The sequence below is a fragment of the Aphis gossypii genome, chromosome 1 (genome assembly GCF_020184175.1).
Source record: "Aphis gossypii isolate Hap1 chromosome 1, ASM2018417v2, whole genome shotgun sequence".
NCBI classification, from domain to species: Eukaryota; Metazoa; Arthropoda; class Insecta; order Hemiptera; family Aphididae; genus Aphis; species Aphis gossypii.
Window position 1 is genome coordinate 88,539,502 of NC_065530.1, and position 138,229 is coordinate 88,677,730.

The 138,229-nt window shown below is 28.1% G+C and overlaps 3 long non-coding RNA genes across 8 annotated transcripts; 1 reads left to right on the forward strand and 2 right to left on the reverse strand.

Moving 5' to 3' along the window:
• Nucleotides 1-18,244: 18,244 nt before the first annotated feature.
• LOC126555840 (uncharacterized) lies at nt 18,245-20,044 on the reverse strand. Its single transcript, XR_007606966.1, has 2 exons — nt 18,707-20,044; nt 18,245-18,624 (listed from the first exon to the last, which is right to left on the reverse strand). It is a non-coding gene; the product is annotated as an uncharacterized LOC126555840 (long non-coding RNA).
• Nucleotides 20,045-32,638: 12,594 nt separating this feature from the next.
• On the forward strand, nt 32,639-86,387 carry LOC114128465 (uncharacterized). Its single transcript, XR_003592758.2, has 3 exons — nt 32,639-32,787; nt 84,817-84,935; nt 86,248-86,387. It is a non-coding gene; the product is annotated as an uncharacterized LOC114128465 (long non-coding RNA).
• On the reverse strand, nt 35,734-50,227 carry LOC114128464 (uncharacterized). Of its 6 annotated transcripts, XR_003592757.2 has the most exons (5): nt 48,153-49,063; nt 47,938-48,099; nt 47,708-47,864; nt 37,136-37,303; nt 35,734-37,061 (listed from the first exon to the last, which is right to left on the reverse strand). It is a non-coding gene; the product is annotated as an uncharacterized LOC114128464 (long non-coding RNA). The 6 variants fall into 6 exon arrangements; XR_007603247.1 differs by lacking the exon at nt 48,153-49,063 and adding an exon at nt 50,083-50,227 and having other exon boundaries at nt 35,734-37,303; XR_007603246.1 differs by lacking the exon at nt 48,153-49,063 and adding an exon at nt 49,860-50,227 and having other exon boundaries at nt 35,734-37,303.
• Nucleotides 86,388-138,229: the final 51,842 nt, after the last annotated feature.

Genomic DNA, 138,229 nt, shown 5'->3' on the forward strand with positions numbered 1-138,229 from the left:
ATTTTTTCGAATTCAAATTCTTATGTTTCAGACTTTTCGTATATTACGTAATAAATAAACTGTGATATTTTAACAATATTACAATTCTATCGTAGAATAACGTATATACATTATATAATACATATGTATAACAAAGTAATGGATAATAATATGAATATTAATAATAGTAGGTAACATTGAAATGTGAATAATAAGGTAACCAATAACTGTTCAATGTTTTCAAGTAACTCAGTCACATAATGCGTATTATATATATATAAACCTTAGAAAATGAAATTTATTTTTGCATTTTGTACGTTTAACGTAATTTTGACACTCTGATCTATGTATTATTCATAAGTCAATTTTATAACGTTTCGTTAAACAATATTAAAATCAATGTATAATGTAGGTACTTCGATAGTTATGTGAAATCAGGTAATCAATTTCATAATATTGTAACAACATATTTTAAGGTATTACTTTTACGTTCAGTTTATATAAATTGGTTATATTATAAAATTGAAAAATTTTTTTATGAAAGTTACAGTAATATCCAAGTTAACAATAATTTGCTTTGTGTACCATACCGCAAAGTGCAAAACTATTATGTGTATACTACTACTGTTTAATCTGCTAACAGCTTTAAAACTTTATTCGTTGCATTAATTTTTTCCGTCCAACAATTTACCGTGCTATATAACTAATAATAATATAGTTAAAATAGTATTTCAGTTTCGAATACCATAGGTAGGTACCTATAGTAAATATACAAGCTATATAGAAGTATGGCATCAAGCATTCAAGCATTCTATTGTTGAAAATTAAAAAGTAATAATGAAACTTGTGGTTTTAATTTTTTAAAAACATACATAGAAAACAAGGCGTTTGTGAAACATTAAAAAGTTTTGTATAGATTTAAAACCAGGGGCATGTATTTATAATTTTAATGTCGTAAACTTAATTAAATTGTTTTTTTTTACACTTTTTATAATAATAATGAAAACATTGAACTAGAGTACCTCTGCAGACTGCAAACCGTAGTACATAGTTCATACTCTATACACTTGCAATAAATATATCCGAGTAAAACAATAAAATAACTCTACCTTTGGTCAATACAATAATAAAAAAAAAATTTTAACTTTTAAATGATAAATAAATATATTTACAATACAATAGGTACCTAATTACAGAGGGAAGATATCTAAATATTACATATAGGTACTGGCTATACACAATTAAACAATTTATATAAATATTTTCGTTAAACCCTAACACTGTAATACCATTACCTATATTACCTATTTATTATATCATATAAATCTTAGGTCAACATACATCACTTAACTTATTAAATAAATGTTTCATAAATTGATGTGCGTTTATAAGGAAACATTGAAACAATGAATATGCCAGAGATGTATATAAACTATTTTCAAATATAATATATCATAAATACACGCTAGAAAAGTTATAAAAATAAATCCATACTTGTGAAGTTGTGAATAGCGGGTTGACCATCAAAAAAAATCTAGTTGCTATAATATATAAATTTAATAATAATAATCATATCTCTGTGGAGTGTAGTGATGTTTTAAATTGAGTGAGTGCTAAAATAAAGTTTTATTTAAAAAAAAAGACAACTAATATTAATATTGTACTTATATAATTATTTTGTAAATATATTGTAACTTTGTTAACTTGGATATTTTGATGTAAAAAGAGTAATACTCGTTTAAATACAAAAACAGAATTAGCTAATGTACTCATGTAACATAATTTTAGTGTATTAATAATAATAATAATTATCTGATATGCAACGAAAAATATTAGAATTTGTTTTTAAAAATGTCGATAAGCGCTCGGCACAGCGCTTTTAACCACGATATATAAAAGTGAATATCCCAGTCTATCACAATAACTAGTTATTCCTATAATAACCATAATATGAACCAAACAATTTAAAATACGACCGTTCTTTTAAAGAAATTACTTTTCAATTACTACTCGAACAGTCGAACAATATTAATAATTATCCTAATTCCTAATATATTATATATGTATTAGTAATGAATAATAACTAATAAAACTAATAATACTGTTAATAATACCAAGATATATATAAAATTATACACGCAGTTATAACATTTTGGTCGTAACAATACGTTATTATAATTCTAGTCAATTTAAAAAGACTTCTATATGTATACATTTTTTAAGTAGATAGGTTAGGTTAGATACCTATCTATACCTACCTATAATGGATATTGGTCTTGAAAATTTTAAAGTTTAAAACACGATCCGTCGATACCTATATATTATAATTGTAGGGGGTTTATAACGTATAGTACCTACAAAATAACAAAACGTTATAATAATGTTAAAATTACACTTTAATAAGTGCTCCTCCTATTTAAGGCATGTGATAACAATTATATGTGTCCTACGATAGCCCAGTTACAATTTCGGTGAAATTAAAACACACACGTGTATAATAATAATATACATATTAACAGTGTTTGAAAGCACAACGGCCGGCAAAATAATTATATTATTATAATACAAAATTCGTCCAAGTGCATAAAATTCGTTATTTATTTTACGTTTTACAATTCGTTTATAAATAATGTGTATAGAAGGGCCTTGTTTCCAAGTAAATAGGGTAGGTGTGCTTTACACTCATAAAACGCATACAACAAATTGGTTTTTGATTTTCACGCGATAATTATATCATTATTATTTTATCTACATAAATTAATAATTCCCATTTGATATTTTTATGTACATATATAATGAAAGACAAGACTACGGGAGAAGCATATCGTAAAAAAACAAGTATAATATTATGTATAGACATCGTGCCGGGTACGCAATAATAATGCTGCAGATAAATAAGTAGTACTGCTAGTAGGTATGTATATAAGCTGGTAGATTGGTAGGTAGTACTTGTATTCTGTATATTATACATATAGGTAGGCCTAATAATCGATTATATATTTTTTTCAATAATGCGTACATGACGTATACACACAAAATATATATTCCGATGACAACGACGTTTTTATAATCAACTAATAAACCGGACAAAAACCGGTTTACCGTTATTTAGTTTATCAACCTCGTTTTATAAAATTACTGCATGGAATTATTTTATTTTATTATATTTTATAGAAGTATATGAAGGTAAAATATATGTACAGTATAAAAATACATCATATTATAAGACATTGTAGATCCAAAAATCCTCCCCTAACAGTTGAAAATAAAACAACCAATCAAATCAAATTTCCTGTTATTCAGATTTTATATGTAATTTATTTATTTATAAGTAATTAAATATAAAATAAGTACCTATAGGTTAGATCATTTAATAACATGCAGGTCAATATTAGGCAAACTAACCAACTTTAATAATATAAGTTTATACGCAAATCTTTAAATTAAATGGTTTCTTTAGATATAAATGTATCAGGAAAATAATAATAAAAAATATAACTATATATTATCATATTATATTTGCTATTACTTCTAATTTCTAACAGAAACAAATAATAAAAACCTTTTACTCCCCTCACATAGTATTAATTTTCAATGTAATGATCTCTTATCGTTAATAATAACATCTAGTTACAAATCGCCATCAATATATTTTCATTCTTATAATACAGGTTACAAAATTTAGATCTATGAGCTTTAAATAATATTATTCTTCATTTTGTACCAATTAATTTCAAGTAAAACCTAATGGTTGAAATAACACAATAATTTATATTGAAATTTTAATAAAATAAAAATATAGTTGGTAGTTTAGTCGACCAACCAGTAAATATATTACAAATTAATTAAATTTATTCACTCGGTGTACCCATATGTAATAAACGTAAAATCTTAACTTCCTAAAGATTCATTATGTGGAATTTTCCTCTTTCGGCCACTAGGAAGGAAGACTGATAGTTTAGCAGCTGCAATAATCGTTATAAATTCATAATATATAATAAACGAACGTTAAAAAAATATATATATTTAATTCCACGTGCCACGTGCATAAAGTTTCAGATTCATATAATTGAATTCTTTCAGATCATGATATAACTGAAGCGATTAACATATTATTATACATACAACTAAACGAGAAATTAGTATACGCGTATAAGGATTATATACGCGCACGTCTGTGTTCATCTCATCGAGGATGCGATTTATCAGAAATACGTCGCTGACAACAATGCGACATACAACGCGTGTTGTTCACGCGTTCTAAAAACTAGACATCCTGTGTGATATACTGATATTGTGATGATTTTGCCGAAACAGATTAACCGCTGAATTGAGTGGCGGAACACAATAAACAAATCGTACACGAATTCGAACTCACAGACATTGTAGAAACACTGTTATTATTATTATTATTATTACAGTACTTTAGTTTGGACGAACATGTGTTTTGTCGACCTGATGATGTACAGAACGATCACGTTATTGTATATGTCTATACAAAAAGTACCATATGGATAGATACAAGGACAAGTTAAACACATTGAGAATATACCATTTAAATTCAGTGTGTTGTGGTGTGGTGTGCACTTTATAACTAATAAATGAATATTCTACAAAGTTATGAGTTTATGGTCAACACGTGCGTGTCTAATAAATATTTCCGAAACCGTTTCTACAATATTATGCCATACACGGCGTGCGCATCGTCGTTAATTTTGTGCGTACATAATGTCGTATTTATAATCCAGCTCCGGCGTCATCGTTTCGACAGCGACGTAGACGCGATTTTAAAAAGAAATAGTACCTAAATTTTTATCGGGGGTACGTGAATAGATCGTTATTTATTTTAAAATAGGATTTAAAACTTTTCGTTGACAATAGCGTCAGAGAATTATAAATATAAACTTAAGTGTTTAATCCGTAATAGTTACTTTTTTTTTTTTTTTAGTTAATTCTACAACACAACTGAATGACCATTAACAACAATAATTTTTATTGGCGAATATTACCTAGTATTAAATAATTATGTATTAATAAGAAAATAGTACCTAAGTACAATATTGTAACTTCAATGGTGTAATCGGTGTACTATCACGTAGTCATGATCATTGATCATACAATTATTCGTATACCTTAAGTTTTCACGTTATACAATTATAGCAAACCATTCGTTTAGTTTATTAACAATTATTAATTCGTTGAAATTCTTATCGCGTTGACCACATGTATGTTCAAACGCGTGTCATCGTGTGTCGTATATGTGTTCTATAAATCTCTGCATATTAGCATATGCATATTTAAAAATAAAATGCGGTCTCAATTTCTCTACAGTCAGTATTAGTGGAAATTATAATAAGACGAACTCCTTGAGGGACATTACCTACTGCTTAGTCTACTAATTCAAAAAATGTTCTTAAAGAATACGTAGTTTTTTTGCAGTGGCACTAGTTATAGTTATGTGACATAAATAGTATATTTACTAAATTTATTTTGAAAAATTTTACTAACAAACCTAACAAGGTTAGGTAAAAAAAAAAAACAAAATATTAAATACAATTTTGTAAAATAACGATTTGATAAAAATAACTAAATGTTGACTATAACGACAAAATAACGTGCGTGTATTATAAATGCCGTTACTTATGTATTGGAACGTGGAACTTATAATTTTTTAATTAATAATATTATAGTCTACCATTCTGCCGAATAAAGTCACACAAAAGGCGATCGTACGTAATAATAAGTATCTGGTGGTATGTAGGCATATAAAGCATTAAAGCCGCCACATCATTTGAAACATTCAAGTGTAATTTTTAGGTAAAAGTGTCGTATTACATCTTCATATAGTACACTATATTATAGTTTACAACGATATGATGTCAAAGGCGCAGACGCTGTAGTCGAAACAAAAGAGTTTTGACAGAAAAACGCACACGTACCGTGTATTATACATTATCATATACAATATATTATTATTATATAAAATAAACGCGTATTAGCTGACAAACGGTACCTTATAAGTATATCATATATAATACATATATTATTTATAATCGTAAGGCATGATACTCGATGAGGACGTGTATGTTATTAAATAGAACGACTAGGACGACGATGTGTTACTATATAAAGATATTTAATATTGTATATAATATAAATGCATGTTGTCGGACACGGTGTACGGCCGCATTGTGTTACAATGTGTCTGGGAATCCAAATAATAATAATAAACAGGAGGTAGACGCGAGCGCGCAGCGTGTATAATATGATAATAATATTATAATATCCAAAGTCCTACTGCAGCGGCGAGCGGGAATAAAAAATAAAATGTTCGTATGTAATTATTATTATAGGTATGCTATTCATTAACGGGCCCGGTACGAAGTCGACCGAGTTGATTTTAATTAAAAAATATATACAAGCGCATTGCATAAGTCGTATAGGTATATTGTATAAAACCGTTCAACACGTGTACACTTATTACATGTAGTACGTATACTAATAGACCATATACATACGTTGAACGACGACTCCCGCTAGCAACCATACACTATATATATTAATATTATATTATAATATTTTATATACATACATATAATGTACGTTCAATTACTCCTGCTGCTGTAATAACGGCAAGCGATGACTTCTAAACCAAGGTTTGCGCCTATACGACGCTCGTTTATAATACTGCAGTTTGCCCTCCATCACTCCCGCTAAATTGACGTAATTCCTTCAATTTTCTCTAATGTATATTATATTATTAATTATGTTATGTAATGACGTAGTATCCGTTTAACTCGAAAACCGTTGAAACCTTATGCACCGTTTTCACACCGACGATAATGATTGCGGGTACTTTTATATATAATATTTACTCTAAACGATAAGATACATATATATATACTTATAGAAGCCAAGGAGTACATATTATAATCTGTATACAATAGTTATACATTTATACGCGAGATAAAATTGTGTCGTACAACAGTCGATCATCCCTGAATTTAAAATTTAAAATTTGAAGAATAAATACTGATAATTTTTATTTATTTCTACCTATAAAACACTTATAATTATTGTAAAAATAATATACTAAATGTACAGATTGTATAATAAAACAAAAAAAAAAAACAAAATACTGATAAATAACAATAGTAGAAATATAGAAACATACGAAGTAATATACACTACGTGTACGTAACTAGTATATAAAATGTCAGTACTTCGTTAAAGAACTCCAGCCGATAATGTATATGCCATATGGTATAATTATTTTACAACACCCGTATTATGACTTATTATTACATGACCGAATCGATGGGTGTATCAACATGCCGAGAGAAGAAAATTATAAAAGATTGTCCTCGTATAGAATAGGAATATAATATAATATGTAACCATCGTGTTATCGTTATTACGAGAAACGATTTGTTTGTAAAACCTCATCCAGCATATAGGTAGTAATTGTAAAGATGAGAAGCGTATGGTGATTGCAATCATAGTGCAGTCCGCGTAAGAGAAAAAATTGTATCAATAGTATAGATATTATTTATATTAGGTATTTTGTTATGTTTCTTCGACTAAGACGACAATATAGCTTTACTGGAAACAGTGCATTATAACATTGTGTACAAAAAATATATAAGACGGCAGACGAAGACGCGAATGTTGTATCGGGCGTAAGCAAACAATAATGACTGTAACTTCGAAGATGGTATATAAATATAATATAAGGGTTGACGCACGAGGGGATGCGATACGCAGGTACAAAGAGACGGGCTTGGTGTTATAGTGTTTATTGTGCACAGTGCTAGATATATACAGTAAAAATACGTAATGGACAGAAAATCCTGCGAGGTATTAAAAAAATAAAAAGTAAAAAAAAATATAAAAAAAAATGTGTTGTCAGAATCAAAAACGTATACTATGAAGAATTATATACAAAAGTATAATAATTTAATATTCCGTACATATGTTAATTATAAAATTTTGTTTCATTTATTAAAACAATAAAAGTATAAAAATTAAATTATTAAATTTTATTACATTCCCCGTAAAGTCCACTTTCAAAATATGTCACATGACTTTATTTTTTTATTTTTCACTATAATCAAAAACATTACTTGAACTTATCATAATTTTTCATTTTATTTAAACAAAAAAAGACAAAAAGTGATGAAATATATTGCTATTTATCAACAAGTAAAAACTGTACCTCGAGAAAAGCCCCTATATGAGATTTCGAAAAATTAAAAAAATGTGGACAAGGTGGACAATGATTATTATTTAATTATTATGACGGTGTGTTATGTATATTTTTATGATTATTACCATTAAGTTTTGAGTTTGTATGTCATTGCATAATATGGTAATAGATTAATCGATTTTGCCATTTAGTTAGTTGAAGGAAATACTACACAACAAATTATTGTCGCCAAGACGATTAGGCTGCTAGTGCTGCTACTTACAACGAGTAAGCGGCAAAAATTCAATTATTATCTGTTGATTACCTTAATAAACTTTTGTTAATACTTAGTAATATTTTACGTGGTTAAATTCAAGCCAAGCCATCAATACCTCGTGCCAAACCTCGCGTGAACATTCTCCCAGTGTAAATAGACCCCGTCAAAACAACGTCTTTAATTTTAACCGTCTTAGTCGAATGTTCGCATAAAATTAAGCATGAATGATCAGTCTCTGACGATGGCGGATTTTATCCACTCGCTTTATTTAGTGTGAATAGTCTAATCTAATACAAACTGTTTAATTTTAAGCAAATTATAATCGCATAGCGCTAACTGTTCGCCTAGTATTTAAAAGGTGTACAAAAGAGTCTTTAACGCAAACGTTGCGTCAAGTTTAATTATACACGGGGGTAATGCTGCGCAGAAATGTTACTGTAGTTCTTTAATATGATGTGTATGATGCTCCATCGTCTTGTAAATGCACTGTGCAGGTGAAAACGGTAATTTATAATATTATTTATTAAAAAAAAATGATAGCCTGCTGGATAGGGTACGTCATGGATGAGAGATTAAAACTATTCAAACGCACGTGTATACATAATAGTGACATTAAAACGCTAACTCTAATTTTCAGTTTTTTTTCTCAGCTTCTCGTCGTCTAACTCGTGCTACCAGCCTTGCCACCATACAATCGTAGCATATTATCAATATTTTATTTTACTCTCATCAGTGGAGGACTGTGTGGCGAGTGGTGACGAACTAAACCGTGGGAATTCGTTTCAAATTACCCTAAGATAATATCACATATCCTAAATTCAATAATATCACACGTCATATATTATTATTAGCATATAATATATACATATATTATAGAGGCCTGCTTAGTTCGCGATACGTTATTGACAGTATTATTTCTTGTAAACTCTCGCACAAGCATATATTATGTTTTACATGTGTATATTGATAATAACATAATTGTACAGATCTGTAAAGTGATATTTGAAGATTACTTAATGTGAGTATAATACTATAATAATTATGATGTTCACACACACATAAGTACCTACTCACTGTTAGATCGTCTGCGAGAGACACGGCTGCGGCAATCACGTCTCGCAAGGAAAAAAAATATAGTAGTTATCAATACTATAGGTTACATATATTTCGTGTAAAGAAGTTATTATTTTTAATTATTGTTATCAATTAAAATACCTATAATGTTTTCTGATTATTATGTATATTATTAAATCTTAAACATAAATAAAAATAGAAAATTATATAATAATAAGATAAAAATATTTATTTTTCAAAAAAATTAATTTGCTTAAATGATCAGTTTTGACATCGATCGATAGAATATAGGTAGGTTGATAGGTTAGGGCGTTAGGACATTAGGCCATAGGGGGTTCCCGTCAAAGGTTGGATCCCTCGAGTTTTAGGAATCTTTTTTGCATTTTTTCCATACCTATTTGTTAACCACAAAAATTGTAATTTTAACTATAATAACTATAGTTAGTTCTACTATTCATTATAGTTAATATTTTAACTATAATTTTATAGATGCATTTTTAACTATTATTTTATAGTTATTCCAACTATATAAATTTAACTCATTCATTTTAGTACTCCCAACTATACAGTTATTGTATCACTATATTAACCTGATATTATGGTTGGGTTAATCATTTATGTGGCTGTAACAACTACTATTTTTTTTTCAATATATATATTGATCGGAAAATCTATCGATAAAAACAAATATAATGTGATATATTACAATTACATTCTTTTTTCATGATAAGTTATTATACAGAATATCATAATAATTAATAATATTTTATAATTTATAAGTAACATGTTCACTTTTCAAAATATCGAAACATCATCGATTTTTGTTTTGTAAAACTTTATCTTTTATAGAACCCTGCAGTTTTATTAAAATAGAAAATAATTAAAAATAATAATATTATATCTATACAAGTTTAAAAGTATTCGCCAGTTTCCAAGTACTTACATTTAAGTTTGACTCTGCAATAAATTAATTCTACCAGAATAATACGTTAATTTTATCTGGCTGTATGGTTTGTAATCGATTTAACGAAGAACGGAAAATTATATGAATTACGAGACCATTTTTCTTTTTGACTATAAATAAAATAAAATGATTATTAAATTATAAATATTATCATTGATATTAAGAGGTACTAAGTGATATTATTCAAAACGCAATTTATGAAATTTTTATTATAAAATTATACAGTAACTGAGATTTGAGACCCATTTATAAGTAACAAAAAATTTTCATAAGAATATTATAACAAACTATATATTTTTTTAAACATCAGTAATTAATGAAAATGAATTAAAACGTTGATTGAAAATAATTTAGTCGTCTATTACTTAATATTTTATTAATTTATTACAATAAAAACTAGTGGTAACTAGTAACTACAAATACATGATTTTGAGTAGATTGAATTGAAAATATATAGTAGTATTATCGGTTTATGCTAGACTGCCGCAGTCAGATTAGTGTGGAATCAATCGATTCTTTAGAGTACTTGAACATGAGTTATGTTTAAATTGTTTGAATAATTTGAAAATTTTTAACAAAAAACAAAAGTGTGCGGGTAAAATATACAAAACATGTTATTAAAAAAATTATATCTATGCAATATTGAAACCGATTAAAGCATAACATTTTATTACGATATAAAAATAAATATTAACATTGAATATTATTATTCCAAAAACATACTGATAAGTATATAAAGTGTATCAAACAATATTAAGTGTAACTATATATATCAAAATATCTAGTAGCCAGTAAGAACTTCACAATAAGTTGTCAATAAAATTAAAACTAAATATTTCGAAATAATCAAACGTTTACACAAATCGTAAATTTATAGTTGATACAATAATTACATAGTTTTTTGGTAGTTCTATATGAAAAATAGTAAACACGCATAAGGCAAATTCTCGTGGGTATATATAGCTATTATAGAGTATACATAGTTATGAGTTTATGACGTATTATTTCCAAAATTCTAGTGAATGAAAAAAAATTAGAAGAGTCACCAATGTTATACAAATTTTAAAAAGTTTTAATATTATTATAATTTTAATAGATTGAATACAGATATTTATCATTAGAATGATGTGTTTGAAAAATAGTTTTAAAACAATATAATTTTGATAAATCTTTCTGCCCCCTAATATGTAATAATATAATTAAAGTATAGCTCGATCATGTATGTAGCTACATAAAAAAACGTATGTGTAGGCTATAGCTATATGTGTTCAGGGGCAGAGAGAATTGTACGCCTAAAGAAAAGAAAATCTAAACACGATACAGGGTATATAGGTACCATACTTACCACGTCCTGTATATAATGTGTTTATACACTAAAATATATATGTAGGTATTATATAAGTTATAACCTATGCACGTATGACGCGTATATAATGCGACGTGTGTGCGTCCGTCTACCCGACTGCAGCACGCACGCGATCTAATCTATTGTTGTTTTCCTGTTTATGTTTTTTTTTTTCGTTTTTTTCATCATTTTTTTTTTTACTTCAGTCGACTTCTCGTATATATGCAAATCATGTGACCCATGCGCGCGTTAACCACATCTGCTCAAAGAATTTTTTTTAGGCCCGAAAATCGGTAACCCTTTTTTTCCTATTTTTTTCTGACGACGACGACGACAACGACTATATACGACGATACGCGACAAAGAGACGTTTAAAACGGGGGGGTCGTCATCGGGGTCGAGCATTATTATTTTCGGTATTATTAATTTTTTTCCATTGTTTCTCGAACTTTTTTTTTATTATAATTATTTTTTCAACCATTCTCAGTGGGAGACGCTTTTATGGTCCAACACCTCGTGAAGAAAAAAAATTGAAATCGAAATCGAAATAAAAAAAAAAAACCCGTTCACCCTCGTCAGTGTCAAAAGTCGTGATAGTTTTTATTTTATTATTCCTAGACATCGTGGCCGCTGCTAAATCCCAGCCGCCCTTCGAATGTGAATAAAACTTCGTTAAAATTCGGTTTTTTTATCCACCGTGGAAATGAATTAATTTCAGACGAATTTTTTTCCTCGTCACCTCCCTTCACTGCCATCGTCCTGGCAGTAAGTCCCATAGGTTTTTTTCAGTCCGTCGACGCTTAATTTACGGCTAAAAAAAATCGTATCGTAATAACCCGATCACCACCCAAATTGCGACTCTTTACCCAGCAGCAGCAGCTGTGCGACGCGCACACGAGGACTGTGATCAGATAATTATATGTGACACAATGGCAATGTACGCTTAGATCGTCGTACATAATATATCGGACACGTCGTCGGTAGGTACATTCGGCGGCGACAACAGCATTGTATTGTTTTTACGAACGCAAACCCCCTTCCCCACCGCCGGTTCAAGAGTTCTGCCACCGGCGGGTCTTTTTCTTTTGTACGCATTTTTTCTCTCCCGAATATATATTAAAACAAAAGGTTGAAAAGGCCTTTTGTGCACGCACTTCAAAATAAATAAAATAAAAAAAACGTAAAAACTCATAACGGTCACGACTATATGCGATCAATAACACGTTATATTATGTGATGTATATTGTAATATGTATACACGAAAGGATCGTACGCGACGCCGCTATGGTCGCGCTGCATAACATACGCGGCAGCTGTATGACGTGACGTAATTAATATACGAACGTAGAACATATTATAATATTATGCTATAGAACTGGAGCCCGCTTATAATATAATATTATACTCTTATTCAGTTATGATGCGTGGTATAATATATAAAATAGCACTAGAAAACTGATAGATAAAACAAAAACGTCCAAAAAATCTGAGAAGTGTGAGATTGAATATGAAACACATCAATTTATTAATTTTCTGCAGCCGAAACAATCAGATTAAAAATAAAAGCCAAATATTCGTTTAAGAACGTTGTATCTTATACATGTTAATTCAGTAGATGGATGGTCAAAATGACTATATAGGCACGCATTTAATAATTAATTCATATCTAATCGTGGTTTGTATATTTTTGGAGTCGTTTTGGTATTAATAATGTATGTTGAAGATTGTAAAATCTATAAAGAAAATACAAATAAAAAATGATAACATTTCAAAAAACATAAAAAAAAAGTCATATTATATTATATATCGACCATTGAGTATAATTCATAGTATATGTGATGTGTCCATATCAATATGTCATAGTGATCTTATATAAAACATATTTCGACAACTGAACTTAATTTCTTATTTATATGAAGTAATTAACTTAAAAAAAAAATACATCGTAATAACGCATTAAATTCACAAACCACGAATCTTGAACTTCTAATATATACTTTTTGACGGTAGAGAATTGATAGACTCGAGCCGGAAAGTGACCTCGTGTGTATAGGAAAAGGAATAAGAAAAAGACATATTTATCTATGTAGTAGGTATATGGACGGAGCAGGCTGTATTACACACGTGTATTATTATGAAAAGACGATACGATACGTAGAGACCCGTTCGTCGATAGATATAATATGCGCAAGTTTATATACATGTATACACATAAATGAATGTACGGGCTCCGATGAAGACGAAAGAAAAATATTAAACGAGTTGGCGACTGAAGCAGCAAAGATGTATAGAGGATAGGGCGACTACGACTATACGACGACGGTTCGTTAATGTTTATAAGGCGCACATAAATATCGTTCAGTTTCGGGGCCCCCAGAGGGTCAAAGCTGTCGAAATTCCAATGAACCGGTCCTAACAACACACGAGTCCAACCTAAACCCCCCTCCACCATCTCCACCTGCAGCATCCACACGCTTCACCATTACTACTACTCTGCCGTATCTTGTCTTCTTTCTCACTGTTATTTTCTTATAATATATAAACGCATATCGGGTAATATATACGCATCTCCATCGTCTTTTTCTACATAATATTACTACTACTACTTGACGTGTACGATATTATTATAGAGTCTCGTCTATCGTGTACATATTGCGCTGCACACTGTGCGGGTCTGAGACAGAGCGGTTCGATTAGAATTTCTTCGAGAAAACCGGTCGACCGACTTACATGCAACGTACACACACACACGTTATAACAGCTCGATACCGGTACAGAGTTTGTTGAACTTGGCCCAACCCGCATTTTTAATTCTACCGCCGCCGCCGCTACCACCGTCACCCTTTCTCTGCGCAGTCAGGTTTAACTAAATAACTAAACCAATGTATATACATATAATAAACGTTATACACTTAAGCATATTATATACAACTACGGCAAGTATAATACAGGTATGTATATTATATTTGTGGCGTGCGGCGTTTAATTATTTTCGATGCGCTCAGGAGGTCCACCGTCGATTTGCTGCACGCAGCATTAATCCCGAGACGACGATGGGTGAAATAAAATTCAAAGAAATGTTTTCGTTTGGGGATTCGCGTGTTAAGAGGGCACCACACTCACATGTGTTGTTAACGTCTTACAAGTGCGTAACATAGCGAATTTACGCTCAGAAGATTACGTTTAACTCCATTAGTTTAAATATTAGAGTGAATCGATCTAATATGAAACTTGATGGTAAAAACTTTATCTATGTTGGTATGTTGATTTTTCACGACATTTCAATTTTTTAAGCAAGTTATACGCATAAAATATAGCGAAATAAAAAATACTCATAACTCACTTAAAAACTGAATAATCGAAGTTAATCGCTTTTAATAATTGTTGTCAATTACTGTTCTGGTAGTTCAGTACCTAAGATAGACGCCGTGTATATAATATGCATGTAAATATGTAATATACAAATACGTTCTATATTTTATCTGACTTACATTATGCAGTATTGTATTGTAGATTTATTGTACTAATTAATGATGATCAACTTAGAATTAGGCGTAATGATGTCAACAAGATTGGAGGAACAACAGATTCTACTATTTTAATGTAGAGCCACTCGTCTAGTACTTGTATGCTACCAGTACCTATATGATATTTACCGAGCACATATTGTACACAGCATTGTAGTACATTGGTATGGTATGTATAGCTAAAGCCTTAAACCTAATCTATGAGTACCCTTTTTGAAACTTACCTATCAAACTTTCCGAGATGGCGAGGTCCAAACAAATATTTTTATTCATCATTGTGTTATAAAAATGTAAAATTTAATGTGAAAACTTTATTATATAGCTTAAATTTACGAAATCATCAGGATTTATAAAACTGTGTTCGTGATTCACCATTTAGTCACCCCAGTCATAAACAAAACAGACCAGAAAAGCTATCTCTCAAGAACTTTTTAAAAGGACTGAAACTGATCTAGACATTTAAAAAAATAAAATATAATAATCCGTGACAAAACTTGGATTTATAGTGATGTTGAAACTATGCGTCAATCATTATAGTAGAAATCAGCAAATTCTCCTAAATCAAAAAAAAGCAAGACATATAAGATCAAATATAAAAGTCATGTTAATCACATTTTTTGATATTCGTGAGATAGTTCATCGTGACCTAACTAACTGTCATAAAGGATAATAGTAAATCAGAAATTCTGTTTAGAATTTATGCAAAGATTAAGTGAAAATATTAGGGGAAAAAATCCAAAAAGTTTAAAAATAGGTAATAATAATAATAATAATAATGGTTCTTGGATGTTGCCTCATGATAACGCCTCGATCCACAGCTCATCTTTGTATGAATAATGAAATAATCTAACAAATATTTTTTTTTGTGTACCACCTGTCTACCTCATACCCTTATTCACTATACAAACACTTACGTAGTGTGCATATCTATGAAATATTGTAACTCGTTGTACTATAAATTCCTATCTATTTTCAATCACTTAAATACGGGTACATCAAGCTGCATAGATGGAAAAAATTCTACGATGAAGTTGAGACACACTCTCTTTCTCTGCTAAACCTACATCTTCTTGTGTTCACAATATAATACACCCATCACATACTAATGATAAGCGATCCATCCAATACATTAATTTTACGTTTTTTCTACGTAATTATTAAACCTAGTGTTCCAGTCCATTAATACGTAGGTACGTTATATTATTAATTATTATACATTATTTTATAGGTAAGCTTCAGAAAAAAGATGACACTATTATTATGTTTTTCTATTTTGTTTATTGTTTTTTTTTCGAGTATATAATATGTGTGTATCGTGTAATACCTATATTGTATTGACTCTATTGCAAACAATCGTACGAATATATGTTATACTGGATGCCAAAAAATGTAGCAGACTGTCACATTGTACTTTTTATCACCATTTTTTATTATACTATTACACCGTTAATTGCATGCCAAATGCGATTGCAGTAGTAAAATTATAATATGATATTATATGTGTATATTTATATTTGTATGTTATGTATATATATATACTTATAATATGTACGGACAGACAAGGTAATTATAATTACTATAATAATAATCGGTAATAATTTCCAGTGTTTTTTTAAAACGTGCATTACATACGGTATAATAAAATATATTATATAATATGTATTTTACTAAACCTCATTTTCTTGGTAACAAACTCAACCATATAGATATATAACTATAGGTACCTACGTCGTAAGGTTCATACTACACCGTTACTTAAGTAAAATGCCTATTTGTACGTTTTAATTGTGAAAAAAAGAGACGTATAAAATTGCGCTCATGCCGTTATTGCTATAACAGTCCGTGTGACTTGCATTTTAAACGTATATAATAATATATTATTTTAATGATAACCATGGTATATTATATACTGCCTACCTTCCTGTAATAGACGGATGGAATTGCGAAACGCTATACTCAAATGTTACTATCCGAAGACGAAAATCCAATTATAATATATGACAATAATGATGATAACTGTTCGAGATGTTTGTAAGATATCATCCCGTAATAGCTAATAATAATAATAATAAAAGTATAATAATACGATAAACGCAAATTATTTTTTGTCGACAACGTCAGTTTAAATCCGTAAAACGCCCTTTTTATATAATAATAATAACAACAATATAATATTGCAATATACAGGTAGAAATGATTATACCAATTATCAACCCTTAATAAACGCGTTGTACCTACCTGTAACTAATATAGGTACAATATTTTTTTCCCCGACCACAACGTTCGATCAGTGCACTACTACAGCAACACAACAATGATAATATTAACAATAGTAATATAATAGGAGTTATAATACTAATTTTTTCTGCGGATCGGGTGCTAAACGACGGGTCCTCGAAAAACGGGTTGGGAAGGGGGGGTGAACAAGTTTTTATGTCTTGGCAAATGTTTATTATTATTTCATACCTATTCGGACTACTCGTAGTACTTAACTGCTAATACCTATATTATAGACTATAGTATATTCCATTTTACGTTTTTGTTATTTTATACCAACTCAATAATGCTTTATCGATAGCGTCAATATCGTGTGATCAAACGTTTCACCGCTACAGTTTCCCGACTTTTAATTTAATATTAGAAAAAATATATTGACGATGAAGCAGAATAAATGATGACTTATACAATGTTATTATAAAAAAGTATTATACTATTATGACCGAGCAAGTTTTCTGTTTGATAGGATGATATTGCAATAGATTATTATATATAAGCCAACTGTAGATGTATTAAACAGTAAACGGTCTAAACGTTGCGTGATAATGAAAGACCAAAGTAATCCCATTTGAAATATAAATGATTAATAAGGTATTTCATAAATTATTAATGAATCTATCTACCAATCTCCATTAGGAGATTTTTATTTTTAATTAACAACAAACTATGACATAATAATATTTGAATAAATTTAAAATTTAAATATACACATTCAAACTTTAATGGTCAAATTATAATTTAAGCTTTAAAAAGCAAATTATACAGACATTATTGTGATAAGAAATAATTTCCATGATTTTTACTAAATTATAATATAAATGCTAAACTCTATAAATACCTACTACTTAAAAATTATTGTTTACATATAAAATGTGATTATAAAACTTATATATATATATGTATATATAAATTACAACTTAACTGATGAAACACATAATTGGACAACTTTACTGTCAGTCTGTTGGCCCACGTGAGTACCTGATTAACCAACATTCACTGGAAATCCCCAAGTTTTTTAAAAACAGTCTACTTTTCTGGTTTCATGCTTTAGTCTCAGGGTCAAAATATTCACGCTTACTTATTACACCTGCTGCATATGTATATAATATAGATGGACTGCAGAGTGATGCTTTTGCGGCTTGGGAGACATTTTGATAATTGATGCACACACCAGTATAATATACATAATTCGTGTATACGCTGGCACAAACAGTGTTTTAAAAGTGTCTATAATATACATAATTCCTAAGATGCGGTTGCACTCGTTGCAGTGTTTCATTCACGGTTGCATCAGTGTAAAACAGTAAATGCGTTCAAAAATATGTATGTACAACGACGCGCTTGCTGCAGACTCGTAACCGTCTCGATACTATACTGAGCCGAAGTGTCTGTGCAATATTGCACATACACTGTATGTCTGTATAATGTATAATATGGGTTAAGTATATGCACATGCGTGTATGCCTAACCCATATATAAATAATACGTGTCACATGTACAACATGCGCAAAAATGGCGGCTAATATTATATACATATATATCATGTGTGCGTGCGTTTATATACAGCGTGATCCACACGTCTATATTTTTTATTCTATAGCAATAAAACGGATGTACTCGAGCATAGTGTCCCACTTATTTATTAAGTATTGGTATCTTGGTATTTATTATACTACTTGAATGTGCATTATTACGACATATAACCATAGTAAACGCTCTGTATACATTCCATACACGCGTTTTGTTATGCAGCGGATATTATGCAATACAGTGCAACGAGTCCCGTTCGCATTGTATGCAAATCGCACGTGCTGTATATAACAAGTATATTATATATATACAGTATACCTATTATACATGCATAGTAAATACGCATTGGTCGTATGACGGACTTTACGCTGCGGCCGCATGTAGGGGTGCGCCGATGAGACGTTGGTCTATAACATCACATAACAATGAAAGTCTGAAACGCGGGGTAGAAATACAAATAATATAAACGTACTGCAAAAATGGATGGACGGGAGCCATCATTGTTGTCATCATAATATTATATACATATACGCGTGCATAAAAGATATGTCATGTGTGTGTGCATGTGCGTATATAATATAATTATAATAATACGATGTATAAAACCCTCGTTGAGTGAGTGCGCTCCTCCTCTATATAAATGTACGCGATTTGGAAATCGCAAATAAGTTTTATCGAGCATATTTATAGCTCGTTTCCAATTTATTTAATGAAACCCATGCGGTAATACTCACAAAAAATAGAATCTTCTATTAAAAGCTCTAGCACTTTGTTTTTAATTTTTAATCAATACTAATTAATATTGTAGTTGGTAAGTTACAGATAAATATATACATAATGTTTAATCCCAAAAACCATTTTTTTTAGTAAATTTCTCAAACTTACTTCGGTTTTTTAAAAATATTGATCTCTATCATGATCTTGTATTTATCCGGTATCCCTACTTCAGATAAATATACATATTTTAGTTAATGACAAAATTATAATTCATATCATTATAAATTTATAAATATATTAATTATTATATTTTACATTAATTTTAATATGAATTATTCCAATGATCTAAATTTATAGACCACTAAACTAACCTATAGTTAGTTAGTTAGTACCTAGAGCACTTGTAAATCTTAAACTTATCAATAGATTTATAAGCACTAAAAGTTATTTGAAAATGTAACAAACCAACAAATATTTTTGATTTACGATAAAAAAAAAACGACTAATGTATCTGTAAAAGTAGCTATAAACGTGTAACACAATGTATTAAAAACAATTCTATAGATACTTACTTAGAGTTACCTATATTTAATTGTAAATTTTCAAACTTGAATAACTTGAGTAGATTGTATAGCTATTACTACTGTTCAAGCAGTTTTGACCTATATAAAGAAATGAATATTGTATTAATTTATATGCGATTTATCGACAAATGTTCAAAATATTAAAAAAAAATAATAAAAACTATTTATAAACCCTTATAACAGAGGTTTTGTTGTAATTTAAAGTTTTCAAAATGCATTGATAACTGTTTCAGTATAATATATTTGTTTAATATGAATTAACAATCCCTATACAACGACTAGTGTGTTGATAGGTTCTTTTCAAATTTGGCGCCGGAGCGGCGTTCTTTTACAAATAACTATATGTCTAATAATATACCCATATATTATATAGTTTGACTAACGACGGGAAATTAAATAGTCATCAAACCGTAATATATAGTATGGTATAATGTATAGTAAATAGTAATTGAATTTTAATTCGTCGTTACTCGGCAGCACGACGACAATGTGACGTATGCGGTTGGTATACCCATGTAGCTAAAGTATAGGTACATGTTATTATAACATTAAATTCGTGTTCATTATACTTATAAATCTTGTGATCATAATAATTATTCGTTAAATTCAAGTGCATATTATGTCCGCCTATATTATATATAAATATAAAACTCTAAGTGATATTATACTACTCTAAACTCGTCTCCCTGTAAATACAAAAAACTATTTTGACGTATTTAGCGAAATAAATGTTTGTGTATTTTTTAAATATTTATTGAAATTGAATTTGAATTTGATGAAAATCAAATGTGATAAAGTGTTATATAATAAAATTATAAAAATATCGTATGGATTGCGATTACAGATTTTAATCTAGAATCCAACATAATAGATTTTTCTTTACTGAACTTTAAGTTTTTAGTATGTATATTCGTTACGATTATAAAACTATATGTATTTAGGTCGAAGTTATGCTGTAATATCAATAAAAATAGTTATAAATTATATATAGGTACTAGCAAAATAGGTATGTTGCGTATGATGATAAATTTGGCATTTACATCATACCATACTTTAGTACAAAAAATATTATCGTAAAGTGGATTGTGCGACCTAACCTTTGTAAGAATTCAGAGAGTCCAAAACTGCAGACCATAGTCTCTCCTCTACCACAAACCTCTACCTCTAACCTTCTTGAAGACAGTCAATATTTGTAAATTTTTAAATTTTGAGTTTTTCTCAGCGAAATACTTAATACCGTTTTTCAATTATTAGACACTACAAAATACGTATAACCACGCGTATTATAGGTATAACTATACATAAGCATAAACGGATGATATAATATAATATATTAATATTATAATTTATAATACATGCTTCCGGTTACCTATTAATTTCTGCACTGTATATTTAATAATATTAATAATACGCCTTTTCGCTACTATATGTAAAGGCTCCCCACAGAGCACTGTCGCATTATTTACACCCGTCCATACGTCAGAAACGATTATAATATATTACGATAATCGTGAAGATTCAAAACTATGTAGTGTATAGATATATACGTAACAATAATGTATAGGTACGCGTAACCATTGGCGCGGTTTTGTTTACAAAAGATATTACATAAATATATAATAGACGCCCTGGCGTAGCAGTGGAGTTGGGAGTTTTCAACCCTTTTAACCGCGGAGGATCGTTCGGGTCTGCATGCATGTACGTTCTCTGCTTTTATCACCGTACCAACGCCCGAGTGCCTTGAACGTTTTTTTACTATGTTGTTTTTTTTTTAAATAAAAAAGGTGTGAGTGCTGAGACCGATTTGCATATTTCACGACGACGACACAGCGACAAGTCACATACGTCACCCCTATAATACAAAACGACGACTAAACGAGATAAAACGCGTCCCAAAATTGGACACGCGGGTAAAAATATATTATATAAGTATACAGTATAATATGTATACTGTCAACGATTTCGTCTTCAAACCAGTTGCATTGTTCCCAAGGGTAGGTGCAAAGGTGTATAGTATATACCTATGTGCATTATTATGCATCCGAGTACCTCCTCTTCTGTAGTCTATACATACACACACACTAACATTGATCGTATATTATGTACGATGGTATTAGCATATATATAATAATATAATATACGCACACGCTGCAATAATAGCAACTGTACTATGATAATAGTAACTTGCGGATGAGTCGATAATAATATCATTGAAAAGGTGATTATTATTATATGTATGTGTGTGTGTGTGTGTGTTTTTATGTACGTATATCCGATATAATAAAATATTGTTATTGGCGGGTCCACAATTTATTGCCGTCTACATAATATTATATATTATTATAACCCACCAAGCCAGTAACGCCCTGTGGCAGGGTTTTATTATTAAGGATAGCTGGTACCTAATCGTATAATATATGTATAGGTCGACATAGGCGTTTTGCATTTGAAAAAAACGTTAATTCGCGCCTGCGGGGCTGATTGTGTAAAAACCGCCGACGTACACATAATAATATGAGAATTTCCCGATTAATTATAATATACCCATTATTATTATTGATGTGATAGTAAAAATAAGAGCCAAAAGGTGTATAAAGTAAAAAAAATGCACGCGTATACTTCTAATAATATATAGATATATACGTAAATTATATTATATACTCTATATCGCGCTGTATTCGATATATTATGTAGTCCGCCTCGCTTCAAGTTATAAGGATTCTTATAGACTTACAAACGTTATGTTTTTTTTAACTTAACAAATATTTTTTTATACTTGTTTAATTTCTAGCCAGATCTTAAACTAAAAATAAAAAGCTAGGTAAATATTAGTATATTACATATTATAAATATTGAAATATTCAGTAAACATAATACACAATATTAAAGTGTGTTAATTGCATAATTACTGCGATTCAAAAACAAAAACAAAAAAAAAAAAATGAAAACAGATTCCAGTTTTTATTTTTCGTACTAATCATACAATCATATAAACCAAAAAATTAAAAACCACGAATTTTGACTTTTTTATTATAATTCATCCGTTTATAAAAAAATCATCCATTAACATCACGCGAACGTTTAAAAATGTAAAATACATATTATATTAGGTACGTATAAATATTCAAAATTAGACTAGATCTGTGATTTGATTAGCAATTACCTATGTTGTTGCTCATATAGGTCCAGGAACAACGGTATGCCAAATAGTTTAAAGTTTGTCAGTTAAGCAAAGGTCTACGAGTACAATAATATAAAAAGATCTATTCTCAGACAGTGGGATTTGGATTATAGATTTTGAATATTGAATTTATTCTGGTTGGGTGTTTATTTCCAAAGTAATTGAAGTAAATAATTTTGGACTCAAAGCCGACAATCCTCACAGTCTACTCACAACCCGTCTATACACGACCAAAATATTGCTGGTATATAATTGAAACGCGTCCAATTAACGTGGTGCTGATTGCATACACAACTCCGGAAAACGTATGATTATATTATACAATTTATTTTGTTGTATTTTACTTACACCTGACTACGACTACGACAACAATAATAATAATAACAGCCATCACAGACGTATGTAATATAATGTGATACACTGATACAGATCTTCATCGTACCCTATAATTTGACGACTCTCCGTATTTATCGCCACCGGTGTTTCACCGTCCTCCACCAAAGGAAATCACATTTCTTCACCCTGAACCGACGACGTCGTTATTATTGTAAGGATATCCTTATTCTCCGTCATCGTTTCGCCATACCCACGTGTATATACGCAATACTAAACTACGAGTGTGTGCGTATAAAAACTCAATCTTTTTTTCTGGTTTACTATTTGACTAAACTCCTCTCCGAATTAACAATGTTTGTGTACTTACTACTTACCAGACTACTCATTGCGTATACGAGTATATTATGTTACAAACGGATTTATCGTGATAATATTGTGTATATTTAGCACGCTCTAATGCGCTACATATTATTTTAACTGAAATATATAAATATTTATGTATATTATTTATCATCAACGTCAACAATGAATTCTCGGACTGCAGCTATAATACATGCATAATACGCGAGGACTGCGTGCGCATTGCAAACCAACCAATGCGTGCCCAATGATGAGACACGCGGGCCTATAAGCTTATTACGAATTTCTTCTACTTGTTATTCATTACTTTTTTTTTCATTTACCACATAATTGTATATATGTGTTGCATTATATAATATATGTATATTGTGTGTCATTATCTACTAGCTTGTCACAGACACACGTTCTACATCTACATAACGTCTTACAGTATTTAGGTATATGTGTGTATTATGTTGTTATATTGTACATACATACAACACAACAGGGAGACTTTGACGTTATAACTGTTTTTCGAAACAACCTTGACCTCTACTTGCTAGCTCGTTCCGTCTCCGCTTCCTGCGTGAGTGTGCGTGCCATCGCGAGTTTTTTCATTATTAATATTATTATTATATTATGTGTACAAAACTAATATCTTTATAGCTGGATTATATTATACAGTGTTGTAGTGTTACTTTTTATTATTATTATTATTGTTATTATTACGCGCGTATTATACGTAGGTATAGTTGTATAAAAAGGTATTGAGTACAATATATTTTATACATATTATACAGCGGCGCGCGCCGTTTTAAAGTGTCTAGTCCTAAGTATAATATTTTATTATATTTATAATATATATTATGTGCACCGTGCGATGCAGGTGCCCAAACGCAATATTCAGCGTACCCGCGAGAGACCTATTGTTATATAGTGTCGGCTGTATTATGTTTTATATTATTGTTATTATTATTACTATTACATGCATCTCGAGTCTTTTTTTCTATCTGAGTTCGTGTACCTAATTATAATGTAATTTATATATTATTCGATATCGTATTGTGATGAAAATCGGGAAACAATATGCATTTGTGTACATGTATTATAAATTATAATATATACGATATACCTTTGATAAGTATAATAACATTGCAATAATAGGATTAATCGTACAATATAGTGTAAATCGTTGGTAAACGATTATCGCACGCTTTTTGTTTTCGATAAAATTAGTATATTAAACACATACACCACGATCAGGATTAATAAAGTAATATTAATATAATAATATATACCTACAATTTCACGATGCAAACACGCATTAGTGGTTCTGCAGAAACTGTAAAGCCCTGGTTTCCTACAATCACGCAGCGGTCGCTACTGTGGCAAAATTTGCGTGATCACGGATGCGTTGTTGTAGGAAACCAGGGCTTAATCGAATTGAAAAGGCCAAAAAGTATATAATTGAATATGAATTGATAAATTAAAGTCAGGCCTATTAGATTGCAATAAAAATTGTGCTTTGGTTGTCTGAAATAATTTCCTCATTACGAAATTGAAATTAAATTAATTTATTCTGCACGGTCTTTATTTTTTACTTAACTATCCAATAATTTTGTACATTTACTACCAAAATAAGTACGTGCACACATTTAACGATATTTTAAATTAGTCAAGTTAACCAGAAAGTGAAAACCATAATACATTTTTTTTCCAAAATCAATAGTATCACAAAAGGATAAAAAAATAAAGTAAAGTTTTGTGATATGAATCTAAAAACGCCGTAAGTAGACGACTTAGTAGATGTCATCACACAGTAGTCGTCACTCATCTTACGCATAATAATAATACTAATAATACAATAATAAAATCCATATCATCATGAATAATTTCGCAGTTGTAGTCGTCATCGTCTCACTGGCTAAATGCTTCATAGTTTTTGCAGTACGATATATTATAATTTATAATATTGTGAATTATAAAAGAAAGGTTATTCAATTTTCTGGTAGGGGTGAGGTCCCGACAGGGGATGTCGTACGCGGGCGCGGAGACCACCGTCGAAGAGAATATATATTATACACATAAACATTATACGTATGTGTGTTTGTGTGTGTGTGTGTGCGCGCGCGTGGTTACGTGCGCTAGCGCGTGAGTATAATAATATAATAAAGAGACTACAAATCTACATTATGGCCGTAATGTTTTGGATCGCATTGGGGTGCGAATGTGCAGAGATATAAATCGTCGGCTGCTGCAGGTTTCATAGCCGCCGCTGATAATATATATATTTTTATAGCTCATTTCATCGCCCAGAAACGAGTGCACGTTATGATATTTTTGTCGTCGTGAAAAAATCTTCGAGACGTCATTCCGGTGGATTAATAACGCTTAAGTCTGTTGCCGTCGACGCGATGAACAATAAACGGGCGAGGGATACCGATGGTGGAGTTCGTTTTTCTAGAACCCTTGTATATAATATATATACACGCATACATATTTTATTTCGAGGGTGGTTTTTTTTTATTCAAGTCCAGTAAATTGTCGTATAACGCACGATCCGTGTTTTAGATCATCTCTCTCACGCATTCCCACATCCTACACCGCCTGAAAATCTTCTTATATAGATCATCTCCGGCGGAGACGCGCATTGAGTGGTCTGTACTCTTATATATATATATATGCGTTTCGGGGGAGTTTTTCTAAATGGTATAGACGCTTTCCCGGAATTGTCGCACGTCTGAAATAACGACGATGGTGTTTATTATAAACGTCGTTGTCGTTATCGTCCGGAAGTCGTTAACACAAGGAAATGGAAAGAAAAAAATGATGGAAGTAAATCGAAACTCGCCGGAACGTTTGAAAAATTGACAGGATAAATATATAATACAACGTCCGCCGATGAATAAGTAAATTAGCATGTATTCACCGCTGCAGATAATAATCATCTCTAAGCTTCTGCGGAGTAAGGACATTGTATACATTTATACTACTTACAAAACATTTAGGTTTCTTGTAGAATGTCTACTAACTTTTTGAAAAAATCCCTATTATATAATATTCGTTCATACAATTACAATAACGATAATATCGTTGCGTACTATAAACAAAAAACATGATATTATTAATATAGTAATAATATGTGAGTCATGGTCATGCACAATGTCATATTATAATATTTTAAACTAAAATGGTTTATTATTCACATAAATATATATAATATATACTCCAAATGAATAATTTTAATAAAACGAATAATATTGAGATACAAATTACGCGTATACACTTATATATACATATTACATTATATACAGCCTGTATACTCTGTGTACCTATATAATGTATAAAACCCATCACCGAACGATCATAATATATAATATAATAGTTTGAAATATAAATAATACAATACATCGGTTACGTATATTATTGTGAGGAGATAGCGATAATGTTTAGCGGAGCTGTTTTAACTAAAAAATATTTCTTAGTATTAACAATGTAATTAATATGTCTATGTACCTATAAAGATGTATCACCTGTGATAGGAGTAAATAATTATATTCTAAATTCTAATACACACTAATGTACAATACATAAATATAGATGATGCGATAAATATAACGTAGACTTCCTAAAATAATTGAGAAACTATAGAAATCGCGTGATGAAAAAAGGAAACCGTTTTTTTTTTTATTCGACAGTCTACAATCTAATGTACATTATATATGATATGATATCATGTATAATACCTACACCTTTATGTGTGAGTATGTTATTAGACATAAAAAAAATACTTGAACGTTCGTTGTAGTATTTTATAGATTATAATTTATATAAACGAGTAAACGACGACGTGCGCTCATTTTACAAATGTCTAATATATAAGATAATAAAAATTAAAAAATATAAAATAAATGATTTCGTCGTTACAGAAGGCAGTGAACGGATTTTAAATTCGTTCAATAAGAATTGTATTCGACCAATGTATGTTTAAACTTTAAATACATACTTCGATACTCGTATATTCAGTTTACCTTTATAATCGGTCACCACATGTATAGTCCATGCCAATATTGTGATTTAATAATATTTTTTTTATAAATAAGCTGTTATATTTTAATATTTTTTTACAAGTCTTAAAATTAGTTATAACTAGTTAATACATATTAGATTAATATTAATTTTCATTTTATATTATAGGATTAGATTAGATTGTAAATATGATGTGTATAGTTGAAGAAGTCCAGTAGATTTTCGGTAGATACGAGAGGTCAATAAATTTATTCCGTGGGGGTAGATGCAATTTGAAGATAGTTCTGACTTATACATTCTGCTATCAATTATGATATGTTGAACAGCAATGAGGATCATACCAAGTAATAATAATTATCATTACTGAATGTATAAACTATATATTTTAGGATTTTTAATTACGCTATTCTCCTTATACTTTATACTTTATAGTATATGTTGGAATACACGATATTATTGTTAATTTTAATACACTTATATTAAATACGAATCCAAGTTTATAACATTTTTCATAGTTGTCCGTCATTTTAGCTCCTTCTTTGAATGTTTTAAGTATAGTGAAAGAAAAAATAAACACTCATAATAATATTAATATTTCTAGCTGATGCACCGCGTCCCGCAATAATATAATATTATAAATTATAATTATATACAAATATATCTATATACATCTATCGAGCCCGAGCGGCAGTATAAAAAAGAAAATTCTATTAAAAAGATGTCGTTTTCACATAATAATATACATTATGATATTATATTATGTATTTAGTATTATATGTATACACATTATAAAAGGTATACTATTTTACATATTATACGCGTGTGGCGTTGCCTTTGTGTTTCCGTGGTTGGCATGTATACGTGTGGGAACTGAGAACCTTCTTGCGTCGTCGTCACACACATTCGAGGTAGCATGCACATTTGCATATATTGCAAACACCACTCGCAGCATGATAAAGGTGAAAAAACAAGAAGGATTAGATGGAAAAAAGGTGTGGTACTTATATGATGGTGCCATTTAAGTTTTAACACCCATTCGACGGCTGATTTTTACTCACCGTTTCTAAATTTGAATAATATTTAAATATGTATAAGATTCCGCTCGGCCGCTGTGGACGTGCCGGTTTGATTGTGTTTATAGCGCTTTATATTATTCATGTTACATATACCGCGGAGCGATAGTGGCGGATCGTGAGAAAATAGATTTCGCCTGTCTTATTATTACACAAAAAAGGGTGAACCTTGATGACTACGATGACATATTATAATACGATTGTCGATTGCATATATACGTGATAAAGTATGAATTAAAATAATTATAACAATACAATTTATCATTGGCTACTCGGCTACAAACGAAAACCTCGTAAGTCGAAATTTTCATTTTTTTTTTTTTTTTATTGGATTGCATATATTTATGTGTGCCTATATTTATTTTATTGTATCTATATTATCAATATCAAAACGTAACAATTTTTTACTGTTCCTAAATAATTTGATAAAAGTGACTTACGAGGTTTTCGTCTATAGCCAACGTTATATAATATTAATAATATTATTGTATTATAAATAGTCATCGCGTGAGTACCATAATGCATACTTGAATTAATGAATGTGTTCTGAGTTCTATGAAAGACAAACGTATAATATGCTTATGATAAATATACCTATAATACATTAAATATAAACTTAATTATGGATATAAATTTATTTTCCTAATCTACGATTGCCATTGTCGATGCAAGAGCAATACAAAATTGAACCAAAATATTATCATTAAACTATTACAATATGTAACCAAAATTTGGATTTTAACGGCCCCAACTCTACAACTCATTTGTACATAATTTATGAAACATTAAATTTTTTTTTATGTTAAATTCTATTGATATAACATGATCTGAACATAAATCATAGTTCTCAGTCAAAATTATTGTAAGGTTTATCAATTATTAGCGAAAACTTTTACTAAAAATTATGTACCTAAGAGTTAAAACTATAAATATAGAAGAAATATAGTTATAAATATATATAAAAAAGTTAAAACTTGTTTACTCATGGTACTCATGGTACTCATGTACCTACCTTGAATAATCATGATATTAAATTAGGAATTGAGAGAAGACAGTCGATCAAAATGTACGAGAATATAAGTCCTATTATTTGTGTTATTAGCCTAAAATATTATTACACACAACAGTATATTATGTCATCTTAGTAATACACTCTAATACTCTATGCATCTAAAATTATAGTAATTATACACATAAATAGGTTTTCATTGATCACAATTTTGTGGGCGAATAAATTTTCGTACATTTTTGAAACATACTAATACGTGTGCAAACAAGTCTGCAACATTTTAACCGTATACCTTTTAAGTATCTACACGTCGGATTCGTCGGAGAAGTATGAAGATCTCGTTTCCGCGATTATCGTATACAGTCCACACGTGGCTGCGTTCTAAAAGGGGTGTTTTTTGGCAGGGTTAAAAGTTCAAATCCCTTATTCCTCCATGGAAATCAGTCTGAGTTTGTACAAGTTTATATCTATAAACGTATCTTTGTTTACTTTCGATCAGGAACCCTCTTCGCCACTACTAACCACAAGTGCAGAGTACAAAAATTAATTGGATACGTATCTACCTGTTGGGTAGTAACAAAATATAATATACAGCTATAGGTAGTATAATTTCGATTATCACTTCTATCAAGTATACTATTTATTTATTAATTTGTTTTTTTTGTTTATTTTTTGTCGAAAAATCAAACGTGGAATCACATTGAAAAATACTATTTTTATTATTAAGAAAGCACAAAACATAATGCTATGTATATAAAATATATACTATACGCGGAACGGTAAAATATAAATGCTTAACGTAATGAAAACATTTGTACACACGCAATATTTACTTATTTCTTGAAAGATGTCGTAATATATATTATTTTAATCGTTATCACTTCATGATCATACTGTGTATAATGTGTAATATGCGCGATACGAACGTAAGAATCGACGGATTATCGTTCAAGGACAAGTCCTAAAAAAACTTTACTACCTAAATCACCGTTATATAGTAATAATAATGATAATGGTACTTGTATAAATCACATAATATATATATACTATAATATATGCAACATGCATGTGCAACGTCTCTCGTCGGTTTTCGTTTTACTTTTCTCACTTTCAGACGATAATTAAACATAATACTACGCTACATACACAATATATAGATATATTATAAACTAAAATAATATAATGAGTCGTTATTAATGACGTCATGTTAACATATAATACCTACGAGTATACACGGGTTATGTATAATATTACGATAATAATTGCGTTCGGAAACCGTGAAATGATTTCGTTAAAAAATGTTTATTATATACATAAGACCGTAATTTTAATATATTTACACGATTTGTATGTAGTGTTAATATTCTAATTATTTATAAATTTACAGGTATATATAATTACTATTTATAAATCGCGGACATGCTTTAACCAATGCATTTACTTTATCAATCCAAATTTAACATTTAAAAGACGAATTTCAATAAAAAATGTTTAATCAACTGATCTATTGATAATGGATTCAAAAGCTATACAGGAATATAATAACACTAAGTAATAAAAAATGGTCATAAATCAATATGTACGAATACTTAGTATTATGTATTTATTTATTAAGGTATTATGAGCACGTGACTACTATATTGTGTATTTATGTATAATATATTTTACCGATGATTGTTACGAATCAAATATTTTATATAGACGAGCTTCTATAAATATTCAATTCCTAAAATTTTACAAGATATTGCCTGGTTCGTGAATAAGAAACTGAACATTCTGTATTCGTTATAATAATATAAAAGTACCTAATGCATAGCGCGACATAATATGTAGAAAAGGATTGACCGTGATATTTCCAGTGTTTGAGGTCACGGCAGTTTTAAATTAGCCTATATATTATACAATATACTTAAAATGCGACATTTCGTTAAGAGGAGCGGGCGCCCTCCAGTTAAAAAAGAACCGTTGCCAATTGAACTATAATTATTATTACAATTATTTCCAAGCCACATGCGCACAATATTGCAGTGTGGCTCGCGTTATTCCCTCGAGAGTTGAGACGACAACCGCAACCGTCGTGCGTTTATATAATAATATATTCCGACCTTATATTAATAATAATTTTATTCTCTTCGGTTGTATCTTCTCATTTTAAATGTTATAAATGCGTTCATGCGTGGTTGTGAGTATAATAATCATGATTCGATTTTATGGTAAGAAGGGGGACGTTTACAAGCCTAGGTTTTATGTCGACATACTCCGCTGATCATCTTCACCACACACGGGAACGTATACCTACCTATATTCGATATTATGCATATTTACTATAATTTATTAGCCGTTGTATCACCTTATATGCAGGTACATATTGTTTTATGTATAATTTATATCATATATATATATATAAACACTGTACAGGAAACACAATTTAGGTATATTAATATGATGTGATGTGATCATAGATATATGCGTTTTTATTAATGTCGTAAGACCGCTATGGCATGGCGCAAACGCGAGAAACACACGTGCTTATTAAAACTTTACAAGGCCGGCAGGCGGCAGGTATTATTTAAAATGTTGTATAAACAAAAATAGTGCCTTCATCATATTATATACATAATACTGCAGGGTCGGGATTTATTCATTGAAAAAAATATATTTTTTTATACGGTTAGAAGTATACTTAAACAATTATAAATATATTAGCAAATCACTACAATTTTACATAAAAATATAATTTCTTGGTAATTTTTTCGATAAGTATTTTTATATCGTTATCGAGAATAGAACACTGTTTAAAAAAAAATTATGTTTAAATATTGCACATAGATTTTTTTTTAATGATAAACGTTTTAAGTTATTAGTTATTAAGACTGTTACCTACTGGCTACTTAAGTGAAGTGCATCACAACTATAACAATAAGTATAATTAGTATTTAAATATAGCTGCTCTTTGCCATTTTATTTTGCTCGTAGAAACTTAAAATGCTTATTAATAAATATAACTATTTTTTTTTTAATTGTAGGTAAAACAAAAGCGTTTCTACTATTTAAATACGTACGAGTATTAATTTATTTTTAAAATCATGAAATAGATTTAAATGGCACATTTACCCGTATTACAAAAATATGCGCTTACTAATTACTAATACAATAACCATAAATTTAAAAAGGGTGTGCAAGTGGTACCGATCTGCTATGTGGTAGATATTAAATGAGTCGCTGTAATAGATATATTAAATTTAAATTCATTGATAAAATATCATTTGTATACAAAAAATGATTCTAAGCGGAAACAGTTTATCAACCTATATATCATCAAGTATATTTTATTTTATATTTTTAGATATTACTATTAGGAAAAGTAATTGATTTTACTATTAGTAATACTATAGTAAATTGAAAAAATGTTGTCGAAAACATTGCATTAAAATATATCATTGTACAGTATATAAAAATATTATAATACATACGTCAATACTAAATATTTTATGTACCCATGAACAATATTTTTGAACTAACAAAATAATGAATATTGCTATTCATAATTTAAATATATAATTTCGTCTAAATTTGAACTTAAAATGTCTAAAATGTATGCTTATTAATTTTTTTAGATTTTTTAATTTTAGTATAAAATACTTATAAAAAATTTCATTTTAAATTTTTTTTTAAAGACTATAAAAATTACACATTTTATAAATTTTAAAATACTAATGGATAAGCAAATTTTCATAATTTTGTCAACATTTGAACTATAAACGTTTATAAAAATAAATTGTAGGCACTTATGTATTTAAATATTTTTAGATATCTATAAGAAAAACTTATGTGGAATCTTGTATAAAGTTTTAATGTATTTTTAACCAGCGTATATTTTTTTATCAATATTTATAAATAAAAAATTTCAAATGTTTATAAATAATAAAACTCAGAGTCAAAATATTTTTAAAATTATACTATATATTTAGAAAATATATCCATTTAAACATTTGTTAAAAATTTCAAGATCTACGATTAATGACTTTCGAATTATATGAAAAAATCAAAATCAATTTGTCAAAAATTGGATTAACAAAATAATTCCCATTTTTCCTTAATTGTTTGTTTATTTTTCCTAATTATTTAGAAAAATACTGGAGTTTTTAAATTTGATCTTACTAAACTACAAAATAAATCCAATTTTCTTTTCTAAATAGCCCTAAAAATTAAAATTGAAGCAATTTTTCGATTACTTATTTTGAAATAGAAATAAAAAAACACATCATTGTAAAATAATCTCTTCAGAATCTAAGTTCTTTTATTAAGTTTAATAATGAGTGAATTTACTTTTAATTATATTACAGTTTGTAAAACGTAACTGAAATGTTAGACATTTATAACGTGAATTTGACATACACTTTCAACTTTTGAACTTCTTACCTTTTTTCTCTTCTTGAACCTAAATAGAAGATCTACAGCATGACTAATGCAGCTGTAAAGGAGGGAAAATATATATATGGTACATATATAGTCGCGACGTGATCTATTGATCGGATATTTTGTCGTTGTTAAAGATTACTGCACGAGCTCGTCGAGGTTGACCTAAAAAGCGTTTAATGTTGTTTGGTGTGTACAGACATTGATTCTCCTAAACACATAATATTATAGATATGAGAACGCACGACGTATACGTATTACGTGCACGTAGTCCAATTTTGGAACACGTCCGGTCTCCATTGCAGCGGTTTTCCGTGGAAGATGGCCAACAATATGGTATATAGGTAGAAACGGTGATGCACGCGTAAAGCTCGTGGTGAAAGTCACTCGGCTCGGTTTCGTTCTCGCGTGATCCCTCTAAAAATAGAGGTGTTCGAATCCACTTAGTGGACAATTGGAAACGCTGCTGTAATAATTCTACTGCTCGACAAACTATATTATACAGCGTGATGATTTTTTTTAGCTTACCCTATTTTTACAATTAAATTATAAACATTACTTGAGAAAATTATTTTTTAAACTTTTAAGTATGCGCTTCTCAAATACTCCTTTTTATGTTCTCTTAGATTATTCACAACCTTAAAGAATCCGTATTATTAAATGAAAAATTCCCGTTTTTGTGAGTTTTTAAGCAGATTTATTTATTATATCTATTTTAACAAAAAAAAAAAATTTAATTAATTAAAATTATAATTAAGAATATTATGTATTTAGAACCAATGATTAATGGTTACATATAAAACATAGGTATTTTTAAGAATTAATTTTACTAAATATGAATAATGATTAACATATATTTCTTAATTCATACTTTTTTATACTATTACACTTAAATATTAATTATTATCTGTTGTATCTATTTACATTTACACTAAAAAAATTTATTTAAATTCAATACATCGATATAAAAAAATGTTAACTCTAGTTTGACGATATGCAGAGTTTTATTACCATATGAGGACAAGTATTAAATAGTTTAATCAATAGTGTTGAAAATGCGATCTTTAGGTATCATGAAAAATTCAAAAAACCGAAATTCGGGGAATACATTATTAAAAAACTATGAAACAAGGATGCATAAAAAAATCATTATAAAAATACACATACAATATAACATTGTCTGAGAACATCACTAAATCTCGTGTTTTCTCTGCGTGCGTGTGAGTAATGACGATTAATCGTCTGAAAAAATGCCATCACAATAAAAGACAAGAGCGAAAAAAAACAGACCCGTATAGCCCTCCCGCTGACATTTGTGGTACACGTGTGCGGCAGTGGCGACGACGATCTCTCCGGTGGTCGCGCGAGCATTATTAAGGAAGGCAAAAAATTCGTCTCTTTCTTGCGTTCCAACCAAATATCTTTTCCTGGTGGATTGAAAGCGCTTGTTGCACAACAGTGTACACAGTATAATATGTGACTGCTCTGCGTGTGTCTCGAGAGTTATAATAATAATAATACATCATATCGTATTTTTTATTACGAACGGCTGTTGCAGCTGATGAACATTTGCAAGCGTGTGACTACAGTATACGTCCTATATTATTATCATATGAGCTATGATTTTTAGTAATTAAAATAATTAGTCAAACGAGTCAGAGATGGTATCGCATTGATGGGATGAGCTCTACAAAAACCACAACAAATAAAACCACCGTAATAATATTATAAATAATACAAAATACTACTTTTGAACTATAAGTACTACTATTAACACTACTTCTATAATAAATAATATACATTCAATAATAAATGTATAGTAACGTCATATTATTATCTTAAATCTTAATCGTTTAAGGAAACTCGAGTTCCAATTAATTATATCAAAAAAAGTTTATATTGAAGTTTTAGAGAGTTTTTGAGGGACTAGATTCCTCAATTAATACAAATGCGAATGTTGTATTTTTATTACATAGTTGTTTGATTAATAGTTTTGATACTAGATGATGTGCAAAAATTAATGTAAGGAAACTTTATAAAATTAGCTCTATAGAAACATATAGTACATATTATACCGATTTCGTTTTTGTTGCCACTGCAAATTTTACATTTTCATTAATTATTTTTTCCCGTCAATAATTTTTCTCCGCTGACTCCGACTGACATCAATCGTTTAAGGGAGAGGATATACATTTCGAATTACAGTTATTTCGATACTGAAAATAGTTGACAAACTTTTATTATTAAATTATAATTATTATCATTATCATCAGAATATTAAAATATGCACTTCGTATGTTACGTATTTATGTATTGGAGTGTATTACATGCAGTTTGGTTGTGCACATGTGCGTTATTCGATAACCGACGAACGTCCCTGCAAGGTGTTTCCGTGTATACGGCTTCTTCGAGACGCATTCAATGTAATAACTGAAATTCGATCGCGATTGTCCGACTACTTAACATAAAAATAATATTATTTTAATTTTTTATTCATTATTCCAAATAACCACTTTAGCTTTATTTTTATACGATTGTTTCTTTAGTTTTCAAGAAATTTTTTGAACACCAGAGTTTATTATATTAATGTACTTAATAATATAATACCTATAGTTTTGGAGATGCATGTGACACGTATAAAAATATAATTAAACAAGTATATTTTATGTTGAAAAATATAAAAAATAATGTTCGAAAAACTTCACGAAGGAATTTATATATAAATTAAATATTATAATATTTGTTCGTGTTTTTTATTTACAAGTAATAATTATACAATCAGATATAACTCATTCTCACATAAAAAAAAACCATAATAATTGTCTCACGTTAGTAAAAATACAATATAGGTACATTATAATATATAACATTGTATATTGTATAAATAATTACATTTTTATGCATGTGAAAATAAAATATACCTATTATAATAAACACGAGCGGTCACATAATGCTTGTGCCAGTCGATTATTTTTATGTTTAATATTGATTTTTGTTATTGTATAGACCGTGTAGACATTTAGACCATTTAGTACTTAAATAATATTATAATCAAGTTTAACAGTTTTTAGTATTTTTAACTCACCTGAACTTAAAATGAAAAAATGAACGTTTTATAAACAAAGTAACTATCCAATTTTCATCCATGTAATTAATATATTTCAAAACGAAATGACCTTTAAATTAATTTCTATTTAAATTTAAATATACATTTTAACTTAATAAGCAGATGATGGCTATAAACTATGTATGACTACATATGATATGGCTATATATTATTATACAACGTACATAGTTATAGGTTAAGGTTAATATGCAAATGTATAGGTATATGTTATTCTATCATAATCATAGAATGAAATCTGAATGTTTTTATAGAAATAATAATAATAAAGTATGTATAACTTGATGTAAACATTATATTATTAATATATAAAATAATTTAATAAAATGTACGCATTTATCACTAATAATTATCAATGACTATATTTCAACAACCTAACTTATACAATTCCTAAAAACTACAATCTATAATGGTATTATAAACATTTACAAAATCCTATAGATTTTACTTATGTTTTGTTTCGTAGTTTTAAATGAATTGTCTTATCACTTCCTAAACTATAACGCGTTAAACGTAAAAACACTTAAAACAAAATTGAGATCTGTTTTGGATTTATTTTTCTTGTCCATCCTTGAAACCCTATTGATAATATTAGAAAATCGTAATCTTGATATTTAGACGATCTAATTTAACTGCAATCGAGTATTATAGTTTACAATAATTTGTGACACAATGAGATATTCAACGGACTGTAACTCATAAGTTTATTAATTAAAATATTACGAGTATATCATAATAACGAATAAAACTATTTTGATGCTTGTTTTTTATTATGTTTTATTTGTTTATTTCTGAGAGTTAACATAACTCATGTTAACCTAATTCTCGAAGAAACATTTTTTTTATATAATATAATATAAATTTCCACAGCAATATTGTTGCATACCATCGAAAAATATTAAATGTTTTTTTTCAAGTACCACTAAAATAGAAAATTATGCATAGCAATATACACTCGGCGTACGATGAAGGCGTTTTCCTTTTAATCCCAAGTCACTACAAATACGCATTTATATAGTATGTAGTTTAAACATAAAATAAAAATCAAATATACTTCTATATAATAAGAATGAGGTAGTTAAGGGGGTATACAATGTAGGAATATATATTTATTGTTAATATATAAACCGTATTCCTCGAAAACTCCATCAAAGGCTTACGTGTATATACATACAATGTGTATATACCTCATAGTAATTCGGCTTTCAGAACGTCACGACGTCGCTTCATCGTCGAAAAATCCATTAAAAATGTGAACTGCGCCTATACCTACTCAAAACGCCATTTTTTCCGCCTCTCTCGTATCCTTTATTACGTAGCTCATAGGTACTTATTTCTTACGATAATGTCGAATTCATGGAGTTTTTTTTTACGTGGTTAATATACATATACAGTATACACTATACACCATACACGTTTAGTCTGCAATACCGTTATATATACATTTTACGTATACGTCGTTTGACGTATACACATTATATATGCGAGTATGCGACTCGAAGACGGATGAAGTGGCTTTTTGTATTTTACGTGCATTTAGATAATAATATCATAGGTGAAATACGACCGCACCGACGAGACGTCATATTTTTATCATAATATTAGAACATTATCGACGACGTTAGCCAACGCGATTCGATTGAGAAGTGTCATGTGGCTCGACCTTATTGGCCGCGAGACTATACTGCATACCTAATCGAAAAACAAAAAAAGAACGTTACGCCCATGGTGATATACTGATATTATTATTTGATAAAAAAAAATGATTTATCTATGTTATGACGATGATATAATGCAAATAGTTTAGTACCTAAAGTAACGACTGCAATATAATAAATGTATCAAATAGACTTTATTATGAAAATTTTAAATGATATGAAATTAATATACGAACACGTACGCTTGTCTTCAAATGGGTTAAAACGAAATCGGTTACTGATAAACAATTCGTATAGACTACAAATAAATAACGTCATCAAATAAATTAATTTCATTCACCGAGAATACATTTGGAACTTATTTTTACACCATATAATATTATAAATGAGACTATATATGTATAATGTATATTGTACAAAATTTTAGATGAAATAGATACTTGACTATTATAAATAGCAAATAATAAGTAGATACTAAACAAGTACCAATAATATATAAATCTTACATAAATATTGTATAGTATATATACCTGCTATAGCTATACATATTACTTAATAAAATTAGTTTATAAATTGTATTAAATCAAATTAAATTATACTATGCACAATACACTTTAATTTAACATTAAGAAATTCAAACACACTAAACAAATTTATACCTATCGAATCAAATTTTTTTCTATATGAGTTTTAATTTTCAAAACAATTATGCATATTATGCGCAAAAAGTCCCGAGCTCTAATATAATATATACACACTTCTTAGAGTTTTCTTTTTTTTATTAAATGTCTGCATATGTGTATTTCTGGATAACTTACATTTCTTGGTAGTAAGAAAATATTAAAAATCACGTTTAAATATAATATACATAAACAATATTTACACGTATATACTTATATAATATATCATATAATTATAATATTATAATATCACCAAGCATGTGTATAATAGATATAATATATATAACTGTTATCGCTATATTCAAGTCGATTGTACTTATATACCTATTATTTAAAAATAAAACAATATAATAAAATAATGTAATTATATTATTACCATGTATAAGAAACGTCAAGTGTATGCCTTTAGACAAAATTCTATACCCGCCGAAGGTGCAATTAAATATAGTTAGGATAGTTAAGCATGCAAGTATACAATAGACGATAAAAGTATAATAATAATGTAATATATTTACATAATACAGTAGGTAAACGCTATGTAGTTCTATATTATATATATATATATAAGGGCTTCATATAATATCACGTCAATATTCAATGGTTCGAAAGCTTATATAAGGTAACTATACTTATCAAACATGTGTATTATAAATAATGTAATTTGTCTTTTTAAATATATAAGTCATATAAATATAATAAATATATATAATCCTTTCGTCGATTTTTTAAGCAAAACCAATCGTACAGTAACACGAATCTTATAGGATATAATGTATTATTCAAATTTTTGAATCGAACTACAGTATACATAATTATCGTGATGTGAAATTATTAAAATATAAGGTACTAGGCAAATAAACTATGTATAAATATATAATATATTATAGTAAGATGCATAAAAAGTAGAAAGTACGCAACAATTCGTACTACTTATTATTGACATAATAGATTCTGCGAGAATATTAAAAAACCGTATAACAAATTTATTGTAAATTAGTATAGATAAATACAAATTGAATTTCAATTTTACTATAATAGCATTATATCATATATTATAATATACCTAGTACTATATGTATCTATGTAATACATAATAATATACTGTTTATCTATTTATTATCCTAACTTTTTAATCAGCCCTCGTATACAAACTTATATGGCTATAATATATACAAGTGAAATCTAACGATTAAACATTTATTATTTTTGACTAATAACATAATTCCCTACGAATTTTCTAAAAAAAAATTCTAAGAACTAAAGAACTATGACTTGGTAAATTATGGTATCATTATATTGTTTAAAATATGGTTTATAATTTACTCATTTATTGTAAGTCCACTTTATTCCAAATATCTTTACCCGAGTCTATAAAATAAAGTGTTAAATTATCTTTATTAATAAATTTATAGTAATACAGCTAGGTCGATCTATTATTTTCTATGCACTCTTTGAAATTCCAGTTCTCAAAGTAAAAAAATACAATTTATCTTCTAAAAACAATGCAACTTTATGTTTCTGAATCTAATATCATGTTTGTGACATCGATAGTTAACGTATGAATGTATATTATATTTCATTGTATTATACATTAGTGTGGTCCTTAAATGGTTGATTTGAAGAAAAATGTAAATTTCTCACGTTAACCCCCCTAGATTGGTTCAGTAACACATAAAAATGAAATATTAAAGATAAAATATTTATAGAAGTTTCAAGACAATCGGAAAAATTAAGCCATGCCACAAAAGCTCTAAAATTATTTATTTTTAAATTTCACAAATTATTTTATATTTTTAAACCTGACGAATAAAATATTAATTTTATCCAAAGTTATGACAATATTTATATAAAAAACAATTTTCTAAATTTTATGTTCTTTATGAAATATAAGGATTAAACTATTATACATGATACGAGTATAAACGGTGTTTGTATATAAATTAAAAACTGACAATAAGTATAGTATGTGATGTCGATCATGTTATGCTTAGGTACATCGTATATACCTAATATGTAAGTTAGACTACACGAACAATAGTGTGTACTGCAGCGAGTGAGCAGTTTCATTACAGTGACGGAAGTGATTGTTGCGTTGGTCAATATAAGTGACGCGCACGATGTAATAATAATAATAATCGCGGGGCGGTAGTCGCGGAATGTGATTGTGGCAGTGGGGTAAAAACAAGGACCAAGGTCAGCAGACGGTCCTGAGGGTTTAATGAACTTGAGTCTAACGAGAGCGGGTGCAACGGTGCATATTATATACATATATATTAATAGGATGACGGCGGCGCTGATGATGAGGATATGAGCGGCGGGGCGCCGAAAATTATGTCAAGGGTGCGGTTTAATTTCCATGCAACGGCGGTGAGTGGTTTCTTTTGCTCTCTCACTCTCTCTCTCTTTATTTTCTCTCTCTCTCTCTATTTTTCATTATAATTTCCCATCAAAGTTATTTATAGCAATAGCATGCAGATATATCTATATACTTATCCAACAAACTACTGGTGGTTTTATACATATATTATATTATTATAATATGATATTGTTGTTACAGTTTTTCTTTTTGCACGGCCAAAAGAAAAAATCCATAAAAATGTATAATCGTCTCCGGCTCCAGTGACGTCAGTTTAATTTCGCTACCACGTATTGTATATATATATATTATAAAATATTATGATTTCGGGGTTGCGGCGGCCATCTTGTGTGACGTCGGCGGGACGCTTTCGTGGGCGGGACACGCCGGCCGCCCGGCCATCATGTGGTGGCGGTGAGTATAATATTATCATATACATATATATTATAGTCCCTAGGGACTTTTACAAACCCTCCGCCACCGTGTGCATGTGACGACCGCCGTTGTCGCAGCGATATGTGTATAGTCTATGCGCGCGCATGTGTTTGCGTGTGCATTTTCACCCTCACCGTATATCGTAGCACGGCACACCGCAAAAGTCATTCCCCGAAAATCGAATTTCTCATATATATATGATATGAGGACATTTGCTAACCCTGCAATCAACTCAAACTTACATAATATATAATATGTACATAATACATATAAATATATATATTTGTTATATGTTAATAAGTAAACTAGCGATGCCGACGCCATGACTCCACTCTTGTATATATAGATTATAGAATAAATACAACGCCCGTGTACAATAATTTAACTTATGTCTACAAATAATATACGAGTATTATATAAATATCATATGTTGTGAAATTATACTACAGATTATTTTTATGAAAAAATAGATTATGGTTTAATTACAATGATTCAACAAATGATGTGCCTTTAATATTTATAGGAAATAATCTTCTTCTTCTATAGTTTTAAACTTTTAAATGTTTAAGGATTGGTTTGCAGCAATTTACATATCTCTCTGTCGCTTGCTATTTTTGGTGAGAGTTACAATAGTTACATACGTAAGAATGTACCAAGAGGTCTTCTATATAATCTAGTTCATATATTATAATCTGGTCTTCTTCTATAGTTTACCCACAAACATTCCTACCAAAATTAGTTTAGGCCTCAGCAATTATCTGAGAGTATGGTCCTATCCACTTATTCCTCCTTTTTTTTTTATACTTTTCCACAATTGATCTTCTCTCCAAAATCTTATTTAAAACTTCTTTATTACTGTAGTAATCCTATTAGTTCAGAAAATCGTATGCATCTTTTTGTAGCAACATTTCAAATGCCACATTTTTTTTCTTTTCTTCTTTTGCAATTCTCCATGGTTCACATGTACTAGTAACATAATACTTCAGATGTGCATTTCTTCTGGTCTTAAGATTATAATATTTTTCAAAGTAAAAAATAATAATGTTACTACCTATCTAAATATTTACTAACTATTACTAACAGTAATAGCTATTAATTTATTATAATTATGGATTTTGAATTAAGATCTATAATAAATCCAATTTCTTTGCATAATTAATAAACTTGCTATCATAGTATCATTGTACCTACTACCTATTGCCTTCAATAATTCACTTTATATATTTTTAATTAAATATTAGTCGATTGAAATAATATGTTATTTTAAATTATTGTGTTAATCTTTCAAATGTCATTTGCTTCGAGCAAAAAAAGTGGTTCTGCTGTCATTTATTATGTATATTATAATATTATTAAATAATTAATTTACTAAAATCGACCCATTAAAATAATAGTACCAAGATTTTATGTAAGTTATTTAATCAATTCATCAAAAAGCTATTATTTAGATTTTCTTTAAAAATCTAAGTAACTTAACAGATTGTAATATAATATTAACGTTAACATCATACACTCGAACCACACAAGTGCATTTGATATAATATGATATTTAAAGTAGCTTAATATGGTCTCATAAACGATATAAGCGGTTATAAACATAAATACGTAATTTACATTTTTAACTATAATAATCCTCGGGAATTTATATCGTTTATTCTTGAAATTATGCTACAAGAAATACTGACTTTTTAATTAGCTTCTTTTTGCAGTTTAAACTCTTTTGGAGGTTATTATAAACATGTCTGCAGGTATTCAACTAAAAATCAATTGCTCGACTTAAACCCAATCGATATTTATCCTTGCCCCCCCCCCCGTCAATCTTATGTCAAACCCTATTCCCTAAGCACAACACACGATATTATATAAAGAAATAATATGTACAATAAATCTTATAATATTATATTACCTACATTATATTCGACTGAAACAATATTACAAGATTTACAGTTTTTACAATGATATTTATAATTTAAATCTGCGTTCCTGTACATATAATAATAAAATATGCGTTATTAGTTCACACGCAGTAATAATAACAATGTACACATAATATCTCCTGACCAGCTGATTGCACCGCGCCAACCACCCGTCGTCGACAGCCACTATAGCATCATTGTATTTCATTTTCGTATACAACAATATTATAATATAAACACCGCTCATTAACTACAAGCAAACGTCCGCATCGTATAATACGTGCAGAGGGCATACGCGCATAATATATACATTAACATAGGGGCACTGTTTTTTTAAAAAAAATTAATGATTCATTAACGTACCCGTTTCAAGGGTCCCACTATACCGTTGCCGTCTTCCGTTATTGATGTACATAACATAATAAATTGTACTCGCGTATTCTATCCGTTGTTTTCTAATTTCTTATACACGTGCCAAATTGTATTTAATAAAATCTATATCATTATTATATAATTTATAGATAATAGATTCTAAGAGTTAGCAATGATTATAGTATGGTGTATAGGTGTAAGGTGTATAAACCTACAGTATTATTATTACTTTTGTATAACATACCGAAACTCGAAATTGAATTTATAACATTAAAATAATAACGCTCAGATATTCACAAGTGAACATTTTATTTTTCGTTACATTATATTTAAGTGTTTTGAAACAAAAACTTGGTATGTATTCATATATAAAGCCTCAACTAAAAATCGTGTATTATCCATAAGATAATTCTAAACATCGCGTTCTAGAATATATAAATTATAATATCACATTTATAAAACAAATTATATTATCTTCACTTGTGAACCATTTTAGAACGGGTTTTCAACCAATTCTATTGTTCTGAAACTCTATACATCAACACTATAATGTAATTATAGATACAATTTATTCATTTATTTATTAGTTTATCTATTATTTGTTTTGAAAAAAAAAATAATAATTATGTTTAATTGTTGTTATTTAATTTTTGGATAAACTAAAAAGCTACATTTTAAGAATATTTTTCAACCATTTGAAGATTTTAAAAACTAAATAAATCTCATTCCTATGAAACTAAACCTAAACTAGTGGTGTTTCAATCGACTTCTCGATAATTTAAAAACGAATAAGCATCTCCACCTCCGGTATATTTCTGTATCGTACTTGTATACATTTTATAAATTATTATTGAAATGTTTAAATAAATGCTCTTTTTTATTGTAGAAATACGTTGTACGTCAACCTATTTTATTAATATTCTGTTCGTGTATACACACATTATTAGGTAAGTCAAGAGTTAAAAACAAAAACGAAATTCCAATCTATATCAAGTTAAATAAATTAAAAACGGAAAGACTTGTTGCGATATGAATAAATTAAAAATAATTAGGCACCTATTCCTAAATTAATGTGGTATAGTTTTATTCATTATTTTAATATTGTAATCTACACTGTATAAACAATTAAATTAGTTAATTTCATTCCGACACGCAAGGTACCTCGTGCGTAAGTAACGACAATGAAATGGACATACTTCTAATCCACCGAAATATTCTTGTATAAGGTGTATTATAATATAACATAATAATAAGTAAATATTTAAACAGATTATTAAAAACAATTGATAATTAAATGCAAGAAACAATTTTTTCACCAATAATTTTTATTATTTAAAAAGTATTTACATTTTTAAATGTTTGAAGTCATCTGCTAGATTTCAATATACCATGGATATAGACTAAATTATGAGAGGGCATGTGAGGGTCATTATTTCTTCCCCCAACATGTAAATTATCCCTTCCGATTGGCTTTCAGTTAAACAGTTAAATTCTAGTTCAGAGCCAGTACAAACTTTTCACATTGTTTGTAGTAGGTAGAATTTCCATTTCTGTTGCCAACAAAATGATTTAACCTACAAAAGCTAATAATATTGTAGTAGATTAAGTATACACAATTATTACAGTAATTGTGTATGAGATAAAAACTCTTCTAAAAATTAAATTTAAAGTCAATTTATGTATTTTTTTGTTTAGTAAAGCGAAATAGTTAAACTTTTAAACATAAGTATAAATAAATGTACTAAAATATAAAATGAAGTATTCGTTTCCAATGTATGTAAAAATGTAAAATATAGTTTCTCAGGATGAAATAAAATATTTATAATAATATAATATAATACAAAATTAATAATTTTCCCAACATATTACCATTATGTTTCTTCTTTCTAACAATAAACAAAGATTAAATGAGTTAAGAGTTTGTCAATTCATATAAAATTTGGTGAGGCTAAAAAAAAAATGTTTTCTTTCAATTGATAGCCACCCAGTATGTCCAATAAACCACCAACAGTTAATCATATGGAAAACGTCTTTGCAGGCGATAATAATAACTAATGATGTTTCAGATTGTTGGCTCAGATTTAGTGAATATTATTTTAATAAAAAAAACCATAATTGAATAATATGGCGTACGCATTTCAAATTTGTGATAACGATCACACTTATGTATACAAATCTATAAATACTTATTTTTAATAATAAAATACACACAAACTTCGACCAGCTCTTTCATTAAAAACAAACCATTTAAACATATACATTATACATAGTACATACACACGCACACACATATATACAATATAAACAAATTCTTAGCATACCTGCAATATATTTTGAAATGCACGGCGTGTAGGCGTCAGATACAATCCCGTACAACACACGCTTCACGTAATATCGTATATAGGTGAATGCGCTTTTATATACAGAGTGATACAAACTATGTTACTCACATTGTCATGATTATTATAAATAGATACCCTGTATAAATTTACACCATAATATATAAATATATATATATTATATATGATAGTTATAAACTCAAAATACTTACTTATATTTAACATGAATTAGCGAATATATAGCAATCAATATAAGATATTTTTACTTTAATTTACAATATTATGATCGTTATAGAATATTATAATATTATTATCCGAGACGCGAATTGAAACTGAATCTCGCAGTGCTCCGTGTAGACGACTGTAGCCTGTAACTACCTTAATAATATAGACATTGTATAAAAATATATTATAATTTATAATATACCTATACATACGAAATGACGACGACGCCGCGGTCTTTTGACCCTTCGACATGCAAATATATGCACGTCCCTGCAGCCGGCGGCAATAATAATAATAATAATAATGAACGCTTGTTTCTCACGTACGTCGTAGATATATTTATATCATATAGGTACCTATGCAGTCTACCGATATTATTGTAATGCACGTGAGTAACGCGTATCCCCCGCGACGATTATACGACGACCGACAACGAGTAATATTTCTCAGTCGCAGCGCGCACTAATACAGCATTGTGTTTATGCATGCACATAAAGAGAGTGGCATAATAAGAATACATAATATTATTAGGACGAAAGGTGTATATGTTAGCCCAAAGCCTTTCTATTCCGACTCTCGCTATACCCGTAGTTAAAAAATGCACAATGTGCCGTGAAAAAAAAAATAATAATATAAAGGTCGACGTGACGGCGCATCCCGATTTCAGAAAAAATTAAACATAATGATATAAAATAATATACGCACATACTTAATATATAATTTATAACTTAGAAGTAAGTATTTTATACATTTCATGAAAAAGACTTTTGCAGCATTTTTGTTATCGTCATAACTCATGAGCGTTATTTTTTATGACAATACCGATGATAGCGTATATATATTTATAGCAATATGATAATATAAGGACAGTCCGCGTACGAGGAGACGAGAACGCGTGACCCTTTTTGTATTCATATATTATAATATATATGTATATGAACGAGCGTGCGGAGTAGCTGCTGCGTGGTGCCGGCTCTCGCCCCCCGTCGAAAGGGGATGAAAAGTTGTGCACTATATGGAAGTTATGGAGGTGGGAAGGGGTGACGTATAGTGAGTGAGTTTAAGAGAGAGAGAGAGCGAGAGACCTCAGATAACCTTAGATGCACAATGACTCGCAAAAAACGCGTGCTCCTTAAAGAACCCTTACTTATTTTTATTTATACACATATTTGTATATATATTTATACTCACAGAAGGCAGAACACCCCACACGGTTACGAACGAAATCAATGAAAAACTTAGTGCATATATGTATAATGTATATTATACCTACCTACTATATAGTGTTATGTATAGTCACATAAGTATTTACAAAACGTTTCAAAATCTTGAACGACACAAAATGGTGCAGAGAAATTATAAAAAATTGTGTACGTCATTAATTCTCAGTTTTCACAAAATACATTTTAAAAACTAATCTCAAATTCGATATTTAAAAAATACTGTATAATGTACGAATTTAAAAAGAATAAATATTTATGGGCATCTAAATTCACAACGCGGTGTTATTAGTTGATAAACGCGAACGTAAAGCAATGAATAGAATGTATAAGTCAAAATCGTCATCTTCAATAGGAAATCGTTTTATGTACAAAGAGATCAAGATTCTATATTACGATCGTATACGATGTAGAATACACTGAGGGGATTGCATATTATTGGATTTTATATTTAACACAATTCCTGCCATTTTCGTAACACAAATTTCCGATCGTATCCCGGTGCTTACCATGATGTTTTATGACATTTTATAATAATTAAATTAACTATTATATATAAACATATTAAACGCGTTTAATTTTTACTTTTTACATCGCACATTAAATAAATCAAATTTGAAATTACATTAATTCGTTCAGAGAAATATCGACACTGTTAGCACGCAAAAGATATTAATATAATATATTACCTATAACTAATCGTTGGCATATCAAATCGAATATTACATCATGATGATGACACACTAAAGTCTCATGCAGCTGCTATTCGAAAATATATCTGATAGGTATTATTGCTTATGTATGGATACAAACAACGACGGCCGTTATTCCGGATTTTACAAATTACATTTTAAAACATAATGCATCATTAATACTCAAATATTTACAAACACGCTCGAACTTGATACTTACCTACTTACCTAGGTGTATTGTATAAATTATTATAATATAGTAGTTTTTTATTCAAGTGAAAATGTGCGTAGACATTTAAATACTATGATTATTTTTATAATTTTTTTCATACTATGAATTAAAATATCACTGGTCGTGTTATGAAAATGCATTAAACAGTAAAATATTAAATATTAAACAGCGTAAAACATTCTCCGTAACGAATTTTCATATTATTATCAGCCATGTAAATATTTAATGTATGCTGTTTAAAATGTTTAAATAGAATTAATACAACATTATAATATACAGGCGTAGTTTGATATTGATTTAAATGACAAGTAATTTTTAGTAACTACAAGAGTAGAAGTCTGACTATGATATTTAAAACGTTTTGTAATTTATACAAATAATGAATAACGCACAAATCGGCAATCGCCGCAATAATTTCAAACCAACGAATATATTATATATATTTATCACTAATACAACTACGCAAAACTATGTGTGTACATGGTGGGATTAATGTGCATTTATTTCTATATGTATTACACGTATATAATATAGTCGGTTAAATTCGAAAATCGACCACAGCAGTTGCACACTTTTCTTATCAGAATAATAAAAGAGGAAATCCTATTTTTCTGGACGAATGGGTATTCATCGAATAATTGTAGGCATACCCACAGGTAAGAACATAATGCAAATCTCGGCACTCACCGCAACCGTGAGAAGGTATAGTATTTCGTCAAACCTTTTACGAAAAATCCAATTACATATTCAAAACGTAATTATATTCTTGTTGAACTGTTGTGAACTAGCAGTAGGTACCTACCTAAAATCTATAATATGCACACATGAACACACTCGCATGCGCTCGTTACGACAAAATAATTGCGAATAACAACGTCCTACAGAGTATAGTAAATAGTTACCCTATATTATTTTAATATATTGGATACGTATATTTACGTATATTTTAGAATGATCAATAATCATAAAAACATTTAGCGAAAATTTCAAGTATTTATGATTATTTTTTAATTAAGTTACAACAAAATATCAATAATCATTGAGAAATAGTTATTTTAAGGGTAAATAAATCAAATGGTGTAAAGATTTTAACTCTCATAAAAGATTAATGTGACTTTCCGGTAATTTTGTTTTTAATAAATGTAAAAAAATTCTAGAGGAACTTTATAATAACATTTTAACAAAACCAATTTTAAATTATTAGAAAAATGTATTTTAAAAAATGGATATTTTGAAAATGTCAATAGTTGAATTTATATAAAAAAAAAATGTGTGAATCCTTAATTCTGTATAGACCTACTATATAGGTACTATTGATGACCTCTTATCCTGGTTTCGGTGTATAATATATCGTCGAACCTATTATATTGTAATATGACAAGAGCAATTGTGTAATATAAAGGTAATTCTTAATTATCTACGAAATTAGGTTGTGCGGCAACCGCGGATAATACAAAATAAAACGAAATAAACCAAAAAATAACACAAAAATGATTTTAACATTAAATTATTATATTATTCTTCTTCTTAGTTCTTATTGTTATTACATTACAATTATTTAAATATATCTAATTTACTTCCAAAAACCACCTCCAAAGTTGAAAATTGAAGCATTTTTTCTAACCTATAACGTATAGTGACGACAGACAAAAAAACACCCGAAACATCATTGTTAAAGCAATGATTCTGAGTGAAGCAATAAATCTAAAATAACATGAATTCTATTAATAATATGGAAAAAATTCATTTTCAATATTATGTTATTCCATTGATTTTATAATACAGAGTCTATATTATAAAACCAATGGTTATTCTCATTTAGACTTTATATTTTACAGTCCGATACCTCAAACTCACAAATACCTCATTACTCATCACAAAATGTTGATTTTTTTTAAATTTAATTTATTAGACATTTTATACTACTGTTACTACTATTATATAGATTTAAACTTCGTGTACTCACACTCGTATATTATATTATATTATACTATCGATAAAATATATTTCCGGGACTTGTACAGTACCCTTTATACACAACCGTTTACGTTTTGTCAGAGATCAATAACCTTATATTATATTATATATTTGAAGAAGAAAATGTTTAATTTCATTCTTCATAGTTCGTGCATAAAATAATTATATTACTCAAAATTCATACAATATCGTCTACGTGTCTACCATAATATTATATAGTTATATAAATATAATATTATATACGCGTATAATATGTATCATTTTCATACACGTGTAACGTATTTCGATTTAATTTCAAGATAAATAGTATATTATGTATGAACTACAGATTGTTACTATATGGTGAATGCCATTGTAACATTATACAGGTTAATCAATTTGATTTCAACGATTTAAATTAATTAATAATAATAGTTAGCGTAAAATATATTATATTGTAATCAAAAACAAATACACATCATATAACAAGCAGTAAGCCATATTTATTGTCGGACAATACTCACTTTGACAGTACTTTAACAACCAATAGCAAAATAACATTTTGAACAATTTAAGAACATTAAATAATATCATCAAGATTTGGTTTTTGGCAGATATATCAAGTATACCTACTTATTATAGGTTTTGGGCGGAACAAATAGTGAATGTGTAAAAAAAACGATCAACACCCTTAACTAAAATATTTTTAAAATATTATATACATTATATTGATAATTGACGGCAAACACGACCAATTGGCACTCGAGATGAATTCGAAAATCAAAATTATTTTGTATGTGGTCTTCCACACACTTATACTATTTTTAAAGTAGTTATGATTATTATTATTAAATGTGTCGAGTAAAACAAAAAACATGTACCTATGTAAGCCGTACACATGATATACAATATCCCGCCCAGTTGTTCACTTAATAACTATCATAAAATGATAAAAATTTTATATTATTATATTAAATTTTAATCCGCTATTAATTTTTTGTAGGACTACATGTTCGATTTTTTAAAAATTTTTGCCACGTACGTTATTAAAAAAAATATGATCTCGCGCAATATTTATAAAATATACAGCAAAACAAAATCACGTGACGTATGATGTATCTATAATATTATATATTATGTATATTAGATGGATGTGAGGAAGCACACCACACCGGTTGAAACCAGTTTACGACTCGAAGTACGTAATTCTCTCTCGTCTTTGGGCGACCTGAGGAGGGATAACATAAACGCGATAAAATATAATATTACCTATAAATATACATGTATATATATATATATTTTAAACATCTGAATTTATTAAGAAGATTTATTTTTTAATACGTACACGTGTATAGTATGTGAATACACCAGACATCCATATAATTTGATGTTTAAAAAACCAATGCTGTCGTGCTCGTAGACTTATCGTGTACATTTATATTACTATATTATTCATAATATATTTAGGTATGTATGATAATATTATTAGTGAAGTATTCGGTACAAAAAAAATGCCAAACATCGAGAAAAAAGACGTACAAAGAGGTTGATACCGAGTTATAACTTACAGTTAGAGAAAGACAGAGAGGAGCAGAGATAAATAATCTTAAAAGCGCGTTTATTTGTATTTATGTTCGTGTGTACCCTGTACATAGCAGCAGCAGCCACTTGGTCCAAGATCAACGACCCGCACCCGACACGCCCTATACGATTTCCCTCGGCCGCGGCAACCACTCTCGCTCTCGCGCATGTGTGTGAGTGTGTGTGAAAGCGCGGGGACAATAATCCACTTAGCTAAAACAGTAGTATGTGCTTGTGTGCATACGTCTGTGTGTTACGATGCGTGCCTTGTACGAGGAAAAAAGAAATTATATTTATAAGATGTGTATGTAATACTCGTTTTCTCGCACTATGTGTATGTTAAATTCTAGAAAAACTAACGATAGGTACCTCTACATTTATAGTCACCGAATATTGTAAGAGATTAATAAAAAATATCGACTAGTCCCAATGCTGAGTATGATACAAATGAAAGATTGACTGACCGATTTCCTATCGATTTTCTGCCGGTTTTTTTTTTTTTTTACAATAACGCGATTATTATATACCTACTACAATTATAGTACAATATGACATATTATATATTTATTTATATGGGATTTGTACGCAAACAAAAGTATGTTAAACACGTAGCCCGCGACTTATTTTTATGCGGCTCTAGTCACATTAAAAAATAAAATCAAATCAAAAAATAATAAAAACAAAAAATATACATTGAATTTGTATTTTAAATACGTTTCGAATATCGTTAATTTTTATCTCAAAATTAAAAGAATCCAGTGTGTTAATATTACCAACTTATGTTATGTGTATCTTTATATACAATATACATAATAAAATTATAATAATATCGATAAAAACCAATAATATTGGTAGTTATCGTAAATATCGTAAAAATCGTATAATCGCTCTGCATACTTTTTTCAATATTAATTTAGAATTCTAGATTTTTATCGTCAAACCCCTGTGCGTTTGAACGTATATTTTATTTTATGTTAATTGTTAGTTACGAACATAAAATCATAAATTTATAGTTAAATAATTATGTATAATATTTGAACTATGAAAAAGTATATTAGTATGATAATAAAATATAAAAATATTTAATCATTCATAATAATTAATAATATTTTTTTTTCCGATATTTTGGCTCAAGTAATATTTTAAATTTGACATGTCTGTACTCACATATTATACTAGACTAATAAAGTTTAATAGTGATTTTTCAAAAAATAAGGACTCCATAAAAATCAAAATTCAAAGCTGTGTAATATGTTATATTATGTATAATGTATTAGCGTATACAGTGGAAAACGACTGCTCTACAATCATTAATAAGTAATATTAATTTTTAAATGTGTATAAGCTATGAAGTATAATAATGTAATGACAGTTAAAGTCCCACCGCAAAATGGTTATTATTTATTAGTTATTAGTTTGTTGTAATTTACATCTGTAAACGTATTATTATATAATATTATACATCCAATTGAGATAAATGATGAATATGATACTATATAACAGAAATACGTACAGTAATTGAATAGTACCTAAGCATGGCATGATTCGATTTCAAGACTACAGAATGGATAAAATACTAAATAGTTTATAAAGAAAATTGTGGATAAGAATATTGTATGTATGAAAAGTAAAATACTATTAATATATCATAAAAAACCAAATCAATTTCGTCGGGTCTGAATGCCCGATTAACAATAAACGATGTGCGAAACCCATATTATTATAAACTATATAATATTAGTATTACTATTACTTATGTATCCATAATATACATATATAGTGTATTGTATATTTATATATATTCTACAAACTACAGCTGATGAGCTGCTACCGTTGTCGGCATCGTCTACGTCAAGATTTAATGAGAGCACGGTGGCGGGCAATTTGCCACACGCGAATAACTTATTCGTTTAAGTTTGCCACTCTGATGTCACACGCTCAATGTGCCCACACGCATGTTATTGCACGTTATATTGTACGGTGCTCGCATTTTCTGTTGTTGTAAATTATGATCAGTGTGTATATATATATATTATATATGTGTAAGTGTAATTCGCACGATAGATAACATAATTTTTTGTTTTCTTATTTCGTAAGAAAATGTTATACATCATAATATGAATTAGGGATACTTTTGTTTTCACTAAAATGTAATATTTCCTCTACATCACTTGATCTAACTTAACATCAGCACTAATTTATTCAACGTATACCTACATAAAAAATTATAAGTAAAAACAATATTACCCAATAAACTATCTAAATATTATGAAACAATTGATACGATACTATAATCTATCATGATTTACAATGTTTGGGTACATTACCGAAGATGCTCTATCGCTCTAACTCTACGTATTTCATGACTTTTTCCCTCCAATCAAGAATTGTTAAAACTTATAATGTTTTCAATAAGTAACCGTGTTATAGTACATTCAGTAAAACTTTTATTTAACGAAGTCTTACGGGGGAAAAAATCGTATTATAGTAGACTTCGTTGAATAGAATTAACGTGTAATTAACAATGAAGATCATGGTTCTTAAAAATAATTCGTTAAATAGAAAATTTCGTGAAATAGAAGTTTCACCGTATTTCTAAAAATATATGTTCTTTAGTAAATCAAACGGTGATAATCATAGATAAATTTTTTTTCTTAATAGGGAAACATACATTATATTATGCAGCTTATTGTAATTTTTGAGTATACAATTATACTAGCTATACTGACTATATAATATGCATTTAGATGATTTCACAAATATTACAAAGTTATAGGTACATAATATGTAGGCCCAATAAAGAGTCAGTGATGAATTCCGATTTAGAAGGAATTTTAATTGATATTTATGCCAGGACGTTCGACTATTTTCGGTTGTAGTGCAATAGTTAGGTACATTACATTATTATGCGAGTACACTCACACATAATAATAGACTCGTATTTATGTATCATGTATATGATATGACGTATGTCACGAGTGACCGAGTCATGTGTATTCAAATTTTAAATGCGGCAGCGGCGTGACGAAAAAGGAAGTGGCTCAAGAATTTGCATAGGGTTCGCGACCTGCATGCGAACACCCGATTGGACGAATCTATCCTACACTGCACGTCTGCACCGCGGTGTCCAGTACATTATTATAATATGTACGACACGATTAAATCAAACCGATAATTTCGACGACCTCCGTTCTCGACACACGTGACACACCGTTCTCGCGCTTCCATATAAATACCTATCATAATATGTATAATGTATATAATACAATGTGAGCCACCGAGTTTTTCCGTATTCCCGTGTGTCAACTATACAAAACAAAGAAAATATGTTGGCTCATACTGTATAGTATTTATAATATGCTACCTCGTATATAGTATAGGTACATCGTTTATCCAGGTGGATATGTCTATATAATTACAAATATTATAATATATATGCTCGGCCGCGCGGCAATGCGCGAGTACGCGTATTTTTTTAATTTGAATTTTAAAACGTGTGTGCTAGTACCTACCTTCTTACACATACACTACTTTTGTAGGCTCACGAGTTTTATATACAGATCTTTTGAAATGCAAATTCGAATAAAATTATGCCCATGTTGTATCATCGGCCCAGCCACTGCAGTACCAGTACCCCATTATATACGCCGCGATTGATGAGCGCGACTATAACCTATAAACATACTTATACGAATGCATATATTATTATATTAGCGCACACACAGGTTGTAATGGTTGTATCAGCATTTTATCACACGGTTCAGGCCACAGTACCTATGTATGCAAATACGCGAAAACCCGTGTGAAAATGCCAAATACGTTCTCGCGTAATAATACATAATAAGTATTAAAGTATGCACCGATTATTATCGATAACAATATATTATTATTACAATAATAAATTATAATATATACTAACGTCTACTCACAGACCAGTAAACTTATATCTTAATCTAAGAGAAATTTCCCACCGCTTTTTTAAGACATAAAGATCATCACTGAGCGTGTATATTCAAAAAGCAATATATTATAGTGGGATCTATAAATAGGTAGCTGTTACAGAAGGTCAACAAATCAAAAAGGTCAGTTGTATTGAGTGACATAGGCTAAAACCTATAACGCCATACTCTCCTACACTTTATTAAACAGTCTATAAGCCAAATGCCTATACATATTATATAATTCAATACAATCGGTACAATGTTAACTTTAGATGATGTACGATAGTTGGCATTACTTTTTTCACCCATGTGCTCTTTTCAGTTAATTACGATAAAGAAGTTTCCTCTTTTCACCTAATCATAATAACATCTTTTTTTCTCTAAACATCATATATTCAACATTTTGGAAAGTGCTATTTTAAAATTAGTTCATTAAAGCCGTTAGCCATTTAACACGCCCAGAGAACACCACGAAAAGATGGCTTCTATTACTAGCCAAAAATGCATTGTGTTTGTATAGACACATTAAAATAATTATTAGATACCTACATAATAAAAAAATCAAACTGATGTATATATCAAATTAAAAAGTATTCATAACCTCACTCTTTTCTAAAGATAAAAAGTAAAACAACGTCAATTAAAAACGAATATAAAAACTGTGAATACAATAAAGAAGATGAGATAAGTCAATATGAGTTTAGTAAATATTGGCATTCAACTATGCATTATTTATAATTAATATTTAAATAAAATACTTGCATAACATACATATTTTTAAAAAAAATTATTATAACGACTAATTAGTAGTAATAAATAATAACCTATTTTATATATTATTATAATTATTAAATTATACACAAACATGATACATTTTTAGAGATTAATAGAAGCCATTTCCTCAAAGTACTCTCTGGATTATTCTAAATAGCTTTATTAAATTATTTTTTAAACAGTATTCCTAAAAATATTGAACGTAAAAGTGAGGGTGAAAAAATGTTATTATAGGTATATTTAGGCGAAAAGAATTGTGACTAATACTGATAACATTTGGCTTTTAATCCGCCCCTTTTAGGTCTTAAAACCATAAGACATTATTACCCGGCGTTGAGAATTCGTAAAGGACGAACGTCAAACGATTGTAAAAGAAAGTTTAACACAGTTAATGGTTCATAGAAGTTTCATTTTTCTCTGTATCAATAATTGAACTTATATTGTCGATTGGTACATTTATTTATATTAATTAATAACTATTAAACCTATATAATTTAGTCTACAGTATATACATAATTAGTTCCATAACGTTTATTCGTACCGCAAAAAATAAAGCATATTAATAAAAAATATATTATATACCTTTATACATAGGTACTCAGTTAATTATATTCGTACGTGTACGCAAATATAACGATCGGTTCGCGACGGTCGTGACCTACGATTACGTATTGTTGAAACGAATCATTTAAAATATATTCAACTATCAAAATATTCTACGTCTACAATGAATGAAATGAATCCTAAACGAAAATACAATATAGTATAATCAGTTTGTATACCTGTATTGCCTACACTCTGATACAACATTAATAAAATAGCGTGTTTTTAAATTATTGAATGTACCTATCTTGTATCTGTATACAATTGTTGAAAAATTGCTGTCGACTTCGATTACTAAACGTTAATAAATTATAATATAATAAATTAGGTGCGTAACCTAGGGGTAAGTATATATTATATAGTATATAGTACATAATGTAGGGATATTATATTTATATATGTATTTTACTTTATTTATAAAATAAACAATTTGTAATGAAATATTACAATAATGTGTGTATACTTGAATGACTTTACGTGCATGAAAAAACAGCTATCCAATGGCGATGATACTTATGTCTTATACATATTTTATATTTTAAGAATTTGATTAGGATGGATTATAATTTAGGATAATTGTAAATTACGTAAGGTATGTATAAATCTCTACATAATTTTATCTTCATTGTGCGAAGAAAAATTACCAGAAATAATACCTGAACCAGAAAAGGATGTTTGTGGATTTAAGTGATTAATAAATCAAAATTATGATAATATTAACTATTTAGTTATTTTATGTATATATAAACAAATTATTAACCCCCAATTTTCAATCTAAACCATGTTAGCACTTTAACAGTATTGATTTTGCATGTATCATACATAAACATAATGAGTATTAAATAGCGTAAATAATATTATACATTCCAATACATGGTTAACTATTATAAAATCAATTCTATTTATTCGTATCATACTGATTATGTATATAAATATAAATAAAGGATTATGCAAGTGAAGAAAGACTTAACTAACTGCAGACAATAAAGAAAATAAATTAATTCAACATTTTATCATAGAATATAAAAGTAAAAAACTATTTGTAAAACTACATTATAGGTCTGTCTTTATGTATATATATTATAATTTATATAATAACTATTTTGTTATAATACTTTTATAGTGTTAAAAAAATGATTTATTTAATAACGTGTTCGCATATATATACTTTCAAGAATACATATTTTGTACATGAATAATAATATATAAAATACATTATATACAATACTAACTATACATAAATTACTTCGAATATGACGTGTACTAATGTAATGCATATTTTTTTAAACATAACAAATTCTATACAGGTATGCATAAACGATTGCAAAAACTGCAGCGCTATAATATATTTTACTTCCCGTGCTGCTGCTTTAGTCATGATTTATTTTGACGTGTATTAATATTGTTGATTAAAAACGTTTACCAGGTAAATAAAGAGAAAATAATTGCATAAAACTATTTCCAGGTAAATAGAGTATAATAAAAAAATTGCAACACTGCATAAAATAAATTCACCTAGTCTTTATTGCATTACTCAAATAATTATGTTTTGCACGTTAATGGTGAAATGCTTTAAATTTTAAAATGCATTCCTACGTCGAAGTTGAAAATACAAAAAGTTATCTAATATTTTCATTACACCAACACTGCTTGAGTCTAGTTTTGGATACCAATAGGACAAAGAAACGTACGTTTGCTCAATGCTCTTTGTAAGTATTGCTTCTAACGTTTTGTTTATTATAGGTATTGATTCGGTAATTATGAAGTAAAATTTAAAGCTCTTAAGACTGGCATACTGCAATCGATAAAAATTACAAAACGATTAAAATTAAATTTATATTTTAAATTAATTATACACACCACACACACACACACCTAAGTAATTACGGATTATACTATGTATAACATAATATATTATAAAATTATATGATATACGCTTTACGTCAAAATGAAGGAGGAAAACTGCTTCTTAGTACAATTTTGAAACAGTGTATTACGTGTAAAAAAATGTGTAAACAATTAACACTATAATATCTAATATTTTTATATATATATTATATTAAAATTAAAAACAATAAACACATTCTTCGTGTGCATTGTGCATAGACAGTATTTCATAACATTCGTGGATTTTACGATACATTTGAATATTTGATCATTCTGAAAAGCGCAAGAAAAAAATAATAAATAGATTTATGTATACTGCTTGTAAAACCGGATCACATAATATTATATAAGAATAATATTCATATAATATCGTAAAATAATCATTATATACAAATTCCATATGTATACACATATATATAATATGTGCATTCTGCATTGTGCGTATATCAATATATAATATATATACATAACACTAAAAGGACACTGCAGTCTGCGATTTTATATAAATAATGCTTAAAATTCCTAAATAATTCAATGTTAATTCGTAAAGATTAAATAAAAACGATTTGTAAATCTAAGTAAGTAATTGCTGCTTCCCGAATATTATTTTTTCACCCCACTGAATTGTGGTCTATACTCGATTACACCGTTGTTTGCTACAATATAATACCACTATAATCTTAGCCGTAAGCAAATTCAGGGGGAAGGGAAGGTGTGTAATACTTATCGACCACGTAATATCACATTTTAGTGCACATTATTATATTGTCTTGACTTTTAATCCTAAAGTAAATACCTTTTTTAATGGTTATATTACATAATATGCATTTACATTGTATATACATATACCTATATATCAAATATGGCCAACAAGGAGAGACTATCGTGAGCTATACGGCTATACATCAATGAAAAATATGTAAGCACTAACAAAAAAGTTTAACACAAAAAATACATTTACATTTTTAAAAAAATATGTAAATACATATAATTTAATTTTAAAAATACTTTTTTTTTATAAATTGTAAATAAAATAATATTCTCGTTTTTTTTTTTACTATCATAATTATTATTACAGTTTTAAATACATATCTTTATACTATAGATACAATATTTTTGCTCCTTAATACAAGAATCCGGAAATTCGTTAGATTTGATCGGTGACAAATTTATAGTGATCGGTTACAACCAAAAAATAACAGTGTTATTATGGTTGATATACGTTTGATATTAATAGCCAACCCCCTCTTATAACAAAATAATAATATTGATAACATATGCCATTAATTAGGAGAATTAATAGTTATGGAAGGGATTATAAAATGTAACCGTCTATTTGAAGATGGTCACAAAAAAGTGTGACCGGTAAGTAACCAAAATGATCGATTTAATATAACGAATTTATTTTTTTATCGCCGATTCCAATTTTAAGGAGAAATAGTCACCGATTACAAGTAACGAATTTCTGGAATAATATGTACCTAAGCGGTGAGTTGTAAATGGGCCACCACTGATATGTTTAATTAGTTTAAATATATCCAAAAACTAGAACCTATAAATTCTTAATCCTAATAACACTAACGATGAATTGCAAAATTAAAGAGTAAAATAAAACTTCTAGACACGCTATTAGGTCGTTTGCCTAACTATATGTAAATAGCTAAAATAAAATGCATAATGCAGATACACGTCTCCGACACGACCTAAATACAATACACATAGATATATGCAAATATACGCGGATACGTTTTCAATAGTGAAAACAATCCCTAATTTGAGCGAAAATGCGCTTTCGATAACTAAAAAATAAAATTTAAATATGTAATCTATTTACAAAACGTTTAAATTTGTCTAGATTTAGTAAATATTTTACTTGTTGACGACTGCTGCAGTACCTATATATGTATAAAGGAGAAGAATTACACCAATTATTATGCAATGTGTGTATTGGTACCTAATGTGTATGACATATTATATACAGACTGTACCAAGATTCAAAATGACTTGACAGTTTGTCGATTTAACGCACAAATCCCAATAGAAAATGTCAAATCTTCACGATGTACACATTGTATATATTTAAAGTATATATAATATATTATGTAGGAGCTATTACTATAACAATAAAAAGCTTCTCGAGAATGACGAAGCGCGTTCGGTTAATTGGCAATTTAATTACTATTGTTTATTATGTTTTGTTAATTTGCAATATACGCGTATACGTTCTGTGGCTCCCTTCTCTGCACACTTAACTTGATCAGCAATTAAAATAGGTATATATTCTGAAGCGTCGTATTTCCCACACGCTTACGGCTTACTCCACCATACGAATTTCCGTTTTCCTTGGGAAAAATATAGTGTGCATAATATAGGCGGTACTTCGTTTTGTATACAAAATATATGTACCTACACAAAAACAACCGTAATAAGTTTAATAATGTTTCTAAACCCGACAATAGCGTATATGTATAAACCGAAAAACCGTTAATAACACAATATTATACGTAATAAGCATTTATAAAAGTATAAATAAGTTGGACAATGTTACAATATATTATAATATGCATATGAGAAATATTATTAAGAATTTCCACAATGATAATCCTATATCTATCTATTAAATGCTATTATGTCATATCGTACATGTTTTTATTAGTATAGTATATTAAACATTATATAAATATATTATTTATTACATGTATCAATGATGTATGTAGATACCGACCGCTTTAAAAATTAGAATACATCACATTCGAACCTTATCAAAGAACAAGCATATATATAAAAAAGATAATTCTTTAATCATAAACATTCATTATTTCAAAAACTTTAGTAGTTTTTGAAAATATTTATTTTACATGATTTACAGTCAAAATAAAACAATATTTATTTAAAAATATATTATACAATATACATTAATATTAAATTTAATTAAATATATAAATAGGTACTACATTTTTTACTTTTTACTTTTTTAAATGACAGAGTACTTTTTAAAGTTCTAACCTAACCTCAGGGTAACCTACCTAACAAGTATTTAAAATGTAGATGAACGGAATAGTAGAACAACAATTTGTGAATGAATACATAGACCAGCGTTTCTCAAAGTATGGATCGTGACTTGGGGATTAGGTTAGGTTACCCCTACTTTGGGGGTCATCAGTCAATTTTTAGTGGGTCAGGAAAATTTTTTTGAATAATATAGATTCCAAGAAATTTATGTTAAATTAATATTTAATATATTATTATATTATTAAATATACTTATATTATTATAGCAATAAAGTACCGAAAATTACGTAGGTAACAAATAATATTTCATACTAAATAGGTACCTAATAAAAATGTACACATATTTATATAATAAAATTTTTTTTTTTTTACTACTTTTTAAAAAGTGAAACAATGTGGGTCGTAAAAGATTTTTCGGGGGAAATTTGGGTCGCGGTACTAAAAAGATTGAGAACCACTGACATAGACACTGTTATATTTTACCGTATACGTAGTGGACATGTTTTGTATACATAAAAACCATTCATAATACAATATCGTTGTCCAAGTCCAAACTTCACAAAGTCCTCCGCTCGACCTTTGCGGAGCGATATAAGTTTAAAACAGGCGCCTTTGCCTAAACACGTTCTCCTAAATCATATTACAATATTACATGTGATTATTTATGTATACGATAATAATCAGGGTTCAGGATTTCAGCATACTAAGACGTAAAGAAAATTTAAAAATGTTTTAAATACTTTGAGATATTTGATATTACATAATAATGATAAAGAAAAAAATGTAGGCTTGTGAATACTGCTCTAGTGAAAAATAGGTGTTGAATGTTGAGTAAGTTACTATGATAGATATGTTAAATTTTAATTCAATGATAAATATTTTATAAGGAAAAACAATTCTGAGAAGAAAAGTTTTGACAGTCTATATATTACTAAGTAATAAGTATATTTCATATACCTATTCTATTATTAATATTTTTATTTAAGTAATTAATAATGCTAAAAGTATTACCGTAGATTAATTTAATTTAGACATTAATATGCCTGATGCCTGAAGTTAAAAAAATGTGTAATGAAAAAAGTGTAACGTTATAGCAACGTATTATTTTAAGAGGTGAAAACTAACGGAATGACATGTTACCAAATACACATTTGAATTTTTCCCTGGGTAACTATAATATTTGAAATTTAAATTAATAATTTATTAAATTATAATCTGTTAATAATGCAATACAATTATTATTATTATAATTGATTTTTAATAACAACAAAACATCAAAATTTGTTTTGTTAAAATCTGTATTTTTTCGTAATATTATTTGTTTTTTATTAAACTAGATTACATTTAAAATTACTAGATTATCTAAACAACAATAAATCCAATTTTCTACCAGAAATCTCCCGTTAACCTATTAATATTGTAAAACCGAGATATATACCACCATTTATTTAAATACTGTTACCCGAAGAAGTAGCAGAATGCAATTAAATTTAAAAAAAATAACTAAAGTAGGATAAAAAGGCACTGAAATATACAAAAAACAATATGTAGAAAACGGATTTTGTGTACAAAATCTCGTGTTTCTTTTTTTCTTATTTCTTTCTCTGATTATTTTAAAAAGTACTATGTATTTTTTACTCCCCCAATGTACTAACTAAATTTAATTTGCAACTAAAAGTTAAAGCATTTAAAATCTTTGTTTACTGTTAAAATATCTTTATACAAAAAATAAAAATAAATAAGGAGAGCAAGTGTAGGTATCGCTCTGTTGTTCAGTAAGTGTCGAATAGGTCACTGTAGTGGGTGTATTAAATCTAAATTCAATGAGAATATTGATAATATAATATCATTGTACACAAAAAAAAATTCGAATGAAAAAGGTCTTTCTAACCTTATAATGTATATTCTATATCAGTAAATATATTTTACGATGTGTTTTAAATTATGAACGAAGTGATGAATGTATTGATTTTACAATAATTTTTTTTTTCTATGTACAGCATAACTTGTTTAAATAATGCTTTAATATCAAACTTCAGGGGTGGTTTTCTTGATGCATTATAGAGGTCAAAAGTAAGAATTTTCTAACAGTTTTCAAAAAAATCGGTTTTTTTTATAGTAGTTAGATACTCAAAAATTAATAACTGGAAATCCTTGAAATTTTTACCAAATGTCTATAATAGCATTTAATTATCTACATTATACGGTTCGATTTTCAAAATATTTTTAAGCTATTTATAAACAACTGAAACATTCGATTTTTCTAAGTATTTTTATTTTTTGTTTGAGTGTCGATAAAAATATTTTGGGTACAAGGTTTCTTATAAGTTGTTCTTATTGTAATTAAAAAAAAAATCACTAGTCTCAATTTCTTTTTATAAGCGTTAAAAGTTCAAATTTTTACGAAATGTGTCAAAATTGAGAAAAATTACAAGTAATTTTTTAATTAAAAATTCATTACATTTTAGATTCTGAACGAAGTGATGAATGTATTGATTTTTTTTTTGTCTGTGTACAACATAACTTGTCGAAATAATGCTTCAATTTCAAACTTCGGAGGTGGTTTCCGATAGCAAAGCGAATATCCTTGGTGCATTATAAAGGTCAAAAGTAAACATTATCCGACGGTTTTTTTAAAAAATCGAGACGAACAAAAAAAAAAAAAATAACGGAAAACAAGAATTTTTACGCAAAATCAGTTTTCGACCAAATCAATTTTTTTACATGGTTGTAATTCAAAAACTAATCACTTTAAGTATTTTCAACAAATGTTTACATTAGCGTTATCTATACACGGTTATTTTTTTAAAAAGTCGGCAAGTGGGTACCGTAGGTTAAATTTAAATGCAATGATGGGTATCATTGTATACGAATAACGATTCTGAACGGAGATGATTTGTCAGTCTAGAATATATTATATTTAAATATTGTCTATATTCTAATAAATAATTTGCAAATATTCATGATTTTGACGAATTTTTGTCAAAATTTGAACTTCAAATGCTAATAAAAAAAAATTGTGCCTATGTATTCTTATATTTTTTTAATCACTATAAGAATAACATATGAGGAACTTTGCATAAAATTTTCAAGTATTTTGTTAGGGCCAAAAAAATTTTATCGATACTTCAAAAAAATTGAAAATTTCAGTTGTCTATAAATAGCTTAAAAAAACTCAAAATATTTTTAAAATTAAATCATGTAAGGAAAATGCCAATCTAAATAACTGGTAAAATTTTCAAGTATCTACGACTTATACTTTTTGAATAATAACAAATATTTAAAATCGTTTGAGGATAAATCGTTATCGTTACGCGATTTCGTAAAAATTTAAAATTCAAACGCACTTAAAATTTTTCCCTATAATGATGCTTCGTGTTTTCTCTATGGCTACTTGAAGAAAAACCTATGGAAAAGTTAGTGTTGTATTTTTAAACCTTAGTTATAAACACAAAACATTTTATTACTTTTCAACTCCAAAATTACTCGCAAATTTTCGCGTTTTTGACAAATTTCGTAAAAATTTAAACTATAAACGCTTATAAAAAAAAATTGTGACTAACGATTTTTAATTTTTTTTAGTTACAATAAGAACAACTCATAAGGAACCTTGTATTAAATTTTCAAGTTTTTTTGGTCATCCAACATTTTTTTACCGACACTTCAAAAAAAAATTCGCATAAAAACCGAAAATTTCAGTGATCTATAAATAACTCAAAAAAAGTCAAACATTTTTGAAAATTTAACTGTATACATATAGATAACACTAACATAAACATTTGGTGAAAAATGCAAGTATTTACAGTGATTAGTTTTTGAATTACAACCATATAAAAAAATCGATACGGTCGAAAACTAGTTTTGCGTAAAAATTCCAGTTTTTCCGTCATTTTTTTTTTTTGTTTTTCTCGATGTTTTTGAAAACTGTTGGAAAATGTTTACTTTTTACCTCTATAATGCACCAAGGATATTCACTTTTCCATCGGAAACCACCACCGAAGTTTGAAATTGAAGCATTATTTCGACTAGTTATGCTGTACACAGACACAAAAAAAAAAAAAAACATACATCATTGTAAAATCAATATATTCATCACTCCGTACAGAATCTAAAAAATAAGAAAATTATTTGAGGAAAAATAATTATTGTTATTGGTACGAATAAATATTTAATGTCATAAGAAATTTAACTTCAAACGGTTATAAAAATTGAATATGACTAATTGTTAAACTTTTATTTTTATTATAGGTAGAAAAACGTGTGAGGAACCTCAAATTAATTTTTTAAGCAAACGTATGTATATATATTATATATATATTGTGTATTATAAAGTAATAATTTTTATATTGGCAATTATAGAAAAAATAAAAATAAATTAAAATGGAAAATGTCTATAAATAACTCAAAAAGAGTAAAAATATATTTTAAAATCTATGCCAAGTGTAGAAAACGCTAACATTATGAACTAATTTATAAATATTAAAAAATAATAAATTCTTTACACCTAAGCTTAGATAATGTTGACTGTCAGGAAAACTTTATATTAATAAAAAAAAAAAAAAAAACGCTAACATAAACATTTGGTAAATTATTAAAGTACCTAAAGACTACGGTAGTTATTTGTAATTAAATTATAACAAAATGATGAGATCAATTCGATCAAAAACTGCTTAAGTGTAAAAAAATTTACTCATTCATTTTCTTTTTTTACAGATTATTACATTTCTTTAATTTTTATCTAATGCAAATTCCGTACAATTTGTGTCAAAAGTTGAAATTGCATTAGACTTTTTTTAATATTAAAATATATTCTAGACTGTGAAACAGTAAATTATTTTATTAAAAATTGAAATAACTGATAAACTATTAATTTCATTTTAAATGGAACGATAAACAGCAGAAGAAGTTCATTTCTTGATGTCGAATAAAAAATTACGTCTAATTCAAAGAAATCCTATACGATTGGTCACTCGTCTGTATAATCTATAGATTTCATTGTACTCGCTATATCTTACTTTTCTTAGATAATAATAGATATATTATGTATGTATTTGTTATATTAATTAATCATAAGACAAAAAGCTACGAATGCCGAGATAATAGATGTTATTGTGTCTGAGTAAACATACAAATTAATTTCCATAAACCCAATCGGCTTAGAACGATTAGTATTATATTCAGAGATTGTAACTATTAGAATGGTCAATTATAGTTAAAATTGATAACGTTAAAATAATTTTCATAATTACCAGTATTTATTGTATATAATATAATGCATACAATAGATTTAAGTCTACATAAAGTAAATATAATAAATCTAACAGACATTTAAGAACCTGTATAAATGTATACAGAGAAGATCAATACTGACAACACTTTTTAGTTTTTACTAATATATATCATCAATATAAAATATAAATAGTGATCCACATAGCAGCTATAATGTACAGCAAAAAGTTATCTACTTGACCTCGTTTTTTTATGATTTTGGCTGACCATAGTATTATACTTATTATACTTACTATAATTATGGGGTTAAGTAATGTAGGTAAAAACAAGTTTTTTTTTTTTTGCTACGATTTAATTAAAATTTTTAGTCAATGATGTCTGCGATTAAGTATTGTATAATTCTTATAACTAAAAAAAAAAAATCTTTGTAACGTATTTTTACATATTATACCTTTTGAGTTTGAAGTGTATTTTTATACGTATTCTTATATGAACGTATTTAATGATTTTAAACTCGTAGTAGCGAAACTAATCAATTTACAAAAATTGGTTTTTCGAAGATGCTTAACTTTATTTTTAAACTATATATTATATGCAATCTGTTCCTTTAGATAGAATAAGAGTAAGTGATAAAATAGAAAATAATAACATGATGAAAAAAAAACATAATAAATAATAATATACAATATAAGTATCTGTGTATGTACCTACTCATATCAAATCTAATATCCTAATATCCTATCCATATACATATTATTTATGATTCTACCACCTCATCGTATAATTGAGAAAGAGGGGGGAGAGGCATAAATACTATAGAATATTAATTCATGGAATAAGATATAATTTACGTTAATTCAACCAAGATTTTAATCAATAAATATTATAATAATGTAATTATGTAGTTATATTTTATTTTAATTTTCACCTGTAAAAATAAAAATAAATAGTTTATTTTTCCGCGATATCCTCTTCTGTAAATAATATTCTCTTTCTCTCCATTACTTATTTTTATTTCTCTTTTTAAACGCAACCCATATCTGTATACGTATTTAATAATTATAAACAAAATTACCTAATACTTACCTTTCAGTCTTAAATTAAATAATATCCCTTTAAGTAAAACCGATTTTTTTCACACCAATCTTCCTTGTACTTGTTTCACTTCTAAGGATTCTCGGGATTGTACAATACTTCGATAGTATAGAATACAGATTTATTATATTATATTAATTCTCACTAACGCAATTTAGATAAATGAAGCTGTTTTTTCTTAATTAAAACATATAGATGCTAACCAATAACCATACATGTTATATTATCTTTAAAATATCTTTATAACTGATCCAACTATTATAATTAGTTATTTAAGTTGACTTATAAGTCATAATAATACTACGCAATAATAAAAATATTCGTCAACGCTAATTCAATAATATTTTAATCAAATGTGTAATTATAATTTAAATTAAATTAAATCCAGTTTGTTCTATAATTGTTGAGATATAATGTCAAATAAAACATATCACATAACATAATATATTATATAAATCGTTCTTACTTCTTTTCAAAGTAGAAACGTTTGCGATCCTTATAAATGATTTCATTATTTTTTATTAGGCAATAGGAAACCATATGAGTGCTAACTGATAAGCAATTTTATTCATAATATTCTTAACCAAATGTATACTGTATAAATACAAGCGCAACTTATATAAAAGTATAAAACTTATATCGCCTATCCTCTGCAGTCCACTGACAACAAATTGTGGCAGAATAGGTACCTTTTAAATTAACATATTATACAAGTGATGTATAATGTATTACAATTATACCTATTTATTTGAAGTTGTAGAACGAATGATTAAAAAAATTATAGTTCATACTTCATAATTCTCACTGCAGATATAATCATGTCATAAACGAAAAGAAAAAACGTCTTTGATACGTCGACGAATAGTTATTTTTATTGAATTTATATTAGCATAAAATCTTTTCACAATTTTCTGACGATGTTTTAAACAGAAATAATTAAGATGTGCCTGGTGCACTTGGACGGTCCTATTCTGTATAGTGTATAGCCGTATAGGTTAAGTAGACATTTAATATGAGAATACAATTGGTGCATTCTTGTGTTAAGTACGAGTGTACGACTACATATACATTATACTAATAATAATATATTTTTTACTTCCGTTTTCAGTACTTTGAACAAGTAAAAATTAAAAATAATAATATACATACATATATGCGTATCCCATACACAGAATATTTTGTGACGACCCCAGAGAATATTGTCTACATATCTTAAATACATAAACCTAATAATATATACCTACTAGAAATTTTTATCGAAGCACGTGATGATTTTACCAATGTTAATTGCTTAGGTCTTTACAATATTACAGTCTCTAAATCACGACAACTCTTATGGTATAAATAAGCATTATACAATATGCGCTATAACGCTGGCTTGTTCTAAAGAAAATTCTCCGACGTACCGTTTTATCGGATATAAAAAAAATTATACCACATAAGTGGTATTGTGTATTGTGTATTTAAATACAAAGTGCTTGGGGCGTTTCATAAGACGGCAACAGTTACTACCATTGTACGATATTATGCCATATCATAATGAAAAATTCAAACAGCTAACATTAATAATATTCGTGTAAGTATTTCGAGGTAGGTATGATAATAGATACAGCTGCAATAGGTAGATATATTATAAATATGCAAGTACCAACGAACGATACGAACTTATTCGCAAAGGTGTTTGGATATTATAATTGTATTCCATGCATGGTCGAATGATCGAGACGTGCATATAAATTGAGTTTTATTAATTCTGGGTCTTATTCAAAGCAAGTATGAAATATTATATACAAATCTTTTCGTCGAGAGCCATATCTGCTTTTATAACACCTACATACTTTTTAGGAGAATCAAGAATAATTGAAATAATACATACTAAACAAGGTAATTCGCCAATCGTGCTCACCCCCAACCAAATAGCAAAATAAAATATGACTGGTTTTTGACATTTAAACATTTTCTATCCAGTTGCAACTTATCTATTGAAAAAATATTGTTACGCAAGTGATATGCATTAAATTTTGTGTACTATAGTAGGTACTATAACAAATCCCATTCATGTATAGACAAACGACGAAATTCGTGGACCTAACACGGGAAAATCCTAAAATGACAGTTGAAATAATATTATCAACGATCAAATTAACGTTAATATTATGAGCAACCAGGGGCACACATCTAAAAAAATATATTATATTCATCGCAAAGCCAAGTATTTTTCTTTTTCTTTTTTTGTGATCATACGACGTATATATCTTATTAGCCGTATTGCCTATATTTTTAATATACTAAATAACTCCTTGATACAAATGGTCTCAAAAATCATAAGGTGATGTAGATATACCTAATGCCTTAATTGTTACAAGTCCTGATATAGTTATATAGTTCTGAATTCTGTATCTTATAATACATTAGTTATGTACCCTTATACTCTCCCTATAATATTATATGTGCATATTGTCATATTTTTATGGCTAAATTGCTAATTTGATCAACTATAATCTACTTGAGCTGAGCGTAAACATACTACAGGTATTAGATTCCTTGACATTTACTAGGATATTGAATTGTAAAATACCTAGTTTCACTGCTGTATTTTAAATTGTAACTATGTTCTTTTTGATCTTCGAATAATTTCAATGTTTCGCGTGAGTGCGTGACGCCACCAATTATTAGGTAGACCGAAATGAATCTTCGAAGAGTGTAAATGCCAAGCTACTACTGCTGACCAAGCTTTACACTTTTAGATTTATATTACATTAATCAAGTGTATGTACCGATATCTATATTTAGACATTAATTGTATCAAAATATCTAGTATTTTAAATATTAAAAATGCTTTTTTTGAAATTAAACCGTGTAAAAAACAAATTTTAATATAAAACATTAAACCGTGCATGTAGTGTAGAAGTAATATCAACTTGATTTCATAATAGGTATCTATGTAAAAATTACGAATGTATATTCAACGTGAAAAATATTCAACTTTTTATCCACTTCAAAAACAAATTTTTAAGTCTCTCTTTTGGTACAGCTTTCACAAAGCTGTTCAAATATTTTATATACTACACAAATTCAATGAGTCGTTAACCCTCGTGAATCTTTCATCTGGACCACAAATAAAATGATTTATTTTTAGAGTTAAAGAATCGACCAGATGAAATCGTAAAAAATATCTTAAGTGTAGTTTTGTTGTAGTTTTTTCGAGATTTTTACTTTAAGAAGCAAAAAGATTGGCCGACCTCTTGTGCAAGATTCGAAAAAAAAGTCATTTGTCACGATTTTTTGCTGGTTTTGTCGCTAACTTGACCACAGATGCTATACAAATCAGGTAAATAATTTTTGCATGGATACTTTTGATATAATATCCACCGATCATTACCCAGTTTATTAAATAGAGATCGAAGGTATAGAAATATGTTTTAATGAGTGCAGTATGTATAGGTAGTATACTATATATTAGCTGGTATACCGCGCTTGATGCTTGTTTGGAAATAATAATAATAAATCAACAATTAACAAATATGATTTAAGGTCAGCTAGACGCAATTGAATACTTAATAATAATATTAAGAACTAAGATGACAACAATAATAATAATATTATCGATGGCTAATTTAATAATAATAATAACGCCGTTGCGTGTGTGACAACATTCCCTTCAACTACAGTCGTACCTATAATATACCCTGAAAATTGGAAACAGAAACTTTTATGATTAATTTATATTATATTATATATTTCCATTGGGGTTTTTTTTTAAATATATTTAATATGAATAGATTCAAATCAGTCATAGTTTCAAACAACTCTTGTATTTTTAGCTCAACCCTATTCTTAATTTATTTACAACTAACCTAACAAAAATGAGTTGTAAATTACAAATGTCTAAAAATGTTTCTACACTTCACATTTTCAAATCATAGTATAGATTCATAGCTCACCAATTTTTGTACTATTACCGTAAGTTCCCAATGTACAAATTCATTGGTAAATTAGATAAAATAAATTGGTAAAAAATTTCAAAAAAAATTCATTAATGTTATGTAGGTACAAGTACCTAAGTGATTTCTTTCTGATCATGAATCAAGTAATAATCAGAAAATTAAAGGAATTTTTAAATATTTTTTTTAATTTTAAGACATTTTAAGAAACTAACAACCATAGAAATGTATTAAATATTAACTATTTGAATCGCTTAGAACAAAATCAATTTTTAATAACTATTATATTTCTTAAAGTTTTGCCAGATTCACTATACAGTCACTAGGCAAAATAATTACTGTACAATAATGTACGATGTCAATGTTTATAATTTTGGGAATAATCATCTGAAACGTTATCTGAGATTAAAAAAAAAACTGGAGGTACCTATTCATTAAAACATAATATAAAAACTTCCTTTTTATATTTTTGAGTTAAGGTAAAACTCTTACAATATTATCTACATAATATATATTATTATATTAAATGTATATGATGTGTATATGCATTCAACACCGCGTTTCCTTACTTCTGTATGCATAAAAATTGTTTCGGATGATAAGTTTCACATCATATATAACATAATGTGTTATATAATGACGTTATACATAGATGTATAAATACATATAACAATTTAAAATATAGAAACATGGCAATTAATTAGAAAACTCAGAATAATCAACACACGTGGCTTTAATCCGTAAACATTTGAATTTTATCTTCGCTCTCTCTCTCTCTCTCACACACACACACACACACACACACACACACACCACACACACACACACACACACACACACAATAATTATGGTTCAACGAGCTCCACGCCTTAACCACTTATCTCTGCCGTCAGAACAGGGCCGCGGTTCCCGGGCTTCGGATCTATTATGAAACCAATGTAATATTTTAACCACGCGTCGTCGATAGCTTTTTGGTACATCATCACAAGACAAAACAGAAAAAACACAAAATCTTCAGTTATCATATTATTTTAATTATTCAACACTAATAATATTATTGTCATGTAAAAAGCTGTCTTATCACATTTCCGTGCACCCGCGGTGGTCATACAAGTGTTCAAACTCTATTGATTCTTATTCAATATATTATATCACATCATATAATGCCTACATTTTTGCACTATATTTATATACATTATATATACTTATTTGACTACGTATAATACAAAATGTAATATGAATATACACAACCATAACGACATACTCAATTAAAAAAAGGGTTGTAAAGTGGGTAACGCTCAGCTGTACAGTAGGGATCGAGTATGTCGAGTAGATCTCAGACATAGAGTAGATCACTATAACAAATGTGTTAAATTTAAACGCAATGGTAATATTGATAGGTATCATTGTATACGGAAAACGATTCTTAACGGAGATGATTTGTCAACCTAGGATATATTTTTCACTAGGTATGGTGAAAAATGTAATTTTAATGACCTGAATACACCAATATTAAATCACATGTAGGTACAAAAAATGCCAATCTAAAACATAAACAAATGTAAACCATTTGGCTGAACATTAGGTGTCGAGTAGGTTACTATTTGGCCATTTTGGTGTGTTAAATTTGAATTCAATGATATTACGTATCATTATAAACGAAAAGCAATCTTTTTGTAAATACAGTAAAAAAATAGATTCGTTGTATAAATAAATAACAATATCTTTAAACAAATCCTACAAATAATGTTTTAAATTAGGACAGTTAAATACAACAAAATAATTAAAATCATTATTTATCGTTTAAAAAAGTAATTTCATCAACAGTTTAACTTAAAATTTTCCAACCTAAAATAATTGACTATATATTTTTTATATTTTAGAAATTAAAAGAAAAGTTTTTATGGATTTCTAACTACAAAATAATTTATAAATTTTTTAAGATTTTACTGAATTTCAAAAAAAATCTAACTTAATATGCATAAAAAAAATTGTGCTTATGTATTTTTAATATTTTTAAAATAGATATAGATAGAATATAAGAACAACTCATGTGAGATCTTGTATTAATTTTTCAAATATTTTAACCTAACAAATAATTTTTAATCAACATTTATAGAAAAAATTGAACATTTAATATAAATAGCTCAAAAATAATCGTAATATTTTGAAAATTTTATCCTAAATAGAAAATGATTATGTAAAAATTTCAACTGTCAACATTAATTCATTTTCGATTAACACTAAAAAAACAAAATTATTTAGAAAATAAATTTGTTTAAAAATGCCCTTTGTCTTATTGGGAAAAACAAAAAAAATATACTGGACATTTTTTATTTATGACCCCTCGGCCCTCAGCCCTCAAAGTACCTACTACCTAAATTCAATTTGAAACGATACTCAAAGTTGAAAATCAAACAATTTTCGACTACTTATTAGTTATTGTGCATACAAATTACAAACACGAAAATAAAACACACATAATTTAAATTCAAGAAACATTCATCACTCCGTACAAAATTCAAAATAACTCATATTAACCATCAGCAACGAAACAATAATATTTATAGAAAGAACTATATTGTAATATCATATAAATATAATGTATTCGAATTTCAAACTATTTAAATTTTTATAAGTACCTGCAGTAACTTATGATTTTTACATGTCTGTAAATTAGTAATCTTGTATTTAAAATTTACATAATCTTATCTGTTGAAATAAATAAAACTGTACACGAATTTTATCAAAAGAAATCATATAATATAATAATCATAATATATTAACCTAATCTACGATTATAGGTAAAAATAGCATTCAATATTAGCGCTTTTGTATAAAATTGCAGTCAAATCCTAGAATATTGAATATTTGGTCTGCACAAGAAAACAATTTTGTCGTGAATACATAGACACACTTTTTATATTAATATAATATGTATACACTGTGTGAATTTCATAAATTTAGTTCAGTAACAACAACACATTTTCGGCTTCTTTTGATATCCCCCTCCTATATTTTTGCTATGAATCGATATATCCGAGACTTGGTTATAATTCATATGTATATTCAGGTTCATGCTATAGGAGGTATCAGAACTCCCAGCTTGCTTGATTCAGTCGAGTCGTTGGATCTAACATCATCGCTCTATCTCAAGTCCAGGTTCCAATTTAACAAATAATAATTAACTTAAATTCTGATATAAAGCTATTTTTCTCTGTATACAAATTGTTTAAGCGTAATTAAAATTTTATATATAATGAAAATTACAATAAACTGTTTACTCCTTTACCTATACCAAATCCTCAAATTCAAAAGTGAGACCGACCAGCGTTCTCAGAAATTGATAAATATAGCCAGAATTGCCGCACTTGACATATTATATCACATACTGTACAGCAGAATAGTACTGCCCGCACCTACTTACCCACTTTTTTAACATTGATTATTAAAATATTATTATTGTTATTGACGATGTGTGATTTTTAAAAACAATTATTTACATGTATAACTTACATTTTTATGAAATTCTTTAAATACATAATATATAACATGTACTTTAACAATTAATGTTCGCACTGTTAACTAATACTTTAAACTAACTTTAATATGATAAAATGTATTTTTTTTAATTCAATTAATATTTAATATCAAAATTAATGTCTGTTAATTGGGATAAACAATTATAATATAATGATTAGAACATTTTTTATTTTTGTGTAATTACTACACGCATTTTGTTATATTTTTGCAATATTACTCGTTTAGACTACTTGTACTAGAGACTATTTAGAAGAAACTTTTTAATAAAAAAAATATCACATTTTGACGAAAACGGGCTAAGCCATGTATAAATATTATAACCGGTTATTTGGCGGGAAATAGCAATATACCCATTAAATCGATTCAAATCAAAAAGAAAAAAACACATACAGAAATTAAATAATACTATTAAAATTTGCTTCTCTAAACATCTCAGACTTAAATATTTATATCAAAAGCATAACAAAAAACTTGGAAAATGATGTAGCGTTTACTGCATGATTCCATTAGAAACATATGTATCTTTAAAAACCAAAAAATTGATAGTTTTTAACATTCATTGTATACCTATTAAACATAAAACATTCTATTATGCTATGTAGTAATTAATAATTATATAAATTATAACTTAACTTACAATGCGAACTGTATAATATATTTAAAATATGATATAAAATAACGTTTTATTTAATGTACTAGTATAAGCAGCAAAATCCTATATCCTATGTCTTCTGTAGTATATAAAATTATAAAATATAATATTATTCTACACTTATACAATATAATATATTAAATCCCGTTGAACAAATATTATTTCTATTGACCTTGTACGTAAAACCGCCTTGAGCGTATCAATATAAAATATTAATATAATAAAAGATAACCTGTTTTGATCGAAGACAATCTACAATGAAGTCCTTTACTTTTTGTCATAACCAACTCAATAGTCAATACGAGTGACTCTATACAGCTATATAAAAACTCTATACATACGAAATCCATACACAAAAATGACCTCATGGTCCTCAATATTACCCTATTATAGTATTATGTGTACCCGATTATTATAAATTTTTTAGACGCAACGTAGGTATACATTGTCACTCGTCAGCATGCATATAATATAATTCTATACTATATAATGTGAACTAAAACACACGTAAACGGAAATTTCAAATTACTACTTTAATATGCATAATAGTACCTATCAGAAATGGTACTTATGACTTTCGAACAACGTTTTTTTTCTTGTTCACAATATTAATATCTTTGCAATGATGCGTTAAAATAAGTTACTGGTATAATATTATCGGATAAAATATAATAAAATAAAAATTATATAAAACTTTTTTTAGCTATTTTCTAGCTGAAAATCTACGTTTAAATTTATTTTTGATAATCGTTCGTTATAATAATATAAATATGAATTCCCTGTATTAAAGATACTCGATGACATATTATGACATGTTTAACGCTGATCAACGATACAATAAATTGTATTATTTTTTTCAAAGATAAAACCACATAGCCAATATAATTGTATTTTAATATATCATACAAATGTAACGCTGGTCGTGAATACGTTTCGAGTATTAAATACTAAACAGCTAATAATACAGCTATAAATACAGCTGAGTTATTTACTAAGACAATATAGTATCAATATTATTATACAATGAATAACGAACTCAAAAGTCGTTGAAATTTGGCTAAAAAAAAGGCAAGATGAAATGGGACTATCACTAAAAAAAAATCAAACTGCTTGTTCAAAGACACGTGGACTGCTTTATACTCGCACTCGAGACGAAACAATATATCGTAATCATACTATTATAATATACACTCCGTCATCAAACGAGTCTGAGAATAAAGTGTAGAGAGAAAAAATTGTAACTAAAATATTATAATAAAAGATGAGACGACACGAATAATACGATCGTCACAAATATATATAGTTAAGCTCATACACCTGCGGTTTTACTCGTCTAGTTTTAGTTTCATCGATATGGGTTTCTTTGACGGTGGTTGGAAACCACTGGATACCGCAGCGGAGTGCGGCGGCCAAACATGCAAAACGACGTCTTGCGACCACGCAGCGATCCGACACGAATCGTTGTCGACTCTTAGAGAATTTTTTAGCTTCTCTTTTTCCCCACCACCACCTTACCAGTTTTGTGCGCGTACAATCGACGACGGTGATTCCTGTAGGTATATTATATTATACCCATTATTGTACAGGAGGAACTGGCATGGGGTTTACGATTCTCGTCATCGTTATTATTATTATTATTATTACACGTACCTACACCACGATGCGGCTAAACGGTGACGATGATGGATACCAGCCCAACGGGTTTTGACCATGAATGTTTATTATTGGCCTTGGCCACAGGTTTATTACATGCATAACAAACGAGCCCGGCCCTAACGTCCTCCATAAACGTACACAACTACAATACTTACACGGTGTATGTGTTGGTGTGCACCGCTTGCCCGCAAACCCGTCAGCTAGAAAAACCACCTCGGAGAAATGCAAATGCAACTGGTATAGTGGTATGCGTGTATAATATTATTATGACATGTTTCTTTCATTCGACTACAACTGCTGGTCGCCACACAAAACTATATTTTATTTTTACCCGGGTTTGTATATTATATAGGTAAATTTAATATTGGATTTCATTGAAAATAATTATCGTTTAAATTGTATAATAGAATACGACAATAATATCGTAAGGTTATTATTATTATTATCTTTATCAACAAACAAGTGAAATTATGATATTAGTTTATTACTAACCTAACCTACATTAAGAGTATGCTTCCTATTAAGTTTTCTTCTGTTATCTTACGCTATCTAATTTATATTATAATATGTATGTTGTTCGCTTAAGAGGATGTCAGCGCACCATTTGTTTTCTCTCTCTGGCCCACACGCAACATAGACAAAACGCATTTACGCAAAATCATTTTTCCTATGATTTCAAGTTATCTTAGAGTAAAAACACCCATTACAAAAAAGATAGAGAATAATATTTTTGAGAGAATGACATATCGATTTGCCAAAATGTGGTCTCAAAACAATTTAAACATCGTTTAAATTTACAACATTATTTTGTTTATTTTGAAAATCAAATAACAATAAAATATAAAATCGATATGACATTCCCTCAAAAACATTATTCTCTATCTTTTTTGTATTGGGTGATTTTACTCTAAGATTACTTAAAAACATAGAAAAGATGATTCTACGTAAATGCGTTTTGTCTATGTTGCGTGTGGGCCAGAGAGAGAAAACAAATAATGCTCTGACATCGTCTTAATAAAACAATAGATATATAACAACTAACAATATTGTACAGTGTACACACACACTCGAAATTATCATCAATTATAACATTTTATTACCTTAAAAGTCTGTATCGCGCGATCCACTCACTAAGCGAAATAACCATTACACAAAATAATATTGCATAACTTGGTGACAGATTTCTAAATTGGATTTGGAAACCGAAATTTTTTTCTAAAGATCAGGTTAGGTTACGACTATATATTAAAATATATACATCGTGTAGGTCTAACGATAAATGTATCCATTATGGATTTCTGCTTGTATTCAAATTATGAATATTTTTAATTCAAATTGAAAACTAGTCATCATTCCTATTATAATAGTAATAATATTAATAAAAATTAGAACACTAACCGCTCTGTAAATTTTTTTTTTACGTAGTATTATTTCCCCGTACGTGACAGAACGTAAAATATAAAAAAACATATAATACGACACAACCTTCGACATCAAAGATAAGTACACTTATCGTCAGTTTGCTGACCTTATGCGAACGAAAAAACCTATTCCAACTGTGTGCAGTCACAGTGCGTGCCAAAACGACCTTTTCATAGACCGTTTAGTTTTTTTCTATCGGCACAACGTGGCCTGTGCGTTTTTGTCAAATAATTTTACGCCGACATTAATATAACGTTTACTTACATGAAATAATGAGGAAGAAAATATATTTTCGAAATATTTTTATAACATCCATGTGACCAATTTTAAATACGGAATACTGCCGCTCTCACATTTTTTTTAGGAAATTTCACACTACACTCCTTTCAATAATCATTTATTTTTACTAATAAATATTAAATATATATACTTACTGTATAATAACTTCAAATCTCTTAATAAAATAATCAGAAAAATTTGTCGTAGTATAAAAATTAAACATTTAAACGTATACCTCTATATACGATTATGCCTACATTTTTCCCCATTTGTTAAATCTATTACCTATTATAGAGAATAATTAAAATTAAATTAAGTTATAAATAAAATCTAACTAGTTTTAAAATCCCCATTTTTAAACGTCTATAAAAATTGTCGATTTGAAATACTGTTATACAGGGAATAGATATTCTTAATGAGTAACAATAACTTTGCTTGTAATTATAATTGTATTATAATTTAATTGTACCTGTTCCTATAAAAACTCAATAAAACGTTCAATTTTCCACTATTTATAATTCTTATTCAAAAAATTCCATGGAGTATAATAAATACTAGAGAAAATATTAATAAATCGCAGTGGTGTACATAAAGTATAGTTCGTACATCATATAAGTAATTCATTAAATATTTGTGAACAAATTTTAGTCGTAATGTTATTATATTTCACATATTATTTGTTATTTTACAGTGAACTTCAACCACGTTTTATAATTGTTTGCGGAGTAAACAAATATATACCTTTGTCCTTTATTAATAAATATTATACCTATAATACTCCGAGTACTCGGACTGTGCGAGTTCGGTAAGATAATAATGTAATATGTGCAGCACTATAGACTTTACAGCGCGGCATTTTCCTTTTCCTATATTATGTGCACGCATATTATATACACAGGAATTCTAACCTATAATTAATAAATAAGTCGTTATATAGTTGTATTGACAACCGGGAATATTAAATACCGTTTTAGTAAAACTGAGTTCATATATAACGTTGTTAAAAACTACTGAAAAAATAATATGAACCAAATCAGGTGGTGAACTTTTTATATTATGTATCGGATCCACAATGAAAATCATTTCAATCATTCGTCGCTGATAACATGAGTAAATAATAGACAATTGGTCCCCGTGAAATGTAAGTACATGGATGCTGCAATTGACCCACGTCATAATTTTATACACGAAATTAGCTTCGTCAAAGCTATTTTTTTTTCAAAAATATACTAAGAATTTGATCTTTGAACTTGATCTACCCCCCTCAAAGTAGCAAATTGATTCAATTTCATTTTTCTTACCAGAAAAGATAGGTAGTAAAATTGATTATCAATTATCAAATCATTTTTCTAGTGTAAAAGGTTACGTTAAATACAAGAAAAAAACACACATCATTGTAAAATCAATACTAATTATTTTTATTAGTAAATACTAGGACATTTATACATAAACATAGAACATTATTAATATAAAAATACAATTTTACAAAACTATTATTATGGTTCGCCTGAGACATAGCTAGCTTTCCTTAGAGCAGTGTTTTTTAAACTTTTTTATTCATGGAACCTTTTTTGTGTCCACTTTTATCAGTGAACCCCTACGATTTTTTTAATTTTAACTATTTTTTTTAGCTTTCACTATTAAAGTATTACGGTTTGATAATTAGAACCCCTACTCAGCTGTTTAAAAAGTTTTTTTGCGTTAAACATTATTTGCCCGCTAGCCGCTTCTGATTTTTAGTTATATTTTAAAAAGTAATTTTCTTGAAATTTTTAAAAAAAGCGCTCAAGTTTCTTGGAACTCAGAAGTGATATTCTCGGAATCCCAGGGTTCCGCGGAACACAGTTTAGAAACGCTATCTAGAGAATCAGCCTTTAGGTAATTTATTCTATTACCATGGTAGTTATGTAATATCTCTCCCAGTTCATGTGCCTACTACCGATATTCGAAATCCAACTTTAGAAAGTAGCATTAGTGCATAAATGGATCCAAAAACTATATTATTTGAAAACTTAACATCAGCATCATACCTACGATTCTTTATTATGTTAATATTCTAGGAGCGGGTTAGTATATTGTATAGATATAATTATTATATTATATATTATGTATTTATTGAGCAATCATTTCAATAAAATTATACTGTACACATTTCAATCGTAATTTATCCTGAGCTGTTTCTGGGAACTACACTATATCAATCCATATTTCGTTACAGATCGAAGTAACAAGAAAAAAAGACTATAAGACATTTACCAGTCAACCGACCCTGCATGCCGTTTCACAAAAGTACAAAACCAACTATTCGTATAGGGCTGACCTGATATAAAATCAATGAGATTTCCCAAAGAATAGTGTAGGAATATACATAAATTCTAAGTCCATAACTTGATCAGGGCGTTCTAAAATATCAATTACAATGATATGCATATTTTATTATTACTTTTACATTAAATTATTACTTGTACATCGTTCTGCTCAGAATTTAAAACGTACCTATATTCAGAAACACACTTTTCTAATTTATATTGTATATAATATTCATAATATACCGTTAATACAAATTAATAAGACAATGCATATTTAATCGTCAAAGTGTCAAACGAGAAAAATATCTTATTTCCAAAAATGAGTGTAAATTTGAAGGTGGACCACCATATGCAAATTTCGATTTTCCGGTAGGCTTATCAGTTATATCCCCCCATAATTACACATCTAAAATCAAAAACCATCATCGTCGTCATTGTTATGCCCAGTTTTTTGTACATTGTTATTTAAAAAACGCGCCTTGAATTATTTACCTCTATAGTCAACGCCAACGGTCGTTCTAAAACAATTTTGGATCGACTCGAAAACAAAAACCGTATTTAAAAATTTACAATTAATGTCAGCCAAACACTTTTCCGCTGTCGTACGCATTCATTTGCCAACATACATGTTAAAATAACTTTATTTCAAGGTCATAATATAGAAATTATTCTTCTTAACCTAACCACGAAATTAAATTCTTACACTAACTAGCCACCCAAAAACCGGAATCGAGTTTTATATTATGTTTACGTTTATAAATCGTTTTTCATTCATATATAATATATTGTATAATATACACCTTGTATAACCTTCTATATATATGTACACATTCTTTATAGGTACACGGCCATTATATCTCTGGGACAAAAAAAAAATTAACTGTAGTCCAACAAACAGAAATGCCGTGAGTCCGCGCGTCGTGACTTATTTTATTTCAAGTCGAGAACAAGGTAGCTAAGTAAGTTAAATGATATATCATTGTATACAAAAAATTATTCTGATCGAAAACTGTCTATATCAGCCTATATCACCAAGCGATAATGTTTTTTTAGTATAACTATTAACTATTAAAGTAAATAAATTTTACTTCAAGTATTACAGACACAGTACTATAGTAGTAGATAGGTAGATACATTTTTTTCTGAAAATATTACATTTATTGTATTATTAGTACTAAATTATTATAATAATTAATAAATAAATATAATTTTATACCATATTATATTAATTTATATAACTCAAAATATTTTATTTTTACTCAATTTATTTTTCTATAAATGCCGAAAAAAATAAAAATTGATTCATAGTACACACAGAATATAGATAGATAATATTTTAAAATAAATCAAAAATGTTATTGCGTATAGTAAAATTCATAAAGGTAATAATAAAATAAAATCAATAAAAGTTTAAGTTCCCACGAATGATCTTTTTAAATTATAACACTATAATTAACACATCGTTATTTATCGTTTAAATAAGTAATTTGATCCAAATTGGAAATGAAAATGTTTATAAAAAATAATTTTCTCTGTACATCTTTTTAGATTTAATGGTTTCAATATGAAATATACTTATGAATAATCTTGTATTACATTTTCAAAACTTAGATACAAATAGAAAAGTTTTTATGAATTTTTAACTAGAAAATAATTAATAATTTTTTGCCATTTTTAATAATTTTCATTAATTTCGTTAAAATTCTTACTTTAAATGCATATAAAACAAATTATGACAATAAATGTTTAATATTTTTTTACAACTATAAGAATAACTTTTGTGGGATCTTGTATTAAATTTTCAAGAATTATTTTTTTATCAACATTTATAGAAAAAAAACTAAAAAAATCAAAATATGTCATGCCTGATTCCTATAAATAATTCAAAAAAACTCGAAATGTCTAGATGATATGTCTGAAAATACTATCGTAAATAGAAAAAGGTTAATAAAAACCCTTATTGAAAATTTCAAGTATTTACGATTATTGATTTTCAAGTTTCATAAAAAACCAAAATAATAAAAATTTGTTGTTAAAAATTGGATTTGCATAAAAATTCCATTTTTTTCTTCAATTTTTTCGTTTATTAATTACGATTATAAAAATAAGCACTTATAATTTTTAAATTTTACCTATCTAAAGTAAAAACTAGATCCAATTTGTTATACAATACCACCCCCCATTGTTTAAAATCTAACCATTTTTATTAACAATTTACGGTGTATATTTATATCTATACGATAAAATCAATATAATATTCTTACTTTGCAGGTTCCATGCTTATTGTAGTCAGTATACTATAAACAAATTGAAGCATATTTTTTCATTGTAATTTTTAAGGATTAACCGAATTTTCTCTATAATAATAATTTTTAATAACTACTGATGAAAAAAAAGAAGTCATAAGTGTTATTACTTATTTTATATACATAATATTTATTATATGTATGTAATAATTTAATAAAGTCGATTAAATTAATTGTAATTTAAAAAATGCTTTTGTTCTTATCAAATCAAAAGTTCAAAATTGTATTTTCTCTACTCATATTATAACAAAATATAACCGGTGGAGCTCGTTATTAAATAAAAAATATGTATAATCATAAAGTACATTATACTTAAAAACATGCATTCAATAGTCTAATACGCTTTACAACTGAGATATTTGAAGGTAAATAAATTCTCCTAATTAAAATCTCACACAATGGAGAATTTGTCACATGTTGGTTCTTATAGTATATGAAATGTTGTGCTAAAAAGCGGTTGAACGATATATACCTATATATTATGTTAGTAGTAATGTATGTGATACGTTAATTTATTATATAACTAATTATTCTATACAATTCCTAAATATTATGTTCGTTAGTGTTATATATATAAATAACACGGTTTTACTAGTTAACACATAGAATACTAGTTGGTAGTTGGGTTTTCGATGATGTATGAAATTTAGTCCTAAATCCCAATCACTAGGTAATGGTCAAGGGTTTTTTAAATGCATATGTCGACAAAAATGTATCACAAACCGGTGCATATTATTTTCAAACAAAAGGTGGGCACTTTTTTATAATTCTAAATTACATTCAAAAAGTTCGTATGCTAATATTTATTAGTAATAACTAATAAGTAATAAATAAATTGTAATCTGTGAAAATAATAATAATTAAATAATTGTAATAAATTGACATTGTACAAATCAGAATCGACTTTTTCAAAATGAATTTTCATATTTCATATGTAAATATTCAGTAAAAGTTTTAAATACATTAAATAAACCTTTTGTTATATTATAAAATATTAAGTTAGTATGTAGAATAACAAGTTGAATTATGTATTTATGGATTTATTCAACACATAAACTGAAACTTTAAAATACCTGTAATTTTATATTTCTATAATTATCTATAATTTTAAAGAATTCTAGAATTGCATACATTAACGCAGTATATAATATATTTAATATATATATTAGGACATTAGGTATAACAATAATAATATTATGAAGACTAAATCATTTGATGATTTATGTAAATTGAATTACATCCAAATGGTTATTATTTTACATTTGTAAACTTATTAAACTTTTTTTCGCCAATTAATAATAATACAATTAAAATACGTATAATATATAACATTAAAACGTGTGGATTTCTTTACATTTTCTTCACATAGGTAGTATAGTAAGAAGTGGGCGTTTTAAAATCGTTTTACCATGCCTTAATATGTATAGTTTAAAATCAAAATAATGTTTATACCTGCACATATCTTGTATATCTTTACGTCGTGATGTCGGGAAAAAACTTAATAGCCTAACCTAATATATGCCCAAAAAAAAAAAAAAAATTTTAAAATACCAATCCGACGACGACAACCGGTTTGTAAGAAAATTACAAATGTGACACGACGGCGTCTTATCCGGAATATATGGAATATTTATGTAGTGGATTCCATTTAAGCGGATTTCCATCACTTCTTTCAACCGGTCACCGTGGCATGCACTTACCTATATAAGACGTATATATGCAGCATATTATTATATTATTTGACACGTGGCGGCGGCGGTGTATCATTTGACCACGTGTGTATACCTATTACCTATACTGTATTACAGTGTACTTATACAGTGTACCTATTTATATAGTACAATGATGATGCGATGAAGTAGAACAAATTTTCTCGTATACGTCGCCCGTTAACATTCCCGAAAAATAGGTTTTAACTTTTAAGGTGGGGTTGGGATTAGGAAGTACCCAACAGTGAACAGATGTGGAAATATACAACTGAAACCTGCAGTAAACATATATTATATCGACATAACTATAAAGGTGCAGGCTAGAACCCAGCTAGAAATCTTGCAGGCCTCTCTTAAATTATGTTTTAATTAATAATTAAAATGTACTGTTTTTAGATAGTGTATTATTAATTAATCATACTGTACAGTGTACATTTCTTTATTTTTTTTTTATCAATTTTAAAAGGCGAGGATATAGCCCCAATGACTTTTAAATCGTAAATACACTCATGATATGGATACAAATGCAGCAAAAGAAATAACATTGTAAAATAATAAATTTCACCGTGCGTAATAGGTACAACACTGTTTATACATTACACTTATTCAATATTTTAACTTATTATATAAATCGTATACAATAACTTATTGGAGATGTTCGGTTAATAATTTGGTAACATTCATTATATAAAAATATTATCTTATCGGTAATGGCATCCGCAACGACCTTTGTCGATAAACAAATTAGATGCCCCTAATATATTATTATGTATAAATAATAAAAGTAAATACCCGGAGGTCAGCAAAATTCGATGATAACTTACGTCTATTCTATAACGTATAGAATAGTTGTACAGACTATACAGAATGCACAATAATTGTAACTCGTGATTTGGTTATCTACCAAATGATTAAATGACCAATTATTCTTTGTAGCATTCGTCACATATTATGTTTTTCTCCGTCGCATCTTTAGGATACGGATACCCTTTTATACATATACAAAATATCGTAGAACACTGATCGGTCTGATCGACAATAGGATTATTTGATACTGATAATATATGATGTTAAAAACTTAGAACCTAGACAGGTAGGTATGTATAACAATTTTAATTAGGTACTTTAATTTATCGGGAGTATGGTGTAACCACATGTGTTATCTTATTAACATCTAATAACATAGTGAAACAAATTGTATATTTAGAATGGACTATTTTATTCTGTGATTTAGAATATTAGCATTGAATTAAATTATTATACTTAATTTAAAAAAATATATCTATAAAATAATAATAAAATAATATCTACAGCCCCACATGTTTTATTATTTTGATAATATATTTTTAAAAACCCTAAGCATTTAAAAATTGAAAATTTCTTTTATGTACTAGTATTTAATATAATTTGTCTATAATTTTTTAATTAGATTAAATTTTAATAATTTAAAACATTTTTTATGTTTGAATTTTAAATATAGAGGCTATTATAAATTATATTTTATGGACAAAAAACATACAAAAGCTTTATCTTTGTTAGTGGATTGCAGTCCTCAATATTATGTTTGTGAATCATTTGATTCAAATTCAAATATAGCTAATATACCTTCTTCGAGGAGCCGCCACTATTTTAATAGACATAATATATAATTAAACATTAAACCACGCATACGCATTAGACCCAAACCTGCCGAACTGACCGAACCGAAAAATATTTTCGGCCAATAAATTCAAAACATGTTTAAACGGTTGAAACCGAATTTCGGATCAAGCGATCTGTTGGATACAACTGTATTCCATAATATTCCACTAACTATTATTTTCCCTAAACTTATTTAAGTATGTATATGTAACTAAGTTTATAATTTATTATTAATAGTAAAAGTAATGTAGTATAATATGTTATTATACAGTTATAATAGTTATATAAAATATTGGACTTGCATCCATTAATAAATAAATAATATTTTTCGCTTGCCGCTTGGTAAGACAATTAAACATGGCTAATTTGTAAAATTAAATAGGTATGCTCATAAAAAAAACCATTAATTCACCACCCATTAAATAAATAATTATATGCCCGTTTATGAACAATATTATTATATTTCTTTGACGACTTTCAAGTTATACTATTTTACTATTAAACGTAAACCCAAGCGTCCCAAGCTGTTAAAATCGTATATTAATTTATTACTATATAATTACAATCTTTTATTACACCTATATGACTATGAATAAGTCGCCTGTACCTATTTATTAATAATTCGTGTAGTGATGCTCTACTATGTTATATCATCGTCAACATCAGAAAGCATTTTTTTTTGTCAGTGCCTCTCGGGAGCTGCAAGGACGAATTTCTCTGATTAAATTTTCTTGAAGCGATCGTGTCACAGGTTATTTCCATCGATACAACCGTAAACCGGGCTATTTCGTGTATAGCGATGATCTACTATGCGAGCGAGAAGTGAAACGCAAAAATCGTTTTAGAAACATATTATAGGCGACCGCGTGTTAGTGTGTATGATATATTATGAGGTATGGCATAATATTATGAATACTATTGCCCGTTATCATTTGCGTTTGTTCATAATGTATTAATGTTTATTATACTTATGCGCGTATAAGAACAATGTTATATAAATTATTATTGTGATGTGCGTGTGCAGCTGTATAAGGTTAGGTTAAGCCAACACTGGTGCGCAAAACCAGCTAGTTTTGTGATTACACTATAATAAATACAGTTTATCGCTCAAGGTTCAAGCCTACGGTTGTGGTGGACCAGTATCATATGTATTATACATATCCGGCGCGGGGCGGTGGACGCATAAAAAATTAGTAGTTTGATAACGGAAAAAAATCAATCTACTATAAAATATAAATGTCTATATAATATTAAACACATACTGACTTACTACATAGTGCACATACAATATAATATATATTTACACGTGTATGTTAGAGTTATATTATAATAATATCAGCGTTTTTCACACGATTAAAAATAATATTATAATATTAATAAATCAGTAAAATCACAAAAACCTATAATTGATGTTATAATATAATATACTATACAGTATACACTATATACTATATCAACCATCGTTTGGTAGGGGGAGACGAATTTCTCGTGTGAAAATCTTTAAAATATGTTCGTATGGATTATTTTCACATGTTCAAATTTATGTGTGTGTATTATGTATGTATTATTGTCTGTTATGATATACCTACAACATATTTATATTATATTATTATACATTTATATAAGTATACTATCATACTGTTTTGCTGCGGCGGTTTGTTTTTGAAATAATAATTCCTATTTACATCGTCACTTAAAAAACGAAAACACTAAATTTAAATCGCATAGTTAATAATTGATAAATGTTACGTTAATATTTCGCAAGACCTTCGTTGCGGAATTTGATTTATTGGCTTAAACTTTTTTTCCATTTCAAACACATTAAATATTGGAATGCCTACTTGTTGCTATTGAATACGTGTGCATTTAAATATATATTTATTATGTTTATTATTTTATGTGTAATGTGTATACGATAATTATTAATTATACTAATCCGAACGATGTGTACTTAATAATTACCGTCGCCGCCTTGTTATCGACAGGCCAACGTTGTCGTTATATATACTTAAACACAATCCGGCAACGTTGCATAATTATTGTGAGTGTGTGCGTGTGTAAATGTGTCGGACAAACATACACTTACGTACGGTTAATATGTTCAATGTTGTTAAAAAAAAAAAATACAAAAGACTATTTCGATAACCCTGTTATAACTGATCACGCAGAGGACTTTACCGTATGGTATTATATAACATATAAATAATTTGCACCGCATTTTGTATATTAGTCTATCAATCCTGTTCGGTAAATTTTTCATTAATTTAAAATTTTTCATATTTTATTGCTAGAAATAATTTTCATATTAATTATAGTATACTTACGTAGTTTGCGTATGTTATATTATATTCGTTATAGCGAAAATCATAAATATAGGTACGCACTTTGTTTTAAATAGGTAATTTAGTAATTAGATGTATTTAGATGATTGTATTTTTTTTATCAATTTTTACAAGACAAAATTGTTGTATAAATATATAAAAATACAATTTTCTACCGTTAAAAATAATACGATCGTGCAACAATATTGTAGAATTTATTCTTCGTATTATATAATAGCTGGTTCCCCGCGTATTTTGTGTCTAAATCTATTTATTTTTTTTTTTTTTTGTTAGTTTACAGCGATAGACATTATCATTGTACAAATAATAGTTTAATCCTCTTAGTTGGTACACTTGGTGAAAATCTACAGTATTTTGACGATGAATAATAATTGTATTTCTCGTGTATTGATGAGTTCGGAGAAAATGTGCGACTAAAAATCAAAATGTTTTAATGACCGGAAATTGTGAGCATTATTATATCTTATATCCTTTCGTGGTTATAATCAATTATTTAATAATTAAACAATGTATAAAATAAATAACCAATATAAGAGCACATCGGTATTAAAAATCAGCTGTCATACCGATATGAATGTAACCATTTAGTTAGCTGCGTGAATTCTGGAGATCCTCAAAAACATATTTTGTTACATTAATCGATTATAAAAAATTATTATTATGCTCTTCTTTCATTTGTACATTATGCGATTGGCGTTATACATTTATAATAATAACAATAAGTGTACTAAATGTTATATTAAAGCGATTAATAATATTATTGATTTTTTTTGCTATGGATGATCTCAACAAGCACTATTTCGGTCACATACCATTATGATTATAACAATTTGTACAATAAAAATTAAAATAATGTGTAATGTATAAATTATTATTGTGATATTTATAATATTAGTAATATTAGAGTTATTAGACACCCATAAACAATAATAGCGAGTAAATCGTCAAAAAAAAAAAAAAATAACGTTTTTTTTTTACCAATATTTTTTTTTTATTCTTACGCAATATAAATAAACATATTATAAAGTATTACGTACATATATATTTTATAATACACAGTTTTTGCCTGTTGGTATATGTACCAACACAATATTAAATAAATATCCCCTGTCAAATAAAACGAGTTTCTGAATGAGGGAAAATTCATTTAGTACTTCATATAAAATCCAAGAAGAATACTCCAAAATTGTAGCGTAAAATTAATTATAAATTTATTATAACTTACATTTAAAAATTTGACCAAGTATTATCATTTCAATTAAAACAATAAAACATAATTTAATATGACTTGTCTAGAAACAATCGTTATAACCAAATTATTTCAGATAATTTTATGAAAGTTCATAATATACTTATGTTGTTGGACATTTAAATAATTTTAAAATAATTAGATAAAAATTATGTGAGGTATGTGTTTGATTTCGTCGAAGTGTGAGTTTTGAAATGCATCAATTAACCTTTTCATTCATTTATTAACTATTGTGGGGTACTTTTATAATAGATAATGCCTGGAATTTTTAAAGTAATTTCTATAAGTCACTTTTATTCTATATATTTGTTTTTAAAAGTTTTAATTGAACAAATACAATCCGATATAAGTATAATCATAATACATACAAATAAATTACAGTAAATAAAAAACCTAAAAATCATAACAAGAGCACAAAGAACAAAAATAATTCTTAATTATGGTCTATGATAATATTGTAAGAGAAAAATAAATTGTTCTCAACAGGTTAAGCTAGGTTACCACTGCGAAGATTATTATGATACCTACCTACAAATTTTCAGTCAGGACCGTATTAGTGCATAGACACTGTGCCTAGGGCTTAGGAAAAATTGTGACTATGATTTTATGAAAAAGCAAAATGGTATAATAGAGGGTGGTTTTGTTTAATAGTTTTCGGCAATTTAATTATATATATTTTGGATTAAAATGAATTGTTTTTAGGATTTGATAAAACTGATATCATATAAAAAGTTATAAACGTTTAGATATGATTTTTATGCTGTAAATGCCAATTTTTCTTTTTGAAAGCTTAATACAGAGATTCCACACTTTTTCTCGCAATGAGAAGGTTTCTTAATAATTTAAATATTTAACAATGACCCAGAGCCTACGATAATTTTAATCCGGGCCTATGTACAATATATATATATATATTTTATTTACTATAATAATTTTTATAATATTTTAATTGGTAATTATATTATACCAATATTCCATATTGTTATCAATAGCGATAATATTATACAAATTAAATTTATTAAAAATTTTAAAACATTTTATTGTTTTCATATTGTTCGTAAAATGTTTACCTTGTGAACAGTTTTTTCACAATAATTTACAATAATAGTTGTAAAATTATTATTTGTTAAAATTTAAATAATATAATATAATGTTCTGTGTAAAACTGTGAACGGCTATCGGTTCGATAACGTGCGTTTATATTGTACGGTCTTATCGCTGCAACCGTTTTCCCGTTGGTTCGTTATCAGTTGTGTGTGTTGTACTCATACCCGCGACCTTTGATATGCGGACTGACCCGGTCTCATTATAATAGGCGTTCCAGACCGTAAGCACGATGTGAATAACACGGCCGAATATCATAAACGCAGTCGAGTGTAATCAGAGAAATAATAATAATTAACTAATCGAATACTCGAAAATATATAATGATACTAGTAACATATAACGACTAACCGATGAGTATTTTTTTTATAACTAACGCGAATCTATAACGTGTTATAAGTCTACCGTATAAGTACACAGTGATATTAATAGTTCAATTAATATATATATGTATAATAAATAGGCGTTTATGTAAAAATATCTTAACAATGACTTGGTAGGTATATCGCAGGCAATTATTGCCCGCGATCGGAGTTGAAGACATTACGGCCGCGGAATTTCGAAATTAACTTGAGATTTAATTTTTTTTAAATTCGAAATTCATCATTTGGAATCTAAGAAAAAGCTAATAAAAAAAAAAAAAAAAAATGCCCTAAGTGGTATATGCCATATGGCATTACATTATACTCTATAGGTTTTATTATTAACTAATAACTATATATACTACATAGGATAAAAACTATATGTAACGATTATAGACTTATGGTTTTAAATAAAACCTAACCCATAGTTTTAATAATCCCTTTGATCAAATAGTTAGAGTATACAATGCCATAATAAACTTTGAATTGTTTAACATTAAAGATTTACATACTTCAAACCTTTGTTTTTTTTTCAACAAATGTGAAATCATATTTTTATTGTGCAGTAGATTATTAAGTATCTAAGTTCTTCATTATACCTATTACGTTTAATTTATCAAACTTTTTATTTAGCCTTTAATTGTATTATTTTAATAATATCTACTGTATTGTATAAATGTTAAGCAGTGACGTCGAATTCAGTTGAAAAAAGTGGTTCAATTCTCACAAAATCCCACTCATCTACATTCTTACTCATCTATCCTATATTATTCAAAAACTTAAGAAAAATGTAAAACACCAAACCATACAAAGCCACTTATTTTGTTCATGAACTAGTTAATTAGGTACTTATTAACCTTTCCATAACGAATTTTTTAAACAATTGTATTTTTAATTTAATTATGTGTATTTATTTCAATGAAAGTCACACTGTTTAATGTTCACAAACATTTTGATATACAGTTTGCATATACATTTATAGAATATGAAAAATTATTTTAATTCTTACTAATTTACTATTTATAATAATATAATAATTATTCGTAAAACTAATTGACTGAAAACAATTTCTAAGTATTCTAAGCATTATGAATTTCGTGTACAAATACCTATGTTATAATATATATCATATATTATTATTATTATTATTACATAAAAATATATATTATTAACACTATTATAGTACTTAAATAACACCACCGTAAGCACACACGCACGATCAGACATTCACACGTATATGTAATAACTATATTAGAATACAAATATATTGTACACATAATTACTATTATGAATACTTGAATACTTAAGCAATATGAGATATGTATGTATAATATGAAGCAACTGTATTTAAAACGTCATCATAATTGTGTAGAGACACTAATCGAGTGGAAATAATCTTTTAAATATAATTATAATTCAACTGATAAAAATTGAATTTAAATGTTTTATTTTTAAACTAAATTGTCGACACTTGCTTTTACAACAATCCATTAATTTCACACCACTTTTTATATACCTAGTTTAAATTCTTCAAATAAAAATAAATAAATTCTTTAATTAATGAAACGTTTAAAATATGCGAGTAATTTTTATATATTTATTATTATTACTACTAATGACAAGATGAATTGCTCCATTAATAAATGTTGAGACTATACAAAAACTTTCTAAAGTATAAAAAGTTTGATTTTTGATTTTTGACTCTATAGATAATCATATTTTATTTCAGTTCGTTGCGAAGGACGAGTTCAAAAATAGAGTATTTTACATTTTATATAATCAACAGAATATTCAATGAAATCTACTCGCAAACGTTTTATAAACTTTAAAAAATATGAACTTTTCAGCATTCAAATAAAAAATACATTCATCGTTCCGCTTAAATTCTAAAACACCATACTTTAATGAAATAATTTAAATATTGAATTGTAATATATTACAATATATTATTATAAATTGTATTATTATTTTTTTTTATATAATATTAATTTATCCTATAATCGATGTTAAATGAACACATTTTAGTTTAATATTAATTTATAGATAATTAATTAAAATAAGTTAATAGATAATTTCAAATGAAGTTTTATTTATTAATAATTACGCTTGTATTGATGTACACGTTTAATTTCTATATATTATATTGTTATTTTAAAATAATTCAGTAACAAATCACATTTAAAGTGATTATAGGAAGAAATGTATAGGCATATTATATTATATAAATAAGTGTATGAGTGTTTATGTACACTACACCATAAAAGTATAGTTAAATCTTCCACAAATTACAATCAATTATTACAATTTTTATATTTAATTATTTTATAATTTTATCGGTTTCAAAAGTAATTAACTATAATATTTCTTTAAATACGTAACTTACTAACTATAGAATAATAAAAATAATAAATAAAAATGTGTTATTTTATAATAGTACCTACTGCAACAGTGTAGAAGATTAATAGCTTTATGTTATACATTTTAATAAGTTAGAAAGTCAATGTTATGATCATGATTCATGACAAAACAATATTATATACTCAAGGTGTCCTTTACATCATAATTGTATTTTAATCGAATTTAAAAGCATTTGTAGAACACATTGTTCAGCGAATAGTGATTTAGATATACGAAATGCATTATTCACTATTTAATATTCACTGTAATATTATGTACATCGAATTTATATATTGGAAAACAACATGAATATTTCGTATAGAAACTAAATGGTATAACGTTAACTATATAAATAGTTAACATTATAAATTCATTCACTATACTTGGTAATAAGTATACAAGAAGATCTAGTAGAGCCCATTATTTTTGAAAGGAGTAGTAGAGTGTATATACTGTACCTATACCTACACTGAACGCGAAAAAGTAATCATAGAATATTCATAGCTCTACATAAAACACTAAATATTATTATAATAATACAGTTGTTTATAATCAGCGTTGAAATATTATATAGCTTTTAAAAAATCTATTAAAAACAATTATTTTCAGACTAATTATTAAATAATTGCCACAGACTACAGAAGACAAATATTTTAATCGTCTTTACGAAACTCAAGGAATAACATGTATACCTATGCAATATGTTACATATAAAACAATGGACAGAGTAATTTTATAAAAAGCCCAAGCTTTCATACACACAAGTGTCTATAGTATTATATTATATTATACTATTTATATCTTCAGTACGCGGATTTCTTTATAATAACAGAGTAAAAATCTACGAAGAGTACATATTATAAGAGTATATTCTATAATGTCAACAAAGCAGTGACTAATTATACACAACTAACAATTGTACTTGCTTGGTATATTATAAACATTATACAATTTTTATTGTGTTATATATATTTTGTTTTTTTGATAAAGATCTTGTTTAATAATATCTTTAAAAAAATGTATACTACCTATAAAGTTATAAAATTAAATTGTATTATTACAAAATAGATTAATTTGTACATAATTATCATACAATAATACATAAGCGGTATTTATAATAATAATATTGAACACAAAAAAACTGAACCTACTCGTTGATACTACAACACTATTATACTTTATAGCCATCGTAATTGTACACTTTTCGGAATTCATCAATAGTACATAGAAATATAGAATGCATCACATTGCATTGAAATAATATCTTTATTCAAAAAAATAAAAATAAAACTTAAATATCACTACTTTAACATTACAGCAACTATTACCGATACATACACTCATCACTGATCAAACAATACGGTGCACAAAAATAATGCGTTGATAAACAATTAAATATTAAATGTTCGGTATAATGTAAAAATATTTTGTCGTCACGCACAACTGCGTAGGTACTAGTTACCTATATATGTGTGTGTAGATTAGATAATAATATAAGTACTTCTATTATAATATTTTATATTATATACCTTAAGCAATAACTAATAATATTAATATTTTAAGAAACAACGTGGCTTATAACAGAAAGATCAACATACGTTTTCCCCGACAATTATAACATAATATGCACACAACACGTATGCTTCATTTAGGTCGGTAGGTACGTCTAAAAATCGTCCGAATTTATATTTTGTTACAGCACCTCGCATTACCGACAATGAGCTTCCTCACTCACTCACCCAATCTATCTCTCTAGTCTCTTCTCCCAGCGATTTTCGCGGGCTTAGAGTTAGAGTTATCCCGAGAGTCGAATGAAATATAAATAATATTTGCTTACCACCTGCTGAATACATAACAGGTGTCATGTGTATTATATAATGCACTAAATTTACAGTGTGAAATTATGGGTGATAATCGTATATAGGTATTTTCATTGCAGTATTACACAGCGACATTGGGCCAATCCTTTTTACAACATACGTTGGAATATTAATCTTATTATTAATTATACTATTTAATATACTATTCCGGGACAAAAAATATATATTATAATCCTCATGTATTGTCATGATTTAATTTTGTAAACGTAGCGTAGGGATACATCACTTGTATAGTATTTCTAGAGCAGTCAATAGTACAGGCCTGCACGATGCCGGATACTAATGCTACTGCAACGGCGCACGACTGTTTTCCGAAATCATATTATAATTTATGTTTAAGTAATAATATCCGCATACTGCATGGCGCGTATTGTGTCGCGTGATCGGAAGTTGGTAAAATGACCACTATATTATTTGAAATTTTTGTTCGGGTTCGAAGACTTGCAAATAAATCTATATGGTTGGTAAACAAATTGTTTTATATATTATATATAACAGAATCTTAAGCATGTTTTTGTTCACAATTTAAAGTAACCTAATCGAAATAAATAAAACAACGATAACATAACATTTTAATATTATTAATATCGACTAGATTCAAACAGATTTTTAAATTAATTATAAAACACATATTAGTATATAAGATACTAGTATGCTAGTATGCATTAATTTAGAAGATGATTATAAAAATTATAATTAATGTGTAAAAACTTGAGTGTAATGTGTATGTGTCTGAGTGCACTTTTGGCATTAGAACTTGTCTTGTAGATCTTTAATGGCCACAACACCAATTTTGTATTTTTTAACATTTTCTACGATGTCTAATTTTATCCCAGTTAATAATGCAGGTATGTGTGAATACACGAAATTTGTGTTTATAGTTTGTATACCTATATATTTTAATATATACTAACCCGTTTCTCATAACGCATTAGACAACACTACAGCAGCGTTCACAAAAACAGGTTTTATAATTAAAAAATTGGTTTGATTTAACATATAAGAAAAAAAGAATGAGTTAAAACGCATTATAACATAAATTAAACGCATTTTTTTTAACATATATTCTTAAACACAGTGTATATTAATATATTATACTATACCTATTGCCTACAAAAAATATCACAATCCTCTATACAGTACGGGTCGCTTATAATATCATAATAAAGGTGTAGTACTTATGATGACCATCAAAAGAATGGGGCTGGTCCATTATTTTTCAATAAAATTATCGACATCGTATACTATAGTAAAATATATTTCTGTACATATTTAAAACACGGACAGGTTAAGACAGGTGCGTCCAGCTATTCCGTCGTAATAAATAAAAAAAAATTTTAAACCAAATAATAAACAGTAAACCTATATTTGTCGATTTTCCTACGAAACCTTTGCAAAAGGCACCTCACTCCATGCAGCTGATCCGAAGAGATTCACATATCACGATCGTGTATACTGTAGATAAGATTTTCAGAAAATAACTACTTTACTATCTAATTTCGAAGTCGATTTTTGCACTGTGTTTATAATTTATATTTTATACCATGCACCTAAAATTTATCAATATTAAATTATTAAGTATACACTGAGATCGCATTTTTGGAGCCAGCGTGGCAGCGTCCGTTCTTCATTTTTTTTCTTACAAATAAATATTCATTTACAATTTTTTTCTGTTTTTAATCATCTTACAATTAATATATCAGTTATTTATTTTATCGCAAGCTTTGTAATCTTTTAAATAGTGCCTTTACCTCTGCATTTAATATTTATAAACATTGCTTCCCTCGTAGTAAATTTATGAAAAGATTTTTCAAAAACTATTAAACGTTTCTTCTATTCCTATAGGTCACATAATATTATCTCCTTCCAACTATGTTATATTTAAAATCGTTTATAACAACAGTCAACAAGAACACTTACTTGTCGGTAGTATTTTAAGAAATTTTCTCTCTCGGCCAAACATATTATTAAGTACTAGTATGTTGTACGTAATATTCGATATTATAATATAGCCCATGCCATGATAAAATCACGATAATCAGTCGATTGAGTTAATACACGTGTTAAATTTTATTTAAATTTGAATTAGTTCATAAATATAATTACTAAAACTATCATACTTAGGTACATACAAACCAACATATTTTGTCACTTTCCTTCCCCCGTGATGTTCACTCTTGCTTCCTACCCCACCCCTAAAGACATAGTGAAGTGGTATCCCATCGGATGCTATACTATACTGCCTATACTGTAATGCGACAACAGCAACGCGGCGGCACGCGCGAGTTGTGCGTCTGTGCCGGTGCTAACGCCGCCTGAACTGCGGGTATACGCCAAACATGGCCGTCAGCCCGTAACGTGCATGTAGCACACACACACATAAAGCGGCGCGCACGCACACGATCGCTCCATACTCGCACTCGAATAATGCGGCTGCGAACAATTCGTGCGGGTGCGTGCGTGTCCGCCGGTGATGACCGGTTACCGCACTGCTACGGCAACGGCGACGTTGGGCCATTCGTTGGTATGTTTGTACGAGTCTTTTCATCGCTCTCTCACCTCTCACTCACTCACTCATATTCTGTCTCTCTTGTTTCGTTCTTTCCACACACGTTGCCGGCGCGCTGCCGAGTAGAATATAATACTATAATATAACTATATTATATGCTTACGGGTACTAGTGTCGTGGAAAAAATTCTATACGTTTGGACGAAGTACACAAAAAAAAAAAAAAATCATATTTATATAAAATACGTAATCAAATGACATTTTTTTTTCGCCAGAAACGTCGTGCTGTATGGCCTGTATACAACACAAGCCGAATTAGATAAGAAATTAAGAACCTATACGCTCGTGTATACACTATACACACATATTAAGTAAATAATAAATAAGTACCTTCGTGACTTTACACTTTGGCTTATTTTTTACACACTGCACCCAATATAACACTATATCGTCTCAAACATAATATAATATTACTATTTGCAAACCGCAACTATAGGTACACACACACGCACGAACGAGTACACAAAACTCATAGCGAGGAATCTACTATAATACATTTATACATATACATATATGTTTATTTATAATACACTAAGACACTATATATATATTGACTATACAATAGTATAATATCGACCGTAGATTAAAATAAATCGATGGTACCTTCTATTTCACTAAAATAATTATTATAATATCACTTTATCGTCATAGAAACTCTAAAGTATGGACATCCTGCAATTGTAAAGTTGTCTATACTACATTTTTTTATTCATATCAGCTATATTGTAAGTACTTGGTACGCTACGAGTATATAACATAATATGTACGTAATAAATCGACTTTATCGATCTTATTTCATTGAAATTTCCCTATTATATCCAATGATTTCTGTCAGAAACTTTAGTTTTAAATTTATCTTTTAACTATCTTTATGAGTTAACGAGAAAATTATAATTTTTAAGATCGTTTTAAAAAGCATAACTTTACACAATTTATTATAATTAATAAAGAGCACTACGAAAGATTATATTAACGGGAAGGGTGAATTAAAAAAAATATTGAATACCTACAGAATATTTCACTAATTGCTACTCTTTTATACTAATGAAATTAATAATTTAATATTACATTTTTTTAAACCCCAAGTTTTGCAATTTATATATACCTAATATTTATATTGTTAAATATTCTATTATTTTTGCTTAAAGTGATAATAATAACGTCAAGATAATTTAAGCTTTAATAATACTATAAATAATATTTTTGAATGTCCGAAATACTAATTTCATAAGTTCATCATAACACAACAGGTGTTTTTGAATCACTTGTTGAAAAAAACGCCGGGTCATCGACATTAGACCGGATTGGTATAAAACGTGTACTCATATTTATTTGGCTATATAGGAAAAACGTTATTTAAGTGTGAAAGTTTACGACCATCGTTAAAGAGGAACAAGATATTTTGGGCTTGAACTGTTTTTAAGATCAAAAACTTAATTTTGTTTCCCATTAATTTTTTTAGAATAGGTATTGATTAGGTACTCATCAGGAAACGTCCATAATAATATGGGTTTGACAAATATGGAACCATGAAGGTTATGGTGATTTATATTTTAATTTATAAATATAAAATATATATTACTTAGAAAAATGGTACAAGTATAATAAATATCAGTATTACATTTATAAATAATTGTAGTCTTGTAAAATCATTTTTAGAATTATTATTCTAAGAACAAATATTTTAATCACTGAGAAACTACTCGTTCGAATTTTGAATAAGTTTAAGGTAGGTACACAGAGCTATGTTTACGTACGGACAAAATAGACATTTGTCCTGGACCCATCGGTGACTATCATTAATTATGTATTTAATGTAATGTAATACATCATTTTGTTGAAATAAAAATTGACTTTTATTTTGTCCTGGGCCATATATTTCGTAAATCAGGCTTTGTAGGTACATTAATTTTTTTTTTTAAATATCCACTAAATATTTTACAGTAAAAAGGGTTTTTTTTATTATAGATACTAGGATTTATATTTAATTCATGTAAATATTAGTTTTATAACTCGGTTTACGTTAATTTTACATTGTTTGTGCATTAGGTATATGTATTATTAATCATACAGAACAATAAAGATATTTGCGTAGGACGATCAAGGATTGTATATTATACTTACAGTTATATCTATACGAATTCGAACAATATTTTAATATACTAACATATTATAATAGTCTCTGTTGTTTACATTATTATTGTATTATTATATTGGGTAAACTATTCATTTATTGAAACACCATTAGACCATTATCATTTTATACTAATATCATGATTTTTTTTATAAAAATAAATAATATAAAATGTGAATTCATTTTTTATTTTAATTACGATTAATAATAGGTATTAAAATATTAAATATATATTATAAACACGTACTTGTTAAATTGTTTAAACTTTTAAAGGGAAATTAATTGTAGACACCTAATAATATATACTTATATTATTATAATTATAGGTTTTAGCGGATACAACGCATTCAATTCTTCAATCATAAAAAATATTACAATGAAAAAGATTACGATGTAATAGTTTATATTATACTTAAAAAAAAATTGTTTTCAAATTAACTGTCAAATCGTAATATGCAATACTGAAGATTTTATAAGACGTAAATCGTAAATCTATTTTGATAGTTTCATTTAAAAGATATACGTGGAAAAATAATTGATAGTTTTTGTCTATAAAGTCGGATAGTTTTGACTCAAGTTTTAGAGAAAGCAAGAAATTTGGTGAGAGTAACGTGACTTTGAGAATCCAACGCAATCAACATCTGGGATACTCTATCTTCTGCAGCAGCGTGCGACTGCGTGAGTATAATATGGTGCACAAACCAGTTAAACCCAACCGAAAATGTAAAGCAATAAAGAGTAAAGACAGACAACGCACGAAAAAATATAAACATTTTATTTTATAAAAAGTCACAATCGGTTCAGTTCTCCACAAATACCAGTCATTCACGTTAGCAAGGTATTTAGATATCCAAAACTCTAGCACGTAAGAAACCAAAAAATAAAGGTGGAGTTCGTCTGTACATTGTATATAATATGATACACACACGATACGTATCGATATCAACAACTTGTCCCCCTCTCCCTATATAATTTAATGTTTTTTATACGGGGCGACATCGCTGAGTTACAATACAAATCCACCTTGACATTCTCACATTTCAAACGCGTTGAACACTCGCTTTTACCTCTCAACATTCCAACGCACATTAAGTACTGTTTCTCAAAAGAGATATAAAGAAAGAAGAGAATAAACTACTAAACACACGTATAGGAATTTGACTTTAAGGGATTTGAAGCGTATAATATTATATGTTTCTTAGGTGTGTATAATATTGTGTAATGTGTATATAAATGAATAATAAATATGAAGTTCGCAAATGGTGGAAAAATGGAGTAAAATTTATACCAGTAGGTAATAACGGACTATATCGGAAATATAATTCACGTACATGTGCTATCGGTAAATTAAAAAAAAAAATATTGTCTCGTAATAATTTTCCTTGTTATTGGAAAACAGGATAATATTGTCATTTAAAAAGTTTATAGCAGTATGCCAATATATGCAAAAATACCGACAAGATACGACTGCAGAAACCGGATATTGAACATTCGTTTCGCTTTTCTCATATCTACAGTGCAAGTAAGAAAGTAGTGCATAATAATTATAAATTTGAATACAGCAATAAAAATAATTGCCTTCTAAAATTGTTGTGAGCGGAGCTCAAATAGTATAGTGTTTCGATTACGTTAATTAAAAACTTGTGTAGTATATTTAACTATAAAATTAGTAAAATGAAATTATGTCTAAAATTATTTTATTTTCATTTTTTTAGAAAGAAAATAATTAAAATCAATTGCCATAATTTTGAGGTAGTTCATCTGAGGCGTGATGGAATTTAATAGAAAATAAAAAAATTACCTATCGGTTTCGAGTTAACACCTAACACGAAAAATATGATAACAGACTGTAAAATGAAATTAGCTAAAGAGTTACTTAAACGATTAAAAATATTATAATTATATTATGTGTTATGATGATAAAATACATAATATTATTATATTAATAATTATTTTGAAAAAAGTTTCCTTCTATGTCATTAACTTCGACACTTCGTAGTAGGTGTATATACTATATAGTACACGTGCTCGATGGATATTAGACAATATTTTTAAACACCTAATATAACTCAGTGGTTATACTTCAGAATAATATTTTATTTTAGAATATATGAATTTCTATCCTATTAGTTCCAGATGTAAATGAGCATACGGCAATAGGATTGCATTCCTTGAAGGATTATCAAATTTATCATTTCATATATGATTGTCAACATTCTATTTTTCTTAAATACTAGGTATATGGGCTATTAAGTGTCAAATAATACCAAAATTAACCAGATAGCGAAAAAAAAAAATTTAATAGCAATAGTCATAAGTTCATTGACGTATAATTAATATACTTAGTAATATATAGGTAGACCTTCGTACAGAATCGTTTTCGTATGATTTAGTATTGAATTTAAATAACTCGTACATTACAATAACCACAGTGGTGACTTATTCCTCAACGATTACATTCACACGACAAATAATTACTGTACAGCAGAGCGGTTACCAGCTAGTTTCTCTCTTTTTTATAATTAATATTTTGATATTAATTATTATTTTCATAAAACTTACGTATTGTCAAACCATAATCATAGTAGGTACACTAGTAATTGTTTAAATTATAAATTGCATTCTTAAGATTTAATATATTATATAAATATATTAGCGACCCCTCTATAATCATTTAAAAATCAATTAATACAAATTGTGTACTTCACTTCCAATAGGGGGTAGTTTGTTTGTGTAAAGGGAATAAAATACAAACCGTCCGATTTAAAACTGTAATAAATTAGTGTGATTCTGTCTTCTCCAATCCTCCCTTATTTCCATTCGACAACAATACACTAATTAAATTTTAGCCATTGAAATGCGTATTATTTGGTTTTTAATCGAAAAATAAATTCGCGTCTATAGTCTATAAGTGTGCATAGAACAACGTCGACGAGTTTTTTATTGATATGATTTAAATGTTGTACGGTGATTAAAAATAAGCTTGTTCAATGATATAATTTGAAAAATATTCAAAACCAATATTATTTAGGTAGACGAAGTTGTATTATTATTATTTGTGGTGACTTTTTACAAACGGAAGTACTAACATAGAATTACCTACGTGGAAGTTGGGGATGTTAATTTTTTTTTATCCTGTACCTATTAAGATATTTTTATGTAAACATGTGTAAATTAATTGAAACAAAAATCAAGATGCGATTACTGGTTATATGATCGCATATTATGTATTTCTCCGTGCGATAGATGCATGTAGCATGTACTATCATGAACTGTTTTAAAAATGGCAAAATTGAAAACATTAACTCCGATATCTTCTACCTAGACTTCGGAGGGCCAAATGTGTTGTCCTTAAATTTTGTTTCTCGTGAGCGCAAAGACAACATAAACTCATGCACACACTGTTTCCTATTTTTCCGCGGACACGTGGAGCCGTGGCCTTGTCTACGTCGACACACAGACACTAGCCACAAAATATACATACAACGTTCTTAACCCTTTTCTCTCTCATTCCCACACGAAATAGGCCGACAGAAGAGGAACGCATGCACACGGAGAGGAGGTGTTCGGCGGTGGCGGCGTTGGGACGCTGACAAAATACTTGTGTACTCTCATACACACACATGTACACACGCACGCTCATATTATACATAAAAAAACGCACACATACAAACTCACAATGGCGTGGTTTGGACGCCACTGGCACTGGCGGCGACGGGACCCGCATGCCTACGATGGAACCGGCTATATGCGTGCCGCGTACGACGACTACCTACTATAATAAAATAATAATATACAAACGGCATTATAACGACGACAAACGCGGCAACGGTGGGCCGATGTCGGCGGCACAAGAGAAAAAAGCGCGGGACGCAGTCGTGGCAACGTTCACACAAACGATGCGGCTGCTACGGTGAAAACCGAGGATTCTTTTACACAAATAATATTATTTTCCAAATTAAAACGAAGCGTTTTCATAAATTAATTTATTTTAGTCCGGAGGGAATGTCTAATTTTTACCTGACGAAAGGTTTGTTTGTTTGTTTTTTTTTTATCGTACTTGTACACGAAGCGTATTTTTTAAGTCTCGGACACGATAGTCATTATCATTATTAGTATTATTACTATTGTGAGCAATACTAGTGTAGTAGGCATTGTAGGAATATATTATAAACTCTTACGAAAAACAAACATTTGTTCCTTTTTATAATGTACTGCACTGCGGCAATCGTGTACCGAGAAAAAAACACACTATAGCCATGACGATTGACGACACGTAGAGCGGTATGTGTACACCTGCTGCTGCCACTGTCCTCCTGGTTTTAAAACGGAATTTTTATAGCCATTCAAAAATAGGACATATCCTGGCTTTTTTCGGTCATGACAATAATTGTTTTCTTGTTTTTTAAAACTCTTATGAAATGAAAACCCAGCCAGAAAATGTATTTACGACGTATTTTTAACGGCATGACCGTGTTCACGTAACGAACTTGTGTGCCGTGCAACATAAATTCTCATTTAAAAGTCATCAAAAGGTTTCTCTCGTCGGTTACACGAGTAGTTTTTTATGATTTTTTAATCACATCCAACAACTATTGCGGTTAAGTAGTACGAGCTCATGTTCAATTTTCAGTTAATTTACGCAAGATAGATATCTTCGATTTTTTCACAAAAATTTATACACTTATTGATGTGGATTGTTGACTATCTCATCGTAGTCATGAATACTTAGAAAAAGAATGATTTATCAGTTATCAACATACGCACTCGTATAGTTTAAAGACCATACAATACACCATCTCTAATTCAATAAATACAACTTCTTACAAAAGGTATTTCTCTCCGAGTTAATAAAAATCGTATATACAGCAGCCGGGCCGGTTTGATTCTCGTTAGCTGTTTACTACAATATAAACTAGCTCCTTTAAACGGAAAATTTTCTCAGTCATTATATATACTTTCATGACATAAATCTAAACTGGTTTTTATCTACTATACTCATAAAAATTCTAGTTCAATTCCTTGTGAGACTTTTAATTAATAACATATTTATGTACGAGACATATCATTGTCTAAACCTTTGTAACAATTATCATTTTGATTCCGATTATTTCAATTTACTTTTACAATTATTGTAGAGATAATAATCATTTAATGAAATCGACATTCCGCAGGCGTTAAATTATGAAAAAACTAAAAAAGTTAGAATATTTTAATATAGAAATAACTAGTTTGGTTTTCTTAAATCTACATACTTATTACCTATCCATACATGTATATTAAGTATAATAAAACACAGAAATTTGAATACGGATAGCAATGTGTTTATTTTACTCTTAATTGTTTTAAGGCGAGGTCAAATAGTATTATCTACTAAGTATAATATTCATGTGCTAAAATAAATAGAAAAATGTATTTTATTTAACTTATGGCACTTAGTATAAAGGCGGGTTTCCATTAAACGCATCATCGAGACGTGCATACCTACGTGTAACATAACCTAACCTTCACTTTGAATGGTCAGTATCCATGGAAAGCTTTTAGTAAGGAATGCTTATACATTATTATTTCCAACCATACGATTAACCACGTTATATCATGTTATCAGATCTAGCATTTTAGCTTAAAATTTTCGAGTACTCGTTACCATTGTATTATAATAATGATTAGAAGATGATAAAATATGTATCAAAATGATTAACAAAAACCAAGAATAATATAACCATAGTTGCCTACCTATAAACACCAATATGAAACTTGTGGGACCAAATATAAAGAACAATCTCTGTCAATAAGCACACGTAAACGCAAACGTGCGCTGTAAGTGTACGTTAATGGTAAGAGTTAATCCATCTTGTATTTAAAATTGTTATAAACGTAATATTTTGTTTATATCAATAGAAAAAATGTTGTCACTTCGATAATTAAATATTAATCCAACGCCTCAATTTTTTAACCCCAATCTACAACGTAATATTTAAATGTATACAGATCAATAACCCAAAACATATACGTACATTAACGAGCGATTTACTAATTATTTATAACGTATCACGCATATCTGTTGCATATTTATGATGGCATTGACTATTTACTATTTAGACATTACGGTTATATTATGCGGTGGGGGAAAAGGTGGTTCTTTTGAAATAAAATGAATAACTTACAGTCAGATTCGAATTGTCCATTAACATTCTCTCTATACAGTTATATTAATACAGATACTTTCGACGGGGTTTGAAATGTACGTATTATAATAAAAGTGAGGATATTGAACCAATAAGCATTTTTTTCTAATAATTTTAATACCAAGTAAAAAAAAAAACTAATTGAAGTTTTTAATACTCGACAAATTAAACAGTGAATTGAAATAAAATTGACCATATCAAATCATATTTGAGTTAAATAATAATAAAAAATTATATCCGGAAATGTTTACTCGAATAAATGATAGTATTTTTAAATGACATTATGTTTTATTATATAAATAAGAATTTGATAATAAAATCAAATACCTACTTAGGATGTTGATATTTATCTAAGAACATATATTCTCGCACAATAATTTAAATATTATAACGATTATCATATAAAGTGTAAAATAGAAACGTGTTTTCATTAAGCATTAAATTTAAAAAAAAATCCACGTAATATTCATAATAATAATGTTTTATAGATTATTAAAACTTATGATCCGTTGTGTTCGTGATTCATCTATTTATGGGTACACAAGTGAAACACGAAACAGTTTTACCGAGAATTTAACAAGTGTCACTTTTACTAGTACTCTACAACATTATTGAAAATCTTATGTAAAATATATTTCATAAATATATGGGTGCATGTGCATACGTTGTACTAGTAAGTATTGAGTATTAATTAACAACCCGGGCGTACGAAAGTAAAAAAAAAAAAAAAACGATAACTGATCGCATTGATTTTTTTTTATTAAAATTTCCTTGGCGTTATTATTTTTAATGAAACAATCCTATGATACACCATGCCGTAACAGCATAAAAATTAAACACTATCATAAATAGGGTGGTGTAAGGCCGACTGAGAGGACACGTCGTCGTCGGCCTCGATTCAGCTGCCTGCGACGATGACGGCAATAATAATAATATGACTATTATAATTTATAACTACAACAAATCCACTCATTGCAAGTTTCCCAATCAGAACCGGCGTATTATTACCTGCACGCGAGTGGCACTTATAAACACACACACCGTCAACAGAAGAATTATTTAATTGATACACAAGGGAAAAAGGACAAAAATTCGAGTGTCGGAGAGATAATTAGGAGAAACCTTTAGAGGGCTACGGGGTTAACTCAGACGCATACGTGTCCGGCGAAACCGGTTTCTTCCCTAAAGACAATGGATGGAGGAAAAAAACGAAAATTAAGAACGAGGGTTCTTGTTCAAGGTCAGAGTAGGACAAAAAGCGGACAACTGATTGTGATTTTAACCTATAGGAAAACAAGTGTGGATTAATACGGTAATATATGTAATCATAATAATGACAAGGAAGGCAGTTCAATCATATTATAGTAGTAATTATTAGTAATAACCATAAGATTATTGAACGTACATAGGTCGCCCAGGGTATTAATTTATATAAAGAAAAAAAAAAAAATAAAAAATTACAAAACAATAATATGCAAGTATACGATACAATAAAATAACTCCGTCATGAGAAGGGAGACGAAAATATCCACCGTAGATTGTCGCAAGTCCAAGAGCACGGTATGAAGTTCCTACGAGTAACATTCAAAATTTGAACGTAGGAACTCTATACCTCGCTAGTGGTCATTGCTGTTAGGTATCCGTGAACGTCGATTGATGATGATGTGGTTGTCGATGCCGTTGTGGTTGGAGTACTATAGTAGCAGGTAGTTGTCAGTGCACTGAAGACTAAACCGGTGGCGTGGAAGTATCAAGAACACGGAGCGAGCGCCGAGCAGCAGGCGGGCCTGTCGACCACCATCTGGGGGGGGGGTTTATATCTTTTTTTTAATTCGATTACGTATTAGAAAAAACACATGATGCGATTGCTCAGAGTGAGGATTTATATTACAATTAATTTCGAAATCAAAACTATTCTTTTGAAAACGTTGGTATTAAATTGTCACGCTGTTCCTTTTATGTTGCGTCTGCAGAGTGGATGAACGACGATCCGCTATACAGTAATACACACCACGTGTACACGGCAAACAACTAATAAAGTTAATCGGAAACAAAATAGAAATACCAAGTATTTTAAGCGAGGTGAATTTATAGCGAAAAAACTGTTAATTGATGGACCGGATACACGTTTGCGATTAAACCTACGCCCTTTTTTTTATAGTTTTAAAATTATACGTAGACGATCAGACCACGCGGTATTTTGTTCAAATTTAGCGGAAAAGTTGGAAAAAAATATTACGCTAGTGGTTTTCGAAAAAATAATTATTATATTATAATTAAAGTGAGTTGAAAAATTTTTGAAACGTAAAAAAAAATTGAATGAAAACCATGTGATGGTGATGACGCGACACACGCCCTACAGTGAACGATGACAACGCGCGCGCGAGTTAAGCACAAAAATTGACATTTTTTTATTTTATTAATTTGTAATCGACAAGAAATTTAAAATTTAAATACACGCGAAAAATGAATGAAAAGAAAAAAAGAAAGTCGACTCACCTGCAATGGTCTGTAGCGGTGCCGTCAATCTGATGTTGAGTAACAGTATAAGCATAATGTGTTAGCGTGCCGGTGCGGCGCAAGAAGTAGTCGACGGGCACGACCGATCGTCAAGGCGGTGGCGGAGAAAAGGACGGTAAGACCACCAGTGGTCGGCCGCGCCGCGTTCGCTCGGCCCGAATCGGCGACCGTCGGGCCGCGCCACTTGTCCGCTGCACATCACCATCGGAGTTATAGACGATGAGGTTGTTAGTGGGAGAGAAACGCATGCGCACAGAGTACCGCCGCGACCCGCTTTCCACTTTATCATCATTACCGACAGCGCCACGTCAAATACTCAAATGCTACCACCACTCCGCCAATACGATCGTATGTCCAAGCTACAGCGACCGATGCCATCGGACACGCGCAACCTTCGCGATAACTGTACAATAAATGTACTGCTGGCGCGCCACGTTTACCGCCAAAACCTAACGAAATGCACTGGCGCAGCGTGGGCACTTTCGAAAACGATTTTATATAATTTTCACGGCCCCACCCTGCTCCTCGCCTGACAAAACTCCCACCAAATTGAAAGCGATTTAAACTGCCATGAGCATAGGTAGATTGGTAGGTCGGTTAAGTATAACCACTACATAAAATTCTTTAACATTATGATTTATGGTCTTATAGAAAGTAATTATTACTTATATTGTTATCTCGACAAATTCATGAAAACGATTTCGGTAGTTATCGGAAACTTACTTATAACTGTGATTTTTTGGTTTTGAGAAAAAAAATCTAAATCGTACCTACAAATATAAATACCGTACGTATGATAATATACGACACGCATCACCTAACGTCCTCACCTGCGATCATTAAACAGTATAATATTATTATTATATTAAATCGTACCTATATTATGTTACTGCCACCTAGTGGATTTCACGAGAAATAATTTTAATAATCGAGTCACGACTATACTATATCCAACTATCCAAGTATACTACATAATACGCACTATGCTGTATGCCTGTATACGTCGTTTGTGTTTTTGTTAAATTTCCGGGATAATTAATAATAAACCTATTTAAAATAATGTACAACTAGATTTTTTATATTATGATATTACATTATGTAAAATCTTAATAAAATTTCGCTGTTAATGGTGGTTATCTACTATACACTATGACTAATACAAGCTATACAGAAAATAATTTTGTTTATACTACTAATTACAAGTTATCTTGTGGCGTTTTTAAAATTAAGTTAAACGCTTCATGATTGACATACTTAAATTCAATTTAATTATTCGCTATTTTTTGATTATATGTTATTCTTTATAACTTACGAGAAAAAACGACAAAATTGATTTAAAACCCCCGACTTATAATCATATGACAAAAATATTATGGATTAACATAAAAAAACTAATCTAAGTTTTGTGACAGAATGCACACAAAAATAATTTGATAAATATTATATATATATAATTTTTTCGTAATACTCGGCGGTCATTACTCGTTATTGTAGTCCATGGTAGAAAAAAAAAATAAGACACAATTCCGAATATTACAGTTATCGAAGAAATATAATAAACTATAATGTATTATTTACTGTAATATATTATATTCGTATATGAATCTGCAGTGCGTGTATAGTGTATGCAGGGAACAATTGTACACTTCGCACCCCATTTTTAAAAGTTTTTTATACATATTATTTTTTATGGTTGGGGTATCGTCCTGAACGACCTAACACACAACACATCGATCCGTTGCCGGATTTGTCAACAACAACGCATCGACCCTGTAAGAGTAATCCAATAAAAACGTACTCTGGGATCGGGGTATACAAAAAATAAAGCCAAAAACACTTATTTCCACCCCTTTTGCAAACGTTGTCGATAGACGGTAGTCATCGCCATTGATAATCGTATAATATGTATGTAATATAAATACACACCACGGCGTTACGTATCTTAAATCCATAGACTTATTACTAATTTAAATTATACCGGTCTTATAACTATTACGGTTTATACTTAGGCCGGGAAGAATAAATTGTTAAAAGATAAAAGAACTAAGAAGAAATATAATATTACAACGATAAAAGCCATGTTGAAATTTACCTACGCCCAAAGATTCAAATCACACGTATTCGAGGAGTGCCATTCTTCGACCAGTCATACGATCGTGTATATTTGGTTGTCTGTCGAAGACGCCTATAATATAGAATCACGTCCAGCATAAAAAGTTTATGACAGGAAAATGGAAATCTTAAAAAGACCACTGTTATATCACAATATATGAAATGCGTCGGAAATTATAAACAAGCTAGTATACTATAGATACCTATAATTTTAATAAATACAAGTAGGATATTATTATTATAATAGTAAAAACGTTTATTTTTAAACATGGATTGAATTTTTTCTCTTATGTGAATATGTTTAGATTTACATTTTTTAAAAATAATTACGTTACAGAAAACATGGAATGGTTTAAACATGATCATACAAAATTTTAATATATTACCTACGACAACTAGTACATATAATATTATGAATATTCAGAGCTTACAAAAAAATAAAATAATAATAATAATAAATAAAGAAAATTTTTGTTTAACCTCTTATAGATTTTGAGACTAAAAATTTAAACGTTTGTATCCTACCTACTCTAACATATATGAATATATTATCTCAAATTAAAGTCACAAACTCTTATTTTTTTTTTAAAAAAAAAACTTTAATAATAAAGTATAATTTTATTTTTGAATTATTCAGTGGTCAGTTAAGTTGAACATATCATCTAGCCACTTAGGTATAATATTATAATATGTAATATAATATGCGACAATAAAATATGTTTTATACAGTTACGTGTTAAGTATATTATGTTAATTTTTTTTAAAAATTAAAAAAAAAAATAAATAATAGATATAATATTGTTAGAAATGTGATATAACCATTAAATAATAATCATTAGTTACCTATTTCAAAAACTATATAATATATTTATAGGTATATTATTATTTTTTTATTATGAAATTATTGCCTGACAAAATATCTAGGTATAATTACAGATATAAATGTAAAACTTATTTAGCTTATATACTTATAACAATTTTATATTTTAACCAGAAATTATTAAAAATTTAAAAAACGATATTTCATATAAGTACTAGAATAGATGAAGCATAATTTTATTATTTTTAAATAAGTGTACCTACTTAAAAATAGGTTTATTAAAAATAATCACATACAAAATAAATAGTATACATAAAATTGAAAATAAATACTATTAATAAAGGTACAAATATTTAATTTTTAGTCAAAACATTTAAACTTTTTTTTACATTTTTTATGTTCTATAAACGATATTATAAAATCTGTTGTTAATTTATATTAGTTATAAAAATTGATATTGAATATATTTAAATATAAGTACGTGTTTATCAATATTATATTATTAAATTATCGTTAATTTTAAATTAACTTATAGATAGAAAATGAACGATTTAATAGGTAGTTCTAAAAATTTACGAGTTAAAAGTAAGTTAAGCTATAAAACCGTAATATTATACATAACATTATTATTATCATAATATAATGTTCGATATGTAGAAAAACACCTGCTAGGCATAATTATGATTTACTAAACACAATAAAGGTAGGTACCTATATAATATTCAACGATTTCATATATATATATATATATATATATATACTATATATATACTATATTATTATTATTCATGGGTATATCGATCATTGCAGTGAGCGTAAGCATTGTATACCTATAACCGATTGATTAGAGAAAAAAATCTACAACATTAATAACACAATTAAAAACGTTATGGTATAATATATATTATCTTTTGAAACCGATATTTGGAAACTATAACGATAAATCTAACTATAGTAAATTATTGAACTTAATGAAATAAAATACTTGGACTACATTCTGATAATAAATAAACATTATTAGGCAATAATATTGAGTATTATATTATTTAGACCTATAGTAAAAATATATAATAATATGTATAATTTAGTAATGACATACTGACCTTTGTGTACGGCAGCGGCGGCATTGGCGATGAAATAAATATAAAAAAAATCGGTTATATATTATAGGAACGCGTGAAGTCACGTCGAAGAAACAAAATAAACATTTTTAGTTGGAGAAAATAAAAAAATGAACGAATTGATCCGAAACATAATATTAGGTGTGTTGCGGGAAAGGCGGCGCGTAAGCGAATGATGAGAATGTTTCGGGCGGAACGGGGAGCGAGAGAGATGGATGAATGAGTGAGCGGTGAAAGAACGGGACATAAAAAAAAATTGGAATAATTCTCAGAGTTGGCGGCAGAATCGGCTGCGGGTGTGAACGGGACTCGTGTGCGTGCGCGCGCGTATAGGGAGGGCGCCGACGAGTGACCGTGGCCGATGGCCGGCAGTGTGTCGATGCGCGTGCGCGGCCCGTCGAGCGTGTTGTCGGCCGAAAGCGCGAGAAGAGAATGTCGACAGAGTGTCCACGGTCATCTAGACGTCGGGCACGCAGCACCACCGTCGGCGGCAGTACGCTCGTTTGCACACTTCCCATTGGCTTACCGACGTCCTGTCGACACGCCTACTGTCACCTCGCGCGTCCGTTGCACGCGGTTGTGGCTAAAGCTGAGGCTGGTGTCACCAGTGCCGCTATCTGTGGTTGAAGTTGCCATGGTAGTCGTTAAAGTCGATCGACGTAAAGATCGCGTTGCTATCGGTATTGTTACTACGAGCTTAGATGACGTTCTTTTAAGAACATTTGCATCGAGACATTTCTTAACCCCTAGATGGCACGTCGTATACGTCCCACCACATTATTTGTCATTATTATCCACCGCTCAAGTGTGTCGTCGCTGGATGGTCCCTTCCATCATTGTACAAACACGTAATAAAATATTATTTTATATTTTTTCGGTATATCGCACTAACTATGTACAGATTGTTGAACATTCTAATAAAAAATTTTTAAAAAGAACTATATTATGAATGATATGAGTTGTGCGTCTGTGCACGTAGCTATGATGAAGCTCTTAGGCTAGTGCTATATTTTTGGAGCAAAGCAAATAGCAATCCTAGTAACACAATATTTAACGAGGAAAAAGCTTAAAACATTAAACAAATACTGAAATACAGTATACATTCTCCGATACTCGTTATCTAAATTCTATCTATACAGACTACCAAAAAGCATCAGATAAGGTCAATCATAGTTAATTTATCATAAAACTTACTAATTTTGATATTGATAATTGATGGGCAATTCTTAAATTGAATGATTGGTTAAAAATCATCAAGGGTACTCTACTATTGTTATCAATAGTCAATTCTATTAGAAATCTAGGGATTTTATTTGAAAGAAAACAATATGTCTTAATAATATGTAACCTAACTTGTTTTGCGTTCTATTTTATTATAATGAGTAATGACTATAGCTTTGCTACATTTTTTCTTAGAGCTCTAGGTTTAACAAACAAAATTATTAATAGATAACGTTGATTTATTTTTTTATGTGGAAGCAAATTTATAAACACAGTAAGTACCTATATATTTTTAAGTCTAGATGTTAATAGTTAAATATTAATGATTACCTATTCTTATTGTTATGAATTCACGTTTTAATTTTATACATCATGTAAATTTATATGTATATATATTATTTTATAATGTATGTTAGTTTTTTATTATGTAGTTGTGAAATATTTTGTCATGTATTAATATTATTACTTCTCTTTCTATGTTATATAGGATATTTATCTGTTTATAAATAAATGAATGATTACCAAGGCAATAATACTACTTATACAATATTTTAATATATTATAATAGTATAATACTATACATATTATTTATTTAGGTATTACCTATAGTAAAATAATAGTTATACCAAGTCGTTGCCCCCTAAAAATATTAAAAATAATAGAAAGACATTGTTTTTATATATAATGCCCCCCAAAAAGTTTGCTTTGCCCCACCTAAAAATTTGGTCTGGCTACGGGCCTGATATAAATATATTACTACTTAACTAGATAGGTTATCACTTATCTGTCTTAATTTTCGTGGTATAATTCATGGATTTACAATAAATATAAGATACTTGTTCTGCACTTTGCACAGTGCAAACCTATAATATGTTCCTAAACTTATTCAATAACGGTTATAGTTTAAAAAAAGAACATTATAATAATTATGTAACACAAACTACATATTGATGCATGCATTATATTGTGTGGAAATTTTGGTGACCCACATTTAAGTTATTAGTGTACAAAAATACCTATAGGTACATATTATTTTACTAATACTAAACTTAGGTACCTTGGGCATAAATACAGCCGAGATGTATCCATTTGGAATACTTATGTAATATCTCCAAGTGAATTGAAACAAAAAACTTTCTACTTGATTTTCTAAAATAAAAAAAAAATAGCATATGCCTTGAAAATACATATCTTGTCGAATAAATCGTAACGTTCTCTTAAATATAGAAACAAATAGGTAAATATTATAGTGATTAGGTACTAGAATTCCATAAGTGATAGTTGTATTGTTTTTTTGTACTACGAGGGTGCATAAATTGAAAGTAAAAATATAATAATAATCTTGAAATATCATGTAATGTTGTATACATAAATATCACGTTCATATTCATATAGTATTTTAGTATTTGTGACAAATCTATACCTATGTCCTATATAGTATATACCTATATGTACATGAATCGGGATAATATTCGTATATAATATTGGTATTTAATTTAAACAAATAACTTATCACTAATTATTAATTAGTAATTAGAAATCAATATATTATCATCCTAAAAACATAAACATAAATACATAATAATTAGTAAGTGTACCGTTTCACCACCCGAATCCGGTCAGAAGTCGTCTTGTCATTTTGATTGATCATCGATGACAATTTGGTTTTAAAAAATTAGTCAATGTACTATATTAACGTCTTAAGTGAAATTACAGATTCAATAGATTAGTATTTAATATAATTCACTGTTATGACCTTAAGTATAATAATTTAAAAATAAGAAAAAGTACTTACACGTTTAGTTATCTAAACCGACCGATAGATGTCGTTGTGTATTGGTCTGGTAACAGCATAGATATAATAATTTATCATTTAAAATGTAATTGTCCATAGGAATGGAGTAATTAATAATACTTAATAATATATATTATATAGGTGAATAGTGGATACTATCTATAGGGTATGACGGTATGAGTTTTTAGTTTCAAATGTTTCAATTAACTATGGTAAATACTAAATGATAATATTATTTTCATTTACGATAATATATTATTATATTAGTTATGAACGTGAATTAGTCATATACTAACATTTAAGTAAAAATCATCGTCTAGACATAATTGAAATAATTAAGTTATTTTTTTTATTTATTATTAAAATAAACCCTGAGTGTTGTCAGTACCTACGACAGTAGGTAGGTACCTGATTGAAATTTTAACCTAACACGTTTTTTTCTCTGAAAACGAATTTTCATATGTATTTTTCTTTGTAGTTTGTTGTATTAAATTATTAAATTATAATTTTTAATCATAAGATAATCGATAATAATAAATCGACTAGGGTAATACATGTATATTATAATATAAACCTATTATAGAATGACGACGATAAAAAAAATTAAATCATTTGAAAATACAAATAATAAATGCTGTTGATGACTTAATTTTTAACAAGTAATAACATATTATACAAGGTGATTCATTTAAAAATGTAGGTATATTAATTAGTAATTACATTTTGATAAGTTCAAACTTTTTTTAAAATATTTGTGTTTTCTAATAATTTAAAATTTGATTTAATTGCAAAATAACTTTAAAAAATATTATATTTTTATATTTTTTATCATTATAATTTTAAGTGTTTTTAAATAAACTTTTTTGTGACATTAAAAATTTTATAAAATTTTTTTTTCAAAAAGTCAAAACTTTGTGTACCTATTAAGTATATTAAGAACTTTATAGAGTATAGACACTAAAATATATCACAGTTGCCAGTATATATCATAACTTCATTTATGTAAAAACTATGTTTTTATACATTATTTCGTGTATTAGTATTTAATACCTTATTATATAGTACATAATTGGATTTTTATATGATACTCGTTATTTTTAATGACATTTTTTCAATTCATATTTAAAACATTTCAACTATAAATAATTTTGTTAGTTGGACAATGAACGCATGTACATATAAACTGATAGACTTTTTAAAAAACATTCATTAATCAATTTATTATAAGTAAAAATCACAGTCACGTATAGTAAATACTTATAGGCCCTTACACACTATAGGTGACTAGTTCGCGCGTGCTAAATCGCTGTGAATTTTATTTGCTAGAATACAAAGCTTACACTTCATAAAATTTTACGCGGTTAAAATTTTTGTGAAACCATCATTTTATTCGTGTAAACGCGTGTGAACATTCGCACAGTGTGAATTAATAGATTTAGTCAAAACAACATGTTTAATTTTTGCCACTTAGGGCGAATGTTCGCCTAAAATTAAGCATGCGCGAACAGTCTCGGACGATGGTGGATTTTATTCGCTCGCTTTATATAATGCAAATGGTCTAATCAAGCTGTTTAATTTTAAGCGAACGTTCGCGGCGTTTAAAAATCGCGATCGCGTTTGGATTAATCGTCTAGCGCGCAAGGGGAGAATTACAATGTTTATTTTTTTAATCGTTTTAAATAATGTATTGATTTTTATTTTGTTACCTAATTTAATTTATATATATATATATATGTATATTATATAAAATGCTTAATATCACAGACGGGACAATAAAATGTATGGTTTTAATTGACATAATTACCTATAACGTGGATACCTAATATTGCTCTTTTTTTGTATCGTTCTGATAATTAAATTAGGTAGTTATTAATTCTTTATATTTTGTATTCATCTGATTTAACTAGTCATAGACTTAATTATAGAAAATTATAAATTCATTTTTGGAACATATGTCATATTTTTGGCATCTTCTTGCAAGGAATGACGCTGATGTATCAGACATATACCTATACTTTTATTATTGGTCTAGCACTGTAATATTATATACTTAAATTTAAGTATTGGTATAGGTATAATATAATCTAAACTATACAATTATTATCGTATATGTACCTATAGTGTAACCTAATTAGAACTTAAAGTCGGTATAATATTCCAATCTATGTCAAAATCGTATAGATCAAGTACAATAGTACATCCATACACTATTAGGTATTACAACAGTTAGGTCACATCGGTAGTAGTGTGTCTAAAATACGACGACATTAAAGGGATTGCTTTTGCACGAATGGAAAGTTAATACAATTTATGTATGTATCTGTATGTGCGATGGTATGCACGAGCAAAGACTAATGGATTGGGCTGACAGGGACCTGTCAATAATTGTGCACACGAGTCACACCCACACACTCATATTATATATGCAATGTGTAAATGTATCAGAAAAGGTATAAATGCGGGGGTTAACGGAATAATACGGCTGTAGTAATACATAATTACATAATGTGCAGATACGTGTTTACAAGAGCTGATATAGGCACAATACATTTATTATTATTATTATTATTATATATATTTATAAAGCCTCAGCCGTAATTTTGGTCAACGCGCGCGGCACGCACTCTTTTTTTATACTTACATAAAGGCCGCCCACAAACGTCACTACAATAATGTCCTATATGCGAGCTTATAATATAATAATATTATGTTTACCCGATCGTGTATCAGACAGTTACTTGGTAACATATACACGGAAAATGTACAAATATTTTAACATAACTTTAAGATTCGTGGTGTATAAAATAGTAGTTAGGATCGAGTAATCTAACCGGAGGTGTACACTATATGGCAGAGATAGGCAACTCAAAGTAACTATAGCGGGCCACTTTTAAGTACTTTAAAATCTAGCGGGCCGCAGAGCATAGGAGAAAGCAAAAAAAAAAGTCCTTCAAATTTACTAACATTTATTTTTTATCTTTATTTATTTATTTATATTTACAATTATTATTTAATGTGATACTTGCAGAGGATGAGGATTTTCAATAGAGTAGTAAATAGTTAGTAAAATCCACTTCTATGTCTGTAGTTGAAAATTATATGAAGTAATTTGAAAATGTAGCGCGGGCCAGATAAAAAAGGTACGCCCTATACCAACCTAACGCGGGCCGCCAGTTGCCCATCCCTGCTATATGGTATACCTCCAGCTAAATGCCTATATAGCAGATATATTTATATATTATTTAAAAAACGTTTATTAGCGATATAGGTATAGCCGATCGCGTTTGGCCTAATTTCTCACAAAGTCGTCTCTAAAAGTAAGGTTAATTAACCTAACCTAACCTATCCTAACCAAGTGTATAGCTGTATAAGGTGTATAGGAGCGTAAGACGTACACGAGTATGTGTTTACAATTCCTCATAGATATTATTATATATAAGTTTGAATAAATGAATTATTTGGAATGCTATTATAATATTATAAATATGTCTTGTAACAGTATCTAGAGGGGAAAAAATCGAAGAAATGTGTTTCATAAAATTCAGCCCCACGTACGTAGTTTTTGAAAACCCTCTCTTGCGCGATAATTCATTCCATCGTCTCACCTGCCCATCGTTCGTGCATTTATGTATAATATGCACCAGTGGTGCGTACCGCGTGCGTCATTCTCCTCCTGCATACACGTATACCTATTTCCTACATGCAGCGAGTACACCGTCGACTCTACCCCAGGGATTCAATATGTAGCTAATTATAATACTATGCTGCAGCAGTATATACAACAACCATATATATTCAACTGAAAAGGGTTACCTTCGCAATACCTTATATGTGTATATATGAATATAGTAGGTCAACGATCAAATATGATCGTTACGCGTGTACGTGAATAATGTACTTGAATAACTCGTGTATGACGTGTTGAATTTCGAGTGTTAAAAGATAACGTCTGCAAGACATGATGCGCTTGTATAATTATACACAGTAGGATATACTTATTTTATTTTGGTGTAATCAATGGCGCGAAATAATTGCACGTGTATATAAATATTCATAAGATACACTGTACCTATGTCCTATATATACAAATATCATTAAGGTATTGGATGAAGCATTACGTTATAATATTGAATATAATATATAATATACAGATAACAGAGTGTTCAAAATTTTGGAAACGATGATTAGCCTAATTATTGGAACTGATAAACGATAATATAATTTAATTAATGAGGTTATTAAGTATTTTACATTATAAATTTACAGCAGTGTTATTTGTTGTTGCTCTTTGTATGTATTATATTATTATAATATTCATAAGTGCAATAATTAAGAGTCTTTAAATTGTTTGAACAATTGGTTTATCCAGTCCCTAATACCAATTTTATACTTATATAGTATTGTATGTACTTTGTATGAAAAAATTATTTATACAATTTTAAATGGTTACTATCTCAATATGCCCTATATTATGTATACTTTTCACTCACTTGCGCGTAGCACCGTAGCTCGCTCCTTTTAATGAAACATAAATCGTTTATGTACTATATCATATATTTAGAAAATACGTCTAAATCTTACAATAGCAACTCAAAATAATAAGATGAATGTAAGCCAAATTGTCTTTGTACCTGATGTACCTAGCGATGATAACCAACAAGTAGATTGCAATATTATAGACGTCCAATTTAAAGTAAAACATACTATTAGCTAGGTACTGGATTGTGATGTGTCCTGTTAGTACAATGTCATACATTATACAAACATTATAAAATATACACGTATTATGTCTAAGAACATTGTATTAGTATAACATGTTATCACAAATAGGCAATAGTTATTAATTATTATAATAATTATCATCATCATTATTGTTATTACTATATTGGTTACGTATACATAGTACATATACATACAGTTTATAGAGAAAGAGATGCTCGCCCGTAAAAAGGGTTTGATATTGTGTTTGTCGGTTTCGACATATTACGCGTGCGTAATATAACACAATAATGATACGGTTAAAAATATTGTTCTAGTCCAAACACATACACACATCAGAGGAGGTCTAATAATAATAATAATAATAATAAACACTAGGTCGCGGTAGGCGTGAATAGTCATTTAACGTGAAAACAAGGTGTTGGGTATACATAATTTTTTTAACCGTTATATTGTTATATGTATTTATATATACACATATACTCCATACACACACACACACACACACACACAGACACAAGCGAGTGTGCGGGGCATTCGAGTCAGAATTAATGGGCTGTCTGTTTGGTTCGTCTGGTCGCATAAAAGGAGCATCGTTAAGGAACCACCCCGCGATATGTGTATATATAATATTATACGTATAAATATACACGCTTTTATGCAGATGGCATGCACGTACCCACACACACATACACACTAACTCTAACATGCACCCAAATCATCGTATATACTGCAGGGGTGAGAAAAAACCGATCAGCCGGCCTGCGGGGGAAAGGGTTATGACGAGGCGCCGCTGTAATCATAAAAAAATATATTAAAAAAAAAAAATTTAAAATACTGTTTTATTTCTATTCATCTTATTGATGTCCTTTGTAGACTCAGTTCACAAGCTTCAGGAGTACAGGACAGTATATGTTTATAAAACTGGTCATGTGACTTTATATACCTAATCTATATACCTAAATATTGTAAAATATAATAGAATATTTTATCCATTTTAATTATTTTATTATGTATCTACTCATAAACTTGATATTTTTACTTGTTTCTTCCTCAAAAACTGTCTTTGTGCATACACGAATAGTCTTGTCGAAGAAAAAGGATATTATATAATCTAACGTCTCTAGAAACGGCGGATCTCAAAATTTTTATTTTTAAGATTCGTGAGAATAATATTATATTTGTATATGATGCAGTATAAGCATACATAGACACTTTTTTTACCACACCGTTTAGCAATTTAGCAAGTGCGCACGTTTACAGTCAACATGTCTTACATTTCTGTGTTTGCATATACTTGTTACCTGTACCTATAGTACTATAGTACGTATAAATTATATACTTCAGTATACATCACACGAAGGCTATTTTTATTTATTCAGTGCAAATATACCCACGTATATATACTTTAACACTGTCATTTGGTCGTGTATTCACGTTCACTTAGTTATTTTTATTATATAATTTTCAAAAAATATTTCTTGTGGGGAAACATCAACGGTTAAAGGGAGGTATACATGTGGCAAATTTACACTTCATGTACATACAATATACATGTATAATAAACGAGCAAATAGTAATCAGATACCATGCACATTATATATATAGGTATATAATGAATATCATGTCAGAAATATTGCGGTTATATTATATTATTTAAATGTCATGTTATTATTATGTATAATATATCTTTGGAATATGCGTATGCTGTATATATATAATACTGCTTATGCGTACCATAGCCATACTTTCTACAATCACTTAGAGTCTTTTTGCTAGAATGAGTGTAAAATATATTTTATATATAAAGTATACACGAGACACGTGCGTTACAAGACTGCCGTAAAAATGTCTGAAAAAATAGATACTGACAATAAAACTTTTCACTGTTCAACGCGTTTAAATATATGTATATATATATTTTCAGGCAAAAAATAAACCAAGTTAGCAGCTATTGTGTAATGTTCCTAACTTTAAATCTAAAATGTTTGACGTTTTATTTTTGTTTAAGAATATATATTTTGAAAGGATATCACTATCTATACATATATATTTATATATTTATATTCATAATTTTAAACATTAAACGAAGACAACGAAATATAATAAAGTTGTACATTCAGCACATAAAACGAGAGTAACAATAAATAAAAATAAAGAAAATAGAAATGTTAATAGGTACAGCATAGAAATCGTTTATACTAGTAATGTCACCAGTATTGTTTAATACTGGGTTTATGACTTAAAAGCCAGGTCCCGACAAAAATCCCATATCCTGAGTTGTATCGGTTGTTATGACGTTCGTATAATAATTAATAGCTATTTGGATGTAATGACGTTTATATTTTTTATGCATTTAGACAAAAATTTTATGTATAATGCCTTCGAAATATATGAATCATACCTATTATTGATGATTTATTGAATAAATTTCAAGATAGAACAAAATATTGAACAACGTAAAATTATATTGCTTTTAATAATATCAGTTCAAAACAAATTTGAAAAATTAAAAACGAAAATACAAGACTATATTGTAACGAACAAAAATAACATATTATTTTCAATATTATATTGTTAAAAATAATTAAATTCCTGTATAAAAATCCATTTTAGTTTTTAATAATTTACATGTATGATTATAGTTAAAATGTATTAACTATTAAGTGTTTTAGATTCTGAGCGGAACAGAGCGGAGTGATTACAATTTTATTTATCATACGATATTATTAACTCAATAATTGATAAGATAATAATATACATATAATATGGTATAAATAAATATGTATTATTATTTTAATTATTAAATACTATAATAATATAACAAATAATACAATATTTTCAGAAAATATTAAATCAACCTAATGTAACATTAAAATAAAAATAAATGATTTTAATAGTTTTATCGAAAAATGTACCATGAAATATTTGTATAGTGATATAGGCTAACAGATCATCTCTGATCAGTTATTTTTTGTATACAATAATGATATTTTATTGAATTCAATTTTAACATACTACAGTGATCCATTCCTCTCGATATCTCGATAGTAATAATAAATAAAATAAAATAAATGAGTAAAAGTGTTGGAAAAAAATTCTATCTATTATTTTTATGTACAATGTTTTATTTGATTTGAATTTAAACACTTATTAAAAAATATAAGTTATAAATGTATTTTTATATTTATTACTTATTAGTCTCTGAACAGACCGGTAAGTATTGATTTTTGAAATATGTGTGTTTTTTATGTGTCTATAACATCTGTATGTACACGATAGTCTAAAAAGTGCTTCGCTTTTCAACTTTAAGGATGGTTTTGGATATAAAATCGAATCTATTTTGTATTTTAAATAGGTTAATATTTCCCAGTATTTTTTTTTTTATAACCAGTAAAAAAAATTTAGGAAAAATTGCACTTCTTATACAAATCTAATATTATTATTAAAAATACACCATTATATTATTATAATAATTAAAAAGGTGTTCATAATTTAATAAATGCAATAATTTCGGCAAAAATTAAATTAATTTATCTCAATATTAATTATAAAATAAACAAATAAATAAATAAATACTTTCAAACAACATATCATGAAATACTGTTTCTGCTTATAATAGTTATTGTTTACAATGGTATATCATTGAATTCAAATTTAACACACCCATAATAGTGACCCACTCGACACCTAATGTACCTGCTGTACATTTATGATACCCATATATCTACCTTTTCGATTCTTGATTTTTCAATAATGATGTGCATTTTCTTATTTTTGTGTCTTACGAAATTTTTCATAGTAGAAAAAATACTTTGATCATTAACTTTGTTTTTTATAAAGCTATCAATTAATAATATAATAGTAACATTTTAATAAATTATCGTAAATTTTTTTTAGTTTTTTTTAATTATTTGAAAAAGTACTGAGAATTTAAAATTTTAACCATCTAAAAGCATTAACTTATTCTATTTACTACATTAATCTACTCTCTATCAAAGTTGATAATTAGCGCAATTTTTTTATTATAAAAAAAAATGTTTTCTATTACTTATAATTAAATTTTTTAAAGTATTAATATTAGCTTATTTACCTACTGTACCACATGTAAAAATGTATGCGTGTGACTATTTGTTTATGCAAAATTAAAATGTAACTTTTAGTTATTTTCCGTGTATATACATTTTTGAATAAATCATAAACGCATAGTGTATATATTACCCATGGCAAAAAAATCATTCTCTAACTTATTACATATATCTACGATAATGGAGAAAGGAGAGCGTGCATTATATAATAATAATAATAATAATAATATACCAGGAAAATAGATGCACGCTATTGTCAAAGTTTACGACCTCTCGTACACCCTAGTATTCAATTTTGTCAAGCTCAAAGCGCGCACGTTCATGCGTATGTATGTCGCCCACTAACGATGGACGTGCGACAATGTTGTACTCTAACGAACCTGTAGAAGCATTCGAAGGACTCAAATATATTTATAAATAAAAATTCACGACTAGAGGGAAATACCGTGACGTGAATAATATGTCTTTTCCCTCGTTATTTTCCATTCGAAAAATATAATACATAAAACACACATACTTGTACATCACGCACGATGGTATAACAATATTAATAATAATAATAAAATACCTTACACGTATACATCTGAGTATAGTAAGCTTTTTGAATATTATTATACGACGACGGTCGATTGTGTCGAAAATCTTCTCATACGATGATATTATGATACATAATGTAGCTATGTGTATATCATATAATAAGTATTAAGTATTTGTATGTCGTTGCCGGGTAAATTACGGGATTTATTCGCGACAAGGGGATCATTTTTAATCGAATTTTTATAATAATATATAATTATGATGATGCAGATGATGTGTAGTAACACTCGCTCGATGTAAAAATAATCAGCTCATATCGCGTTGGATTCTGTTATCATTTGGATTGTAGATATATATTATAAATTATAATATACTAGTTCAGTCAACTACCTAAACTACAGTCTAACCTAACCTAACCTAACCTAACCTAACCAGTCAGTAAGTTATCATTGAATTAAATTTAACACATTCATATTATAGTAACCCACTTCATGACTAGCTACACTCGACATCTAATTTAATGCAGAGTGCTTTCAAAATTGAAAATTTTTTATAAAAATGTAAAATATAACTAAAGTTTTAATAAATAATATCTTAAAATTATTAATTTACACATTTTGAAAATATTTTTACGTAAAAAAATGTGTAATATACTTGAAAGTTTTAAGTTCTTATGAATAGTGTTTTTGAATTATAATTAAAAAAAAAAAATTAAGATCGTTATTCATTGCTTAAATATTTAATTATGTTCAAATTAGAATTTCAAAATAATATCTATCCTTAAAAAATTATTGTGTTTCTTAATTATATAGATTTGTTGGTTTCAATATGAAAAACTAATGAGTAACCTAAGTTGCTTTTAAAAATTATTTACTGCAAAATATTGATAGTGTGTAAATTATAGTGATTTTAATGAATTTTGTAAATATTTGTACTTTAAGTGTGTATCTTATATGTATATTGTATAATGTATATATGTAAAAAATTATGTCTATGTATTTTTTTTACAGATGAAGAAAAACTTGAGTGAGATCTTGTATTCAATTTTCAAGAATTCTGACAATAATATATATTTAATTATAATGAATGATTAATGATTAAAGAAATTGAAAATTTTAAATTTCTATAAAGGCTGAAAAAGTGTCAAAGTATTTTCAAAATTATACTATTCATTGAAAATGATAATAATAGTTGGTGAAAATTTTAAATTTCTTTAGTTATTTGGTTTTAAATTATAAGAAAATAATGAAATTAGTATTGTTGAAAACTGGTTTAATGCTAAAAATTTCTGTTTTTCTTTAATTTATTTTTGACCGTCTGAAGTCACAACTAAATTAAATACACGTATTCTTTCAGAAATTACCCCCAATTTTGAATATCGAAGCATTTTTATTGTTCCAAAAGGTGATGACTGATGAGTGTTGACAGACAGGAAAAGAACACACATCATACATCGCTCCGCTTAGAATCTAAAATAATGTTCAAGTTTATTAAATATAAACAAAGTTTAAGATGATTTGATTAAATTAAATATGAGATTAATTCATTCTGAACACATTTAGGTCTGGCTAATGACTAGTTTAAGTATACATACATAATATTAACATGTATGGTTACGATGTGTATAATAATATTAATACTAGCTAGTATATGGATTAAGATAAATATAGGTACCTACTTGTCTGAACACTCGTAAAAAATTCATTGTATATTATGTATATGATTAGAGACGCTGAGAGTAGAGGCATACTATGCGTATTGTGATCGTGTTAATGATTGAATAATAATAGAGTACTGTGTACCATTGTATATTGAATGTTGAATGTATGATGTGACATCATGCTATAGAAAAATTGTATTATGTATGTATAACAAAATTTCACAAATGTATTAGTAACTATACCGGCCAATTCATCATCTATAACTATTAAGTAGCAGTCTTATATTAATTGTCGCGTTGACAATTGAAAAGCTATCAAGTAATGCGTTTTATTATGTATCCATATCTATGTGCATCTAATTTTACAAATTTATAATTATTACAATTTAAAGATAAAATGATGAGATAAGTTGTAATGTTAGATAGGTAGATATGATTACCTTATAATTACTTTAACTACGTATCGTTTTCATATGAAACGATTACGAATCTATGTTGGTTTCAGTAGTTACAATTAATAATTTAATGTACACTCAGGCGCGGATCTAGAACATATTAACGGGAGGGCATCTTGAATGCAGTATAATAGTATAATAGACTCGTTTTTTGTTTTGTTTGCACACCCATTGAATTATACATTTTAAGATATCTTAGATCTGTGTATTATTATTTATTATTCAGTGAAAAGAAAACAACAGAAAAAATATAAATAGATAATAAAAGGTCTTTCAAATTTTAAGAGAAAAAAAACTAAAAAAAAAAAATATTTAACCAAGCTGCGGTAGTAGATAGTAATTATCTTTATTTTCTATAATGTTCGTCACCATCTGCCCAGCGTGTAAATAATAAGAAAGGGTTCTCTAGAGAGACCGTTTGGGCTACGTCATCAAACACCTGCATTGTCTTTCCCCTACCTCACCCCGTCGATTAATAACCGGATATGCATTTGCATGTGAACATTGTGAACCATTACGTTCTAAATACTACTACTGTATTGAAGATTTACTTTCTTTCGAAATGAAAAATAGCCCACTCGAAAACGATTTTATAGTACCATATTATAATGTATACATATATATATATATTATAGTCCTTAAAGATGAATGGTTAAATAAAATAAATATAGTTTCAATAAAAACTTAAATACAAGATTATTATTTTTCAAAAGGATATTTTGAAAAAGTGAAACATTTTATCCGAGTGAATTTTATCAATATGAGTTATCAGTTATGTATTTTGAGCAAACTAAAATGTATGGATATCATTTAATTCTTAAGAGTTAAGACATTGATGAAATATGTATTATCTACTATAGTGCTATAAAAATAAAAACATTATTTTATTGATTTCGTTTAAAAAGCGAAAAGTAGTATAAAAAAATAACATTTTATGGTATGCACAAGCATAAAACGAAATTTAAATGTGTTATGTAGATTTTTGATAACGGAACATATTCTTTATCGTTACATAAGTACGAGTATATTGTATATATAGGTATTATCGTATCTATGTATAAGCACTATAAGCACAGAATAAACTGATGATCTAAATGTAGCCATTATTTATAATAAAAGTATTACAAATAGATTTAAAAACTGAAAAATTCAATCAAAGTAATATATAATAATATGATAGGTATAGGTATTTATTAGAAAAATGGTTTATTTTAAAATACACAAGTAGTAATATAGAGCATAAATTGTCCATGGTTTCACCAGTTATTTAATATACTGGGTTTAATAACCATAATATTAAAATTAAAGGTTCCGGAAAAAGGCTTATTTATCCTAAGTCATATCGGTTGTTAAAAACATTTAGATATAACGCCGTTAATTTTCGGTGAATTGAGATCAACATTTTAACTATAATTATAACACTAATAACAATCTATGGGTTATATTTATATTATTTATGGTTCACCAAAAGAATAAATTTTAAGATAAGATAAAATATAAAACTATCAGTGTCAAATTACATAAGATACCTATGGCTTTTAATAATATTAGTCCAAAAACAAATTTGAAAAATTAGAAACAAAAATACAAAATTTTATTATAAAAATTATATTGTTACAAATAAAAATAATTGATTATTTTTAATATGTAATGAAAATACAGTTTAGTTTTTAATAATCAACATGATTAAAATTAACTTTTTTGTGACTTATGAATATATGATATTTTGTAATGACTTTTTTAGATTCTGAACTAAGTAATGAATGTATTGATTTTACAACTATGTGTGTTTTTTTTTTGTTTTTGTGTCTGTCTGTGATAACTTATCGAAATAATGTATCAATTTCTAACTGTGAGGAATGTTTACAATAGCAAAGTGAATACTCTTGGCGTATTATACCTAGAGGTTAGGTTACTTGAAATGATTACCAAATGTTTATATTAATGTTATCTATATACCTACAGTTAAATTTTCAAAATCGTTTGGCTTTTTTTGAATTATTTTAGGCAATTGAAATTTTCGATTTTTCTAAGTATTTTATTTGAAGTGTTGATAAAAAAAAAATGTATGCACAAAAAAACTTGAAAATTTAATTCAACGTTTCTTATAAGTTGTTCTCTTATTGTAGTTAAAGGAAAATCAAAAATCATTAGTCACAATTTTTTTTTTATAAGCGTTGAAAGTTTAAATTTTAAGCTGAACTTTAAATTTTTACGAAATCGCGTAACGATAACGATGTTTCCTCAAACGATTTTCAATATTTGTTATTATTTAAAAAGTATAAATCTCAGATACTTGAAAATTTTACCAGTTCTTTAGATTGGCATTTTCCTTACATGATTTAATTTTCAAAAAATTTTGCTTATTTTACCTAAGTCTGTTTTTAAGCATTTGAAATAATAGTTTTTTTTTTTTATAAATATTGATTAATTTTTTTTGGCTGAGTAAAATACATGAAAATTGAATACAAGGTCATCATGAGTTAGTTTTATAGTGATTCAAAAATTATAAGAATACACAGGCACAATTTTTAGATTGTGGTGTTTAATATTGTGAATTTTTAGAACCATGAAATTTATATTTTTAGATGTTCAAATATTGACAAAAATTCATCAAAATCATGAATATTTACAATTTATTTTGTAATTAAAATTTATAAATTTTTTTGTTTAAATAGCTAATATAATTGAATACAAGATTCTCTATAAGTTTGGCTTACGATAGTTATAACAGAACTTCAACGTTGGCCAATTAAAAAAATGTTATCCTTAATTTAAATCTTTACGAAATCCAAAATTCACTTGTAAAATAACGATTTACTATTAAATAATTTTAAATTTTTGTTATAGTTAAAAATTACTAATCGTAGAAACTTTAACATATACCAGTTGTTTAAATTGCCATTTTTTGTACATGTTTAATTTTGGGGTATTCAGGTCATTAAAACATACACTATCTTTTCCACATAGACATATTAATATGTCTATGCTTTTCCACTACCCAGTTAGGTTAGTTATACCCTAGGCTGACAAATCATCTCCGTTTAGAATCGTTTTTCGTATACAAATTATACTTATCATTGGATACAAATTTAACACTCCTATGTATAATAGTAATACACACGGCACCTAATATACAGTAGAGCGGTACCCATTTAACCACGTTTTTTTAAATTTTGTATGTTATAATCATTGGTTATTATGACGAATTTTTGTATTATTAGAATATTATTATAAATTATTGGTATGTATTATAGATAATATTTTAATTTTAAAGACATTTTTCATATATATTTTATCGTGTATATAAAAAAAAATACCATTGTACTATAATAACTATTATGTATTTATTTTTAAGTATTTTCTTTTGTATAATTACTGTTTAAGTAATTTAAAAAAAATCATCAACATAATTATCTTATCAAATTATATGTATACGAGTTTTGAAATCCAGATGACTTATTAGATTGTTTAGATATTGAAATCTAGCCATCTTGACCTGTTATAAATGACATTTTCATGAAGGTAATTAAGTTTTTTGGCTTCTTAATACACAAAAACTTACGATTCTTCATCGTAAAGGCATCTTTTCGTTTTTTGTTCGCTTATCAGAAATGTAACTTATGCACATCAAGAGTAGTAGTAATATATTCATATTATACAATGCAAATGGTATGTTTTTTTTGACACAGAAATATAAATTATTGTGGTACAAGCGCTAAATGGTGACGTGGTGACTTGCGAGTGCTGCGTATAGTGGTGTAAGAGGAGAAGGTGCGGCGTTCGTATCATTTAAAAATATCAGTACGCTTGGCCAATATAAAATAATTAAATTACCGTAAACATTACATACATTCGTATACTATAAAATGCTCAGTTAAATGCAGACTTTTTGAGGGGTTTTGACTCTTTAAGGTTGTTATTATTACTATTTTTTTAACCGAAAAATCATGGTCCATTTAACCCATTGGACTGGCTGACGGCAAATAAAACAAAAATTATACGTAATCATAAATATACAGTATACATTATATACATACCAGAAAATACATAATAATATGCAAAACACACGTTTTTGACAAATGTTTAATTCCCCTGCATTTGTTGTTTATTATTTAGAGGCACCGCCGTTAAACACCAGTAAGTTATGATAAAATGTCTTTACAGTCCTTATAGTTACACAATTGCTACTCCCACTATGCCGTCACTACAGCGACCAAAGAAGAAGTTAATTTGTTAGAAAATAAGAAATCTAATGAACCATGCGCCATTTATTCTACGAAATAATATATATATAATTCCCTAAATTTCTAGTCCTTTGAATTCTGTTTTTGAGTGGATTTCTTTTCTTTCTCAAACTATCTTTGATTGATTGTTTAACACGTTTATTAACGAGAGTCATATTCGATTATAGTATTTATTAAACAGACGCGTATAATATATATTATACATAGGTATCTACATTTTATAAATATATTAAATATAATTTGAAATGTCTATGTAATTTTGTAGAAACTTCGAGAAATTAAAAGAATTTTAGTAGTAAAAATAAAAATCATACTTGAATAGTATAATAAAATGTTGTAAACTGTTACCTATACATATATATATATAAATATACGAATTGTAAAATTCAGTTAAGTATTTGTTGAGAATGACTTAACAGTAAATTTGTACCTAGTTGGAAAAGTAGTTTAATTTAAAAATTTACATTATGCAAGAATACAAATTGACGTTTTTTTCAGCGAAAAGTGAGAGGTTTTTTTTAAAATAAAACCAGAAAGTGCCGTTTAAAAAGTAATTTGTATAAAACATTTTAAAAATGAACTGAGTGTGAAAGACAAAAATGTCATTTGTTAGTTTTATTTTAATTATTTAAGCGTTCAACTGAGACGATAATATTAATATATATATTGAGCATAATATTATCCGAAATGTGTTCTGATTTAACTGCTGAATTGCAGTTAGCAACTAAATTATGTACGTTAAAAAACATATTTATACCATTTATTTAGAAGCAGCTGAGATTTTTATTTACATCATTACTATACAGAATTTTGATTTGTTATTTAAAATGTTTTGATTTCGGGTAGAGTTGTATTGCCAATTCGATAGGTAATATTTTCTATAAAAGAGTTATGATTATTATTATTTTTTGTGTGTTTCATATTTTCCTTTCTATTTTTTTATCAAAAAAAATGTGATACCCATGCGAGTGCACAGAAGGATATATTATATGCACTCAGAGAATGCGTATGTGTGTGTATGTAAGTTTGTAAATATATATATTATACATTATACATATATGTATAAAAGCGTGTGTATATATAATATGTATACGGATATATATTTTCCTCTTTATATTGACGTACGAGCGAGACACATAAGTGGGTAAGCGATAGAGGGTAGATTTTCTGCATGTTTTTGCAGATATAGAAAAGAGAACGGTCGTAAAACCCCCTTTTTTCCGTGGAATGGTTGTGAACGAGTAGATGGGGGTGAGCTGCTGCAGGTCGTCGGGCGCGCGTGCGCGCGTGTGTAGTTCCATATATGTTCTCAAATTCCCTCATTTTTTTCGTCTCTTCCTTTACCACGTCTCCTTTTCTTTTATTTATAGACACGAGCAATGTACGTATATATTATAAGTATACGATATACTTATATATATATATATATATATATATATACACACACCTACGTGCGAGTTACATTTCTCTCTTTCTCTATACTATATCTCCCCTTTTCATTCTCCATCATTCTGTCTACTTCTTTCTATTCCCCTGTGTAGTTGTGTGTATATAACGTGTGATGTGTAAGTGTGTGCAAGACGAAAAGCTTTTCTCTCACGATAACCCATCTTTTTTCTCTATTGCTGTTGCTGCTGTATACCCTTTCCTCTCGCCGTCTTCACACTTCTCGCCTGCGAGCAAGACGAACCACATGTGTGTGTATGTTACCTCAGGGTTTTTTTTTATATTATTGTAAGTTCACTTTTTCATTTTATTCCGGTCCCGTACTCGGCATAACATAAAAAGGACGCATTTTTCCTACCACCACCATACTATACTATGTATGTACGCTTCCTCCTGCCCTATTCTATGTGCATCACCTCGCCACACCCGTTGTAACCCTACTATTTCCGACGTTTTTCTTATACATGATTTTATTTTTTCGTGCTGCTGCGTGTTGTATATATAAATATATAATAATAATAATAATAATAAAAACGACTATAGGGTGGCGGTGGGTAACTGCTGTCGAACACGGGGCCGTGGACGGAATATTATTTTCATTTTGCACTTGCGCTCAGAACATGTCGCACATAAGAAATTGTATTAAGCGATGTATAGATATATTATATATGCACATACATGTCTAATAAATAATACAAAGATAGAGAGAGAGAGAAAGATAGAAAACGACAGACTGAAACGCTACGTAAATGCGAGTTCACATAATATGAACAGTTAAAATATAATATGTTATAAGTAAAATACATATTATTATGTGGATTACATCTTGCTCATGAGTCATGATATATACCACAGTTAACATAATTTATGTAGTATGATCTATCTATATAAATCGTGATAAGCTGTACCTATATGATCCAATAACAAATTTGCTAATAATTTTATAGGTTTAAGAAATTATTTTAGCCAATTTTCAAATGTGTATACTCATTAACCTTTTATGTTAAATAAAAATTACTGTCTCATCCTTTATAAAGAAATATGAATATAGTTTACAAAAAAAAAAAGTTAAAAAACATTTTTTGTATAATATGTTGTAACGCTTTTATAACGTACTATATAAAAATCTTAGAGACGATTTTTAGTTAGTGGCAAGGGAATACATCAAAAGATAAAGAACATTAAATGAAATCGAATATAATAGGTACCTTGAGATAAATATATTTTTCAATTTTCAAATATTAATTTTGAAATACGTTTTTCTTAAAATTTAGGGAAAATATTATAGTTTAAAATATAATATGAGTAGTAAATTATAACATGAAATTATATATTATAATTTATTATAGTATTGTGAATATAGCATGAACCTAATAGGTACATACTATAATAGATAAACATTAAAACTTTTATTTTTATTATGCGATTCTTGTAAAATGTAAGGGTTAACTATTCGATTTAATTTAAGCTATAGTTATTAAACATATTATTTAAACGATTATAAATTAGAGTATTAACTATTCTTAAGGGTACTTATTTAATTTTATAATTACAGTCATAATAAATATTGTCAAATTACATTTTTTTTGCAATAAAATATCAGATAAAAATATTAAATAAAGTATTGTATTT